The sequence below is a fragment of the Callorhinus ursinus genome, unplaced genomic scaffold (assembly GCF_003265705.2).
Source record: "Callorhinus ursinus isolate GAN/ISIS: 27379988/994484 unplaced genomic scaffold, GSC_fseal_2.0 scaffold28, whole genome shotgun sequence".
NCBI lineage: Eukaryota > Metazoa > Chordata > Mammalia > Carnivora > Otariidae > Callorhinus > Callorhinus ursinus.
Genome location: NW_027397090.1, coordinates 10,679,790 through 10,815,312, shown reverse-complemented (window position 1 = coordinate 10,815,312; position 135,523 = coordinate 10,679,790). Strand labels below are relative to the sequence as shown.

The window sequence follows — 135,523 nt, the reverse complement described above, 5'->3', positions numbered from 1 at the left end:
AAAAAAAAAAGAATGTATCTTACTGTTGATATTGTGGTTCCTATTAAACTAATCTCCTATGCAGTTCCCAAATATTAAACACACAAGGAAAATAGCTTTACTTCTCACCGTTAACAAGGGAATAACATAGAGCTTTAACTTCCTCCGGTTCTTGAATACTTCTTGTTTTATACAAAGTTGCATTTGAACGCAATTCAAAATGTTGGCCTCACCCTCTTTTCTCAATGCCAGAGTGTGGCATTATGATCCCTGAGGGTGTTCAAATGCCTCTGAACCAGGGGACTGTGCGCTAAACACACTAAGGTGAAGTTAATACGCGGTAATTAACACGAATGAGATTTTAGGAACAAGAAACCTCAAACCAGTCTCTGAAATGAAGCTATTGCACGTTGGGCGCGCAAAGCCGACACACGACCAGCTCTTCCTGCACCATCCCGTTGGGTCAAGCACAAGGTCTTCCCCACAAGAAGGCAGGGAACACGTCTCCAGCTTTGCTAGCATCTCGTTTCTGCATAATTTTAGAACCTTACGAAGCCCACCTTCCCTGCCCATAGCCTCACTGCCTAGGAGGTGAGCAAGACAAGTCAGAAGACACTCAAGTGAGGTTGATCCACTGCCTAAAACTAACAAGCAAAGATGAGATGAGAACTTGGTTCTCTTAACGCCCAAGAAAGTCCACTGCTGTCTCTGTTCCTACAGAAAGTTGCATCAAGTAAGCGCGATCATCAAGGAAGCAGAAATCTGTGTGTTACAATTTAAAGGTGGCACGAATCTCTGACCTATGCTTGTAATTCCCACCACTCTAAAGCATAAAGGAAGTGTTTCAGTGGGTTGAATGATTAGTCACTTGAGAGAGTAACATAGAAACGAAATCGGCCATGGTATAGGTCACAATTCAGTTTACCCTGCTTCTGCCAACCGCATACAGGAACACTGAGGAAATGAAGCCCAGACCGTCCCACGGGGGCCCAGGGGGTTGAGGAAGATAATGAGTCCCAAAAAGCAATGGAGGGAATGGGGGTCAAGTCCTTTTCCAGGAGAGATGGACAGTAAAGAAGGTAAAATCAGGTTTTCACAGCTAGTCTCAGACAAATACACTTTTGAATCAAACCCTTGTCTCAAGGACAGAATACAGTACTTTGTGCCTTTGGACAGCCTGGGCTCAACTTGGCCCCTTTCTGAGTTTTCCCCAGACAAGGAAGTAACAAGTTAGTTTAAATGCATGTGGGCTATCCGTAAAAATTAACAATAAAGCCTGTCCTCATTTAAGCAAGGAAATCTATACAGGATTTTTTTAAATAAGCAAACCTAATAAATTATCTTCAGTGTCCTCATGCTAACTTACTCAGTAATCATTTTCCAACAAGGGGTAAGCTTGGTTCAAATCTGTCTTCATCACCTATTGATTGTATGATCTTAGGCAAATCAGTCGATCCTGTCAAGCATGGTGGAGTGGGCAGAGGTGTGGAAACACACAGATGGAGGCAGTAAAACAGAAGTCGTAAAGCAGTAGAAGCTGTAAGTGAGAAGAAACCTGAAATGGAAAGATGTCAGCAGGGCTAGTAGATGAGGAAGGGGGAGCAATAGAGAAAAGAAGAAAAGGAGACCCTGAGACCCAAATCTGTCAGGCTATAAGAATTGCCCTTTGCAGATTATAGGAATTCAGCCCTGATTTGGCCCCATAGCTGGGTGCCTTGTACAGTGAGCAACCTGCACAGCCTTACATGGAGGCCCCAGGCGCACGTCTACTCACAGCAGGGGTTGGCGCTAACCTCGGCAAAGCTGAGACCCCAGACCCGCGTGCAGATCCGAGGGCCTGTTGCACTCTAGACAGAGTATCATTGCCATGCTACAGTACATGCCCAGTGCTGCCAGAAATTTGGATTTTCATGTGAAATATGCCATTTGTAAATGTTGGCAAGGGAGAGAGGGAAAAAAAATAGAATTGCCCTTGGATCTACAGACCCAATGTGCTAACTAAGTAGGCTCCTGTTCTCCTTACCTTGTGGGGCATCCTTAAAATAATCCACTATTAACAGAGGCAACCTGACAGTGTCTATAATCCTTATGACCTGGAAAAGCCCACTGCTATAACTACTATTACTACAATTAAGCACGTAAGCTCACACTTAATACGTGCTTACTGTCTGACAGGGACTATGTTAATTGGCCCATTTAATCCTCACAACAACCCCATGAGGTAGGTATTATTACCTCTGCTTTACAAACTAAGAAAGGTTACGTAACTTGCATAAGAGAGTTGCTATAGGAGTTAAACTTCTGGCATTTTCCCTTTCCAGCAGCTTAGCGGTGGCAAGCTTAATGTGCAAAAGCTTTCCGAAGAAGGATATTAAACTTTACCCTGACTACTGAAAGAAACAGGTCTGGGCTTGTTTTTGAGACTTTGAACTCAGCTCCAATACCATGAATCCTTCCAGGGGTAAGTAGTCTTGGACTGTATTCCAAATGTCATTCAAATACCCACATGAGCAACGGGCAAAAGATTTTAGAGCAATTACTGAAGGGTGAATTTTCATCAAATATCATTTCCTTTCTGTATGTACAACTTTGTCTCTTTATGTTTCACCAAGGAACAAACCTCAAGCACAATAAAAGTGAAGCCCTTCGAAGTCCAAAATCTGTTCATGCACCAAATATTTGTCCGGGCTGTGGCATGGGGGAGGCAAAAAAGGCACCCAGAACAGGGATTCCATCCAAGTTTTTATTCCAGCTCTTTCCACCTGAAACACATCATATCCTGTCTTGGCCAACACCCTCCATTCCCTGACTCCTGCCTTCTTCCTAGAAACCTGCTCAATTCAGTCCCATCGGAAAGGAAAACCTTCATCGTCAAGCTCCTCTCTCCCCTTCCCCTGACCACCAAATCTCCACTTCCTCTCTGCTCCCCTGCACTGCCTAATCCAGTGTCCTCGGGCGTCCACCCTCACCCCTCTGCAGAAGCTGTGCTTGATGCAGCCACGGATGACCTTCCGTTGGGTAGCCAGCAACTTCTCTCCTGTCCCGTTCCAACTGGCCCTTTCCTTGCATCAGACACTGCTGACCTTCTCCATCTTCATGAAACCCCTCCCTGGAATTATACCCGTCCTGACAACTCTCCTAGCCAACTGCCCTCAGTTTTTTACTCTTAATTGGTGGTGTTCTCCTTTGGGCCCTTTAAATGTTGTGTATTCCCAAACGGTGGTACTGGGATAACTTTGGGAATGAGGGGGAAAGGATCAGGAGCTGCTCTAGGCGAGCACATCGGATGCCTAAAACATGGGGAAGCATTAAAGGAAAAAAAAAAAGGTGGGGGGAATCCCAGCAAGGAAAAACCCAATAATATTCTGGTATTAGGGTCTTGGGATGAGTCTACTGTGAATCTTTTCTGCAGAGTACATAGATTATTATAAATGGCCTTTTCTCAGAGGAAATCAGTTGCTTTAATTGTTTCATTCCTTCAAGGGACAATGTCAAAGTTGTTGAGCCCCAAACTGCTCAGTTTGATCACTTAGCTTACATGGAAAATTTTTTCCTAAAGAATGCAGAAAGGAATTTCTATAAAGCAATTAATTTATCCTCTTTTGCCCAGCCAAAAGCAGCTGGGCCGTTTCCTGTCAGTTTAATAATAAACGGCTCAGCCCTCTCTTGCCCTCACATCTTGAGCCCCACATGCTCCTCAAGATGTGGTAAATGCCTGTCCGGGACATATGACAACTTAAAAGATCCTTAGTGTGTGGAATCCTGTTGAGAAGTTCCGATGGTCCCAAGACGTGGTTCCTGCTTATAAAGCCCAGGATCTAAAATAAAGGAGAGGCACTTTGGGCCAACGGCAACTTCACAGAGTTTTCAGGGTGCTACAAACTGTCTTGATGCTATAATTAAAAGTAACAGCATGTTCTCTGAAAGGCCAAAATTAGCATGGCAGACGCGATACAATCTAACCAACCAGGAACAGAAAAGAAAGGTTTAGTGTTATACATTACACAGTTTTATTCTTTTTTTAAGATTTATTTATTTATTTGACAGACAGAGACACAGCGAGAGAGGGAACACGAGCAGGGGGAGTGGGAGAGGGAGAAGCAGGCTTCCCGCTGAGCAGGGAGCCCGATGCGGGGCTCAATCCCAGGACCCTGGGACCACGATCTGAGCCGAAGGCAGACGCTTAACGACGGAGCCACCCAGGTGTCCCTATACATTACACATTTTTAAGGAAAATTTACTGCGGCTGTCAGACTGGAGCTGACAACATGTAAAACATCACCGACTTTTCTCTTTCATTTACCTTTGGAAGGAACAGGCTGTGGTCAGAGGCAGGCTAAGTGTTGGGTCTAGGCTTATCTTTGCGCTGCTTTAGAGAGTCTCCAGTTGGAGAGGAGAATTCACCAAGGCAAACTTGGGATGATGTGAATACTCTGGTGAAGGAAATTCTGTCCCCAAAAGTCGTGCCATAGGGCTATCTCTGGCCTTGAAAGCTTGCTGTTCTTGGCACTGGCCCAAGATCCTGGGCATCTTCCCAGCAGTCCTTTGCCTGGGCCTTCACCCCATCCTGTGAGCTCTCAGGTAGGAGTGATTACAGCACAAACCACAGTTACAAAGACAACCAGGCACCAAGAGACAAAGGAGAAGATGGGGCCTTGAGTTCCTTCCTCCCTGCTCTCTGTAATCCTTCTCCCGTAAGTCTGCATTCGGTGTTGCCCGCACCTAACTCCGGCACCTAGAATGAGGTAGCAAGATCAGGCCACACATGCCCATCTGTTAAGGTGATGATGTTTGTGGAAAGTCCGTACTTTCCCGTGTTAGTTCTGCTTCCTCGGACAGCAACCCTGCAATTTAGTAACAGTATCTCAGTAAAAATGCAGCGAACTCTATGAGTGATAACACACTGAGTCCTTACCAGCCCAAACCAATTCATGTTGACGGATGGATCTGCCGGCGGCCAATTTTGAAGGTGGTTGGGGGAGAAGAAAGGTACAGTTAGAACCTTGGAGACCATGTCTGGATGAGAATCCCAGAACATTCTGGAAATGGGTGGAGCCAAGGAGGAAAGGGAATAGGAAGGGGGAGGGGGTCTAAAGGCAACATCACTTCTGCCCCAGGTTTCCTCAGGCCCCGATAACTGAATCAGACAAAAGAAAAAAAGAGAGAGAGAAAGAGAGAGCTCTTTACATAGGTGAATGGTGTTTCTTTGAAAGGAAGAAATGTGAAATTGGCCAAATAAATCTGGTAATGAGCCAGGCCATATGATGAAAGTTCAATGCTGGAGACCAAAGAACAGGGCGATGTTAATGTTCTCTTTAAAAGGTGCATACCGGAGCACCTGGGGGGCTCAGTCAGTTAAGCATCTGACTCTTGATTTCGGCTCAGGTGGTGATCTCAGGTTCGTGAGAATCGAGCCCAGCGTTGGGCTCTGTACTCAGCGTGAAGTCTGCTTGTCCCTTCTCTCTCTCGCTCATAAATAAATAAAATCTTAAAAAAAATTAAAATTAAAAAAAAAAAAGATGTACCAAGGAGAGTATAAGAAAAAATAACCAAACAACTGATGAGTCCCTCCGGGACTCCAGGGGCACAAGCCCAAGGTAGAGCCTGAGTGTGGATGTACAGAACACCCCAGTGTTGGCGTTCCCCAGAAGAGACACCTCAAATGAGGCACCCCATCCCCATTACTAGAAACTGCACTATTCCGAACACAAGCTTCCTTTTCTGAAGACATTGAAGTTTTAATACAAAGTCTGTACAGCTTGTTTGCTCAACTTCATTTATTTTTTTTTTATTTAGAGAAGATCAGAAAGGAACGTTTTAATACAATTTATATAGAGACAACGGAAGGGAATCAGAAATATTTTGGTTTACTTGTAAATGATAATACTGTCAAGAGGACTTACACTGGAAATATTTATTTCCCCAAAGATTGCCACATTTTTGAAACAAAGATTTCTCTGCCATGAAACTAGGTTGAATATTTTAAAAATGACAAATGGACACCATAAAAGGTTTTTGCTGTTTTTGTTTTGTCGTTGTTGTTGTTTTTTTGGGTGTTGTTTTTTTTTTTTTTTTTGGTCGAAAGTGCCCTTTTGGTTAAAGGATTAGCAAATTCAAGTAAATTCTACAGGCTCATTAACTTGCCATATTTGACTAATTTACCAAATGTGGGAGCAGTGAAAAGATATAAAATAGCAGCTCATGATCTCTTTCTCCAGCTGACTTTAAAGAGACATTAAAAAACAAACAGCAAATTCAAATTACTAGTATCATAAACAAGGAAACACACTTCTTTCTATACTTCACGTGTGAATAACAATTTATGCAGAATTATATTCTATTTTGGCTGTGTGGAAATATTTTTACTAAGTGTCAAAAGGAAAACCTTCAAGTCACTTAAAACTTTTTAAATATCCAATAGTCACATGTGATCTTCAATATCAACTAAGAAATCCTAAATTCAGGGGCGCCTGGTGGCTCAGTTGGTTGAGCTTTTGATTTCGGCTCACGTCACGATCTCAGGGTCGTGGGACTGAGCCCTATGTCAGACTACGTTCTGGGCATGGAGCCTGCTTGGGATTCTCTCTCTCTCCCTGCCCCTGTTTGCCTCCCCCCCTTCCAAAAACAGAAAGAAAAAGAAATCCTTAATGCAATACTCAAAGAGGAAAAAAAAAATCTCAAAAATTTCATTTTTTCTGTGACACCACCCTTTATCCAACTTCCTTGGACTTGCTGAAAGTCTTACTTAAAAACTGGTAAATTACCTGTGAATTACATACCCTCAATCTCTGGATTCAACAGCAAGGCCACTTAGACAATGGGATCGTTTTATAGGTATATTTTAAAGGTTTCATATATGTATTTGTCCTTCCTTCTACCACAAAGAAATCAGCCCCATGTTGAACACCTAAAGACTATTTCTTGTGCCTCTCCCGCCTCTGTCAGATAAAAAAACAGATCAATAGGGATCATTTGGGGGCTGCCCTTTTCAGTTGTTTGTTTCCCTAAATTGTCTGAACAATTATCTCAAAGTCCCATATTACTTGGTCTAAAGAGTTTAAAGTTTTAGCATCTCCGTCTTGATGTCATCCAACTGACCCAACAGATCTTGGATGGCATCCCTATTCTGCTGATGACCTAGAATTGTGGGAGGAAAGGAGATATTTGGGAAAGTACCTGATTGTAATGTAAAGTGTATTTCTTTTCATGGATTGTGGTGAAAAAACTTTGAAAGCCAACATTAAAGACCAAGTTGACAAGACTTTGGAGTAGTGGGCACCACACATTGTCTTGGAGGATGGATGGCGGCATTGTATGAAAGGGGGATTGTGAGTCGAAGCATCCCTTTCATTGAGGGTGGGGTGGGGAACACAGTGGGTGTCAGAGTCAGTGGATTTGGGCAATGAGATACATAGAGTAACTCCGCCCCCACGAATGCACGCACACTCCATTTCATCTAGAGGCACCTGAGGCCTCAAGGGGATGGTAGGGAAGAAGGAAGAACATAGCAGTGCAGTTGGATACAGCAGTTGTCCAAAGTGGGGCTCCCTGGGAATCTTGACATTAAACAAGTCAGTCGGTAAATACTGAACTATCTTGGGGCCAGTCAGATCTTTCTTCTTTGTATCTAAAATCCAAATTTCACTGGTTGCAGAGACTAGAACCCAAGACTGATCCCCAGGGCAGCATCTCTGTCTCCACACTCTGATGTCTTCCCAGAGAATGAACGCAGCCGTAACCCCACCGGTGGGAATGTGCATTGGCTTGAGGGGGGCCCGATGTGAATGGAAATGTACTTGTTACACCAAAACACAGAGAGGTCACCTCCCAACATCCACAACCATTCTCCTCCTTTCCATCTGAAAATCAAGTTTCACGCATTGTTATCACTGAATTGATTAAGTCTCTGGAGGCTGGGCAGTGTTTCTCGCAGATTGTTTTCAGTTTTAGTGCTGGGGTGGGTGGCAAGTTAGGATTTTTAGTTTGAAAATGCATCTCTGTCCATAGTTAATTCCAGAGAAAAATCGAGTCAGTGTTGGCCCACTCTACTAGAAAGATTAAAGAACCGACTCCATAAAAGGGTATTTGCCCTGGGATGAAGGGATTCCACCACAGGGTTTTCAGGCACTGGAAGGCCACGTCTAGTTATGTTTAGAGTGGAGATGGTCCATCTCTCTTGGAAGTTAATTTGCTCGCCCATCTGAGGCGAAACTAAAAGTATTACGGCATATGGAAAAAACAATCTCAACAGATTCCACAGCAAGGCCGTGGTGAGAACTGATGTGGGCAGGCGAGCTGGCTTGCTGGAAGCTGGGGCTGGCAATGACCAACAGCAAGGGGTTAGCAGCATGGCTCTCGCCTTAGCTGGGTTTCCTACACCTGGGTTCCCACCACTGCTTTACCACTCACAACTGCATAACCTGACCCAGCCTCAGTTTCCAAATCCACACCTTGGGATAAGAAGAACACCCTTCACCTGTTAGGCTGTTATAAGAACTATAGAACTATAACAATCCAATGATATAAGACATAATTATATGCATGTGAATTATATGCATATGAATATATAATAATATATATAATTACATGCATGTGAAGGACATAGCAGGTGTCAATAAGTACAAGAATTAATTAATATGTTGGGGTTTTTTTAAAGATTTTTTTTAAAGATTTTATTTATTTATTTGAGAGAGAGAGAGAGAGAGAAACAGCATGAGAGGGGAGAAGGTCAGAGGGAGAAGCAGGCTCCCCGCTGAGCCGGGAGTCCGATGTGGGACTCGATCCCAGGACTCCGGGATCATGACCTGAGACGAAGGCAGTTGCTTAACCAACTGAGCCACCCAGGCACCCTAAAGATTTTTTTTTAAAGAAAGGGTGGAATTTAATCTTCATTTACAGGACACATCAAGGTAGGAGATTCCACATAGAAATAAGAAACCCACTGAGAGGAGGAGCTTCATACAGGTTGTACAGTTTGGAACGGGTCAAGCAGAGTTTCATTGTGAAAAGTGCTACCGTAACAAAACACATTGAAAAAGAGTTCTTAGTAGAGAAACAGTAAGACAAACTTCTACCAAACAGAGTCCTCAGCAAACAACTTTCTGCCTCAGCTGTATAATCTAAAAGTTAAAGGTCCTAGGAGTGCCATCCTGAACTTGGAACCTATAGTTTCTGGCACAACCTTCTCATCTTCCTCTACAGAGAAATCCTTCCCAATCAAATTTAATGAAGCTTTGTACACAGACTCATTTTCGTGGTTTTGTAGAGCTTCCACTGTGTCCAAACCTCCACATTCTTCCATCGTTATACTAAGTTTCTCGGTTCCACCTAGTTTCTCAGCAGCCCATACAGCTTCCTTTTGTGTCTTAAAATCTGCCTTGGAGAGAACACCAACGAGGAATGGGACTAATCCATGATTCACAACTTGCTGTATCTGGTCCTGGAGACTGGCTGTGATGTTTCACGTTGTCCATGTAGTTTCCTTCTGAATATTAGTTTTGGGGTTTGTTAGCAGGCTGGGAAAGACAGCAAGTGCTCCTGCATCTCTTACAACCTGAGTCTGTTCATCTGTCCCAGTGACAATATTTCCTATGGCTCTTAGTGCAGGAGTCACAATGGGCAATTCAGTAGCTCCTAGAAGCTTCACAAGCTGGGGCACAACTCCTGTTTTCACAACCATTTCAATCTGTTCATTTGGGAAGGTAGCAAATGGCCCAGCAGGTATCTGCTAATATTTCTGGATCACCATGATGCAGGAGATGAACTAAGGTAGGAAGAATCTGTTCAACAGCATCTAATGCGGGTGCAGGATTCTTGTTGTGACAAAGGTGTGAAAGTGTCCAAGTAAGGTTACATAAGTAACCACATGCTAAAGATGACATATCAGGAACTGCAAGGAGAGCCCATAGCGGGTCAACTGCACCATACTTGATAACCAAATCTCAAAAAACTGAACCATCACCTGCAACGTTTCCTAGAGCCCCTACAGCTTGTTCACTGATACGGGCATGGGAAGATGCCAAAGGAGAAATGAATGCTGGGATAGCACCTCCATCTACCACAGCCTTGGTCTGTTCTGATGTCCCAGAAGCAATGCTAGTGAGAGCCCAGGCAGATTCAAACGGAATGAGACTACAATCAGTTCTGCCCAAGAAGACACCTATTTTGGAATCAAATCAGTCCCGATTATGTTGTCTATGGTGGGCTGTTCTTCCCTAGAAAGCAATTTCCTAGCAGCTTGAGTAGCCTGGAGCTGGCTTTCCAAATTGTTGCTATGCATGCCTTTGACAATGTCATCAACAGACCAATGTGCAGTGCCCTGGTTGTTGTGGTTTTCCTGCAGTGGAGAGGCAGCAGCATCAGGAAATCAGCTTACGTTTCTCCTTTTCAGCATCCGGTCAACCTTCTTAGCGTTCCTCAGCTCCACATTAACTTCTATTCAGCACCGCCTCATTTCTGTACTGTCTTTCCCCTTGTTCTTCAATCTGTTAAGGTGGGCAGCTGGTGAATTAGCATTCTTGTTGGTGGACATGGTTATGAGACAAAGGGAGAAAGCTACACAGCCGGCTCAGGCTTCCACAGGAGGCGGTCTGGGACATGCAGGCTGCGGGTCAGCTGCCCACAAAACATCCACCACGGATCACCCCAAAGAGGGTGTGGCTAAAGATTTTATGTATTTATTTATTTGAGAGAGAGAGAGAGAGAGAGAGAGCATGAGCTGGGTGGCGGGGGAGCAGCAGAGGGAGAGGGAGAAGCAGACTCTCAGCTGAGCAGGGAGCCCGACGTGGGGCTCGATCCCAGAACCCCAGAATCATGACCTGAGCCGAAGGCAGACGCTTAACTGACTGAGCCACCCAGGCGCCCCAAGAATTAATGTTTTAAAATAATTATTAGTGATCACACTGTGTCTCTCCTTCTGGCAGGGCAAGAAACATACCACTGGTTTCTCAGTTTCTCCAGTTTATATTAGTCTTCCCCTGTCAATGAAGACACATTATACAATTGATCTTTCTACTACTCAGCAAAACAGAATTTTGACAAAAGTCATAGTCACATTACTATCATTTTTGATAAGCATGGGACCCAAATTTCTTCTCAAGTAGAGTCTGGCACCTGGCACTCATCCTTTTAAGTGGATGGAGTAGGGGAAGAATTTATAAAAGGACAAAGTGCTGTTAGCCCTGAAAGGGATTTTAGAGATCATCTCATGATGTGAAGGCTCATGCTGACCTTCTCTCCCGAAAAGCACTGGTATTTGATTTTGCTCAGAGAAAACAAAACACCTTTTAAAAAATTTTTACCTAGCCCTTCCCTAAATATGGAATAAAGAATATGCTAGTTTCTTCGTCTCATGTGAGAATTCGATTATTTATACCAAATCATTTTCCCTCTCCCAAAAGACAGGAAGAAAGAGGAATGATACTTCTCAAACACTTACATGATAAGTAATTTCCACATAATCTCATTTAATCCCCATAACAACCCTAGGAAATAGAAGATTATCTTTTAATTAACATATAAGGAAACTGAGGCCCAGAGAAGCTAAGTGACTTGCTCAAAGCTGGTCAGGAGGTGGTAAAATGGGCACTGGAACCCTGTCGTGACTCAAATATTCATGTTCACTCCAAAAATGACTTGGTGTCTCCACAGCCCTCACCCTGTGTGATTTTCTTCACAGCACTTAACACCACTCAACACTGTATTATATATTGATCTATGTATTTGTTATCTATTTCCATCATTAGAACCTAAGTTCTATAAGGGCAGGGTCTTTCTATATCCCTCAAGTGTAAAACAGTGCCTGGCACATAGTACATGCTCAAGTAAATGTTTGTCACATGAATGAATGGATGAATGAACGCATGAGTTAGTGAGTTAATTAATGAATTAATAAGGGTATATAACAGAGAATTAAATGTCAGATTTTTCTTTAAAGATTTTATTTATTTGAGAAAGAGAGAGAGAGAAAATGAGTGATTGGGAAGGAGAGAGAGAGAGAGGGAGAAGCAGATTCCCTGCTGAGCAGGAAGCCCAACATGGGGCTCAATCCCATGACCCCAGGATCATGACCTGAGCCAAAGGCAAATGTTTAACCAACTGAGCCACCCAGGTGCCCCTAAATGTCAGATTTAAATGTAAATAGCATATAACTCTGACAATAAAAAAGAAATTGTACATAATAAATTATTTTTTCTAGGTGATCTCATACTTCTATATAATTTTATTCTCTTCAAGAAAATATACATTTAACTGGCTTAAGAGGGCTAGTTTATAGATTCTTGATACAGCTGGAAATGTTGGTAATTAACATCAGGATACCCTCAAACAGGACTGAGATTATCCAGAAAAGCATTCATTTAAAAACTGTGGCCACAAGGAAACTTCATGAATTAACAGTATTTGTCCAAACCAAATTTATCTTTGGGTTCACTGACTCAATCACAATAATGGCTGCAGTTCAATCTTTTGAGGTTGATTTTTTTCTTGAAGATGTCTATAAAAGATTGACCTTACCTATTTGTACCTATTTGAACATAAACCATCTTTCGGTACTTCCCTTTAAGAATTAAGGCAAAGTTCAGGGATGCCATGTTTTTCAAGTATTTTAAAATTTCATTCTAAAGACAGATGTCACACAAAACCTTCCAGAAAAACAACTGGGCAGCTATATAAATCACTGGATAACCTTTGAGTCTGTGGTTCAATTTCCAGCATTTATACTGAAGAATCATTCAAGATGAAAAAAACATTACAGTCCTCACAATGAAATGTTATGCATTCATTTAGAAATGTCATGCAAGAATATTTAGTGACATGAAAAGTTGTTCATACTATATTTTTAAATTAAAAAGCAGGTTACAAAACAGTCTATAAGTCTGCTTCCAATTCTGTAGAAAACATGCATGTATGTGTGTGAGTCTGAAAAAAAAACTATATATCAAGCTGTTAAAAGTGATAAACTTTTGGTCAAAGAACTAGAAATTACTTATTTATTTGTTTTAGAGAGAGAGCACGCAAGCAGGGAGAGGGAAGGGGCAGAGTGAGAGAGAATCTTAAGCAGGCTCCGCTCTTAGCATGGAGGCCAACGTGGGGGCTGAATCTCATGACCCTGAGATCAAGACCTGAGCCAAAATCAAGAGTCAGACACTTAACCAGCTAAGCCACCCAGGTGCCCCTAGAAATAATTTTTATTTTAAAAATATCTGCTTCACGTGTATTCCCGCTTTTTCTATAATTCACACATATAGCCCTTGTAATAAGAAGCCATTTTTCACTTAAGGAACGTCTAGGAAACAGGTCTGTGGTCTCCAACCCATAACTCTAGCTGCTAGTCTTCAGGATGAACCCCTTCTTCTCCTGAATGGCTCTGCGTTCCCACATTTCTTCCCCATCTCTCATATAAGCATCCCTGGTGATCACATGACGTGCATTATCTAAGTGGCTCTACCAAGTTCCCTCTGCAGACTTTCAGAACTGCCACAATTTTCCACAGAAGTTTCTTTTTGGAAAAGGCAACAGTGTATGTCTACCATCTCTTTCAGTTTTCAGAAAATGTGAGGTCATGGAAGGTGACCTTCAGAAAATTGAAAGTCCAAATTTCCCCTTGGCCTTTACATCTCTTTCCTTTTTGAACTATGATGTATGTGGTGTGTATGTATATGCATGTGTGGTGTGTATATGTGTTCTGGGGGACAGGCTTTGTAAATGAGTTGAAACCTTACTTTATGTTGTTGCGGTCGCTGCTTTTAACATTTCTCTACCCCTCATGTTCAATGTCTTTTTACTTTGTCCGTATTTATTCTTAGTTTTCTTTTCCGAGCACCTTCCTAGCAGGAGACCTGGTGCCAGGTCTATTACATAGGACACATTGACTAATCACAGAAACGTGGCACTCATTCGCATTTCACAAATGTTTCATTACTATGTGTGTCGTGCTCTTTGACTTATGTAGCATTTTCATAGAGATTATATCATTTGACCCAGTGACATGGGCATTATTCTGTCTTACAGATGGAAAAACTTAAGACTCAGGGAAACTAAAGAACTTGCACAAGACGCTCCCACTGAGAATAGGTGGAGGGCAACCAGAATCGGACTTGTTGGCCTCCTCAAGTTTCTGACTGGAAGGTCTCTGCTCTCTTCTCCCCGTAGTGAGGGCTTTCTGAGTTGTTTAATCACTACAAATGATAATGTGAATGAGAAGACTAATTTCACAGACTATTAAAATGATTAAAAGGCAAATAAAACAAGAGGATTCCTCAGACCGAAAGTAAACCAGTCACGAAAAGCAAAGTGACTCAGCTTCTCATCAAAATTCTGTCACAGAGAGGAGGTGGGACCATTACAAGGTTACCCCTCAAGTGGGAGTAAATGTTTTAGAATGCTTCTTTCTCTTAGATAACATCTTATTTCCTGTCAAATAAAAAATTCTAATTTAATCACTCAAAAGCTGTTTAAAAATATCTTAATCTTCTGGTTTTTCCTCAAATGCTTTTTAAATGCTTGTTCTCTGAAAAAAAAAAAATGGCTGAGCAACTTGGCTCCTTACCAATCTGTGGGGTCTCTAGAATAAAGATTAACTTTCACATGGCACTTCTAGGGTCCTCAATTTCACTGAGATTTTTTTTTTTAAGATTTCATTTATTTATTTGACAGAGAGAGACACAGCGAGAGAGGGAACACAAGCAGGGGGAGTGGGAGAGGGAGAAGCAGGCTCCCCGCGGAGCAGGGAGCCCGATGCGGGGCTCGATCCCAGGACTCTGGGATCATGACCTGAGCCGAAGGCAGACATTTAACGACTCAGCCACCCAGGTGCCCCTCAATGAGATTTTAAGTTGGTTTTTTTTTTTTTTTCTATCAGCCACCCTGCCTTAAAGGATAGGTATGCCTTGTATTCTCAGCATCTCCATCTAGAACCTCAGGTGTTTCAGCTATACACATTCAGATACTGCTTCCTTGGTAGTCTCCACACCCACATGCCCTATGACTTAGACCACAGTTTTCATCTATCTGCCAACAGCACAGCAAACCAGGCCTATCTGTATGTTGACTGACATTTGGTTAACGGCCCCTCCTTTGTGACTGGGACCCTGTGGCAGAGATGGCTAGCCGACCCCCCAAAGATTCATGCTCCCCATTCCCAGGGAGGATTTGTTGCTGGAAAGTGACTGCCAGACAAGAACCATATTTATCAGCCCTCCTTGCCTATCGGTGGAACCTGTAAGTAGTTCTCACCACGTAATGTGAGCAGAAGTGATGTGTACCACTTTTGAGTTGAGGTACTTAACGATTGGCTACAAAGTCTTTCACTGTCTCTTCTTCTTGGCCATTGGCTGAATGATGCCAAAGTAACCTATTACAAGACGACAGAGCCCTAACGTCGAAGCTGCCTGGGTTCCAAAGTCACTGCTTAGAGGAGAGCCACCTGACCTGTATCAGTCTGTGGCATGAACATAAAATAAATGTTTGTTGGGTTATTCCACTGAGATTTTGGGATTATTTGTTATGACAGCTCTTTTACCCTGATCCATACTGGACCTATAAGCTCAGATATCCCTCCTCATGAGGCCTAGATCATTAGGCCTGGATCTTCCCTCCTCATTAGGATTCTGGAGTTTGATGAGCCTGAATCTGAAATGAGTATTAATGGGTCGGAGGTGGCATGCTGCTACAATGGAAGTTCTGTCACTGATTCATGCCCACCGCAATTTTGGGGGGCTATGGCAGAGACCTCTGGTTGCCTATCAATAGGCATTATCCCCTTCCTTCTAGCTCAACCCAGGTTTTGCTGGAGGTGGCAATGTGCTGGCCCAATAAAAACTGTATTTACCAACCTCCCTTTTAGGTAGAGGGATCTGACCAAATGTGATATATAGCAAATGTCCAGTTTCCAGTTTTTGGAAAAGTTCCTTAAAAGGGAGCAATGTTAGCCGACATGCCTCTTTGGCCTTCTGTCTTCTTCCTGTCCTCAAGGTTTTTCCAATGCATAGTTTCAGGAGCCACCTTATGACCATGAGCATGAGAGCCACGCACCAAGGATGATGGGACAAAAAGCCCCGAGGTCTCCCTTGGCATTTCGGGCTCTCCTACAAAGCGTGGGTTGCCAACTACTGGAATTCGTGTTACGTAAGAAAAATAAACTCCCCATCTGTTGAAGCCACTGTTTTGCGGGGTTGTCTCTTCCCTGCAGCTGCTAAAAGCAACCCTAGCTGACTGAAGGGTGACCCTTCTGACACAGCCCATGTCACATATCTTCGTGACAGGCTGGTCTTTCTGCCTTCCTTTGCTGTATTCTCTTCTTCTACTCACTTTAATTCTTCCCAGCCCAGGACTTACACTGGACCACACAGCACTACTGAATCTCTAAGCCCATAGGGTAACTCTTGAGAATAAAGTGCTCGCTGACCCTCTATCCAGTCATTTAATTTAGCCTCAAATCCTGCTCCTTGGAGTGACACATAGGAATTTCCAAGCACCTTGTCTCCATAATACCCTCACACCGCTGCTTTGTCTCTGGACCAGACAGCTCTGCCATCTCGACTCCATCAGTGTAATTATGGGATTTAAGAGAAACCCAAGAAGTTATTTAAGTTCATTCACCTGCCTCCAGGCGGGACTGCAATTAGCTCTTCCAGACATATAGCTGACTTCTATGGGCCAAAAAAGTGTCTCACAAAGCATGACTCACTGGTAACAATGAAGGAGTCCACTTAATCCGTTCTCAGTTTCCCTGCCAGTAAAATGGGTATTGTGATCCGAGCAGGGAACGACAAGACCTTCTGCTTAAATCCATGAAGTTGAAACTGGAATACGATGGCTTGCTTTCTTCGGTGCTATACTGAGATTAAAATGGCCAAATATTCTGCAACTCCTCCCAAGAGATTGGGTCTATTTCCCCGCCCATTAAAGCTCAGTTGCCTTGTAATTTGTTTGAACCAATGAATGTAGGGGAAGGAATGTTGTATAAGCTCTAAAGCAAGCCTCAAGGAGCCTTGTGGCTTCCATGCTCCTCCTGGTAGAAAGTTCCCTCGACCACAGAAGGAATACCGAGCTAGAGTCCTGGAGGATATGGGACCATGTGAAGCGGGAGAACAGCACCAAGGCCCTGAACTTGTGATTGAGGCCAGCGTAGACATCCCATTTCAACTGAGCCATCGGATAATTGCAGCCACATGGATGACCACAGCAAGACCAGCAGGGCTGCCCCACTGAGCCCAACCCGACTTGCCAACCCACAGAATCATGAGAAATAATAAACTGCTGTTGCTTTAAGTCAATAAGCTTTGGGGTAATGTATTAGTTTCCCAGGCTGCCATAGCACATTACTACAGACCCAGTGGTATTTATTCCCTCACTGTACTGGAGGCCGGAAGTCCAAATTCAAGGTGTTGGCAGGACCACGATCCAGCCCTGACGCTCTAGGGAAGACTCCTTCCATGATTCCCTACTTTCTGGTGGTTGCTGGCCGACTTTGCATTCCCTGGATCGTGGTAGCATAACTCTGGTCTCTGCCTGTCTTCACGTGGCCTCTTTTCTATGTGTGTCCATGGCTCTGTGGCTCTTCTTCTAAGGAGCCACTGATTAGATTTAGCACCCACTTTAATGCAGTGTGACCTCATCTTAGCTTAATCTGCAAAGACCCTCTTTCCAAAACAAGATGACATTCGCAGGTTATCAGGGCTTAGGAATCTTTGGGGAGAGACACGATTCGACCCACAACAGGTGGTTCGTTAAGCAGGAAAATATAACCGATACTGGTGCTCCTTCCTATAATTTTTGTACTTCAAACACATAAAGATAATAAAATAGAAAGGATTATCAGTTCTGAAAGATAATAATACATGACAGTGTTTAGAGTTTCAGAATCTCCCCGGAAGAAAACAGATAAGAAGAATATTTTATTTATTGTCAAGGGTCCCAATGGTGGCACAAAGCAAAATTTGTTATGTATCAGACAGTATCAGGTCATATCTTTATCCACGTATAAGACTTATTTTATGGGAATGAAACATACATGCACTTTCCCTCTCAGATCAGAGCACGCTCTGTCCCGCATGGCATGTTAAATCTGTGTAAAGGTCAAAGCTTTGTTAGAACTTTTTGGTTACCAATGTCCCACTTTGTCTTCTGCCTCATCCAAACTTTCTAAAGGAGTGGTCTCTACCAGCTTCCTCCGTTTCCTCTGCACTGACTCCCCCCATAACCCTATGAACTCTGACTTCCTTCCCCACAGCTCCACTAAAACTGCTGTTTCAGACGTTTACACTGACCACCAGCAAGGCAAATCCAATGGCTCTTTCTTTGTCCCCTGACCTTTCGAATTGCCCTGTTACCTCGCTTTTCTAGCACTACCCTATCTGCCACATCTGAGCCAAATTCTTCTTCCTCTCTTTTTGCAGCTTTTCCCTCTTACACCAACTGACAGTGGCTCATGCCCTGGTCCCATGATTTTCCTCTTCCCACTACACTTTCCCACCTTCGTTGATGACTTCCTAATTAATATGTTCCTTCCTGACCTCTCATTCAAGTTCCAAACCTATATCTCAAGCTACCCCATAGAAATGTTGTATATTTTATGTTTCTCTGTATCATTCAGAGTGGGCTTGGTTATGCAGTGATAACAAATGATCCAAAAATCTTAGTGGCTTATAAAAACAAAGACCACCAGAGAGCAAGTGTGGCTCTCCCCTAACTGTCTTTACTCCAGGGCGCACGCTACAGACCCATCAGGAACATTGCTGATTGTATAGAATAGGGAAAAGTGGACATGGCTCTTAAAGCTTCACCTCGAAGGAACACATCACCTTCAATAAGGTGAAAGGTAAAATCCGCTCACAGGGAAGGAGTGCTAACTATCCATCACTGTGCAGCCTACTCCGTTCCCTTAAACAAAAACTCTGCAAGAGAAGTATAAATCACCCTCCCAAAAGTTACTCAGATTTCAAGTTTTCATAATTACTCACTGGCACCATCTTTACCCAGTTTCCTCAGAATGGAAATCTTGGTACTATCTCTTTTATAAATCTCACCTTTCCTAATTACAAAATTTTGAAGAAAAAGTGGGAAATATGCACACATACATACATACATACACATGCTTCACATGCCAGGAAATACAAATCATCAGTAATACAACTACCCAGGTAGAACACTGACAACATGCTGACAGATGTCTTTCTGGTCCCCTCCTTACCACATGTATTGATCCATTAACTCTACAGGGAGATATATACATATTTGTTTTTCAGTAAGAATGATTTCATATCACACATACAGCTTTGTGGCTGTCAAAATCTTATCAAGATAATTTCAATCTTTTCTTTTCTTCTGTTTTGAAAAATAGCATGGCAATGACCTGCAAATTTAAATATCCAGCTCTGACCTCTCTCCCAAGTCTCACATTCCTAACTAAAACTACATAGTAAGGGGCGCCTGGGTGGCTCAGTTGGTTAAGCGACTGCCTTCGGCTCAGGTCATGATCCCGGAGTCCTGGGATCGAGTCCCACATCGGGCTCCCCCTTCTCTGTGGGGAACCTGCTTCTCCCTCTGCCTCTGCCTGCCACTCCCCCTGCTTGTGCTCACTTTGTCTCTCTCTATGTCAAATAAATAAAATCTTTAAAAGTAAATAAATAAATAAATAAAACTACATAGTAGAAAATTCCATTTGCACTTCTAATATGCATCTTAGACTTAATATGCCCCCAACTAAACTCTTGATTCACCCTAAAAACCTGCTCCTCATCCAGTCTTTCCAATCTCTGTGAAAAGCATCCATCTCCACCCAGAACTCCAACCCCAGAGACATGGTGATTTCTCTTTTTCTCCCACTGGCCCCAGCCCACATCTAATCCATCCGCTCGATCTCCAAGGTGTACCTCAGACCTGACTGCCCCTCTCCCCTGCAGTCCCAGCTGCCACCACCACCCGTCTGGAACCTGACTACCTCCCAGCTATTTTCCTTGCTTCCACTCTTTGTTTCTCTGTGGGGAAGCCAGAGTGCACTTTTAAACCCCAGAATGGAAATCTTGGTGTCATCTCTTCTGGGATGTCAATCGAGTCGTGCCTCTGTTCCAGACACCTTCCCACTGCACTTAGAGTAACATTTCAACTTTTCGCATGGCTTATAAAGATTTGATTGCTGACAACTTTTCTAATCTCTACCACTCTCCCTTCATCCACTCTACTCCAGACACGCTGGCTCTTTCTTTTCTTCCAACACACCAGACTTACTCCAGCCACAGCACTTGCTAATTCCGCCACCCAGTCCCGGCCCCAGTCACCGACCCACACTCAGGGATGCCTTCCTCGTCCATTCTTTTGAAGTATCCACACTCTCCACATAGCCCTTGTACATTCTCTGCATAGCTCTTATTTTATCTGATATTTCCTTGTTTCTTTCCTGGTTTACTTTATGGAAAATGACTTATATTTTTTGTTAAAGGTTTTACTTATTTTACTGAGACAGAGAGAGAGAGAGAGAGAGAGCACGCACAGGAGTAGGGGGGGGAGGAAAAGAGAATCTCAAGCAGACTCTGGGCTGAGCGCAGAGCTGATGCAAGACTCGATCTCATGACCCTGAGATCACAACCCAAGTCGAAATCAAGAGTCAGTCGCTTAACCAACTGAGCCACCCAGGCAACCCTGGAAGATGACTTCTTTTAGAAGAAGAACCTTGACTATCTTGCTCACAGCTCTATCCTTGGCCCTTAGAACTCTGCAGGTACACAGCAGGCTACAGCCAATGTTCATGAGAAGAGCAAATGAACAATTATTGAGGGGCTTCTCAAATCCGGTTGATTCCCTTTGAAGTATCTGTGGCCACAGTCCCCTTTCTTCTTGTGACTCCAGCCTAATCCCAGACCTCATCACCGCACAATGGGGATGACTGCAGCCCCCTCCTGATCCATCTCGCAGAACTCCCCCTACCCCACCCATTCTGCACACAGCTAGTTACTCTTCCCATTATAACAGTTGCATCTGTTGCTCCCCTCCCTGTGCCTTCTGTCAACAATCCTGCCCTAACCCTCACCCAGCCACACAAACTCCATCTCCTCTGTTCTCTTAGTCAACCTGCTCCCTCCCGCTGAATTCTGGGGGGCAGATACTGGTTGTTGTTTTTTCCCCGTCTCATACTGCCTAGAGAAAGTTACAGGCAATCAAAAAAAATTCTTGTGAGTTGAATAAAGTGATTGGTATACGACAGGTATAGTGGATATATACAACAGGTAAAGTGGATACCCTTTCTAAAGGGATATTGTGAAAGCAGACAGTGATTTGGAATGAAAGAGGACAATACTAGCAGATGAAGCAAACCAGTGAGAACGACAACGGGAGGCGACAATATTGTTCCCGCAGAGACCAGATGGCCACCACTGCCTTGAAGCAGGAGATGGTACATTTTTAGTGGACTTTGAGCCTGACTTTTTCTGCAAGCATAAGGGAAAATGGACCATCATGCTGGTATAAATCAGTGCCTGCTGACTGGCACCCCGTAGGCAGCTCTGGTTGGATTCCCCAATGACCCGGGACCCCGGGGGGTTATCTTCTTGGTGAGAGCTCAACTTCTCTTGAGTTCTCAAGTATAGTGCCAAGAACTGAATGCAGACAACTCAAACCACAGAAGGGGTCTGCTGTGTGTGGACTCTTGCCCTGTGTTGCAGCAAGGCAGAGCAGGGATTTGGAGGACAGCCCTGCTATCTGTGGCCATTCTTCCCACTTTTTCTCATGGGGGGTCTGGTGCAACGGGGGACTACATCTCCCCTGTTCAAACAGGGGAGAATCCAGCCCGACGGTTCAGTTACACCCATGCCAGGAGAGCCACATCCTTCTTAGCAAACACCATACCCTCTTGTGCTAATCTACAGACTTTCTCTAATCAAATGTCCAGGCAATGAGGCAGAATCTTTATTCTATGCTTTAAAAATCATATTATTGGGGCTCCTGGGTGGCTCAGTTGGTTAAGCGTCTGCCTTCAGCTCAGGTCATGATCTTGGGAGTCCTGGGACTGAGCCCCACGTAGGGCTCCCTGCTAAGCAGGGAGTCTGCTTCTCCCTCTCCCTCTGCCCCTATCTCCGCTCATGCTCTCTCTGTCTCTCAAAGAAATTTAAAAAGTAATATCTTTAAAAAATAACATTATTTAAAAATAAACATGTTATCAACTCAACTCCTTATCTCAGGTCAAATGCAAATCGTGGGTACATTCATCTGATGGAGACAAAAAAATTTTTTTTTTTAGTTTCCGGGCTTTTCCAGGAAATAGGGAATATGACTATAATGTAAGCAGTGATTGAAAAAAGCATGACCCGATTGTACACATCTAAATACCTGTTGCTGGTGTTTTGTTTTGTTTTGTTTTATAATTTCACACAAGAAGGGCCATGCAGTCTATGCTGATAGAGCTGGCTTCCTGAAATCATCTTTGGGGGCTCTTCTTGGCAACTGCTTTCAGAGCTACTTGAAGAGGCCGCTAAAAACCAGCTCCATGATTTTAAAGTCATATCTTTTCATTAACTCAAACTGATACTACCTAATTTAACAGACTTGATTAAATGTGAATGACTTTGGCTCATTCCAGAAACCATACAGCATATCATTTATGGATATGTGCGCACACATACGCACACACACTGAAAGTACAACTTGGTGGTAGTGCTGACCTCTGAAGGAGTAGAATATGGGGACTTGAAATTTATCTGTAATGTCCTCTTTTTTCATTTAGAAATATCTAAGACACAAGGGTCCAAATGTTGGGGCACCTGGGTGGCTCAGTTGGTTAAGCGTCTGACTCTTGGTCTTGGCTCAGGTCATGATCGGGGTCATGAGATGGAGCCCCGCGTGGAGCCTATTTAAAAAAAAAAAAAAGGGACCAAATGTTCACATTTGTTCACTCTGCTCAGCAGGCTCTCAGGTACCTGCCATGTTACCGTGTATCTGCATTTATTATATTTTTAAAACTTTCCAAGTAAGAAAAAAAGCAGATTCTCCCCCAGGAGAAAAAGATTTCATGCCACTGAGCTTATTTTTTAAAATAAATGTCCCCCAAACTCTGAGAGCAATTCTAAAAGATCTCCAAGAATGTTCTGGATACTGCTAGGATCTTTAGAATAAGCAGCATGAAGCCAAAAGGACCACTTTAAAGGTGCAATGCCCAAAAGGCAGGGTTAGGAGGCAAATGAAGTCTCCCTCCTTTCCCAGTCCATAATCTTGGGTTAATGTCCTTGCTCCTTGCAGACAAGGCCATGACTTTTTGTCTTTGCATTTCCAGGACCTGGTGCAGTGCTCAGAACAGAGTAACCCTCGTTAGCTGGAGTGTATTCTCACTCTCAAACTTATAAGCCTAGGATTTGCAAGCCTCCTAACTCATCCACACACCAGAAAGTCAACAGACAGGAGAAAAAAGTTGATTACTTTACAGTTCTGCATTTCTTACTCTAGTTCCAGTTTAGCCTGAATACCATTAGGTAACCAGTTCCTATTTTTACCTTTGACCTCTTGCATAGGAAGAACAATAAATTTTATCCTTTGAATGATAAAGAGTGCTTGTGAAGCCTCTCAAGGTTTCTGAGCAGAGTGATACTAACATGTTGTACAAACATAAAGCCAATCCCAGAGCCAGAGGGACCCAAAAAAGTGTGAAAGAAGTCCAGGCTATGTATACGCAGATCCAAGGGAAAACACAGTGAATTACATCATCTGGATCTTGTTTGTGAGAGGGATTCTGATTCGGACATGCCATTTCATTTCAAAGAGCAAGAGTTTTTGCAAAGGACAGGTAGATTAGATTAGATTGTGAAAGCAAAAAGTGAGTGCAAGTGTGACAACTGGAGTCTAAAAGAGAATCAAGAAGGAATTAAGTTGCTAGAACAATCCACCTTCATCGGTAACCCACCTATTCAATGAATAAAGGCAGAAAGCAAGGAAGATGGAGGTTACCACCATCTTTAGTTGTCTATCAGGCAAAGGAAAAAGGAGAAATGTATAACCATTTTAATCTCTGAAGTATGTCTTCAGAGGTCAGGCAGGGATCTGGCAGAGAAGCTAAACAGGAAGAGGTAAGAGACATTTAAGAGCAGGGGTCAAGCTTGCAAATAAAGATTTAAAAGAATGATAAACCCAGCGGTGGTGTGAATGTGAGGAAATGATCACTCTTAGGGCTAGGGCGGCTGGTGGAAGCATAAATAAGTGTAACTTTTCTGGAAGACAATGTGGCCATGTGTATCAAAAGCTTTAAAAATGTTTCTTTCCTTTGACCAGGCAATGCCACTGCCACTCCTAGAAATTTTTAAGGTAGCATTTGCACTAACACATCAAGTTGTATGTATAAGGCATTCCATCAACCTCCGCACGTTACTGTGAAAAACCGGAAACTCGAGGCACAATAACAGAAAATGAATTCAACAAATCATTGTATATGCAATCAATGCAATTTTACAGAGCCTTACCTCAATTACAATGTAGATCTACATCGATTGACATGGACAGTTGTTCATAATATTTTAAAATTAAAAAAACAAACCCCAAAGCAGCATATCCAATACGATCTTATTTTTGTGAAAATGGAAGGCTATACATGCAAATGTTAAGAGCTGTAATTTATGGGTGGTCGAAATTTTTGCTTACTTGTTTCCTATTTCTCACATTGAACACGGATGAAAAGAACAGAGGGCAGGGGAAACTCTTTCTGCCACCACTAATCCTGCTTTTTTTTTTTAAAGATTTATTTTATTATTTATTTGAGAGAGCGAGAATGAGAGAGAGAGTACATGAGAGGGGGACGGTCATAAGGAGAAGCAGGCTCCTTGCTGAGCAGGGAGCCTGATGCGGGACTCGATCCTGGGACTCCGGGATCATGACCTGAGCCAAAGGCAGTCGCTCAACCAACTGAGCCACCCAGGCGCCCCTAATCCTGCTTTTTTAGTCCTGCATTTGATCTGAATGCAGTGGGACACAGTATCCTATGGCAACTTTACCAATTTGTTTGATCTCACGGAACCCCGGCATACAGATGCCTTCATACACACTTTCAGAGAGATCAGCCTGTTTTTATTCTGTGTGTCCCCAAGTTGTCCAAACAGCCAACTGCACCACTACAGCGTGAGCTCCAGAAGCAGAGGGACCACACTTACCACAACCATATAAACGCATGCATTTCCCTGGACCCTAGAGAACCCTTGTGGCTGTGGGTTGCTAATAAATTAGTCTAGACCCTTGTGGGAACTGGGAGAGTACATTTTGTTTTAACGCTTTCCTATTGACCAAAACATGAATAAGCACCTGATTGTTTGCCACTGAAAAAAATGAAGGCCTCCTGTTTCTTTTTTTTTTTTTTAACATTTTATTTATCAGAGAGAGAGAGAGAGAGAGAGAGAGAGGTCACAAGCAGGGGGGAGGGGTAGAGGGAGAAGCAGGCTCCCCACTGAGCAGGGAGCCTAAGGCGGGGCTCAATCCCAGGACTCTGAGATCACGACCTGAGCCAAAGGCAGATGCTTAACCAACTGAGCCACCCAGGCGCCCCAGGCCTCCTGTTTCTTACCCTTTCTCAGCAAGAAGTCTGAGCATCACATCCCTGCCTCCTCAAGGTCCCTGTTAAACAAGAGGATGGAAAGATGGGGAGCTCGTAACATCACCCCATTCCATCACTAGCTCTGTCTGGGGAGCTGAGATGGGAGACCTCGTCCCTTGAGTTCTCTCTCTCTCCCCAGGTAACCACATGAGGCAATTATACATCTATCTTCCATGTAGAGGTGAACATTAGCTCCACACATGCATGTGAACTGTCAGAGCTCAGAGAACTCCAAATGAAGAAAATTTCACCCTGGCAGAAGGTTCTTTCATTTGCACTTGATGCCCAAAGTCAAGTAGAGCTGTCCCAAGAATCTGGAAGAAAATGATTCGGAATGTGAAAGACCAAAATTCCTGAGTTTGATTGCCTAAAGCCTCGTCTATTGGTCGTTGGTCTAGAACATGTTCGACAAATGAAGCAATTCCAGAAAGCACCAACATCCCGCTCTGTCATCACTACTAAAGATTTAGTTTAGTTTCACTGCTGACACACATTTATACATAAATTTCTATGCCTGCATCATCTTCATAGACAAAATAGCAAATACTTCTCAGGAAGATCTCTACACCTTCATCTCGTTCTGGTCCTAATGCCCAAAATTACTGGGATTCTTGAATGCAATCTGTTTTCTCAGCTCCTTGTTTTTATCTTCCATAAAATCACTCTGTAATGATGACTATTTTGCTTAACATTTGTCCCTTTTCTACAACAATGCAATGTAGATGTATAAAGGTCTTAGCACAATGTTTGGCACGTGGTGAGCAGTCAATAAACGTTACTTATTTTACCGTTAGCTTAATATAAAACTGAGATGACAGCATAGTATAGAGATTAAAGGAGAGGATTTTGAAGCCAGGCTGCCTCCATCTGAACCCCAGCTCTGCCCTTTTCTAGCTATTTTGTGACTTTAGACAATTTTTAGGACTTCTCCGTGCTCAGTTTCTCCATGTGTAAAATGGAGGTAATAATTGTTCATACTTCATAGGGGTAAATGAGTTATAACGTGCAAAGATTTAGACTGCCATACAGTAGCCATGTTATAAGCATAAGCTATTATTATTTATTCCTTTCAATCCTGAGTGTCCAGAAGATCATTTATGTTTTTTCCCCCTTCTGACTTTTGCTCTCTTTACCCAGAGTCCTTATTTTACTTTAATATGTGCTAAATTCTATATCTATTTTGTGTGTGAAAGAAACCAAGATTTCCCTTAATGAATTTTTGGAATATTAGTAATAATTTTTATAATCTATGAAAGCACTAAATGCCAGTAAGAAAGAAAGGTAGTTGATCAGACTTGGTGCTCGTACAAGGACTGTGTTATGACATTTAAAGCAGCGGTGTCTGAAATCCCGAATGCAAACATTACCATGAATTTCTTGACTCAATCTAGTCCTTTTGTGCACAGGAAGTCAGCAACAATTACACTGAAACAAAGATGAGTACATGAAACTTACATGAAATTAAATTTTACTTCCCCAGCTCAGAAAACTTCAGTGGAGGACCTTTTCCCCTCTATCTCCCTGAGAGGTGGGTTTGTTTAACTGTAACAAGTCACACAATTACTTCACACAATTACACTTTGTACCCAAAACAAAACAAAAAGTCCTAGAGGATGGGACTCTTCCAACATGTGGATTTCCAACATATAGGAATTTAGGCTTCTTCAGAGCATGGGAGAGCCAGGGCAATCGTGGGGGATGGGCACTGGTGGGCATTCCCAGGTTCCTGTTTTGCTTTGGCCCTGCCCCTAAACTGAGCAATGTTGCTTGCAGAAAGCCACAGAATTTGGGAACAGTGGGGGACACTCTTTTCCCGCTGTGAGTTAGTCAGCTCGCTCTTTCCTGAGGTTGGTGCGGGCAGAACTGAGCTCTTTACAAAGAAAAATTTTAATATATCTGATTTGAATATTTCTGTAATAGGAAGCATGCTGATGTTATCCCCACAAACATTTTCAAGGGATAGTTCGTCTCATTCTGAGTAGAAAGGTGAAAAAATGGAAAAAATGGGAACCCATGCTAAATGTTCTTGAGGGCCGTTGTTTCAACACTGGGTAGGCATGCAAGGGAAAACATTTTCTTTTCCAACTGCAAAACTGCAAAATGTCACAATGGTGGTTTAAACACCGATCAGAACACAGAAAAGTTTGCCAGCGCTGCTACTGAGAATTTTTTTTTTTTTTAAAGTCATTCCCTGCTTGCTTTCAAAGGAAATTATCAAGGCTCGTGCATCAAAATAGCACATGCCCAATTAAGAGCACAGTCTTTGGAGTAGTTTGTAATCTCTGCTACTGTTGCTTGGGTGGCCTTTAACAAATTGCATGGCCTTTTGCAAACTACATCTCCAAGTTTCATTGTCCTTCTATATGAGATTTCATGTGAGTCTCCCAGGATTTTTGTAAGGATTTAGTGATATAATCCATGAAGCATATCACAGTGTCTGGGACAGAGTAAGTGATCAATAAATGGTGTGTTTTAATATGATACTAATAACCAGGCATGTCCTTACAAAAACCACTCCTTTGAACAATACTTTCTGCTAAGCTCCTTAGTATAACTCTTTCACCTAAGACACAAATGCTTCAAAAGGGAAAGCAGAACCCCCCCAAATAGGAATATCCAATCCCTTTTCTTGCCTGAGGATTAGGGAACCTCTCTACTTAACTTGAATGGGGCTCTTCTTGTTCAGATTGCATCACACACGCTGTTCCACTGGGTGTGTCTGGTGATCTCAGCAGAGGAATGGAAGTCACATGAGGGAGAACATCCGCCCCAGCAGCTCCAACCTGCGGCTGGCAGACACAGCCCAAAGTGCTCTCTAACTGCAGCTTCCTCTCCTACCCTTCTTCCTTAGGCTCTCAAAAACAATGATGATAGGGACAGTGATGAAGCTGATGGCAAGGTCGATGAGGACTGCTAACATTTAACATTTATTCCGAGCCACACGCTATACGCACCTATTTCCTTCAATCGTCCCAAGGGTCGTAAGAAGTAGGTCCTATGATTTATCCCATTTGACATATAAAGAAACCAAAGTTTACAAAGGTTAAATAACAGGCCCAGGGTCCCACAGTGTGTAGCAGGGGGCCAATCTGGAGGCAGGTCCTAATTCTAGCCAGGGCCTTTATTCTTAACCCTCAGGCCACACCAGCCCCACTGCTACTTTCAAGAGTGCTTACAGGATTAGCGCGGGTCCTGCTGCTCTCCCCAGATCAACTCCACCAAACCCCACAGTCTTGAACATCTTTCTGTCCCAGCCATGCTTCCTGAGCTAAAATTCACAGGGACGGAAGAGCGGTAGCTCTGGCAAGTGGTACACCCATTGCTAACTTCAGTTTGATTCCCATACTCCCCAAACGAATTAATTACCCCTTCTGGCCTGCAACAGCCATGAACCCTAATGCAAAAAAAAATAAATAAATAAAAATAAAATATAAAATAAAATAAAATCCCCATAGGGAGATTCCTGATGGACATCATGCCTTTTAACTAGTACCCTTGGTACTCCAACATTAATATACAATGCCCATTAATAATTAAATTTATTTTAAAGATGAAGAAATAGTAAGGTATGAGGAATGGTTTGCCCACAGCTATCCAACAGATGGACATCAAACAGCAATGAAGCCCAGTGGGCCCTGGGTGGGGGGAGGCTTACCACCTGATTATTCGGGGCTTCTAATGCCTTGTGGCTCCAACCTCTCCACACGCTCTCCGCACACAAAATGTACCGTGCAACTACCCTCTCACGGGCTCAGCTAAAAGAATAACACGTCCTAGAGCAGGGAGGGCACAGGAGAATAGTAAGTTGACCCTTCGGGACCAGTTTCGTATTATCTTTGAACCGGACAGTCTCGATTTCTCAGGGCAAGACAAAAATGTCCCCCAATACTTGTCAGCAGTTTTCAGCGGAGGGAAAACTGCAGCTGCAGCACCTCTGGCGAGAACTCTGAGCAGTAAATGTGCTTACACGGAGTGTGTGCAATTTGGATTAGGAACCGGACGGTGAGGTGGATTCTTTGCCCTTAGTTCTCCGCCGGAGCCCTAGAAATGTAAAAATGCCAGCCACAGGCCATTCCTTTTTGTTTATTTAAACGGAGAATTTTTTAAAAATCACTTTTTCCACTTCACGGCTCCTTGGGACCAGGGAATAAAAATAGCGATGTCAACAGGAGCCAAACTTCTTCGGGGGGAAAAATACAACGAGAGGGGAAAGAGCCCTACTCAGAACAGCCCAAGTGCTCAGCAGCTGCCTGGAAACCGCATTGCAACCGCTTCTTGACTTGCCCCATCTCACGGCAGGTCTCAAAGGCCGGCGCAGTTTATCAGGAAGTCCGCGGCGAGCCCAGCACAGCTCGCCCTGCGCCCTTCACCCTCCCCGGCGCGACCACCTGTCAGACCCCGAGGGCGGCGCGGGCGAGGCGGAGGGCTCGCTCAGGGAAGGGACGCCGGTGGCCCGGGACACCCGGGAGGGCTGGGACCATCGCGGAGGCGCGGGCGGAGGCCGGCGCGCGCGGATACTGTCGCGCGCTCAGCGGCCCCAGCGCGGCCGCCTCCGGGGTGGGGGGGAGGGTGGTCGCAGGTGCACCCCGCCGCGCCGTGCCCGGGACTCGGCCCCCGCGCGGCGCTCGGCCCGCCCGGGGCGGTGCGGCGGCGGCGGCTGCGCGGCGCCGCGGGGCGCGTCTTACCTGTTGATCTTGAGCGCGAACGCGCGCCGCTCCGCGCCCGGCAGCGTGGCCATGGCCCGCGCGCGGCTCGTCCGCCTCTAAGGGCGCGGGGCGCGGACGGCGGGGGCCCGGCGCGCCGCGGAGCCGCTGCAGCGCACGCCGAGCAGGGCGCGAGCCTCATCTGTCAGTGCGGCTGGAAACTTCCGCATTTCCACCTTCGGCGCCGCAGCCACGCCGGGGGAGGGCCCAGCCTCGGGGCTGCTGCGGCGGCGAGTCCAGCCAGCCACCCGGCGCCCGGCCCGGCACGCAGGGAGCGGGGGGCGAGAGGGTGTGGACACACCGCGGAACTGCCCTCCGGATGCTCCGGCCGACGGCGCGCTCCGGCCGCGGGGGCCCTGACCTCAGGCAGAAGCGAGCGCGGGCGGAGGGCTCCGCAACCGCGGAGCCAGGCCGGAAACTCCATCTGCCCGGAGCGGCGAGGCTGCCAGCAGCGCCTGAGGGCAGGAGGGGGAACGCGCTGTCCGCCCGCCCCGCGCGCTCGGCGAGGTCGGGACACCAGCCCCGCACGTCTCCGCTCTAGGCCTTCGGAAGGGTCCGCACCAAGCCTGGGGGTGGGGGGGTGCGGGGGGGAGGCTGATTTGAAAACACAACCAACCAGCCAACCCACCAACCAACCAGGGTACAAATCTACTTTTGCAAAAGATGTGTCCCTCATCCTTCCTGGGGCACTTGCTGTAAATACAATGAATCCAGCCAAGGAATAAACATTGTTAAGTTATCCCCCAATGCCCCCTTCAATTTTTTCTTTTTCTTTCTTTTCTTTCTTTCTTTCTTTCTTTTCTTTTTTTTTTCCAACAGGAGGATAAATGCTTTTCTCTGGGAAACACTGCACGCCTCTTTCCTGTGATTCAAGAACATGCTGCAGTCCTGTTGATTTCAGTTTCAGACTGAGAAGTCGGCTAAGAGGCCCAGACCCAACTCAAGAAAAATCAGAAAAGTCCCAGTGCTCACCAGAGTGGGAAAGTACATGTTTATTTCAAGTTACTGGTTGCTCAGAGTTTTGCTCTAATAGAGCACTCTAAATTCTACCTCTGTTTGGCAACTTGCCCTTTAAAAAATACTAAAGCAGGATATTTTTGGTTCAGAGCTACACTGCTGTCCAGTGTGACTATTGACCATTGGAACAGATGGTTAGTCTGCATTGAGATGCACTGAGTGTGTAAAATGCACATCGGATTTTGAAGACAGTGTAGAGAAAATAATGCAAAAATATCCTGTTAGTGATCTTTTTAATGTTAGTTACATGTTAAAATGATAGTTTTGATATTAGGAAAATAAAATATTAAAATTAGTTTCACCTGTTTGTTTTTCCCTCTTTACAATGTGGCTTTCATGAAAGAAAATTTAAATTACACACGTAGTTCACATATGAGGGTCACATATGTTTCTATCAGGCACTGCTGATTTGTAGTTTGCAACCTAATATATAAGTAAAACTCCTAAGGACTGAATTGAGTCTCTTCTTGATGGCCTTCCTTTCTCTGGTTTTGCCTGGCTCTGTTAGTTTAGTAATTCCTCAGAGCTGGTTAGGTGACTTTTCCCTGCAAATATCAACGCCTTTAAGCATATAAGACAAAGTTCTTCAGTCCAACGTTATTATATAGGCTATGAAAAAAGATCCAAAGAAAAGAAAGCTTTTTGTAATGTGGAGTTTCTGACTTCCAAATTCTAAGTCTATTTACTGCACTGGGATCTATAAGCCAACATTTAGATCAAGAGATGCTGAGAGAACAACACTGTGACAACTTCTCAAACTGAGAGCAAATGGGTGAGTTGTAGACAATTTCTTACACCGGAATCTTGAGTCTGCTGTGTACCAAGTCAGCCTTTCATAGGGCTTCTTTGAGTTTCTAAATGTTTGTGACACACATGTTCCTACAGAGCAAAAATATTCTAGTTTCCACACAAACACAAATAAAATGTAATGAGAGTATCTCAAATTTTCAGAATTTTCAATCAAGGAGAACTTTTTTGTGGGGGGAGGGGGTAAGAGGGAATGGAATCATAAAATCTCCCATCTTAACACCAGGTCATGCTGCATTCAACTTAGTATTTGATACCTAATTATAAAGATTAGGCCAGCATTATGCTCCATGCTGTCCATTCTTGGATGGTTAGGAATGACTCCAGATTTCCTCAACAGCGTTTTAACAATTCACCGTGAATATGTAATCCACTAATTTAGTCAGATGCCTATTTTTAAAATGTATCGGCTCTGGGATACATTCACAGATCACAGATCACTAGATAAATCCCTGGCTTCTCACTACTTCTTTAGTTCCCTGTAGTTGGGTATCTCTCCTGGCCGCCCCCCCATCCAAAATGCACTCTAGGGACGCCTGGGTAGCTCAGTCAGTTAAGTGCCCGCCTTCGGCTCAGGTCATGATCCCAGGGTCCTGGGATGGAGTCCCACATAGGGCTCCTTGCTCAGTGGGGAGTCTGTTTCTCCCTCTGCCTGCTCTGCCTGCCACTCCCCCTGCTTGAGCTCTCTCTTTCTCTCTCGCTGACAAATAAATAAATAAAATCTTAAAAAAAAAAAAAAAAGCACTCTAGAAAGAAAGCCTCCTTTCCACACCTATGACCTCTCTTGGCCTTCCTCTTTCTCTGCATCTCTCTTTCGTTGATTTTGTTTTCATCCTCATAAAATTCGTCCCTTGGCTTTTTTTTTTTTTTTTTTTTTAAGAGAAAGCCAGCTCAGGGTGGGGAAGTGGGGGGAGGGGCAGAGGGAGAAGGAGAGAGAGAATCTTAAGCAGACTCCACGCCCAGCGCAGAGCCAGTTCAGGGCTCCATCTTATGACCCTGCGATCATGACCGGAGCTGAAATCAAGAGTTGGATGCTTAACCAACTGAGCCACCCAGGCTCTGGACTTCTATACCAGATGTAATGTCCATCATGACAAATTCTCCTCCAGCTTTCCCTAGGTCTTCTTACCTCTCCGGAAAACCAGCCTCTTTCTTTACACTGCATCGTTCATATTTTATTTAACAAATAGCACTTACCTTGTCCCAGGACCTGTTCAGAGCCTTTACAAATGTTAATTCATTAGTTAATTACAAACATTAAGTAATAACACTATGCCTACTTTGCAACCAGGAAAACTGAGGCTCAGAGAGGTTAAGTGATTTGCCCAAGATCACAAACTGTAAGGGACAGAGTCATTTCCAATCCTAAATCGATGCCTATCTCCCAAATATGTCCACTTGAATATCCTCAGACTCCATGAATATAAAACTAGCGCTCTCCATCTCTTGTACCCATTTGTAACCTGGCTCTCCCTCTGTGATCACTCATTTCTATTGGTGGCCTTCTTTACCCATTTGCCAATTTTAGAACTTTGGAGTCATCTAGGGTGGGAAAAGCAGGAAACCTGTGTTCTGGATCCAGCTTTTCACAAACTGTGTGACCCGGAGTCAGTCACCCCACGCTTGGCTGACAGAGCCCTCCGTCTCAGGCTGATGCCATCTGCTCGCCTCCCTCTGAACTCTGTGAATGTGTCAGCTCTAACTTCTTCCTCTTCTTTACCCTTTGGATCTAATCGTCCACCAAGCTCTGTTATTTATGCTTCATAAACCTCACTCCTGTTTAGTGTCATTGTCCTCGCTGCTTCCCTTTTGGCCCAGTTCTCAGCAATCAATGTCTGGATAACAGCACCAAAAAAAAAAAAAGTTTTTAATGGCCTCCCTGCTTGTCACTTCTTTTTGATTCTGATTGACTTGGACTCTAACGTTGTACGAGTTTTACTAAGATGCTTGTTTCATCATCTTTCCCTGCTCAGTTAACTTTGGTGCCTTCCCATAACCCTACAACCAAGGGTGACCTCTCCAACTGGTTCATAGCCCCACTTCATGTAACTAATTCTAACCCTTACGTCTCTGTCGAAGCAAAGGAAGATCTCCCGGCCTGGGGCCTTCTCTGCTGCTGTCATTCTTCCTGCCGTCCTCACCTGAAATCCCAACCAGTCTCTCCTGATCCTTCAAAGTTTGAATGGAGTTTACAGCTTCCACCTCTACCTGAAGGAGTATGTCTTTCAGTGTGACAGCACCTCGAACTAGCTAGAAAGGGTAGGTCATTACCAGTGAACACAACCTAGTGGAATTTGAAGTCCATAGGACTACAGAGAAAAGTGTGATCATTTGCACATCTCCTTCTTCATTCCCCAAACCATTTAAGATTTTGTTCATCTGTCCCCTTCTGAGAGCATCTATTTAACACTGGAATGCCCCCTTCCCTACTCTGACACTTCTTTTTTTTTTTTTTTAAGATTTTATTTATTTATTTGAGAGAGAGAATGAGATAGAGAGAGAGAGCATGAGACGGGGGACGGTCAGAGGGAGAAGCAGACTCCCCGCTGAGCAGGGAGCCCGATGCGGGACTCGATCCCAGGACTCCAGGATCATGACCTGAGCCGAACGCAGTCGCTTAACCGACTGAGCCACCCAGGCGCCCTACTCTGACACTTTCCAACTTTGTTTTTCTCTAAAGGACTTTATCACTATCTGACATACTCTATAATTTATTTATTTATGTTTGTTATCCCTCATGCTTCTAGAATATGATTCCATAAGTGCAGAGATTTTTGTTTTATTCACTGCTCTATCTCTGTTGCCTAGAACAATTCCTGATGCATAGTAAGTGTTTGACAAGTACTTGAATAAATGAATGCAGAGCAGACACTCAGTATTTGCTTTTTTTTTTTAAGATTTTATTTATTTGAGAGAGAGAATGAGAGAGAGAGAGCATGAGAAGGGGGAGGGTCAGAGGGAGAAGCAGACTCCCTGCTGAGCAGGGAGCCCGATGCGGGACTCGATCCTGGGACTCCGTCCTGGGACTCCAGGATCATGACCTGAGCCGAAGGCAGCTACTCAACCAACTGAGCCACTCAGGCGCCCTCGGTAAGTATTTGTTAAAGTGAACTTAGTAACAAACTATAGAAATGATCCCTGAAAGTATAGTCTTAGATGGGAGTAATTGAGTTCCATGTGTCCTTCAGAAGAAAGTAAGAATCTTTTTTATTTTCTTGAGTATTTCAGCTCCGCCTTTGTATGCACGTCTTCCAGCTCTGTTTTGTCTTTATCTTTTGGGTGGAGAAATGAAACCAGCACATAGATTATTACAAGCAAGTGGATATTTGTATTGTTGTCTTATAATTGAAGACAGATACAGAAAGATCTGTGTGCTGGCATTTAAAGCCAGCCATATCTCAGACATTAGAATTGGAGTTCCTATTTTTCTCCACTTTATTCCTTATACTGTCACAAGAAATCTGTAAATATGAAAACAATAAAGAATAAGAAATTTTCCCTTAACGATCATGGTGACAAACATATATATATAAGCGTAGTGTATATATTTTCATATGTGCACTTCATATACGTGTATTTTAATCTAGGATTTAGCCCATATTCCAACGTGCAATGGTATTTCATTTTCAGTAGGAATATTCAAACCATAGCATTTTATAACTAGAAAGACCTTGGATTAATTCATTAATTCATTAATTCATTCTTCATTATCATCTGTATGCTTTTTATTCATTCCCCAAACATTGACCCAGTGGTGACCATACGTCAAGCTCTGTACTAAGTGAAACTACGGGCAAAACAATGAATAATACTTGCTCCTGGACTTCGCAGAACTCATGGTCTAGGAACGAGATGCGTTACAAAGTAAAGAAGAAACTTGAGTTCCCGGTGACAATGCAGGAACCTTTTGTTTCCCAAAACTCAGCGAGGGCGGAAACACAGAGAGGAAGTGATTTATTCTTGTGGCGAGGGTGTTGGCAGAGAGACTGACGCTGAGGAAGAATAACTTAACTGACACAGTGACTTGGGGACTGGGTCTTAAACAACAAGGAAGCATTCGCCAGGCAGAGAAGTGCATTCAGGACATCACGGGCACAGGGAGCACTGTGTGCCAAAGCAGGGAGCCCAGAAACGCCATTGTCCATCCTGGGAATTAAAAGTACAAGGGGACCTGTGGGGTGCAGAGTGAAGTGGTGACAAACGAAGCTTTGGAGGTGGGCAGGGTCTGAACATGGCCGTCCTGTCAAAGAGTTCAGACTTTGTCCTACCAGACGGTGGTTTCCGTTTCTTTATCTAGGTCATCAGTCTCTTGGGGGATGATCTCTCTGGCTACCTGGAGGTGCATGATGAGGACTGTCCAGGAGAGGATGGGCGCAGCATGGTGGGGATTAGGCCTCCTAGATCTGGCACTGCCATCCCCATCTTCCTCAGCCAGAGCACACACACCGGACACAAATGAAGAGCTACACAGTTCTTTACAGAAGGATTTAGGCAGATTTCCCAAAGTCACATCACATAGAGAGAGGGAAGATCTATGGCGGACAGAAAGTCAGGCCTGGTGCTCTGGTCTGGTTCCTTCGGCCTCTCACTGGAGTGCCTCACAGGGGTCTGGTCACTGCCCCATTCCTGACCTAAGCTCTCTCACTGACTTCCCTGAGGTCACCCCCATCAACACACTTCCCCATCAGTCTATTTTCTTCTCCCCAAAGAAAAAAACCATACCTGGAGACAGGAGTGGGTGATCGTAGTTGGCTTAGAACTGCTCTGACTCATTCTCCCAAGCTTCCCAAAGAGGGACAAAGGGGAGGGTAGTTGTTGGGTAGGCAGTGAAGAGACTTGGCTGTACTCACGTTACTGAGAAGTTGGGTAAGATAATGCCCCTGAAGGACAGAGCATACTGCTGGGTAGCCACTATCGCCTCGGGGCATGTGGGCTGCAATTTTTACTATTATCCAACATGTGTGCTCCTTGAAAGCCATATAAGCTGTCTTTTACATATTTACTATTATTTTCTCCTAACAGATTCCCAGAACTGGAATGTATGAGGTCAAAAGTTGTAGACTCCTGCCAAAAAATGCATAAATCTAATCATGAGGAGAGAGTAGACAGACTTAAATTAAGGGACATTCTACTAACCAGGCAGTCTCTAAAAAATGTCAGTGTCATGAAAGACAAAGAAAGGCTGAGGAATGGGTTCAGATTAAAAGAGAGTACACAGGGGCGCCTGGGTGGCTTAGTCAGTTAAGCGTCGGACTCTTGATTTCGGCTCAGGTCATGATCTCAGGGTGGTGAGATTGAGCCCCACGTCGAGCCACATGTTGGGCCCCACGCTCAGTGGGCAGTCTGCTTGAGATTCTCTCTCTCCCTATCCCTCTGCCTCCTCACCCCAGAAATAAATAAATAAATCTTAAAAAAAAAGAGAGAGAGTCTATAGAGACAGAGCAAGTAAAGGCAATGAGGGATGCTAGACTGGACCTCAGATCAAGAAAAATAAATACTATATGGGCACCTGGGTGGCTCAGTTGGTTAAGCGACTGCCTTCAGCTCAGGTCATGATCCTGGAGTCCCGGGATCGAGTCCCACATCGGACTCCCTGCTCAGCGGGGAGTCTGCTTCTCCCTCTGACCCTACCGCCTCTCATGCTCTCTCTCTCTCAAGTAAATAAATAAAATCTTAAAAAATAAAAAAAAAGAAAAAGAAAAAGAAATACTATAAAGATTATCACTGGGGCAATTGGCAAAATCTGCATCTTGACTATGTATTTGATAACAGTATTGTATCAAAGTTACATTTTCTAATTTTGATACTTACACTGTGGTTGCATAAGAGAATATCCTTATTCTTAGTGGATACATACTCAAATTTTTAGGGTAAAGCAGCAGAATGGTATGATGTCTGCGACTTACTTTCAGAAGCTCATCCATGATGTTGATGACAATGATGATGTTAATAACATTAAAATAAGATTATAAAGAACAAAAATAAAGCAGTTGGCCAATCTAGATGAAGATTACATAAAGTTCCCTGCTCTGTAAATTCGAAAACTTTTCAAAAGAAAAGGTTAAAGATAAAAAATAAAAATAACAAGCATAATTTTGGCTTTTGTTAGCTCATGCCAATTTATAAGTAATGCTTAAAAGACTTTCATTTTACCGTCATTTACGCTAACATTTATTTGTAGTTTCTGCAAGTTTACTAGCTTAAAAATACATTTTAAAATGTTTTAGTTATGTGATTATTATTTAGGTGAGCTGAGTATTTTTCCCTGTTATCTTAGGACATGGTTGTATTTTGTGGGGGTACGTCTGTTTACATCTTGTCCCACCTGTCTATTAAAATCTTAGCATTTTTCTTATTGATTGTATTCACCCTTTAACTAGTATGTTAACAATGTAGAGTATTTCTCTTTAAGTAACTATGATCTCCCTAGATATCTTGAGCCATCTGGGGAAGGACTGAAACCAGACAAGTTCAAAGAATCTTTAGAAATTTTGTTGGCCCCTGCTGAGTGTCAGTGTCCGACCAAAGTTTATATGAATTTTGGAAATGCTTTTTTCCCATTTCAGTATTCTCCAATATCCTCCCAGTTCATTTCACTCCATCCTGTGCCCTCCTCCCAAAGCCCATATCACCATAACAATTTAGGTACCATGACAAGCACTGGGACATTTTCAGAAGAGGGAAAAGCAAGCTGAGTGGTGGTTCTTTGGACAGACTTGCCTGGCTCAGTGTCTCCTGATCCCTTACACGCTATACACAGGAGATTGTATCATGGCACATTTTGTGTGATCTCTGCGATTCTTAGAACAGCATCACTACATGGCACTAAGACAGAGAATATGGCTGTCAGATCCAGGTGACATGACGCTATGTCCCCAAACCTATACCCAATTCAGGAGCAATCTGTGTCTTTTAAGACAGAAGTTCTCGTACTTTGGGAGTGTGGGAATTACCTAGAGAGCTAACGATAAAAAAGTCCCAGACTCACTGAAGTAGGGTGGATGAAGTATGGACCTCTATACATCTGCCAAGTTCTCCAGGTGATTCTGTTACATACCATAGTTTGAGAACCATTGTTTGAGGGCCATCAAATAAAATGAAAATATTCCTAAAAGTATAAGATTAAGAACTTTTATCTGGGGGGAGGTTTAGCCTAGATGAAGAGTTAAGGGGGACAGCTGGAAGCAATGGCAGATAAAATAGATAATCTACATGGGCAGGCACACTCGGAATTTAGGTCTCTGTCTAGGACTAAATCATGGTTCAGCAACCAGCTTCTTAAAAAACTGAATATACTAATGGAAAGTCCATGTAACCCGTACAGTGAATGTATGATTGATGGATGGAATCAAAACACATCTTTTTTTATGGTTTCCCATGGCATTCAGTGGGGATAATCCTTGACAATCCCATATGGAAATGGGGGCAGGTCCCACGACTTTTCTCTTACTCTACGGTACAAGTTAGCTGCAAACATAATTTGAGGTCTGAGACCAGAAAAAACTCCACCTTATCTTTAATGACAGATTTTCCCCCAGCTGGCCTGTGCTTCAAGCCAGCAGGCTCTAGCAGCAAAGAAAGGGAAGGATGCGTGGTTGGCTCTTCCCTTCACTTTGTGCCACTTCTCTTTTCTTCTTCCACTCCAGCTGGCTAGCCAGTTTCTGACCTCTTGGGGTTGAATGAATGGTAAGATATAAGAAAGCTCTAATAATTCCACTACTGGTTATTTACCCAAAGAAAACAAAAACACTAATTTGAAAAGATATGCATACCCCTTTGTTTATTGAACTATTATTTACCAATATTATTTACAAAAATATGGAAGCAACCCAAGTGTCCATCTGTAGATGAATGGATCACGAAGATGTGATTTATGTACACGTACAATGGAATATTACTCAACCATAAAAAGAACGAGAGCTTGCCACTTGTGACAACATGGATGGACCTAGAGGGAATAATGCCAAGTGAAGTAAGTCAGACAGAGAAAGACAAATATGATTTCACTTCTTTGTGGAATGTAAAAAAATAAAACAAATGAACAAAGAAACACACAGAATCTTAAACACAGCAAACAATGGCAGCCAGGGAGAAGGTGGGTGGTGGATGGCAGAAACAGATAAAGGGGATTAAGAAATAGAAACTTCCAGTTAAAAAATGACTAAGTCACCGAGATGGAAAGTACAGCATAGGGAATAGTCAATAATAGTGTAATAATAACGTTGTATGGTGATGGATGGTGATTACACTGATGGCAGGGAGCATTGAGTAATGTGTGGAATTGCCAAATCTATATGCTTGTACACCTGAAACTAATATAACATTGTATGTCAACTATGCCTAAAAATTTTGGGGGGAAAAAAAGCTCTTATAGAACTGTAGAACTGAGGGTGCCTGGGTGGCTCAGTTGGTTAAGCGACTGCCTTCGGCTCAGGTCGTGATCCTGGAGTCCCGGGATCGAGTCCCGCATCGGGCTCCCTGCTCAGCAGGGAGTCTGCTTCTCCCTCTGACCCTCTTCCCTCTCGTGTCCTCTCTCTCTCTCAGATAAATAAATAAAATCTTAAAAAAAAAAAGAACTGTAGAACTGATATCGTTATGAGCTAGCTTCGAATTTTCTGTGCCTGACAGATATTCAAAGCTGAGTCCTTACTTAGGGTTTCTCGGATCTTTTGGAAGACTGTTTTCCTGGAGATCTCTCTCCGGTAGGTCATTTCACTTATCTCCTGCACCTGTATTCATAGTATTCACTTGTGACTCATTTACAGCTACTTCTGGTTTCCTGTGGCTAGGGTCCTCTGCTCTCTAAGGGATCCTACTGGACAGGTCCCCAGATGACCCTTAGCTGGATATCTCCCCTCCCGCCCACATCTGATCCATTGAAAATGCTCATAAACAATCCCAGCTGATCCCAACACAACCTCTACCTTGGTGCCCCAGGCTGCTTGAACATCCTTGGTCCAGAGTCAGGCTACATCTTTCCGTCTCCCAGCTGCAGGAAAATTGTCATTTCAAATTCTCTGAACAGTGTCCTACAAGCCACGGACGGAAGTGGTAGCCCTTCTCATTTACTGCCCCCCACACCCCAACCAGAAATGGAAGCTCTCTTTGGGAAAAATCCTCCCCCCCCCAAAAAAAATCTCTTCAAAAATCCTGTGGGGTTGAAGAGTCATGGAAATAGTTCTCAGTTTCCTTGGTAAATTCTGCGTATGGTAATCTAGTTTTGAAATATCGTATTTGTTGTGTTTGATTATCCCAGCGAAACTTACATTTCAATTTTACATTATTATAGTGTTAGATATCCTGCCATTAAGCCACATTTAGGGAGGACATAGTTCAGGGCATTCTTTTTCCTAGGTTAGGAGTTCTTGGAGACGGGAATAGATTATTGGAAAATGGTATACAGTTAATGCTTTACTTTAGTAGAAATTATTCTTCCATGTATAATATACATGGAGATTACTATATAATCTCATCAGATGAGTGAAAGTACAGCTCGATGAACTTCACAAAGTAAACACACCCATGTAACAAGCACTCAGATCAAGACAGAGAACATTACCAACTTCCAGAGGCCCCCATCATACCTTTTCTCTGTTGACTTCCCCCAGGGTAATTGATATCCTGACTATTAACACTATAGCTCCATTTCCACCCCTGCTTTTGAAGTTGATAATAAGTAGACTCCTTTCTGTCTAGTCAACATGTTGTTTGTGAGATTCATCCATATTGCTACCCTTAGAATGAGATCATTCATCTCATTTCTGTGTGGCCATGGCATGAATATACCTGGACAGTTAATATTTGATCAGTAAATCTCTTCAGGGTAGCTGAAGAGTAGCTTACACTTGACTGTGGCCTCCCCAGACCTTCTCTGATTCCAGCTTGAATCCACAGAACTCTCATCACTCTAAAGACTTAATGACTTGCCTTGGGTGTCAGGATAAAGCAGGTAAACTCCTGCGATTTTTAAAAAACTATGTGCAGGGTGCTTGGGTGGCTCAGTTAGTTAAGCGACTGCCTTCGGCTCAGGTCATGATCCTGGAGTCCCGGGATCGAGTCCCACATCGGGCTCCCTGCTTGGAAGGGCGTCTGCTTCTGCCTCTCACCCTCCCCCCTCTCGTGTTCTCTCTCTTATTCTCTCTCTCTCAGATAAATGAATAAAATCGTTAAAAAACAAAAACAAAAAACTATGTGCAAGGTAAGAATCCTTCAGGAAAAAGTCTATTATTTCTTCCTATTCTTTATATTTTATCCCATCAATTTGCTCTTTTAGTTTGGCTGATTTAGAATCATAGAGTGTTTGAGTCGAAAAAAAAACACATCTCCTGGGAAACATTTTGCATAAATACTGATAATAGTTGTATGAGTTTCTATTTCCTCAGGAATTATGATAAGAAGTTTTATCACATAGTCCCAAGAAAAACTGCAACAGTCCATTCACAATAACAAGTGAAGACCAAAAATACTTCTCTGAATATTTCTTGCGTTGTACTTTATAATTATGTAGTAGAATTTTTTCAATTAAAATGAAAGGCTTCAGGGCATGATAGATTTTTATCAAGAGTAAGATCACTTTTTAGTTTATTTCAATAAAAATTCACATTTTAAAATTTCATAGTGAAATTCAATACGTGTTTTGAAAACTTGTCAGAGTTTACTTCGTGGATTAATAACACCTTAGTTTAAAATGTTGAAGTTAAAATAGGATCTATGCTCTGAATAGTAAATGGAAGGTGCTAAAGACTTGTGTTTTCATGAAACTGTTTAACAAACATTAGAATATCATTAGGATATCATTTTATTTTATTTTATTTTATTTTATTTTATTTTATTAAAGATTTTATTTATTTGGGAGAGAGAGAGCATGAGCACGGAGGGGGAGTAAGGAGAGGGAGAAGCAGGCTCCCCACTGAGCAGGGAGCCCTATGTGGGGGCTCCGTCCCAGGACCCCGGGATCATGAACTGAGCCGAAGGCAGACACTTAACCGACTGAGCCACCTAGGCACCCCTAGAACATCATTTTAAATTAGAAAATCTTTTCATTCAGACTGAGGTATATATATATATAACTTAATTCATTTATTCATTCACTCAACAAAATATTTAAGGAGCACCTAGTGCAGGCATTGCACTAGGCTATGGACATGTCACATGAATACGGTCAATATTGCCACTGTCCTCAGGAAACTTCAGTTAGTTCAGTGTAGTTGAGAGATAAGTAAGTAAACAGATAGTTTCTAGACAAGGTAATCACTGCTTCTATACGTGCTATAGGATTCTGTATATGTTATAGGAGCACATGAAAGTCACCGAATCCATCCTTGGTTGGTCATGGAAATTTTCCCCCAGCAGGTGATACCTAAGGTGGGTAGCCAGATACAGATTAGAGAGGAGGGTGATGTAGACGTTCACAAAGGCTGAAGCAGCTGGATGCCATTACCTGACATAGGGCATATAGTATAGAAATTGGATTGGAAAAGGAGAGGGGAACATAATTAAATGAGTTGAAAATAAAGACTCAAAAAGCCCAGAAAGAAATAATCTTTAAGACAGCTTAGTAGAGGGGGTGCCTGGGTGGCTCAGTGGGTTAAGCAGCTGCCTTCGGCTCAGGTCATGATCCTGGAGTCCCAGGATCTAGTCCTGCATCGGGCTCCCTGCTCAGCAGGGAGTCTGCTTCTCCCTCTGACCCTCCCCCCTCTCATGTGCTCTCTCTCCCTCATTCTCTCTCTCAAATAAATAAAATCTTAAAAAAAAAAAAGACAGCTTAGTAGAGTAAAAATGGGTCAGGAGTCAGGCCAACTTCGATTCAAACCCTAGCTTCACCACCTGACAGATGTGTGAGATTGAATAGATCCTTTAACTGTCAGAGCCTCAGTTTCCCCACTGTGTAAAAGAGGGACAACAATGTGGACATTATAGGGTTGTAGGGAGGATTCAGTGGGATAATGCATGTAAAAGCCCTAGCCCAGTTCCTAGTACATACTGAGTGCTCAAAAATTAGAGGCTTTGTTATTTTGGAAGAAAATCAGGAGTTGGGGAGAGGATCAGTATTCAAAGACCAAAGCCCAGAAGATAAAAACAGTTTTACCAGATCCCTTTGGCTAGAGTTAAAGCGACTAGCAATTAGTTTCCTTATCAATTGACAAGTGAACCCTAATAGTGAATGAACTTGTGGTTGCTTGGATAAAATCACCAGAGTTGTAATTTATGTTCCAGGACCCAGTTGTTTACCAGACATGCTGAGTGTAGGGATGGCCAGCAGCAAAATTATAAAGCAGATCTCTTTGTTTTCAAACACTCCTAAGCTAGCTTGTAGTTCCCTTGTGAAAATGCAAAATGGACTTCTGAGTAGGGTGATCATTTGGATATTTGCATTTACTTTGGTTTTCTTCTGAAGCCTAGTAAAATGACAGTAAAGGAATTGTTATTTTAAGGCAGAAACCCACAGTGCAAATGAGATTAGGAGGGAAGATAAAGCAAACTAGGAATTTAGATGCCATACAGACAAGAGATATCTTATTTATTAGATCTGAGAAAGGTGATCCTGAAACTTTCCTCAGAGAAAGCGAGGGAAGGCCTGATTGCATTGCAGACTTCCCAAAAGGTGTGAGAATATCAATACCTCTGGAAATGGGGATCAAGTAGGGCTAAAAACAGGAGGATTGGTTTATAAATCTGTTTAAGGAGCAGTTAGAGCTCTTTAGATGCCCTGCTAATATACAGAGCCAGATTACTACCCTCTCTCAGCCTGGCAGAGGCTAGATAAGGTAAATAAATAGAATCACATTCTAGGGAACGCTTGGCACCTTTGGGGATGGGATTCAATACAGTGAACAGAGGGAGGTGGTTTCCGTGAACAATTGTGGAAACATTTGTAACCAAATAAAAGCAGAGACCTTTTACCTCTATTCTGATTCCAGAGCGCTGGAGATTGGAATGTCTGGGATACCTGACCAAGTGGAGAGGGAAGACATAAAGATACTGACATCAAGAGTACCCCAATTATTTCTTCTAGGGGAAGGGAGGGAAAAATAAAATAAGATGAAATCAGAGAGGGAGACAAACCATAAGGGACTCTTAACCATAGGAAACAAACTGAGGGTTGCTGGGGAGGGGTGGGAGGCGGGGGGATGGGGTAACTGGGTGATGGGCATTAAGGAGGGCACGTGATGTAATGAGCACTGGGTGTTGTATGCAACTGATGGTTCACTAAATTCTACCTCTGAAACTAATAATGCACTATTTGTTAATTAATTGAATTTAAATAAAATACAAAAATTTTTTAAATGCGCCAGTTAAATGGTCCAGCGAGAGTAGCAGAAACTGAAGCTATCAGTCAATGAGGCTTCCCTTCACCCCCCCAAAGCCCCCCACTTTTCTAGTACCTCAGTCCTAAACTCGAGTAGATAACCAAAAATTATCAGACATTTAAGGAAAAGAACCAACACAAAAGTGTTGACACAAAATGAACACATCTTTTAGAATCTCTAAAAAGAAAGTTTTATTCGAGGTCAAGTTAGGACAGCTGTGCAGGAAACATGCTCTTCACGGGGAAGAAAGAGGTCTGGAGAATGAACGGTTTGCAGGGATAGATACGTTTCTACACTCAACAGATCATAGATTAACAGAAAGGCAGGAATCACAAATGTTAACGTCAAGGAATACAGGGAGTATTGATCAATATCTTAAGGACAAGATGATTTTCCTTTAGGCTGCTCCTTTGTAAGGCACACCAGCAATGTATGCTTGGCGGGCTGTAAACCAGGCTTTTGGTTTAAACAACGTTTATGTATAGTCCTACTGACTCAGAAAGAAGTCTAAAATGTTTTCCCTTATAGAACAGACCTTTAGAGAGGTGTTTTTTTTTTCCCTCTCATCAAAAGGTAGAGTCCAGACCAAATGAACATAAAAAGCAACTTGGAAGAGAGCAAAACTATAATGGGATCAGAAAACTATTATTAATATACACATAAAGGTAAGAGGTGATATTGTACCCATGAAATACGGGTATTTTGTAAATTTAAAAGGACTATTCAAGGAATTAAAGGGGGCTTTGGGAAATTAAAAAAGATATATGATAGAATAAAAAATTCAGAGACAGTGTATATAATTGAGTTGAGCAAATCGCCCAGAAAGTAAATCAAAAAGAAAGATGGAAAATATGAGTTGAAGAAAAGAAAAGAAAATTAAAGGACCAGAATAAGAAGTTTAATAGCTGCATAAGAGGAGTTCCACAAAGAGAGACAGACAAAACCAAAGGAAGGAAATCATTAACAAAATAATTCCAGAAAATTCAAGGAGAGGACATGAGTTTGCAGATTGGAAGAGCTACTAAGTGTCCAGATACTAGATGAAATTAGACCCACTCCAAGACGCGGTACTGTGCCATTTCCGAACACTCTGCATTTGTTTGCTGGGGCTGCTATACAAAACAACACAGTGCATGGTTAAAATAACAGAAATCTGTCATCTTGGTTTTAAAGGCTGGAAGTTCACGATCGAGGTGTTCTAGACCCCAGAATAGAATTTTTTCTTGAGAACATGAAACTAAAGGATCACCTGATCCCTTTGAACATATGAAAAGGACATTTTAGACAAGTGTATAAGGGTTTGAGATGAATTAGTGATAAGTACACGATAGTAAGCAAGCAAAACTACAAATACACACAAAAAAAGAAAAATATTAATTTCAGGGTAAATGAAAAGTTGAGTAGGAAAAAAATACAGGACACCCTGAGGCTCAACTGTCAATATCATTTCCACAGTCCCAATAATGTTAAAATAAATATTAATCTAACCAAGACAGACACACACGTTGGAAGTATAGGGAGACAGAAATAGTGGTGGGTACTGGGTTATACGTGTAGGTGAGAAATGAGAGAGTTACATTTTTCTATGCACAAATCCGTGGTTATGCAAAAAAAAATCATTGATCTGCACACTTAAGATTGGTAATCTTTATCTGTTGGTTATGGTGCAATTAAAAAAAAAAATACACACCAACAACTGTTGCTCAGGTTTCAACCTAAGATCGCAAACACGAGTGCCCAAGTGGGGCTGGACAAGGAACTTAACTAGGTGAAACAGTCCTGCAGTCTTGGTAAGATGCGATAGGGTATTGTTGTGGGCACAAGAAACCAAAAAAGACATGCTCTGCTCATGAGTGGGCTACCCTAAGCTCCAGTTATAAAAACATGTATCACAAAATTCAAGGACTTTTTGAGAGAAGCCATATATGTAAGTTTTTACGAATGAAAATGTCCTGATTTTTAAAACACTGCTTTATGAAAAAACATAGCTGGGAGATATAGTTGGCCTATCCGCTGCTGGTTATAGTGATGAAGCTTTTTCATCCTCTCTGCAGGGTGTGGGAGAGACCCAGTATCTCTGAAATTATATTGCATTGGGTTAGTAAAGTTGGCTCTGGATGAAAGTAATTTTATTTTTTATTTTTACTTATTTTTATTTTTTTTAAGATTTTATTTATTTATTTGACAGAGAGACACAGCAAGAGAGGGAACACAAGCAGGGGGCGTGGGAAAGGGAGAAGCAGGCTTCCCATGGAGCAGGGAGCCCGCTGTGGGGCTCGACCCCAGGACCCCGGGATCATGACCTGAGCCGAAGGCAGACGCTTAACCGACTGAGCCACCCAGGCGTACATACAGTGTCTACATCTGTTAATGTGCACATGAACAAGGGTAAAGGGTCAAGCAAATAAATGAGAAAAATTACAGTATTGTATAAATAAAGACAGAAAGTAGATCAATGGTTGCCTGGGGCCCAAGATAGAGAGAAGATTGATTGTCCACAGACCGTTTTGGGGGATGATGGAAGTGTTCTAAAACTAGATTTTAATCATTGTTGCACAACTGTATAAATGAATTAAAACTCTTTAATTATACACTTAAAATGGGTGAATTTTATGCTAGGTCAATTACACTTTAATAAAGCTGTAATTTTATTTTATTTTATTTTATTAGATTTTATTTATTTATTTCAGAGAGAGCACAAGCTGGGGGAGGAGCAGAGGGAGAGAGAGAAGCAGACTCCCCACTGAGCAGAGAGCCCAAGGTGGGACTCTATCCCAGGACCCCGGAGTCATGACCTGAGCCGAAGGCAGACGCTTAACTGACTGAGGCACTCAGGTGCCCCAGCCGTAACTTTAAAAGAATAATGGATGATAAAATTAGTGGGTTAAAATATGATGAGAAATAAGATATTTACATGGTCTCAAAGTATCTCCTCCCTAGATACTTATTAACTATAATGGGAAAAATAGTTACTTTATGGTGGAGAAACCTGGCTGACACCATTTTAACCAAGTGATCAAAGATAATATCACCAGGGGCCCCTGGGTGGCTCAGTCGTTGAGCATCTGCCTTCAGCTCAGGTTGATCCCAGGGTCCTGGGATCAAGCCCCGCATCGGGCTCCCTGCTCGGTGGGAAGTCTGCTTCTCCCTCTCCCGCTCCCCCTGCTTGTGTTCTCTCTCTCGCTGTGTCTCTCTCTGTCAAATAAATAAACAAAATCTTAAAAAAAAAAAGATAATATCACCAGTAAAGGGATGTATGGATATCATATACTTTCTGAAGTGATGCACAGAGGATATAATATCAGTTTGTGATATTCCAGCCCAAAATGCATAACCTGAATTTAATCCTGAGTAAGCATAAAACAAACCTGAGTTGAGGGACATTCTACAAAATAACCTGAATTTAATCCTGAGTAAGCATAAAACAAACCTGAGTTGAGGGACATTCTACAAAATAACTGACCAAGTACTATTTCAAAGTGTGGAAGTCATGAAAGACACTGAGCAATGCCCCAGAATAAGTAGATTAAAGAGATGTGATAACTAAGTGTAATGTAAGATCCTATATTGGATCCTGGTCCAGAAAATGAATGTTAGTGGGACAACCAGCAAAATTTGCATAATGTCTGCAGATTGGTTAATAGTATTGTGTTCTCCTGCTTTTGATAATTGCACTATGATTGTGTGAGATATTAGAATTAGGGGAAGCAGAATGAAGAGTTTGTGAGAATCTCTGCATTTTTTTTAAGATTTTATTTGAGTTTTTTTTTTAAAGATTTTATTTATTTATTTATTTGAGAGATAGATAGTGAGAGCGAGAGCGAGCATGAGTGGAGGGGGGAGGGGCAGAGGAAGAGGGAGGAGCCCACTTGCACTGAGCAGGGAGCTCGATGTAGGGCTCAATCCCAGGACCCCAGGTCATGACCTGAGCTGAAGGCAGGTGCTTAACCAACTGAGCCACTGAGGTACTCCTGTTTCTGTAACTTCTGTAAGTTATTTAGAAATATTTTTAAATGAAATGTTAAAAAGTTAAAATGAAGTTTTACCTTTCAGCTTGGAAAATGGCAGTGGATAGTTAAGAAATGAATGGTGAAGTGATGAGCCAAATTCTACCAAATTCAACTGCTAAGAAAGCAATAAGTCAATGTAGAGATGTTTTTAAATGAAGTACTAAAAATAAATATTATTATATTAACTATTTTCTCCTTCTTGTTCCTCCCCTCCTTATAGAGCAGTACTATACATAGTATTCTGTTTTTCTTTTTCTATTTAACAACACATCCTTTTAGTGACTCTTGTATTAGTCAAAGATAGTATTTTTTTTTATTTTAAAATCTTTAAAACCCGAAATCATGACCTGAGCCTAAAGTCAGATACTTAACTGACTGAGCCACCCAGGCGCCCCTGAAAGTTAAACTTTTTTAAAATAAATAAGATTTATATCAACAACCTTTTTATGAAAGACAAATTATAAAATATCTATCAAAATATTAATTGCATATGCCTTTTGACCTAGAAATTCTACTGAAAGGAATTGTTCTAAAGGTAAGATGTTGGAAACACCCTAACTATCCACCTGTAGGGGTATAGCTCAATAAATTTGGCTCATTCATATGTTGGAATACTATGGTCGGATAAGATTTTGCATTTTATTTACATATGAAACTGCTAGAAACACCTTTATTTTGAATAGCCTCCAAGAAAAAGTTGGACAAAAAAGAGTGACTGGAGCATTCTGATTAATAAGAGAATCTACACTAAAAGATGGTGGATTTTTTATTAATCACAAGCGTGGTAAATTCATATACAGCTTAACTGAAAACATTTAATTCCCTGTAATCTCTATATCCCATAGATAATTAAACAATTAAGATTTCCTTCAACAAACATGTTGATAAGGTCATGACATGCTTTAAAGTTAAAGGTTACATTCCGGAAGGTTAAATAACTTTGAAGTTAACAATTGACTCACCTGGAGAGCTACTTGCTCTTTTTTAGTAAACATTGACAAGAAAAATTAATACAACAACAACAGAGCACATGTATGATAAATCTATCCTAACAGCGACAGAGCATATTCAGATCTTTGCCCTACCTGGCCAGTGCTCTTTGTGCGTTGTGCTTCTGTGGTCACCAGAATGTAAACATTCACTTTATTATTTACTGAGCAACATAATAAACAGAGCAGTGCTTTGACTTCTAAAAACTCTGGGGTCGATAAGATTCTGTCTTGCCAAGTTTTGCATGAACTATCATTGTGACCCATAACCTGTCTTTTATATTAAGTAAAGCAGAATCAAAATTTTAGATTTAAAATATTTTATTTGAGGGGCGCCTGGGTGGTTCAGTCGGTTAAGTGTCTGCCTTCAGCTCAGGTCATGGGGATCGAGCCCCACATCAGGCTCCCTGCTCGGCTGGGAGCCTGCTTCTCCCTCTCCCTTCTGCCGGCCACTCCCCCTGCTTGTGCTCTGTGTGTGTGTCAGATAAATAAAATCTTTTTTTTTTTAAATTGGGATTCTGCTGTTATTAAAGCAGGGGGTGGAAAGTGTGTTGGGTAATACACATACTAATTCAGGGAAGTTCAGATTATTATACATGTAAGTTTGGAGGGGTCACTAAAATCAAGGTAGTCTGTAGGAGTAAGTGTGCCGAAGGATGTTGATATGAAGGAAGTTCCCTAAAAAGATTATGTGGTCGAGGGGCGCCTAGGTGGCTCAGTCGTTAAGCATCTGCCTTCGGCTCAGGCCATGATCCCAGGGTCCTGGGATCGAGCCCCTCATCGGGCTCCCTGCTCGGCGGGAAGCCTGCTTCTCCCTCTCGCACTCCCCCTGCTTGTGTTCCCTCTCTCGCTGTGCCTCTCTCTGTCAAATAAGTAAATAAAATCTTAAAAAAAAAAAAAGATTATGTGGTCGAGATGTAGGTATGGAAGTGGCTTTGTGGCTTGAGAAGAGGTATTGCTGTGTACTCAGAGTAGTTGACACTGGGACTCCAGGCCAGAACAGAAACAGCAAAGTCATAAGAGGAAAATAAATCGATCTGAAAAGGATTCATGAATCTTTCCTTCGTAATGAAACCACGGTGCTCACGGAGAGACAGAGCTACAGGACTCAGAAGACACTCGCTTGATATTGGGAAAACCTGGCTTTTGCTGATCGCACAATATTTTTGTGTTAAGTGCAACTAAACACTCTTTGTAAGAATATGAATGAATAGGAAGAAGAAGGAAGGGTGAAGGTATTTTATTTTTGTTTCTGTGTCTTTTACTTACCTTGCAGAAATCACACATAAGTGCCTGTAGATTTTGCCACTTTTCTACAACTATAAAAGTTAGAAAGTAAAACTTAAAGCCACAAATGTCACTTTTAAATGTCCATTGTCAAGACAAGAGGATGTTATTTCGACAGTCTCCTAAACTATTACAACAAAATCATTGCACAACATTTTTTTTTTTTTAGTTTTGCTCAACGTCCACTCCTTGCCTGATAGTATATTTTGGAGAAAACAATGCACCTCTCAAAAGGCCAGCTTGTAGGCTTTGAATAATGTTTTCTTTTGTGTGGGGGGAGGTGAAACTGATGTACAAGTGACTGGGCTGTAAGTTAAGCCTTACTAACAGTATGCTTTAATAGTCCCAGACAAGGAATCAGAAAAATATTACTGACAGCCTTTGAAATGAAAGTCACACTCTCCAAAAACACTGAAATGTATCTATTTCACCTGCCAGCCACCATCAGCATTCTGGAGGAAAGAATATTATTTCATGGGTGCCTGGGTGGCTCAGTCTTTAAGCATCTGCCTTCGGCTCAGGTCATGATCCCAGGGTCCTGGGATCGAGCCCCACATAGGGCTCCCTGCTCTTCGGGAAGCCTGCTTTTCCCTCTCCCACTCCCCCTGCTTGTGTTCCCTCTCTCGCTGTGTCTCTCTCTGTCAAATAAATAAATAAATAAAAATCTTAAAAAAAAAAGAAAAGAATATTATTTCATGTCCTTACAGTGGTTTTACATCTTAACAGAGGGTATACAATATTTGAATATTGATATTCTGTCCTAATGGAGGTGGCCTTTGGCTTCTGGCCTTTCAGAGATGTTCCCATTAAGTTCATCTGCATCTAGTGAAAAACAGCAAATAAATCGATAAATATTAGGTGTTTAAGAGATGCTTTATTTGTTTATTGTTTGTTTACCAACCACAGCTATGTAAGAGGAACCGGGTTAATTCTGAAACCCTGTTTCCTTTCCTCTAAACCAATAGCTATTGCAGGACACTGATGTGTTCTTTCCTTTGTAGGAAGTAGCAAAATGAGAGAAGAAAAACAAAACAAAACAAAAAAAGCAAAACCAAGCCAGCATTATTTTTAGCTTTCCTCTGATTTGGATATAGTGACAGTCCTTAGTTTTTCTCCTGGCAACTCTCCTAACTTTTTTAAAAGAGTAAAATGAGGCAAAGGGGAGGAGCAGGAAATTGTGCCAAAGATCTTAAGACTAGGTTATCCTCATGAAGCTGGGCGGCAGGAATCCAGACGGCCGGAGGGCTTATCTGCTCTGCTCCAACGCGGGAGGCTCCTCTCATTAGGAAGACTCAGGTGCCGCCTAAATCCGGTCCCTCCGAGACCAGGTATCAGTTTCCTTGGAGAAATAGTTTAAGCTTCTCAGCTTCAGACCTCCCTCTGAATATTCATATGGTGGTAACTGTGGTGCCCAACACTTTGAGGGCAAGGATTTACAAACTAAGCTGAAAATAGCAAGGATGCTATTAAATAATAGTAGAAAATAAAAAAAATAGCAAAGACGATCTATTTTTGCAAAGTATCATTTAATACAGCTTAACAAGGCAGCGCCTGTTAGCTTGGATCTGCAGTTGGTGGACTACGGCTTATCGCCTCTTTTTCTACTGCCTGCAAGTAGAATGAAAAAAATAGTATTCCATGACATATGAAAATTATATCAAATTCAAATTTCAAAAATTTGCAGAAATTTGTTCTCTCTTATGATATAAGTACCTACATAATATTCTTGAATTTGGCTGTTGACCTGTAAAACGTAAAATATTTACTACCTGGCCCTTTACAGAATAAGTTTGAAGATCCCTGGTTTGGAAGAACGTGGGATCGAGTGTCAGGTAAATCTGGAATGAGCCCCAGGACTGCCATTTACTAATTGTATGACCTTGAGCAAGATATTTAACTTTTCAAGGCTTAGTTTCCCTGTCTATAAAATGGGCATACGAATAACATTTATCTTGCCAAGTTAAAGGAGATAATGCATTTGATGTGCATAACACAATGCCTATCACATGGTAAGGGATCCACACATTACTATTATTGTTGTAGTTATTGCTTTGCAACAAAGCTACTGAAACTAAACAAAATGGCAAAACTGAGGAAACTTTGAAGTTACCTTAGAAAATGCAGTAGACTCTACAATATTATGATTAGGATTTTTTTTTTTTACTTATTTTAAATGGCATTTGGGATTAAACAACAACAAAACCTCCCTCAAATAAAATGGATAAAAGTGGTAAGTCCTATGTTAAGATAGAAGTGAAAACAGTCACACATGTAGGGAAAGCTGAGATTGCAAGCCATATATCTGAATATATCAAAACCCTCCCCTCTTCAGACACATGGATGCTAAATTTTGAAAAAAGTTAATAAAAGTCAGAAAAGAAAATGGCGGAACTCCACAGAATTCCTGGATAGATATATTGCTGAAGAGTCTTGCAGAAAAAGACAAAAGAAATTTAGTAAGCTGCAATCTTTGTAGTCATGCCTATGTGTGGCTCAGCTGAGAAATCACCACGAATAGGTTCAGACTTAACTGCTCAGAAGGCCAGGGCTTGAAATGGCTGCAGGAAGACCTTGAAGGCAGTGCTTCTCTGCAAATTCACACTGGCACCCCCACATTCTAATGCACAGTGAAAACTTTAACACTTTTAAAAAATAGCAGCTCTTGGGGCGCCTGGGTGGCTCAATTGGTTAAGTGTCTGCCTTCAGCTCAGGTCATGATCTGAGGGTCCTGGGATTGAGCCCCATGTCCGGCTCTCTGCTCAGCAGGGAGTCTGCTTCTCCTTCTCCCTCTCTGTCTCTCTCAAATACATAAATAAATAAATCTTAAAAAAAAAATAGCAGCTCTGTTGTAATAAAATTCATGTACCATATTATACACCTATTTAAAGTATACGGGGGCACCTGGTTGAGTGTCTGATTCTTGGTTTCAGCTCAGGTTGTGATCTCATGGGTGGTGGGATGGAGCCCTGGGTGGGGCTCTGCACTCAGCAAGGAGTCTGCTTGAAGATTCTCTCCCTCTGCCCCTCCTCACCATGCTCTTTCTCTCTCTCAAATAAATAAATAAATCTTTAAAAAAATAAAGCATCCAATTCAGTGTTTTTTTGTATTTTCACATAGTTGTGCTACCATTACCACAATCAATTTTAGAACATTGATTTAGAACATTGATGACACCCCCAAAATGTACACATGAGCAGTCACTCCTCTCAGCCCCGAGTCCCTGGTAACAACTAATCTGCTTTCCATTTCCATAGATTTGCCTACTCTAGGACATTTCATGTAAATGGAATCATACCATATGTGGTGTTTTGTGAATGCCCTCTTCACTTAGCATAATGCTTTTGAGGTTCAGCCATCTTATAGCAGGTACTTCATTCCTGTTTGTTGTGAGATAATTTTTCATTGTATGGATGTACCACATTTTGTTTATTCATCCATCAGGTGAAGAACATTTGGAGTGCCTTTATCTTTTGACTACTGTGGTGTGTAAAACTCTTATTTGCTCTGACCAAGGCTATACACTGTTACAGCAATATTTGTCAGTCATCTTGACTGAGCTGGCCTTATTGGGGACAGGTTGCTCTTGGTGAGATAAGAGATGTTAGTATAACATTCTGTCAGAGCCACGTAAGGGAATCTGCAAGAATGTGTCTGAGCAATGTGTAAGAGAAAGTGGTCAGGGGTGTAACAACTTCTGTTCAGGTACTAATACAGTGCTGAGAGGTCACTGAATGCTGTCCATAGAGCAAAACCTGGAGATGATTGACAGAAAATGAATGGAGAAATTGCTGTATAGTCATATAACAGAATATAATAAAACACTACCTGTGCCTCTGAAACAAATAATACATTTTATGTTAAAAAAAAAAAAAAGAAGATAGTAGGAAGGGAAAAACGAAGGGGGGAAATCAGAGGGGGAGGTGAACCATGAGAGACTATGGACTCTGAGAAACTGAGGGTTCTAGAGGGGAGGGGGGAGGGGGATGGGTTAGCCCAGTGATGGGTATTAAAGAGGGCACGTTCTGCATGGAGCACTGGGTGTTTTACGCAAACAATGAATCATGGAACGCTACATCAAAAACTAATGTTGTAATGTATGGTGATTAACTAACATAATAAAATAAATTAAAGGGGCGCCTGGGTGGCTCAGTTGGTTAAGTGACTGCCTTCGGCTCAGGTCATGATCCTGGAGTCCCGGGATTGAGTCCCACATCGGGATCCCTGCTCAGCAGGGAGTCTGCTTCTCCCTCTGACCCTCTTCCCTCTCGTGCTCTCTATCTCTCATTCTCTCTCTCTCAAATAAATAAAATCTTTAAAAATAAAATAAAATAAATTTAAAAAAGAATATAATAAAACAGAGGAGTTGAAAATATAGATAACCCCAGGAGATTACATACTGTATGATACTCTTTTTATGAAGGTCAACGACAAAATTAAACAACATATTGTCTCTGCACATATATATTTGATAACACCAAAAAGAAAGGAGGGAATGATCAGTCACCCGAAATCAATTCAGGATAATGGTTACTATCTTAAGGGAGAGGCAGAGGCAGAAGGTTGGAACAGGGTACTGACTCCACATAGATAGGTATACTTATTGGTAATGTTCTTGGGCTAGGGATGAGGTCAAAGGAGTTCATTATAAACATAAATAGAAAGGAGGGCTACCCATGGATTAATGATGAGAGTGCCATGAACCAAAGAATATGATAAATGAACACAGGTTACCTGAGTCCAAATAAGAAATGAGAAAGAAAAATAAGTAAGAGTAATGCATGTACATTGTAAAACTTTGGATATACATGTGAAATATGTAGTTATAAAAAAGAGAAAAATTTTCACTCGTTATTCCTTCAGGGAGAAAAAGTACAATTAATATAGTAGTGTTATAGCTTCCCATTCTATCCCCTATGAATTAAAAAAAGGTTTTAATGACACTAAAAAACTGTCAGATTGATGAAGTCTGTTCTCTACGGAGACTGTTTAGGTCAGGCTACCCACTCCAGGCTCCCACCACCCAGATCTCAATAGGCAAACACAGTGACAGCGTCGCGGCTGGAGCCCTAACAGCTCCGCCCAGCTCCGCTCAGGTTCTGAGAGCACGCCCCGGGGGTGGGCCCAGCTCCTTTGGGGGCGTGGCTAAGAGGGGAGGCCGTTCTCAGCCTCGGCCCAGGTAATCTGGGCGGGACCTGGAGGCGCCACACGGCGCAGCGTGATGACGTCAAGAACGCGCCCGGCGTGGCGCTTTCGGCGTGCGCAGCTGCGTTTCGGCGTTTTGGTTCCGTCTTCTGAGCCGAGGGTGAGGCGTGCTGTGCGCTTGGCCGGGATGTTACCGGCTATGGGTGCTGTGGATGAGGAAGAGGAGCAGGCGGAGGAGGACTGTCCTGAATTGGTCCCCATTGAGACGAAGCTAAGAGAGGAGGAGGAAAAGTCTGGGCCCGGCGCCAAGATCCCAGTCACAATTATCACCGGGTATTTAGGTAACTAACCATCCCGGTCAGAAAATGCCGTGAACGCTGGTATCCTGGGATTTTGGGGGCTGCCGGTGCCTCATCACCTTAGGCATCTGGGCCTTCTGGGCGACAGCACATGTCTCTGAGGTAGGGGCTGGGTCACTCGCTTCCCGTTTGGGTTGCTTTTCATCTCGGGGCTCAAGGATGCCCAGACCCCTTTGAGTTAGATTCACATATATCAAGGGAGACTGAAAGTTAACCTCGCATTTTGAAACTAGTTTTGGCTTTGCGCCCAGGGGCTTGGACCCGCCCCCTAATTATCCCTGTGGCCTCTAACAAGTTATCTTACCTTTCTGAAGCTCGTGAGCCTTACTGGAAAGTGGAAGTAGTATCGGTCACCTGTTTGAGTTTGTTTTCTTACCTGCTAAATGGGGCAGGAAACACCTGACTTTATGTTTGTTACCTTTAAAGGGTGCCCTGTATGTGCCCGACCCACAGGGGGCATTCTTTAGTAGCTTCCCCTTCCCCAAGAGCCAGCCTCTTCCAGCTATTCGGGGAGAGGACTCCTATCTCAAACATTTTTTTTTTTAAAGATTTATTTATTTGAGAGAGTGAGAATGAGAGAGAGCGTACATGAGAGGGGGGAGGGTTAGAGGGAGAAGCGGGCCCCTCGCTGAGCAGGGAGCCCGATGCGGGACTCGATCCCAGGACTCCAGGATCATGACCTGAGCCGAAGGCAGTCGCTTAACCAACTGAGCCACCCAGGCGCCCCTCAAACATTTTTTTGAGGTTTGTTTGCAAAGCACTCTAGGAGAAAGTAAGAATAAAATCTCTACCCTCCCAGACTATTTCTCAAGCCAAGGACGTTGAGGAGTGCACATGGACACTTAAATTCATAGGTGTGTAAGCGTGCAATTTCCTGAAGGACAGTTTTCGGGCTTACACTAGGGGTACTTTCTTGGAAAAGTCTGAGGAGTATTATTTTAAGGCCTTACATTTTACTAGAAGGGCTAGAATAGATACAGGACCGTATTAAAAGTGTGGGGAAAATTAAATGTAAACAAAGTGAAACGATTTGGGGTTAATACCATTCCTAGATGATGCCAGAGACAAGTACAAACTTGGTGCACCTGAGGGCCTTTTACATAAAAATAAGAATTAAATCTCTGGTGTTTTCTTTTTGAGCTTTGTAGTCTGAGTTTATTCTCGTTTTTCCTCCGGACTAATTTTATAAGGGAGTTTATTTTTGGTGTGTCCCCGCTATTATTCAGAGGCTGCTCTACTAAGAAGTTGAGCAAATTCCGTCTGAGACAGTGTAGTTAGTTCAGTCTTGCCCCTTTGGTATTTCCCATTTTTCTCATTCCTGGGTCAGTAGAGCATTGGAAGTAATGGTCTGAAGCTTAGGAATGAGGACTTTTGCCAACAACCTTGTTGCTGCATATAGGCGATCTAGTTTCACTGCTTATTCTTGACCATTTTCTCTTTTTTGAAACATTGTTCTATCAGCTTCCATCACATTTTTCTTCTGAAATTTCCACCTACTTCTCTGGCTTTTCTTTTTTAAATTTTCTCCAACCTCTGTCCATCCTTTTAAGTTGACACTCAGATAGTTTCTATTTTGATGTCCCGCAGACATCTCGAACTTGGCAGGTCCAAAACTTCATATGTTACCTGACCCTCCAACCCTCCTGCACCGGTGATTCCAACCACCTGGAATACTCTAAAAGTTTTCTAACTAGTCTTGTGTCATGCTTCCCTTTAATATATTCTCTATATTTTAGCCCTAATGATCTTTGTAAATGTCAACTGTGTCACACCCCTCAGTGTTTCCATTTGGGTTGCAGTTCAAATTCCTAAACATGAATCAAAAGGTCCTATATGATCTGGCTCTTGACTGTCTTTCTAGCCTTCAAAACTGTGGTCCAGCCACCCTGAACTACTTTTACTTTTAAAAGGTGCCAACTAGGGGCCCTGGGTGGCTCAGTCGTTAAGCAGCTGCCTTCGGCTCAGGTCATGATCCCAGGGATCCTGGGATGGAGCCCCACATCGGTCTCTCTCCTCAGCAGGAAGCCTGCTTCTCCCTCTCCCACTCCCCCTGCTTGTGTTCCTCTCTCTCTGTGTCTCTCTCTGTCAAATAAATAAATAAAATCTTTAAAAAAATTTTTTTAAAGGTGCCAAGTATTTTAGTCCCTAGAATACTTTTCCTTTTTTTTTTTTTAAAGATTTTATTTTATTTATTTGAGAGAGAGAGAAAGAGAGAGAGCACATGAGAGGGGGCAGGGTCAGAGGGAGAAGCTGACTCCCTGCGGAGCAGGGAGCCCGATGCGGGACTCGATCCCGGGACTCTGTCCTGGGACTCCAGGATCATGACCTGAGCCAAAGGCAGCTGTTCAACCAACTGAGCCACCCAGGTGCCCGAATACTTCTACTTTTTGTTACTCCTCTGCCTAGACCTCCCTTTTTGGTGCTCCCTAACATCTTGTACATCTTCTCTCCACTCTGTAATCCTGTGACTTCATTGCCTCTGTGGTCTGAATTACCTTCCATCTCTCACTCTCTTAGTCTTTGTAAGCATTGTGAAAGTAGAGACAGTTTGTCTCTGTTTTGTGCACTTTTCGCCAAGGCCCGGCATGAAATCTGGCCCATAGTAGACTTTTGAATGAATAAACTGTGCTTTAAAGTCTTCTGCTTCATAATATGGTTAATTACTAAGTCCTAGTAATTTTATTAGAGGGTCTCTTACATCCACCTCTGCCTTTTCCATTTTCACTGCCACTGCCTAGTGCTACCCTCATGTTCGGGGTCTCTGTCTCACACTTGGACTGGTTCTAAGAATTTCCTCATTGCCCTGCCTCCTTAAGCTGTCCCTTTCACTCTATGCTTCACACTTTTGTGATGTTGAGCTTTTTAAAGCACTCTAAACACAAGCCTTTTATCCCTTCAACAGCCTTGAAAGGAATATGACCTAAAGGGATGCCTGGGTGGCTGAGTTGGTTAAGCGTCTGCCTTCAGCTCAGGTCATGAACCCGGGGTCCTGGGATCGAGTCCCACGTCAGACTCCCTGCTCAATGGGGAGCCTGCTTTTCTCTCTGCCTGCAGCTCCCCCTGCTAGTGTCTCTCTCGCGTGCTCTCTCTCTGGCAAATAAATCAGTAAAATCTTAAAAAAAAAAAAAAAAAGGAATATGACCTAAAAATGTGGAAGATATTAATACCGTAATGATCATTAAATCCCTCCTAGTTAAAGGCTAGAGATCTCACAAATGTACTTCAGAAGTTGTGTGCGAGCTTACATGTGAAAGGTCTTAGCAGCACTGTTCGGGAAAATAAAGCACTGGAGATAACCCCAATGCCTACCGACAGAAAAGCAAATAAATGATACAGTTGAGCTACACTAATGTGCAGTTTTTTTTCCTCTTTGAACTTTGGTATGTATAGTTGTTCACAAGATAAATGCTTTTCTTCTACTTGAGCAGAACATACTAGGTTTAACCTGCCACCTACTGGATAAAGTTAGTGTAGCTTTATGAATTTATCTTTCTAAGTACTGAATGTTGTGTATATTGTTAACATTTTTTACATCCATTCTCCTATTTTGTTTGTGTTTTATAGATTGGTAGGCAGATACAGTTGACACTTGAACACTGTGGAGGTTAGGGGTGCCAACTTCCTGCACAGTAACTTTGGACTCCCCCAAAACTCAACTACTAATAGCTTACTGTTGAGCAGAAGCTGTACTGGTGGGACGTTGCCCCAGGCACAACCGGGAAAGGGTTAAGCGCCGCTGCTCCCGTTGGCCGGGCGGGACAGGGTGCACCCCAGCTCCTTTGAACTCGGATGCCGAAACCAGTCCCTGGTTAAACTGGTTGGCAGAAGCTTTACTGGTAATATAGTCCATTAACACATATTTTGTATGTTACATGTATTACATACTGTATTCTTACAAAAAAGTAAGCTAGAGAAAAAATGTTATGAAGAAAATCATAAGGGGGAGAAAATACAGTACTGTACTATATTTACAGAAAAAAGTCCACATATAAGTGGACCTGCGACCCACACAGTTAGTTGTTCAAGGGTCAACTGTATATATACTTATTTTCTTAAGGTTGCTTTAAGTACTGAAAATAGCCCGGTAGTCAGTTTGAACTTGTGTCTGGTTAATGATGGATGTTGAAATAAAAGATAGGGCTTTATATGTAAATTTTAGGGACGTAAACTATGTATTCTTGGCTAAGAAACATTGTCATCATGTGAAAGTGTCTAAACATTTTAAATAAAGTACATGAGTAATTTAAATAAAGTAAATAAAGTACATGAGTACTTTATTCTCTGGAAATCATTTCAATAATTCCTTAATAGAAAATTTAGATGTCTTTGTATTATAAATTGTATAGAAGGCATATTTTTGCTATATGAGGTTGAAGCAAGCTATGATCCATGTTGTAGGTGTATTTGCAAATATTTATAAGATTTTATGTCAACATAAAGCTTTTTAGATAGTTGCAAAGGGTACTTTAATCTTTCCCTCTAGAATCTTCTATACCATAGTTAAATAATATTTTAAAAATAGCACACAAATTTTTAAAAACATTGGGACTCCTTTTGTGTGTGCCTTTAAAATTAGCCTTTGAATATTGTTATTTAAAACATGTTTTATAGGTGCTGGGAAGACAACACTTCTGAACTATATTTTGACAGAGCAACATAGTAAAAGAGTAGCAGTTATTTTAAACGAATTTGGGGAAGGTAAGTAAAGTTCAGTGAATGCCATGCTGTAAGAATTTATAGGATAGCTTATTCCCCTGGTGAATTGATATTCCATATTTAAAAATGAAAATACAAGGTATTATAATGTGAACATACTGATGCGGATTGTTCTGGGAAAATTAATTTCTGTCAAGCTTTATTTTGTACAGATTTGAGCTACTGAAATTAGATAGTTTTCATAAAATTTTATATAAATTTGAAATTCATAGCAACAGAATTAAATTAGGTTTTTACATGAAATAACTCCAGAAGTAAAAATCTAAACATATGAAAGAAAGTTCTTTCAGACACTTTCTGTGTACTTTTGTACTGACTATACTGTTCACTTGTAACTTTTGAAAAATTCTTTAAAATGATTCAGTTCTTGTAAGTTTACCTTATTGGATGTTTATTGTTTGCAAAGCATTTAAAACTGAAGATTTAAAAAATAAGTTAGGGCGCCTGAGCCTAGGGTGGCTCAGTTGGTTAATCGACTGCCTTCGGCTCAGGTCATGATCCTGGAGTCCCAGGATCGAGTCCCGCATCAGGCTCCCTCTGACCCTCCCCCCTCTCGAATGTGCTCTCTCTCTCTCTCTCTCTCACTGTCTCTCAGATAAATAAATAAAATCTTTATTTATTTTTTAAAGATTTTATTTACTTACTTGAGAGAGAGAGAATGAGAGATAGAGAGCACGAGAGGGAAGAGGGTCAGAGGGAGAAGCAGACTCCCCACCGAGCAGGGAACCCGATGCAGGACTCGATCCCGGGACTCCAGGATCATGACCTGAGCCGAAGGCAGTCGCTTAACCAACTGAGCCACCCAGGCGCCCAATAAATAAAATCTTAAAAAAAAAAATAATAAGTTAAATATATGGTTTCCATCTCAAGCATCTGCAGTTGTCTGTGGAAATGCATGCATTTAAAATTCCATTTTTTTTGTTTTTAATATTGAACTATGCTTAAAAAAAATCTGACAGCAGTGTTACACACAATTCTTTGATTACTTTTAGAAGTTTTTCTTCTTAAATGTGAATTTTAACTATAGCTCACTTTTAGCCAAAAAATATGTCTTATGTTGAGCTATTTCTTAAAGTATACTGTTTTCTCAGTTGTAAATGAATAAAGGAGCTGGGTTTTATGAACAAGAAGGAAGACCTGTTAAACTTGATTTCTCATTTTAATCAACTAAAGTGAAAAGTCCTGTTAGAAAAAATAAAAATGCTAAGATGTTTTAAATCCTAATCTTGTACTTTAGCTTCTTACTAACTGATCTGTTGGACACTGATCGCATTTATTATTGGTTGCTATTTTTCTTCATTCCTTCTGGATTGTTTATATAATTTATATAAACCATTTATTTGCAATACTTTCCTTTGCATTTTATTTATAACCTCTATACCCTGAATTCTGTAGCAGTCCCTTTTAGAGCTCTTTATCCTTGCCTAAGTGAAATATAAACAAAAAATATATACATGAAAAATTATTCCATTTTCTTTTGTGGCCATTTGCTTTACTGGATATTTAGAACTCTCCCTTGGCTTTGGTATATTTCTTTATTAGAGGAAAAGTTAAGTATGATAACAAGCATCTCAGAATTTTACATATATATTATTCTTTCTTAAGTAAGCATTGCTAGGAAACTTTAGTTTAAAAATTTAATTTTTAAATGAGCACATTGATACCCTGGCCAAGCAAACTTCCTCAAAATGGACTTGGGTTTTTACTCATACTGGGAATATTGAGTAGTCTATCTAGTAGAAACAAAAACAATTTAGAAGAAGAATGAAAAGAAAAAAGTAGATAAGGCAGTCTTTTAAGAGGGTTAAGGGCGTATAAAAACCAATATATTAAACATACTAGTTGGCCATGGACAAGGAGTTCTTTTAAAATAGCTACTTTTATTAGTGGGCAAGTGAGAGGACCAAAGAAGTAGGTATGAGTCATTAATTTTGGATTTGCCTTTTTAGGGACTTAAATCCTCTTTAAAAAATAAAAGCTTAAATAATCTAGTATAGTTTAGAACATTGAGGCTGCACAAACAGAATGAAAGAATAAAAGTTATAAAAGGTATTTGTATAAAATGTTTTGAAATCCATGTTATTGATATCCTCATCTTTGTTTTTGGTTGGCTAGTGAACATAATCTTAAGAGTGCTTCTTGTTAATTATTTCAGGAAGTGCAGTGGAGAAATCCTTAGCTGTCAGCCAAGGTGGAGAGCTCTATGAAGAATGGCTGGAACTTAGAAACGGTTGCCTCTGCTGTTCAGTAAAGTGAGGAATGTGTTTATTGTGTGCTTGTTGGTTTATTATAAATGTTTATTGATTATATTTCTGGCTTTGATTTTCTTGTGTAATGTAACTGAATTTACACAGTTTGCTTCATTGTATTTTCACAAAGAAAATAACTTATTAGAATGTATTTTCTTAAAGTGTTTCTTGCTGCCCTATTTATTTTTCTGTCTGCTCTAAATGCTTTGGTTCTTCTATTGAGTTTGTTTTTATTGTCTTTGATGTCAGGGTTTAATTAGTAATTTCTCTGGTACATGAAAGTCACATTTCATGTGTAAAAGTTACTATTTTACATTGAGTGAGTCATTGGTCTTATTTCCAAGGATTCACCTTCTAAAAACAAAAGGAAATGACCATCAAAAAGGTGAATAGGCTCACGTTGTGTTCCACCAGTGATAGTTGCTTCCAAGGACGGTGTCTGTTTTTTTCACTAGTATACCATCGATCTTATAAAAGGACCTGACATACCTATTCACTCAGATATTTGTTGAGTAAATTAGGAAAATTAATATCTGTACTGTTGACTTTGTATATTCTAGTGAATTAAATTTTTTCTACATCATTTACAACCTAGGTATTTGACTTTGAGTCAAATATATTAACAAAGCTAAAATCATGACATTTTCTTGAACAACCAAAATGAAATCCAGTAAGTATTTTCTTGTACTATCTAGTACCCTTATTGAGAACAGATTGAAAAGTAATGATCGTGTCCCTTTAGATGTTATTTTAAATCACTGTAATTCATAAATTTTATCATTGTTTTGGATATTGAGTTTTTTCTTTCATAATGCTATAAAAATAGCAGCTTTTGACTTCAGTCGGGGTATTAAAGTTTCCTCTACTTTTAATTTTATTAAAGTATTAACTCCTCATGTATCTGATTTATTTTGCTATCAGTATATATGCCTCTGTTTTTCCCCACCATTGGTAAATATTGATGGATATTGTGTTAGAAGTTTGGGAATGAGTTAAATTTTCACATGCCTAAAGATATTTTTGTCTCAGGTTGCTACATATATTTTAAAACATTTATAATGATCACTTTAAAAAAATATTTAGGTAATAAACTGTATTTTATATTTTGGTATTCTCCAGGGACAATGGCCTTAGAGCTATTGAGAATTTGATGCAGAAGAAGGGGAAATTTGATTACATACTATTAGAGACCACTGGGTTAGCAGATCCGGGTAAGAGATGACGTTATTAATAACCAGAATATAGTTCTTAAACATTTTTAAATGTATTAGAGAAATATGTAAAGTAAGCATTAAACCTCTACTCCAGACTAAATATTTTTTGTTGTTGTTTAAAACAGGAAAAATACTGGATTGTCATGTTTCTTTTGCGGATAAATCATAATCAGAGTACTTGGTAATTTTAACTTGATAATAGGATTGAAATTCAATTGATCGATTTAAGATTATTGGTAGGAACACAAGTTGTTAAAAGTATGGAAATTTAGGAAAAATAAAGACATTCTACTTCTAAGTTCTACTTCTATATTTGATTGATTATACTCTACAGAGATCTTATTTCTGATTACTTTCTAATCCAGCTTTCTTGGAGGGTCATTTAAAGATACTTAAGGGCTTTTGGACTCTAATTTCAGTATTACTCTCTTTCAATTAATTGTTAGCATTTTGTTTTTCTACTAAAGTTGAAATAATTTTATTGGTAAATACTGTCATTAGGTACAGAGTTTAATTAAGCCTACTGGGCCTTTTCCTGGTGTGGAATTAATGATTATCCATGAAATTTTTATCTCTGAGTAGAATTACATGTAAACTTCTCTATTGAAAGCTACACAAAGTTGAAGTGTTTTAGCAATCGATTTCTGTTTCCTTCTTATCCAAATGTCTTTTAGGTTACACCTTTATTCTTAGTTTGCAGAACATTTAGTGTTCCTTCTGTAAGTCTGACCATACCTTTTTTTTTTTTATTTGAGTTAATGGCATTGGGCCATAAAACTTATAAAAGACTATATAAAAGTACTGTTTAGGAATAATTTATTAGGGGTCATCACTGTTTAAAACAGATATTGAAGTATACTGAAGGTCAAAATGTAATCATTGGTTATTGTACTTACAAATACTGCATAATAACATTGTCCTTCTGTTTCCAAATTAGTGTTGAGTTGGGCTGTTTTGGTCCTGTAGTAGAAAATGTACATATCATGTACATTTTCATACATTTCCAATAGATTTGACTAATGATAGGACTTGGACTATTACATTGATATTAAGTATTAAATCTGGTAGGATGGGAAAATACATGCCTCCTTTTTGAAATAGCAAATATCAATTTCTTTCATGGTAGCCACTTTATAGAGAAAAACTCTTGTAACTGAGAGTAGGTGAGTTTAGTAAAACATGGTTCAGCTTTTCAGAGGGAGAAGGAAAAGTTAAAGATCTCAGAAAGCTTTTGTACAAATTGTAGGTATGAACAGGTTAATGTTTCTTCTAACTTTCTTTAGAATAATGATTTTATTGTTTGGGTAAAAATGGGACATTCGTTAAAAAAAAATTTACCCGATATCTAAGAAAATACGAAGAAGAAGGTTAAACTAAATCACACTGTATCTCACTACCATGAAATACAAGTAGGTAAATTTTATTTCAGGGGTTTTTCTGTGCTGGTGCTACTTGCTGAATGACAGCATCAGTCTCTGAAGCTTGTGAAAAAATGCAGATTCTTGGGCCCCTCCTGGATCTACTGAATCAGAATCTGTAAGGGTGTGAGCCCAGCAGTCTGTTTTAATAAGCCCTCCAGGGGATTCTTACACATTCATAAATTTGGGAAGCCCTACTCTATGTGCATATGAAAGCTGTAGAAACAGACAAATAATTTTACAAAAATGTGATTGCATTCTTTGTGCTATTCTTAGTAAGTATTAATTTAGTTTTACTTGAATCTAAAAGAAGAGAACTTGGAGGCAGTTCAAGATGGCAGCTTAGGAACACCCTGAACTGTCTTTCCATAGACACACCAGATCTGTAGCTACTTATGGGTTAATTCCTGCTCAGAAAGAGCTAAAAACAGGCTGAACAGCTCCATCTACAACAAGGAATATAAGGGCTACGCTGAAATGGATAGAGGAGGTGGAGATGTGGTTTTGCCAAAAACTTCACCCCTGGTGCAGCAACTCATAGTAGGGAGGGGTTTCACAGGTCTGGAGTCTTTAACTGAGGAGGGATGGGTTTATACCCCACTTTGGGTATGGCCAACCCTTGGAACCTGCACTGGAGAGACGAGGCCCTCCCAAATGGTTTTGGAAACCAAAGGGGCTTGTGCACAGTGAACCTGGAGGGCTGTGGGGAATCTGAGGTACTCCTTTTGAGGGGCTCACACACAAGCACACTCATTTTGGGACCCAGTGCAAAGGCAGCAGTTTGAAAAGTGACTAAATTATATGTGAAGGAGATTCATTTGCTAATTTTAAAGTGTTTGCTGGAGTAGCTGGGACCAGTTGGGACTTTCTTTGGGTCCAGAGGTGCTTGTGAGCACCATTTGTGCACTCTCCTTCCACTTTGCTAGTGCAGTCAGGCACTGTGGACACAGACAGCCTCCCTAAAGCCATGAGTGTGCCCCCATCCCCAGACATTTCCCTGCCTCACTAAAGCCTTGGGTGTCTCCTGCCCACATTGTTCTCCTCCTGCATCCCTAAAGCCATGGACGTGCTCCACCCTCAGTACTCTTGCAGCCTTGCTAAAACCTGCCTTTGAGTGCAGTCCACAGAAGGAATGTCTGTTGATCACCTGTCCCTGGTGGCCAGAGGAGCTTGAATTTCTGCACCCTATGGGACTGTAATAGGAAGGTAGTTTGGGGAGGGCTGTCATACCCAAGGCACTGCATAGACAGCAGGCTGAAACACACTACTAGTCTAGTGTGCCTATGAAAAAGGCCCATCCACTTGTCCTGGAGCTTCAGCCAAAGGGACAGGCTTCAAAGGTGCTCTCCAAAATGTAGGCAGGGAGACACCATCTTTGATCTCTCCCTCAGCCTCAACAGAGCTTGCTGGTATCTCCAAAAAGTTTATATGCTTGTCTGAAGCCCTGATTTTTGCAGCTTGAGTTCAGGAGACACCTCCAGATCTCTTGGGCTGGAGATCAGCAGGTTTTATAGTTGTGGTGCCACAGGGCTATATATTCGTATACTCCAAAAGCTCCTTCCTGTGGATCTGTCTTCCAGTCAGTCTGAAACTAGGTGTTGAGATCACTCCCTTTGGAACACTGGCGGGTCTTTTTTTTTTAAAGATTTTATTTATTTATTCATGAGAGACAGAGAGAGAGAGAGGCAGAGGGAGAAGCAGGCTCCCAAGAAGCAGGGAGCCCGATGAGGGACTCGATCCCAGGACCGTGGGATCATGACCTGAACCGAAGGCAGATGCTTAACCATCCGAGCCACCTAGCCGCCCAACACTGGCAGGTCTTGATACACTCTCAACAACTGTGGGATCTATCAGGAATAATTCAGGCTAATTAGGTAATCACAGTTTCAGAGAGACAACCAAGAGCTAGGGCAAGGTTGAATAATAAGACTTATCTCCTATACAAGGCCACTCCTTCAAGACTGGGAGAAATAACTGTTTTGCTTAATAAATAGAAACCGAGAGTCAAGTAAAATGAAGAGACAGGAATATTTTCCAAACAAAAAGAGGAGACAAAACCTCAGAAATAAGATCTTAATCAAGTGGAGATAACTAATCTACCTGATAAAGAGTTCAAGATAATGGTTATAAACATGTTTATCAGAGTCAGAAGAATATTTGAACACAGACTTCAACAGAGATAGAAAATATAAGAAAGTCCCAAATGCAAGTAACAGAGCTGAAGAATATAGTAACTGAACCTAAAAATACATGAGAAGCATTCAGCATCAGAATAAATGAAGAAGAATGGATCAGTGACTTGGAAGACAGGGCAGTGGAACTCAGCCAAACAAAGCAACAACAACAAGAAAATTAATGAAGATGGCTTAAGGAACCTATGGGACAACATCAAGTGGAATAACATTCACATTATAGGGATCCCAGAAGGAAAAAAAGTGAAAGAGGCAGAAAACTTCCCTAACCCAGGGAGGGAAACAGACATCCAAGTCCCAGAAGCATAGAGAGTTCCAAAGAAGATGAGCTCAAAGACATCCAGATCGAGACATTATAATTACAATGTCAAAAATTAAAGAGCGAATCTTAAAAGCAGCAAAAGAAAAACAGCTTGTTAAGTACAAGGGAATCCCCACATCACTGGCAGCTGATATTTCAGATGAAGCTTTGCAGGCCAGAAGGGAATGGCATGATAGATTCAAAGTCCTGAAAGGAAAAAACTTCCAACCAAGAATATTCTGCCTGCCACGGTTATCATTCAGAATTGGAGGAGAGTTTTCTAGACAAGCAAAAGTTAAAGGAGTTCACCATTACACTGGCCTTAAAAGAAATGTTAAAGGGACTTCTTTAAGCTGCAAAGGAAAGGTACTAAGAACAAGAAAACATGGGAAAGTAAAGATCTTACTTGTAAGGGCAAATATATAGTAAAGGTAGTGAATTAACCACTTATAAACCTACCATGAAGATTAAAAGACAAAAGTAGCGAACTTAAGTATAGCTACAATAATAAGAGATACACAAAGTAAGAAGATGTAAAAACATAAAATGTGAAGGAGAGAGCAGAAATGTAGAGTTTTTATAATGCATTCAAATTTAAGTTGCTATCAATTTGAAATATGCTTTTATTTATACATAAATATATATATGTAAATATAAACATAAGTATAAATGTAAACATAAGCATACGAATGTACAGACGTAAGTATACAAACATAAGTACGTAAATATATATGTGTATATAAGCTGTATGTGTATATATATGTGTGTGTGTGTGTATGCATGTGTGTACATATAGGCTGCAAGGGAAGTGAGCAAGCGAAAAAAAGAACAGAGAGGAACTACAAAAACAGCCATAAAATAATTAACAAAATGGCAAAAAGTACATACCTATCCATAATTACTTTAAATGTAAATGGACGCAGTCAAAAGATGTATACAGTAGTTGAATAGATTTTCAAAAAAAGACCCATCTGTATATTGCCTATAAGAGATTCACTTCAGATCTAATGACATGCAGACTGAAAGTGAAGGGGTGGAAAAAGATATTCCATGCAAATGTAAATGAAAGAAAACTGATGTGGCTATACTTATATCAAATGAAATAGTCTTTAAAACAGGTCTAATAAAAGATAAAGGGCACTGCACAATGACGAAGGGTCAATCCAACAAGAGGATATAACATTTGAAAATTTTTATTTACTCAACATAGGAATTCCTAAATATATAAAGCAAGTATTAACAGACTTAAAGGGAGAAATGGACAGCAATACAATAATAGTAGAGGACTTTAGTACTCCATTTACATCAATGGATAGGTTACCCAGACAGAAAACCAGTAAGAAAATGGTCAGCCTTAACATGAGCCCAGATGGACTTAATAGGTACACAGTTAACCCTTGAACAGCATGGGTTTGACTCTGTGGGTCCACTTACATGCATATTTTTTTACAGTATAATACTATAAATGTATTTTCTGTTCCTTACAATTTTCTGAATAACATTTTCTTTTTCCTAGTTTATTGTAAAAATATGATGTATAATACAACCTACAAAATATGTTAATCGACTGTTTATATTATCAGTATGGCTCCTGGTCAGCAATAAGCTATTAGTTAAGTTTTTAGGGAATCAGAAGTTATATGTGGGGGTCCCTGGGTGGCTTAGTCTGTTAAGCATCTGCCTTCGGCTCAGGTCATGATCCCAGGGTCCTGGCATCAAGCCCCACATCAGGCTCTCTGCTCAGCAGGGAGCCTGCTTCTCCCTCTCCTGCTCCCCCTGCTTGTGTGAGCATGCTCTCTCTCTCTCAAATAAATAAATAATCTTTTAAAAGAAAGTTACATGTGGATTTTTGAGTGTATGGGAGGTCAGTGCCCCAACTCCTGCATTGTTCAAGGGTTAATTGTATACAAAGCATCCAAAGGCAGCAGAATACACATTCTTCTCTACATATGGAATGTTCTCAGAATAGGTCACATATTAGACTACAAAACAAGTCTCAGTACATTTAAGAAGATTGAAATCATGTCAGATATCTTCTTTAATGATAGTGGTATAAAACAAAGTCAATTACAAAAAGAAAACTGGACAATCATAAATATGTGGAAATTAAATAACATGCAACTGTTATAATCAATGGGTCAATGAAGAAATTAGAGGAGAAATAAAAAATACCTTGACACAAATGAAAATGGAAATAGAACAATCCAAAATCTATAGGATGCAGCAAAAGCAGTTCTAAGAGCAAGGTTCATAAAAAGAGCTCTACCTAAAGGAACTAGAAAAAGAACAGATAAATCCCATAGTTAGTAGAAGGAAAGAAATAATAAAGATTCAGAGTGGAAATAAATAACAAAGTAAAAAAAAATAGAAAAGATCAATGAAAGTAAGAGCTGGTTATTTGAAAAAGAAAATCAGAAATGAAAGAGAAGTTAACATACCACAGAAATCAAGGATCAAAAGAGACTACTATAAATGAAATGGGTTAATTCCTAGTAACATACAATCTCTCAAGACTTCCAGTCTTCCATGAAGAAATAGAAAACTTGACTAGATGCATTACTAGTAAGGAGATTGAATCTGTAATCAAAACCCACCCAGCAAACAAGTCCAGGACTAGGTGCCTTCATGGGGAATTCTATCAAACATAAAAAAGATGTAATATCTATTCTTCTCAAATTCTTCCAAAATATTAAAGAGGTGGAAAAGCTTCCAAACTCATTTTATAAGACCAACATTACCCTGATACCAAAATCAGAGAAGGACACCACAAAAAAGAAAAGAAAAGAAAAAAACAGGCTTATATCCCTGATGAACACAGATGTAAAATTCCTCAACAAATATTAGCAAACTGAATTCGACAATACGTTGAAAGGATCATACACCATGATCAATGGAATTTATTCCAGGAATGCAAGGATGGTTTAACATCTGCAAATCAGTGTGATACACCACATAACAAAATGAAGGGTAACAGTCATGTGATCACCTCAATAAAAGGAGATAAAGCCTTTGATAAATTCCAGTGTCCATTTATGATAACTCTTAAAATGGGTATAGAGGGAATACTTAAATATAATCAAGGCCATACATGACAAACTCATATTCATTGGTGTAAAGCTGAAAGCTTTTCCTCTAAGATCAGGAACAAAATAAGGATGCCCACTCTTGCCTGTTTTATCCAAGGAAGTCCTACCCACAGCAATAACACAAGAAAAAGAGATAAAAGCATCCAAATTGGAAAGGAAGAAATAAAACTATCACTATTTCCACTTGACATGATAACATATTTAGAAAATCTTAAAGACTCCACCAAAAAACAGTAAATGAACGCAGTCATGTTGCTGTTTACAAAATCGGTGTACACTTAACCTGTTGTGTTTCTATACACAAATAATGAACTGTCAGAGAAATTAAGGAAACAATCCTTGCAAAAAGCCTAACAAAACAATTTGCATCAAAAAGAATAAAATACCTAGGAATAAATCTGTAGATTGAAAACTAGGACATTGATGAAAGAAATTAAGTCAGAACTAAATGGAAAGTTATTCCATGCTCATGTTTGGAAGAACTAATACTGTTAAAATGTCCATACTACCCAAAGCAAAATACATATTCATTGCAAACTCAGAATTTTATTTTTTAAAAATTTTTAAAAGATTTATTTATTTGACAGAGAGAGTGAGCGCATGCACAAGTGGGGGGAGCAGCAGAGGGAGAGGGAGAAGCAGACTCTCCGCTGAGCAGGGAGCCTGACAAGGGGCTCAAATCCCAGGACCCTGGGATCATGACCCAAATGGAAGGCAGATGCTCAACTGACTGAGCCACCCAGGTGCCCCTCTGTCAGAATTTTAATGCCATTTTTCACAAAACTAGAACAAATAATTTTTTTAAAAGATTTTTTTAAAAAGTAATCTCTACACCCAACATGGGGCTTGAATGCACAACTCTGAGATCAAGAGTTACATGCTCGACTGACTGAGGCAACCAGGCGCCCCAGAACAAATAATTAATTCTAAGGTTTATGTGGAATCACAGAAGACCCTGAATAGCCAAAGCAGTCTTTTTTTTTTTTTATTTTAAGGTTTTATTTATTTATTTGACAAGAACACAAGCAAGGGGGGCGGCAGGCAGAGGGAGGGGGAGAAGCAGGCTCCCCACTGAGCAGAGAGCCCAATGTGGGGCTCAATCCCTGGACTCTGGGATCATGACCTGAGCCGAAGGCAGATGCTTAACTGCCTGAGCCACCCAGGCCCCCATAGCCAAAGCAGTCTTGAGAAAGAAGAGCAAATGGGAGATGTCACTGTCCCGGACTTCAAACTGTACTACTAAGCTGTAGTATGAAAACAATATGGTATTGGCATAAAAAAGACACAGATCAATGAAACAGAATAGAGAACCCAGATATAAACCCATGCTTTTCTAGCCAATTAATCTGTGACAAAGGAGGCAAGAATATACAATGAAGAAAAGATGGTCCCTTCAAATAAATGGTGATGGGAAAACTGGACCAGCTACATGAAAAGAATGAAATTAGGCTACTGTCTTACACAATATACAAAAGTTAGCTCATAATGGATGAAAGACTCGAATGTAAAACCTGAAACCATAAAATTGCTAGAAGAAAACAGGTAGTGTTCTCCTTGACAACGCTCTTGGTGTTGAAGTTTTGGATCTGACTCCAAAAGCAAACGCAAGAAAAGCTAAAATCAACAAGTGGGACTATATCAAACTAAAAGGCATCTGCACAACAAAGGAAGCGATCAATAAAATGAAAAGGCAATCTACTGACTGGGAAAAAATATTTGCAAATCATGTATCTAATAAGGGGTTAATACCCAAAATGTGTAAAGAACTCAGTTGCAAAAAAACAATCTGAAAAGAGAGCAGAGGATCTAAATAGACATGTTTCCAAAGGACATACACAGGTGGCCAACAGGCACATGAAAAGATGCTCAACTTCACTAATTATCAGGGAAATGCAAATCAAAACCACAACATGATGTCACCTCACACCTATTAGAGTCAAATTGACAAGAAATAAGTGTTGGCAAGGATGTGGAGAAAAGGGAACCCTCATACACTGTTCGTGGGAATGCAAATTGGTGCAGCCACTGGGGAAAACAGTATGGTGGCTCCTCAAAACATTAAAAATGGAGCTTTCATGTGATCAGCTATTTCACTTTTGGGTATTTTTCTGAAGAAAATGAAAACACTAATTTGAAAAGATGTGCGCCCCTATGTTCATTGCAGCATTATTTACAGTAGCCAAGATATGGAAACAACTTAAGCATCTGTCGATGGATAAATGGTTAAAGATGATATGCAATATATATATATACAATAGACGACGTTTGCAACAGTGGGGATGGGCCTTGAGGGTATTATGCTCTGGGAAATAAGTTAGATTTCATCGATCTGTGAAACCTAAGAAACAAAACAAAACTCAGATATGGGGAACAGATTGATGGTTATCAGAGGGGGAAAGGGGTTAGAGGGCTGAACTGAATGAAGGGGGTCATTTGTATGGTGTTGGATGGTAACTAGATTTACTGTGGTGATCACTTTGTAATGTATACAAATACTGAATCATGCCATATACCTGAAACTAATATAAGGTCACATATCATTTTACCTCAATTAAAATTTGTATATTCTATATGTAAACCACACATATATATGTAAGCCAACACATATTAGATACTCCACAAATCAACTATTGATATCATTAAAATTAATAAATTCCTCAAAAGGTGGGCAGAAGCAAAAAAAAAAAAATACTATGTAATTGAAAGAGAACTTGAAAGAGATGAAGGAATCCTGAATATCAGACAAATGCCTTTTCACTGGAAGGGATATAAGTTAAGGGGGGAAAAAAGGTTATAAAGAACATAAACAAATGGGACAAGTTAGTTTTTGAACTATATGTGTCAGTTCAGAGTATTTCTTGACTCCCGGACATAAAGGAGTAGATGAACACTTCCACTTAGTGCCATCTGCTGGTTTTGATTGATTTATCCTGTGCTGTGTTAAAATTCCTAACATCTACATTCTCTCACACTTTGGTTCTATCTTAAACAATTTTAGTTCTCATTACCTCAGTACTGTGGCTTCTCCATTCCTGAGTTGATGAATCTCTTTATTGACTGAATTTCATGGTCAGGTAATCCTTTCAAGCTATGGATGCTGTGTTCCTTCGCATTTTTTTTTTTTTTTAAGATTGATTTATTTGAGTGAGAGAGTTGGGAGCAGGGGCTAAGGGAGAGGGAAAGAAAAGTCCCAAGAGTACTCCATGCTTCATGGAACAGTACATCAAAAACAAATGATGTAATGTATGGTGATTAACATAACAATAAAAAATTAAAAAAAAAAAAGAGTACTCCGTGCTGAATGCAGAGCCCCACGCGGGGCTCAATCTCATGACCCAGAGATCACGATCTGAGCTGAAACCAAGAGTCAGACGCTCAACTGCCTGAACCACCCAGACGCGCCTCCTTCCTTGAGTTCTTGCATACTTGCTTGAGAGTGCTTGTCTTTTGTTTTTATACCTGAAGGATTATTTGGGTATAAAATTTCCAGATCATGATTTCCTTCCCTCAGAACTTAACAAATATTGCTTCTTGATCTCTTAGTATTTTTTGATTGCCTGGATTTCCTTTTTTTTCCGTCAGGATTTGTGAGCGATATATTTTTTGAGTTTTAATGCTGTTGTTTCCTGTAATGTTTTGAGTCTGTCTACCTGGTGTTTTCATTGTTGAAAAACAACTTGGCAGGAGGTAATATCCTTAGGGAACACTTTGATTAGAGCTTTGTGGTCATTATTTTATTATATTGGGGCAATGAATGTTAGTGTAGAAAAGTCTAATTTTTTTCTGCCTCCTTGAAAGTGACTTGCTTTCTCATCCAAAATGCCTGACAATTTTTTCCTTTATTTTTGAAGGTCAGTAATGTAACCAGGGTACATCTACGTGTCATTCATAATCATTTTTCCTTGGATTACAGTATAATCTGTAATCTCTAGGTTTATTTCTTCATTTAGGAGCATTTACCTTATTACCATGAAGATATTTTTGTCCCGTTATTGGGTCCTCCACTTGATGACACCAATTTTCCTTACATTGAATTTTCTTATGTTCTCCATATGTTTTATCTTCTAATTGTTTTGTCTTTTGCTTCTGCATTTACTTCAGTCATCTTACATGTTCCTTTCTGTCAGTAATTCTGTTTCCACCAGTATCTGTTCTGTTCCATGATGTTTTAAAAGAATTCGTTAAGTAATGATAGGTTTATTGGTTGTATGTTTATTTCTTTAGCACAAACTACCGTATCGTGTTACTCTGCTTTATCTTGCCTTTTAGAGTTTGTTTTTAATTGATTTTGTTGTTTCTAAGTTCCTTATCATGAATAGGCCTTTGAGAATTTTCTTTGGCTTCTTGGGTTATGTTTCCTAACAAAATGGGTTCTTTGTCATTTATATACCTTGTTCATTTCTTCAGTTTTTTTCCTTTTATCTTCTTTTTTGTTTCTTCTAAGCTGTAATATATGTGCATTGTTTTTTTCCTGTTTATTTATTCATTTAATGTATAATGTATTATTTGTTTCAGGGGTACAGGTGTGTGATTCATCAGTCTTACACAATTCACAGTGCTACCATAGCACATACCCTCCCCAGTGTCCATCACCCAGCCACCCCATCCCTCCCACCCCCAACCACTCCAGCAACCCTCAGTTTGTTTCCTGAGATTGAGTCTCTTATGGTTTGTCTCCCTCTCTGGTTTCATCTTGTTTCATTTTTCCCTCCCTTCCCCTATGATCCTCAGTCTTATTTCTCAAATTCCTCATATCTGTCAGATTATATGATAATTGTCTTTCTCTGATTGACTTATTTCACTTACTTATTTCATTTACCCTCTAGTTCTAACCATGTCATTGCAAATGGCAAGACTTCATTTTTTGATGGCTGCATAATATTCCATTGTGTATATATACCACATCTTCTTTATCCATTCATCTGTTGACGGACATCTGGGCTCTGCCATAGTTTGGCCATTGTGGATATTGCTGCTATAAACATTGGGGTGCACGTGCCCCTTCGGATCCCTACATTTGTATCTTTGGGGTAAATACCCAGTAGTGCAATTGCTGGGTTGTAGGGTAGCTCTATTTTCAACTTTTGAGGAACCTCCATACTGTTTTCCAGAGTGGCTGCACCAGCTTGCCTTCCCACCAACAGCATAGGAGGGTTCCCCTTTCTCCACATCCCCGCCAACATCTGTCGTTTCCTGACTTGTTAATTTTAGCCATTCTGACTGGTGTGAGGTAATATCTCATTGAGGTTTTGATTTGGATTTCCCTGATGCCGAGCGATGTTGAGCACTTTTTCATGTGTCTGTTGGCCTTTTGGATGTCGTCTTTGCAGAAATGTGTGTTCATGTCTTCTGTCCATTTCTTGATTGAATTAGTTGTTCTTTGGGTGTTGAGTTTGGTAAAATTTTGGATACTAGTCCTTTATCTGATAAGATATTTGCAAATATCTTCTCCCATTCTGTTGGTTATCTTTTGGTTTTTGTCTTTCCTTTGCTGTGCAAAAGCTTTTTATCTTGATGAAGTCCCCAATAGTTCATTTTTGCCCTTGCTTGCCTTGCCTTTGGTGATGTTTCTAGGAAGAAGTTGCTGCAGCTGAGGTCGAAGAGGTTGCTGCTTGTGTTCTCCTCAAGGATTTTGATGGATTCCTGTCTCACTTTTAGGTCTTTGATCCATTTTGGGTCTCTTGTTGTGTGCAGTGTAAGGAAATGGTCCAGTTTCATTCTTCTATATGTGACTGTCCAATTTTCCCAACACCATTTGTTGAAGAGACTGTCTTTTTTCCACTGGACATTCTTTCCTGCTTTGTCGAAGATGAGTTGACCATAGAGTTGAGGGTCCATTTCTGGGCTCTCTATTCTGTTCCATTGATCTATGTGTCTGTTTTTGTGCCAGTACCATACTGTCTTGATGATGACAGCTTTGTAATAGAGCTTGAAGTCTGGAATTGTGATGCCGCCAGCTTTGCTTTTCTTTTTCAACATTCCTCTGGCTATTCAAGGTCTTTTCTGGTTCCATACAAATTTTAGGATTATTTGTTCCATTTCTTTGAAAAAACATATGTGCATTGTTTTTTCAGCATGCTGGAGGTTGATGTAGAGAACATAAGTCTATTTACATATGGTGTTGGTGTGTTATTTTTAATATTTTACGCATCCTGCCTAAACTTGTTTTTCTCCTGGACCTCAATTTGAATGCTGGGTCTTGCTGAGAGCAGGGAAGGGGAAGCAAAGGAAAAGGGGTGACTGAGAGAGCCAGATGGGCAATATGACTCCTAGGTTCTGTTCTCTTAAAGTACCCAGTGTTCCCCTCCTGAATTTCCTCCAGCCACTCATGAAAATATATTAATACCTTGTGCAGGTACAACCTTGAGCTTCAGACCTTTTAGTTCATTTTGCTCTGAGCCCTATAAAGTGACCCCCTCCTCCAAAAATGTAGAAATGGTTAGAAACTTTTACCCTTGGTTGACTTTTCCCTATATTACTTATTCTTTGCTCAGTTCCCCTTCTTGCCATTTTGAAAGCTGTTTCTGATAAGTATTTGGATTTTGTAAACTTTTTCCCCACAACCACTTATTAGTCAGGGTAGCAATAAGAATTTTCAGAAGTCACATAGGACTTTCTGTTTCTTATTTAGAGTATCACTCTTCAAAATTTGTGGCAGGAGGTTGTATATTGGGTTGCTGCTAATAAAACTTGGCTTGTAAAATTTTATTTATTTTAAATGTTTGTTGTAATCGGTTTTGAATAAAGGAGATTCTATAATCTAGGTCGGGGTTTCTTAACCTTGGCACAACTGATATTTTGGGTTGGATAGCTCTTTTTTGTAGGGGATTGTCTTGTGGATTGTGGGATGTTTTTGTTTTTTTTTGTTTTGTTTTGTTTTATTGTTTTTTGCCTTGTGGGATATTTAACAGCATCCCTGGCTTCTACCTACTAAATGCCAGTAGCATTCCCCTAGTTGAGACAATTAAAAATATCTTCAGGCATTGCCAAATATTCCCTGGGGAGAAAAAACACCCTGTGTTTGGAACTACTGATTAACTTATTCTCTCATCTTACTCCTCTTGCTAAACACCTTCATCTAAATTTTAAATAGTTTTCTTAAGTAGCCTGGTAAGTATTATCAAAGATACACATCAGACTTAGAAAAAAAAGCTCTAATACACTCTTGCAATTCAACTTAATACTACACGAATGTTAACTGTATAGGACTTATAAGCTATCTGAATAGTAATCCATAAATTAAAAAAAAAGGTTTATGAACAATGTGGAATTTTACTGAGTGAAAAAAATTAAGACTTTTTTTTATGACTTATTGTTTGGGGTAATGATACTCACAGTAGATTTACTTTTTTCTCCCTCATTAATTAAAATCATGATGTTAGCCAAGTAAGTGAAGAAAATTCTTATTGGCAATTCAGTTGTTTCCCGTTTAGGAGACTGACACTCTCCAGTTCTAAGCTAAATAATTGTCATGGTAAAGTAATTTCCTTGAAAAGAACAGGCATTGATTCGCCCCTGTTACTCACAAATCCTATTTCAGTCAAATTGGAAAACTATTAAGTTTTGGGGAAAAAATCAATAGGTATCAGGAAACCATTAGATCTTGTGGCCCTTGCTATTATCTTGCATGAGTAATCACTGTAGACAGCTGACAGGTATTTCGCTCTTGACACAGTGATGCTTGGGGGACCACATCTCCTCAGGGTAGGTGGACAGCTTCAGACACGGGTATGAGTTCAGTTATCCTTGTTTTTCCCCAGTACTCATTCTTTTGGACAGCCCTGTCACTAACTGGACCTGTGATGCTTTGAAAAATCAAATACTTTTTTTACTGCCAGTTTTCTTTTTCTTGTGTAATGGCAAACTGATCAGGGCGTGTGCTTTGCTACTGAACCAGTGTCAAAAACAAGTTTTAATTTCTTACTTAGAAGTTCTTTTTCCTCAGATCCAAATTTTATATCAATATTAAACAAATAGTATAAGGTTTTACTAGTAATGCTCTTATAGAGTGTATAATTTTGCCTTCTGTTCTTTTCCTTCTATAAAACTTACAAGTTTTTCTCTTTTTCGGTCAAGTGGCTTCTGAATTATCTATGTTGTGTTTTGCTTCCCTTTAGAGAGAGAATTCATTATTTGTGAACTGTATGATTATTAAATTTGGAAGAGAAAACATAAAAAGTCCCGTGTGCACATATCCGTAGTGCCCAAATTATTTGGTAGTATCTATTGGCAGATTACTATGACATTGATAGAAGCTTGGTGTTGGGTTTGTATGTGATAAGAGCTGATCTGTTTTTCTTTCTTTCTTTTTTTTGTTCGGGGGGGACAGAAAAGGGAGAGGGGAAGAAATGAGTATAAATAGTAAAAGATTCTGTTGTTGTAGTTCCCATAAAGAAGTTTGGAAAGCCATACATAATTTGTATATGTGTTCGCCTGCTAATTCTTTTAGGACACATTAAAACAGCCTGGGTAGAATAGTGTTTCTCAGTTTGAATAAATATTTTTATTTGATGAATATTTTACATATTTTTCAGGTGCTGTAGCTTCTATGTTTTGGGTTGATGCTGAATTAGGGGTTGATATTTATCTTGATGGTAAGTTAAAAAGCAAATATTCTTTTGTTTTCAAGTAAAATGTTATGGTTAAGTTTTTTTTCTGCTCACATTATAATTTTAATCTTTTTAAACTTGTTTAGTTTGATGATGAAGTAAGATTCCAAAGCCCCAGAGAGTGGTAGAACTAGATGTCAGATCTTAATGTCAGCTCTCAATTTAGTGCTTCCACTAAGGTTTTCCTTTTAAAGTGCTATGTCAGTTTCTTATATCCTCTGTTTATGTACTTACTATGTTAGAGAGTTTTTTATTTTATTTAAAATATACAGTATGAGGATCATATTTCTGCTTTCATTTTCCTCTGAAGATAAGAATTAAGCAAAACCCCCACCCCTTACTTTTTTTGCCTTAACACTTTTGGGCAATTGTATTCATAGACTTCGTGTAGGACATATAGAAACTTTCTGAATGAAGTAACTATGCCCCGCCCACCCTTTACCTTTCTTTAAACCAGGTCTTCCACAGACTCAGGAGTGAAATTTAAGACTGTGCCCAGTCATTTGGCTCTAGTATATGCAGCATGGAGCTGGTTGAATTCCCTAGGCATCATCAGACTCATTCTGCTGTTACCATTTGAAAAAATTATTTGGCATAAAATTCAGAGATTGCCAAACTAATTGACCATTTGGAAACTTAGGTACATGTTATGGAAAATACTTGTATGAGTTAGATTTGGTGCAAATTATTAGGAATAAGATATCTTAAGGCATCTTAGATTTGTTAAGCAGTAATTTAAATGTTAAGAGAAGTCTTGATTTTGATAATGTGAATATATAAACTGGAAATAACCTGTCTTGTGTAATTTATCACATTCCAGTTTATATTATGGAATTTGTCTCATCATGTTTTGGATTTAAAGCTTTTTAAAGGCCAGAAATATCTTATTTTCTTATTTACTTCTTTGTTTATTTGATTTAAAAAATTATTTTATAACCTCCCTAATGCCTTAAAATGGTACTAGGCACTCAGTACACATTTGAAATGTGCCTACTTGTTCATGGAATTGAATTAAATTGCAGCTTTGGCAAGAGAAAAACCAATATTTTATTGAGTAACATTTATGAACTGATATAGGTTAGCTGTGATTTTCATTCTCAAGCATAGAGGTGATTAAAAGATATATTCCTTTGTAGGTATCATAACTGTTGTGGATTCAAAATATGGACTAAAAGTAAGTTGAAAGATTGCTGTGAGTTGCTAATTATTTGTTAAAAGCTGGGTTTATGGGGATTGATTATATTATTTTTTTCCTACAGTTTTGTTTGAATATTTTAACAAAAAGTTTTTTTTTTAACTATTGTGAACAATAGATGAAATTTGTGTGTCTTTTAATTATTGTGTTTTAAAATTAAGTATTTTCTGTTACTCTGGCTTGATATGATAGAAGTTGGAAGTGTAATACTTTGTAATGATGATATTACAGGATAAAGTTTGTGTATGTGTAACTCCTTACTGGGACTCAACCCCATTGTTGATGAGTTTTTCTATTTGATAGAAGAAATTGAGCTTGAGAAAGCATATGAGAACTTTTTTCTCTTGTTAAACTGCTACCAGACACAAACTGGAAATAATTGCATTAAAAAATAATTGCTTTACCTTACTTTGAAGAAATCAGGGTTTATACATAGGTGCAGTGAGGAGAAACTCTCCTTTAAAAGGTATCCTCCTGTGAATGTTTTCATAACTACCAAGTTCTTCAAATACATTTAAATGGACTTCAATTCATAAAATGCACTTAGTAAGATTTTTAAAAACATGTTGTTGCATAAAATAAAACAATATTTTTCAACTTTCCAAGTGAAATACTACTAAAGGGAAAAGAGAATGAAATTATCCTCCATCTCCTGGTCCCACTCTGGGATGTGGATAGCCCCCTAAGTAATCATTTCTTAGAAGTTTAAATAAAAATGCACGTCCATTTTGTATTCTACTCGACATATATCTGATTTGTTAATTTGAAAGTGTTCCTTCCGGGACACCTGGCTAGTTCAGTTGGTGGAGCATGCTTGTTAAGTGGTTACCACTATCCCTTCACTGGCCCTTTGTCTCCCTCAGGAATAGAGCTGCCTAATTTGAGATATTTGGAAAATAATTTCTCTGTAGATTTTGAGTCCAAATTTATTAGTCATCTTAAGAATCAAAGAAAGATTACGGATATTACAATTTTACTCAGAAAAATTCCGACTCTTCTGAAATCATGATATTTCTAACAAAATATTTATGGAGGAAGCAAAATAAATAAAATTCTTCATTCTGGATGTTTATTATAGGCATGTCTGAATTCATCTCTTACATGCATTTAATACCAAATTTGGGATACCTACAGAAGAGATAGCAGTTAAGATATTTTATTTGTCTTCTTGATAGACTTAAGGTATCATACCCAGAGTTAAACTCTTCATGTATTTATGATTACAGGAATAATTTTATATGTATATTTAGATTTGCAGAGGAGTTAAATAGAATCTATTATCAGTGTAATTGAGGCCAAATAAACAAAGCAACATTCTGAATAATGCAAACACAGTAAACGTTTAACCTCCTGCCACCTTGATAAAACCTCTTAAATTATTAAATCAATATACCTACACAAAACTGACATACTGTCAGGATAATGGAAACTTTAGATTTTTTAAGTCAGATGCCAGATAAATAACTTTTCCTTTGTATAAAGAATTTGCTCACTTGTCCAATTTCTCTGGTTGCAAAGCTTGACCCCAGTAGCTGCTTGTGATTCAGAGAATTCTGAGGCAGTACAAGTAATGACACTTGGATAATGGGCAGCAATTTAAGGGTGTCATGCTTCAAAGAGCCAGCCCATCACAAGTAAAGCTGAGAAATGGTACCCTGTGGCCAGGGAGCCAAATTGAAACTGAAGTGGTAATTGATATCATGGGCTATCACTCTAATGGGATTGTCACCCATTGATCTGAAATATTCATTTTTTAATCACGGGCAAAGAATTGGACAACTTCAAATGACAGCTCTCTATTCTCAGGACTTGACACCCAGGCTACCAACATTGTTCTTTTCAGTTCTACAAATGTGACAGCATTTAATGCAATAGAATCAATGGATGAAGTTACACAGGAAAGGTCAAGTGAGAGGTTTCTTTTTGGCTCTTCTGTTATATTGCGCTAGCTGTTGAAACAATTCAGTCAGAAAACAGTTTGGCTTGGAAAAGACTGGAAAAATAAATAGACTGACATTATGCAATAATCGTTTTCTAAGAGCTGAAATAGCATCAGATCTATAACCAGTCCGTTGAGAGGAGAGAGCTGCTGCTTTTTTTAAATGTTGTCTGACATCTTTGACACTAGATTTCTTCCATTTTGGTCAACACCAGTGTTTTCCCCTATCTTGCTCTCTTCTTTTTGGTCCGGCTTGTTTCTGTTTCTGCAGAAGAGGACACCCGCTAGCCCTTATTGAAGTCGGGTCTACAGTGGTGTTATTTCAAAGGGTTTCTTTCTTTCTTACTGTGTGCTGAGTTGGAGGTTGAACCTTGACTTTTGGGAAGTGTCGGGTTAATTAGTACCAAAACCATTTTTGTCTTTTTTAATATATAAGCAAAAGCCATAGTCTCTCAGCAGAGGTGAGGAATCCTTTGGGCATATGTATACATTCACACACACACACACACACACACACACACACACACACACACTCTAAAATTTTTGAAAAAAAATTTGCAGATGTTTTCCTTCCTTGCCTGTGCAGGTAGCATAGAATATCAAAATTTCCATTTTTTTTAACTTTATAAATGGAATTTATCCGACAGAGTAACCAATATTGGAGAATGTCCCTTTGAATAAAAGACACTGGTTTTAGACTTTTTGCAAAGTTTGACTTGGGGAGGAAGGAAGTTGCATAAGGAAAATAAATATTGGGCTGATACCCAGAGAAAATAAATGTTAGTGTGCATTTATTATTTCTTTATGTTTATATGGCCTTCAAAAATGCATAGAACAGGGCTTTTATCTTTTTCTGTAATTTTATGTGATTATTACATGCCTTATCCATAATAGAATTGTACATATTGGCCTGTTTTTATTTTGGGGATTTTAACATGTTTTTATATTTGGTACTTCTTGATTGCCTGAAGGTAGTAAAATGTTGGTTTTTCCCACTTAGCTTTGAGTGTAGATTTCTAATCTTCTGGAGAAGTAAATGTGTTAAAAACATGGGTTACTTTGTAAAACTACTGTTCCATTTATGGAAAGGTATGGAAATTCAAAAATAAAATATCTAATTTTCCTGCCATATCTTTTTTTATACCCCACCAACTCACAGCCACATAGCCCCAAATTCATGTGTAAATAAAGCTTCCAAAAGGTCAACAATACAATATTTTGAAAAATATTTCAAATTTTCAAATCCTGGAATATTCCAGGATCTTTCAGAAACAGGTACCTTGCTAAAAATACATCTTTATTAGATAGGTATACTGCTGAATAGAAGGGGATTTGTTGCTGCACATTCTATAGAATATTTCAAATAACAACATCTACTTATCTTTGTCAACAAATAGGGGTGTTAACTAGAATTCATTCAATAAATATTTTTTGAGCCTGGTGCCAGGTACTATTTCCAGGATGGTAACAGCCTTATTCTCTACAGGACGTAATAATAGGGTTTGCAGTAGCCTCAGGCCAAGAATAATTAGGAAAAATAGTAAACTTTGTCTTTTGGCAAGGAACAGTTTTTGATACACTAATAATAATAATATAGTAATTTTGAATGTAACTTTTAGGTACTCTCTATGAGTATAGTCTTACGTGATTGTTAATATTTATGTAACATCTGTATCGAAGATTGATTTTATGTGACATAAAAAGCTTTCATTCATAAGTTTTTAAAATTATCATTTTACTTCTATAGCACATGTTTTCAATTTTTGAAAAATAACCCTATAAAAGAGTATCCTGTGACAGTGACAGTATTAAATTTAGTTTCTTCCTTTATAAAATGAGAATAGCCATTTCTTCTAATTCTTAGAAAGGCTAAATGAGATAATGTATGTAAAATGATTTAAGAATTTGTGAAGTTTGATTTCAAATACAAAAAATATCAATATAATCAAATTGCCTCTAACCTCAGTAGGCAGCTTTTTCTTGTGACGGAGCGTCTATTAAAGGTTAAAGTAATGAAGGTGGAATGTTTTGCAGAGACGAACCTTTTGGCATTGATGCCTTTAGGGATTTAAATAGAATTATGGAAAAATAATAACCACTTCCAGAGAGATGACAGCTACCTTGTGGGCCCCTATGTCAGTGTCACAATATTTTTTTGGAGCTAGCTTGACTCTGGAGAGGTCAGCAAAGTAAACAGTTGCACTGAGGGGCCAGGTCACTCAGGTGTCTGTTTCTCTAAATGGTCAGCTGCTTTTAGGCTAGAATTGGGGCTGTGGCCTTCCCACAGCTTGTTTCAGGAATAGAAAGGGCTCAGCACTGAGTCCATATTGTGTGTGATGCTGGGGTGGGAAGTGGGGTCTGGGACCGGAATGGATGGAAGTGTATTAGATTTAAGAAAGTCTATTTTGGTCGTTATCTCTTTTATATATAAGTAATAATGAATATTTAGAACAAAAACAGTTTTGTGAAAAAGGAAAAGGCCTATAATTTGAACTGTAATGCTCTTTGTTTTTATTGACATTATTTAAATCTGGAGGGTTTTCCTTTTAAGGAAAAGGAGGTGTCAGGGGGACAGTATTTAAGTCCTGCCCCCTCCCCCAAACACCCCCAATAGAGTCACTGTAGGAAAACAATTACAAATGGGGAATAAAATGCTTTCAGTTAGAAAAATTAGTTCTGCATTTGTGTGTTCAGTAATAGAACTTGTTGAAATGTATATTAGAAGCAAGAAAGGAGTCTCCAAAGTAAAATTCTTTGTGTTGACATTAGTGTTTGTGTTTTCCCACAGTAACTTTTTTCAAACTTTGTTTTTGTTTAGCATTTGGAAGAAGAAAAACCGGATGGCCTTATCAATGAAGCTTCTAGGTATTCATATTTAAAGTATATATTGATTACTGGCTAATTGAAAAGAGACAATTATTACGAAAACCAAAACCAAAGTGAGAAATATAAAAACATAGTCAAGGAAAATTTGTTGTCTTTATCCCCTGTAATTGAATTACTGCTACTTATAATGGTCTGATAACTAAAATTTTATTTAAAACTTTTATATGTAGCATAAAATGAGTGTTGGGCACAGCAGTTCTTTGAAAGGTGCTTGGGAGCAGTGAACATTTAAAACTGGGTTTTTGTTCTTTTATGATGTCATTGGGATTCAAGAGGGTTATAAAGAAAAGAGTTGGTTCACTTACTGCCTTCTTCAACAGTAATTCATTTGATTCACGTATTCACTGTTACTCAGAACAAAATAAATACAGAAATAGTTTTAATTGGCATTTAGAACATTTTTTTGCTTAAATACCTTTATGTTCCTAATTGGGCTGTCTTTAGACTTACAAATATTTAAATCAGTTTGCCTACCCTAAGCATATTCTTGCTGATGGGGGAAAAAGGCTTTGGGATATACCATGGTTGCTAGGTCTGCTGCTGGGGTTAAGGGGGAGTCTCCCTGTGATTTGCTAAGTGTGATCCAGACATAAATAATAGACTACAAACAAGCAGTTGGCTCCCTCTCATTTTGGACTATAGTGCTCTGTGGTGCTGTAATCCTGCCTGAACACTGCATTGGGTATATAGGTATGATTCAGATTAGACTGAACTTAAACATTTTTATAATTGTTTTCCTTATTAAAAATATATTTATTATAGAAAATATAAAGAAGCCAAATTAGAAAATAAGTGAAGTGTCATAAAAGCCACAATAAAGATGGGGCACCTGGGTGGCTCGTTTGGTTAAGTGACTTGATTTCGGCTCAGGTCATGTTCTCTGGCTGTGAGATCCAGCCCCGTGTCAGGCTCCTCGCTCAGGAGGGAGTCTGCTTCTCTCTCTCACCCTGTCCCTCTGCCCTTTCCCCCACTCACTCTCTCTCTCTCTCAGATAAATAAATCTTAAATAAATAAAGTTAAATGTAAAAGGCCTCCAATTTAAAGATAGTGACTTTATATTTTGAGGTGTCCACATTAAATCTTTTTTTTTTTTTAAGATTTTATTTATTTATTTATTTGACAGAGAGAGACACAGCGAGAGAGGGAACACAAGCAGGGGGAGTGGGAGAGGGAGAAGCAGGCTTCCCGCCGAGCAGGGAGCCCGATGCGGGGCTTGGGGGCTCATGACCCGAGCTGAAGGCAGTCGCTTAATCAACTGAGCCACCCAGGTGCCCCATCCACATTTAATCTTTATTCATAGAACACTTACTTAAACAGAAATGGGATTATGATGTACATACTGTTGAAACTTGCTTTTTCAATAAATTAAAGTTAATTTATTTTTGAGAATTTGGCCATGTCATTTGACCTAATTGGCTATATCTTCAGGTAGCATAAAACTGGAATTAGGAATAAATAGCCTAGTGATTAAAATTTCCTGAAGAATTGAGGAAAATTTAAAGAATCCTCAGCTCTACTACTCCTATTAATAGAAAATAGAACTTCGGGTACCTGGGTGGCTCAATTGGTTAAGCGACTGCCTTTGGCTCAGGTCATGATCCTGGAGTTCTGGGATCGAGTCCCACATCGGGCTCCCTGCTCAGCGGGGAGTCTGCTTCTCCCTCTGACCCTCTTCCCTCTCGTGCTCTCTATCTCTCATTCTCTCTCTCTCAAATAAATAAATAAAATCCTTAAAAAAAAAAGAAAATAGAACTTCTATTTATAGTAAGCTATTTTGTTATCTAGCATTCTGTCAATGGGACAGAATAACATTCTTTAACTTGAATGTCTGTGTATCTCTTTTACAGAGAAAAACATTTATAGTGATGAAGAAGATATTTGTTCAGGATCCTGATGTATCTTCTGAAGTGTGGTTTTAAAAAAAAAACTGTTTAGTGTTAATGTTAATTTGTTTTATTTCTTTGAAAATTCCATGTGATAACATGGAATATTTTAGTCAGTAGACTGTCCATATTTTTACCATATTTAATATCTGAATTTTATGCATTTCTTTACAAAGAAAATTTTGAGTTGAAAATGATCCTTGATTGTAAACTTTTGGGGGTTTATCTTTGTAGTTTGAGAGTAGCAAGTGAGAGCACTTAGTAAATATTTTTTGAATGAATACATATGAAATCTGAATTTATATAGTAATGGATGCAGTTTATTCTTACTGTTTGAAGAATGATAAATAGGAGTAAAATCAATTACCATACAGAGTACTATATAGTTCTTAATGCTATTTGATCTGAAGGAGATGTTTCTATTTTTAATTTCTTAACATTTCTCTTTTGACATCTGTTCTTTCTTTGCTAATTTAGGCAAGTTGCTTTGGCAGATATCATCATCATTAATAAAACAGACTTGGTTTCAGAAGAGGATTTAAGCAAATTAAGAACAGCCATTAGGTATGAAGTTTTAAGTGTTAACTACCTACAAATCCAAAGTGTACTATGTAAAAGATTTTTCCTGTATTACCCTGTAGAAACTTAAGGTTCAAGGTTGACCTACTTCAAGTACCATTCTGGAGTCATTTATTGTTGATGCCTAATTGACTGTTATGTAAAAATAAATATATAAAGTCATTCCCCATTTTTTAGAGAATGCAGTTAGAATTCATAGACTGATACTCAGGGTCTTCTGGCTCCAGCCTCCTTTTCCTGTCTCTCTTTGACTCTTGGCCTGCAGGAAGTTCTCTCACTTTACTCAGGACGATTTACTTTCCCATGGATGTGTCTTGCCGTATCCTTTCTTTACTCTGCATGTTCTCACTCACTCTGCCAGTCCTTGAATTCCTTCATTGTCTCTGTTTTTCTTTGCTTCCTTTTTTTTTTTAAGCGATTTCATCCATTCTGTAGAGTTGTCCCGTCACTTCCTTTTCTCCCTCGCTCTCTGTGAAATCTCCCCTGTCTCAGGTGGTCTCCTTGCCCTGAACCCTCACTGACTTTGTCTTCCTTGACTGTCAACTAAACGTGCCTGTCTCCCAGCTTGCTTTAATGTCTTCAGTGTCCATGGCCAGGGTTGGTCAGCATAGGACAGTATGAATGGTACTCAAATATATGCTAAATGATCCACAGTCATTTGGACTTTTCAAATGAGATTAGAGTTCAGGGACTTTGAATTATTTTTTAAGGCAGTTAATAAATGCCATCTACAAAGAGACATCCAATAGTTTTTATTATTAGTCATCTTTAATGGGTATAATCTGCTGGCATCAGATTTTGATTCTGTCAGTACCAGTTCATATAGTATGTTATAAATTGAATCAATAAAGGCAAGGCTCATGAGAAGATTGGTTGCAGTGATGAATAATTGAAGAGGAAAGAAATCCATATTTTTCTGCACATTTTCTGCACATTATTTTAATGTTAATATCCTTTGAGTCTTTACTATAAAAAACTGTAATAATATCTCCATGTGTAGTGCAGGTAGTGCTGCATAGTGTTTAAGAGGATGGACTTTAGAATCTGGTTGGTTGGGTTCTACTCCTTGGTCTGTTTCTTGCTGTGTTCTTTTTAATTCTCATCTCTAAAACAGGAAAGAATACCTACTTCATTAAGTTTGGTTTAAGTGTTCATGAGACATTGTTGGTAAACTATGCACAGTGCCTGACACATAGTAAGTGCTCTGTTAGCTACTATTATCATTAATAGAGTGTAACTTTTTTTCCTGGTTTACATAGTAATTTCAAGCCACAATGAGTAAAAATGAAGGAAATAGAAAAATGGTTGATATTTTTGGAAAAATCTAGAAAGATGAAAGCAGTGAATGGAGATTCCTTCTCTTGCCCCTTTTGACTCTGGTCTCCTAAATTTTGTTTGCCAGCCTGCTCTGTACAGCAATACCAGGAAAGAATTTGGACACAGTGCTTTGATAAATTACAGACCCTTTGGATTTTGACCCTCCATTGTACATCAGCCTTGCAACTGGGCATTAGATTTGGGGAGTTGGAAGAAGGTGAACATATCTGAGAGGAAGTGGCCATCAGGTTATACAGTATATTCAAGTAGAAAAGATTAAGAACTTTGTGAAATGGTAGAGAGACTTGCCTTAGAATCATTGTAGATGGGAAACCTTACCCATGAGAATAAGCTTGAACAAAAGGCACATACATTCAGCAAGTAACACTGAAGGCAATGGAATTGATGGTATAAAGATAAATAGATGAGGTGTTTGGTATGTTGAAAAGAATTTAACAAGTATTTTTGGTGAGGGAGTCCTGTTTCATTATCTCAGTAATATCAGAAAGGGAAGGACTGGCAGAACGGGTAGAGATTCTAGTTAGGGAACGAAGAGGTTATTTTGTGGAAGAACCTGGATACCTGACTTCCTGTTACTGTGAAAACGAGGACGGGCTGGGTCAAAGCCACTCACAACTTTTTAGGTTTTTATTTCTAGCCTGTGTATAGGCATTTCCACGATGTGTGCTTGTGGAAAATTGAGTATCAGTAAAAATCTTGATTTATCTACTCACTTTGAGAACATTAGAATTACTGGCTATGAATCATTTTTTCTAACGTGAAGGGTCTCTTTATAATTCACAAAGTATCCCCCAGTTAGTCAGTTGTGCAGTAGATTTTTGCCTGTCATGTTTTAATACCTAAGTGGAATATACCTGATTTATGATTAGAAAAAAAATAATAAGCTATAAAAAAATGTAAGTTTTGTTTTTCTGGTTTTTTTCTCCAGATATATTTGTATATGCTTATTTCCTGTTTTAGAAATAATATGCTTTATGATCTTTAAAAAGTTTAACATTTACCTTTTTACCCTTTCTTCTTTATTTTTATGTTTATTTCAGATCCATAAATGGACTGGGAAAAATTTTAGAAACACAAAGATCAAGGTACTTTTAAAAGCCGTTACTAATATTGACAGTAAATAATTTTAGTTAATAATAATTATTAAGTAATTGATAAATATGCCTGATTCTTTTATAACAAAGATACATGTGCCTTTTTAAAAAATGGGGCCCCAAAATGTTTTGAATGTTCTTTATAAATTAGTTTGGCATATTTGGTTAATAGTTTGCTTCTTGTTGTAGCAAGACTACAGAGCCATGGTAAGGCTGGGTGGCTGTGCTTTTGTTTCATGAGGAAGAAAACATAGGACTTTTCATCCACTCAGAAAAGTAACTAGTATAGAAATCCCTAAAAGTATGTTATTAGGAATCATCTTAGCTTGAGGTACTTAAATGGCATTCTAATATTTTCTAAAAACTTCTAAGTTTTTTGTATAGCTGCAAATAATCTGTCATGTAAAAATAGAGGAAGCTTTATCTTTAAGTTTATCTTTATGTCCATTTCCTGTAGGTTCTTCTGTCTTTTTATTCTGTTCATACAGATGTACAGTACTTTCTAAAATAGACGTATTCTTGAAACATCTGTGAATTGTATTTCTTTGGATTGAATTCTGTTTTCCAATGAATGCTATTATGATTTCAGAAAATTCTTACAGGGATATATCGTTAAGCTCATTTTTTAGCAAGAATGAATGGTTCAGCAGCTGAGAGACCCAGCAACATGCAGCCAGCAGCTGTGGGTCTCAGGGCTGGCAGTCCAGTGCCAACGCAGTTCTTAATTCAGAGATTCTTTCCTTGGAAGTGCAGCAGCGGACTTTGCTCAGAGGCTCATCTGCGCAGCAGAGGTTAGAGGTGCTGACAGACTGCCCTGGGCAGTAGGCATGAGCGGGGACAGCTGCTTGTGTGCGTGCGGACAGCTGGGGAATTAAGTTGGTGTGCATTCTCAAAAGCCACTCATCTGCGGGCGGAGGTGGCAGAAGGATGCCCTTAGCGTAAGTCTTCCGCAAGTAAACGCCGAATGTGCTCCCTGCATTTCAGATTCCAGTGTAGAAAACCTTTGATCGCCTAACTCATACCAGAGCCATTCCTCAGTTATTAGTCTTCTTTCTCTTGCATTTTACCATTTTCTTTCTCCCTAAATTTTCTCTTCATTACAAAGTGATACACAGACGACCACAGAAAGCTGAAATAAGATTTTAGAAACCATATCCATCAATAGCTATGGTTCCGTTGTAATAGCATTTATTTGGTTCATATTTACAAACATCTCAGATCAGTTTTTACAGGCTCCTGGATTTACTTTGCTTAATTTTTCTTTATGTTTTCATTTTAAACCTTTACGTGCCGTGTAAAGGTTTTATCTTGAAGAGATTATTGTGTAACAATTTTGATGGTTCTATGACATTTCTAACAGTTCTGTTATGTTTATAGAACAGTAAACATATAGTGATTAAATTTAGTTGCTTCAAATGGATGAATGAGCAAATGAATAAAATCTCCTTTTTTTAAAATTTTTTTCCTTGTTTCTTCAGTGTCTTGTGTTTGCCATTGTATCTGAGAATCTAGGGACTTTCTGAAATAGTACTTCCTTGCTGTGAGGACTGAAGTTGGATTAGGATCTTTTTCAATGAAGATCAGACCTCCATGGTAGAATTCTTACCATGGTCATGAATCTTACATTAAATATTTCCCCCAATTCCTTGAGGCACAGCAACTTGAGCCTTCCCAGTTTAGAAACAAGAGATCTGGTTTTTAACAAAATGGTGGAAATCACTGATGGAAGTTTTGTTTTATTGTGTTTGTTTTTTTGTTTTTAAATTTTAATGCCTCAAGCATTTTGTGGTTGACAAACGCTGATAGTAGTAAAACTGACAATAATAAGACTGCTGTAAGCATATGTAGAAAAGGCTTACCTTGAGTATTGAAGTTGAGGAATAAGAATCAGGTGTAACATTGTCTTATTGGTAAGACTTAAGTTGACTTTGAAGCAAATGGAAGTTCTAATGGGCCACGTAGACTTCAGAAGTAGGGGTGGAAGATCAGAAGAGCCATTCTTATTTCTTCCTGACTCCTTTTTAATCTTGCAGATTTCAGAGGACCGAACAGAAGAAAACCAAAATCCAGTTGTTCAGTAATAAGTTAATCAGTTCAACAAACTATTGGGCATTCTATTAGTTGCTAGGCATTTCTTGGCTTTTTGAGGATTTAAGCAATGGATAAGGCAAAAACTCTGCCTTTGTAGTAGGTGATGAGTCATTTGGGGGAGACAGAAGTAAACAAACAAAACCCAATATATTAAATATTATCAGTATAACAGGAGTATTAATTATGTAGGGTCCTATAAGAACAGGAACATAGAGGAACAACTACTCAGCTCTTCTTGATGAAAATTCAGGAAATTTTGACTGAGGATGTGATTATCGACCTCTTGAAGAATGAATAGGATTTTTTCAGATGAACAAGAGTAGAATGGCTTTTTAGGCATAGGAAGATTTTGTACTCCAGGGACCTGTGAGTATTTTAGAACAGCTAGAGCACATGGTGTGTGGCAGAGAGAAAAAGAGGTGTGACTGAAGAGATGGAGAACTTTCCACAGAGGATCTTGAATGCAATGACATATACTTTGGATTTTTTTTCTGTGGGCAGCAAGGAGTCGTGAAAGGTTTTAAAAGCAGTATGAGTCCTGGGAGGATTGAATATGGGTGCAGTTCTCCATGGAAGGAAGTACCAGAATGGGGAGCAACTTGCGGGTGAGGTAGTGATAGCAGGGATTTGGTAAAAGGTGATTAGTTGAGTTTTGTACACTAAGTTTGAGGTGCCACTGGGGAAGGCCTTCAGAAATCTGGTTCTAGAGTTCAGGACTTAGCCATTGGATGGGTTTGACAGTTCGTAGATCTGGGATTAGCTGGTGGCTCCTGTTTAGGAGACTGATTGAACTTTGGAAAGATGACTAGTAGACACTAACCCCGGGGTAGCCGCTGAACTCCCCTCCCCACCACGTAAAAATTAATGGTGGTAGTCTTTTTATTTTTATTTTTTTGTATTACTGTTTTGAAAATATCTGATGCTATTATCTCTAAAGGAGGAAATTAAGTATATTTTGTGCCGTGGAAATTAGTTTTCTAATTGGATGAGTAAAGGAATTTATTTTCTGTGGGGTTACTAGATTTGGGGCAGGTCCATGGTAACTCTAATCTGGAACCTTAGACTTTTCCTGTTTTACTGTCCATTGAGAATCTGGTGAGATACAGTGAGAGACTGGTATTATTTTATTCACTGTAGATTTTTTTTTTTTTGCCCCCTCCCCTCCAACACTGCTGTAGTGCGTCCCCACCCCTCAATGGTCCCCGTAGCGGAGAGCCCCAGTCTGGTCCAGGTGGGAGACCAGAGCTCCCCCAATCCTATTCCATTCCCTTCCGCACATGTACAGAAAAGAGAGGCATGCACCTCAGCACCCCCAGGACTACCAGCTCTGCCGCAGGAGCAAGGGCAGAGGCTGGATTGAGGCAGCCTCAGTGGGGACTCTATTCTCTGTAGATTTTAACCTGTACAGATCTAGTGTTGATCCTGTGTGTTTTGGAAATATCAAAAGATTCTGCGTATCAAGCAGAATTATTTCTAAATGTGTGACATGGATTCTTAAGAACAGTGTCAGAATGAAACTGTTTACTTTAGAAACTTATGTTTCCAAACTGACTTTTGGTATTCATACAGTTGGCCTGAGTTTTGATATTCAGACAGTTGGCAGGTGTACTTTTTAAACTAGCTGTTTCCTAAGGTAAAGATGATAAACTTGGGGGAGAAGTTCATTCATTTGTCACATATTAGTACAAATATTTACTCAACTGTCATGGTGAAAATGGACATGTGTTTAATGTTAAGGCTTTGATCTCTTATGTAAGATGATATTTACAAATTTCTTTATGGAATATTTACTTCTTTGATGATTTTCCTGATTCTTTTCATCTAGAATGTCCAGAATTTCCAGTGTTGTTATAGTTTATGTGCATGTAACTTTGGAGTATTACTCTTTTAGTAAGATGGGAATTTGTCTGCCTTGTGCCGGGATAAGTACTCCTGATCAAACAGTATTGTTGCCACAGGCATGAATATTTGGCAGACTGTTGAGAATCAGCAAAGCAGGCAGTGCACGTCACTCCTAAGTTAGAAGAGGTGGTTTGGTTTACATGTTGGCATATTTTAAAAAATCTTGAATTTGACTGTTTTGTTTTCCTTGTAAGAGAACTTACATGTTTGGCAAATTCCCGGATTCTAATTTTGAAATTCATTATGTTGTCGTTTTCCTGAAACATTCCTTCATCATAGCTTTGATTATAGAGAAATCACTGTCCTCTACTGTTTTACAGGCTCACGTAAACATTGGAATTCATTCACTAGTCTTTGTATATGTATTTAAACCAAAATGAATGCTGTCTGTGATATGATATTCTCTGCTGGTTTGAAACACTGCTTTCCTGATAAGCCACAATTGCCTCTAAATAATTCCCATGGAAATAATGTTTATTCAGGTAGAGTGCTAACTGGGGTGTTTCAGTCTATGCAACCCTGGTCTGAAGGAAATAAACCACTCTTTGGATGTAGTTTAGGGTCTTAGAATAGTTGTTTGATTCCTTGTATTCTTAAAATACTACCTGTTATATCGGGGAAGGCGGGGAGTGAAGTAAATGAAATCCAGACGTCCTGAAGGGAACGTACTGTACTGAGGCAGTGCCTTCGCTTCACGTCCCACATTTCATCTTTTGAGTAATAAACTGCTGCTTTGAAAAGTTCCAGTTCTATAACTGAGGGTTTTTTTTTTTGTCTGTAAAATGTATTTGAAATCAAGCTCATAAATTCCCAGGATTGAAAAGACAATTGAAAGTATAAATAAAAATATATATAGTTTATTGAAGCAATAATCAAGTAATTTTCTGCCTTGAACTTAAACTAGTCACTGTTTTTTTAATTTTATGAAGAAATTCTATTAAAAAATTTTACAACAAGCTTTTTCTTCTTTGCTTGTCATTTTTATGTGTTTCCCAAAATAGTATGATATATTGATTAAACTTTATGTCTACGTTTTTGGCAAAAGAGTCTTAGAGATTTTTTTTTCTTTGATTAATTGAATATATTTCACAGAATTTCCCATAGTTTACACTGGATTTCTTCCTTTTAGAGTTCATCTCGCTAATGTATTAGATCTTCATGCCTTTGACAGTCTTTCTGGAGTAAGGTATGTTTTCTGTATTTTGTTGACTTTTATTGTAATATACTTCTTATTCCACAGTTGTAGAAGTTACAGGAATGATTTATACAGTTGCACCCTTGATTTAAGCTTCTTGTCATTCCTTTGGTGTACAAGATCATTCCTAATGATATTGTTCTTGAAAGTTTTATTAATTGGATGTTTGGAAATCACAGTGCATTTTCCTATAGAAATTTTAGTATAAATGGTAGTTAACTTTAGGGATTCATCGTTAATACTTCTGCACCAACCACTGTGTGTAATACTTTCTTTCTATGAGAAAAATGGATGAAATACATAAAAAACTTTAGCTTGGGGTATTCCTACACACTCCTCCTTTCTCCTCAGTGATGGATCACTCTCCTGGTTCTTTCCCTGGAGGGAATCTTTTTTTTTTTTTTTTTTTTAAAGATTGTATTTATTTATTTGACAGAGACAGTGAGAGCAGGAACACAAGCAGGGGGAGTGGGAGAGGGAGAAGCAGGCCTCCCGCGGAGCAGGGAGCCCGATGTGGGACTCGATCCCAGGACCCTGAGACCATGACCTGAGCTGAAGGCAGACGCTTAACGACTGAGCCACCCAGGCGCCCGGGAATCTTTTTGATAAGGGAGAAGAATGTATCTTTCTTCAGTCTCATTTTTTTTTAAATCATCTTAACCGTTTTTAAGTTTACAGTTCAGTAGCATTAAGTATATTCACATTGTTGTGCAATAGATCTATAGAACTTTCTCATCTTGCAGAACTGAAACTCTGTTGAATGATGACTCTCCCTGTTCCCCTCCCCACAGCCCCTGGCAACCACCATTCTATTACCTGTTTTTAAGCATTTGCCTACTTAGGGGACTCCTGGGTGGCTCAGTCGGTTAAGCATCTGCCTTCAGCTTAGGTCATGATCTCAGAGTCCTGGGATTGAGTCCTGCGTCAGGCTCCCTGCTTGGTGGGGAGTCTGCTTCTCCCTCCCACTTTGCCCCTCTCCACCATTCGTGCTCACCCTCTCTCTCTTTCTCTCTCAAATAAATAAATAAAATCTTGAAAAAAAAAGAATTTGACTTCTTTAGATACCTTATACCAATGAAAATGTATGGCATTTGTCTTATTTTAACTGGCTTATTTCACTTAGTCCTCAAGGTTCATCCATGTTGTAGCTTGTGACAGGATTTCTTTCCTTTTAATGCCAAATAATATTCCGTCATATTGTCCATTCATCCACTAATGAACATTTGGATTGCTTCCATCTCTTGGCTGTGTGAACAATGCTGCTACACGATTCCTGCTTTCACTTCTTTTTACTATTTTGAGGCATGCCCTACTGTTCGGCCCAGCAGCTGCACCATTTTCATTTCCCATCAGCAGTGCGCACAGGGTTCTGCTTTCTCCATGGACTCGCCAACACTCAGTATTTCTAGTTGGTTTTGGTAGTAGCCGTCCTCATGGGTATGAGGTGGCAGCTCCTCGTGTTTGTGCTCTGCATTTCTCCAGTGGTTCGAGGTCATGACCAGCTTTTCATGTGCTCAGTGGCTATTTGTAGATCATCTTTGGAGAAATGTCTATTCAAATACTCGGTCCATTTTTTAATCCCATGGTTTGTTGTTGTTTGTGGCTGAGCTGGAGGAATTTTTTTTATATATTCTAGGTATTACCCCCTCATCAGATACGTGATTTAGAAATATTTTCTCCCATTTTCTCCAAAGTAGTTGAGTCATAAAAGCCTCGTGTGAGAGGTACCCTCCCAGTGCCCAGAGGAAAGGAGCATCCTTATCTCTGAAGACTAAGGTACACACGGAGGAATCAAGAAACAGGCCTCTCTGAGTATCCTCCAGTTTACTACACTTGTTTCATACTCCGTCCCATTGTTTCTTTCCACAACCTTCCACTCTTCATCAAACATAGCATAAAAACGCTCAGGTTTAACCATTTCTTTGGTTCTTCATTTCTTTATGAAGGCTCTTATGTTACATAAAACTTATATTAATAGGGGCGTCTGACTGTCTCAGTGGGTCAAGTGTCTGACTTGCGGTTTCTGCTCAGGTCCTGATCTCAGGGTCCCAAGATTGAGCCCTGTGTTAGGTTCCCTCTCCCTCTGCCCGCCCCCCCCCCCCGCTGCACACTCTTTCTTTCTCTCTCTAAAATAAATAAATCTGGTAAAAAAAAAACTTACATTAATAAACTTGTACCCTTTTCTCCTGTTAATCTGTGTTTGTCAATCTAATTTTCACACCCAGCCAGGCACTTAAAGAGGGTTGAGGAAAACTTTTTCCTTCTTATGCAAGTTGTTGGCAGTTATTTTTAACAACATTAAATGTCGAACATAAAGATTGTGTGATTTTTCGAACATTTTCTAAGGTAATTTCATTCCACACTTGTTTAAGAACAGTGATAATGCATTAGCGACACTGAAAGAAGTAGCTATTTAACGTGATGCCCTCTCTGTGGCTCAGGCCTGTGCATAACTTTTCACTGTGCTCAGTTGCAAAAATGGAGAATCCTTTTCTGAGCAACCAGCTGGGAAGGATTTAATTTGACACTTTCTCTACTAAGACCCCATCCTGTGAGGCTCATTTCCCTCCAACAGTTCCTACAATCCTTTTCTCTTTTCTAAACTCCCTGTTACTAATTTACCCCTCACTGTTCTGCAGAGCAAAACATCTGCAAGGTTTTAAGTCTTTTTCCTCCTTCCAGCCTACCCCCATCAGTGTCCAAATGTATGCTACAGTTAAGGTTATAATTGGTTGTGCCATTTTGATATTCTCGCTCTTTTTCATATCAAAACAAAACATTTTTAAGATTTTTTGTTTTCTCTCAGTCACTGGCAACTGACTATATAGAAGGCTTATTTCTTAATACTACTTATTTCTTAATAAATAGATACGTTTAAGGGAATACATTGATAAAGGAATAAATATACCCTTCTGACTTTCTTTAGGTACTAGTCTTATTTTCACATTAGGAAGCATGGGACAAGTTGATGAAATTTGGAGCAGTAGTAAAATGCTTACGTGTATTTTTCTAGGTCAGTTATAGATCTGTTGGAATTAAAGAGAAATCTGCTGACATATTTAACCACACAAAATAGTGTCGCTAAAGATTAGGGTTTTTTTCTGTATTGTGTGTAGATGTGTGCATGTGAATGTACATTTTTTAATTGAAGTATAACATACAATGTTGTATTATTTTGAGGAGTACAACATATTAAGTTGAGAATTCTGTATCTTAGTGCTCACCTCGATAAGTGTGGTCACCAAGTGCCACTATACAACATTACTGCAGTATTATTGACTCTATTCCCTGTGCTGTACTTTTCATCTTTGACTTATTTATTTATTTATTTTTAAAAAATATTTATTGTATTATGTTAGTCACCATACAGTACATCATTAGTTTTTGATGTAGTGTTCCGTGATGACTTACTTATTTTGTAACTGGAAGTTTATACCTCTTAGTCCCCTTCACCTGTTTCACCCATTCCCCCATCCACCTCCCCTCTGGCAACCACCAGTCTGTTTGCTTGTTTGTTGAATGTGTGCACATTGTTAGGAAAAATCTTTAAACAGTCTGCTAGCTTTTCTGTATTAGAATGTGTAAATAGCATGTAAAATTGGAACTGTGTAATAGATTGAGTTGTGGAAACTCCCTTCTTAGCTCCATATCTCTAAGTAACATATAAGGTTAAATTGAAAGTATATTGATGTCTGAATTTATAATCAGTTGTTATTAGTTTGCAGAAAAAGCTTCAGCATGTGCCAACAACACAGCCTCACCTTGATCAGGTAAAAAACATCTTTAAAAAATTTTTTTAAGGGTTTTAAAAAAATAAATTGGTTCTTTTAGGACTGTTTTGAGTCTTGCTAAAAAAAAAGTATTTTTGAACGGTGTTGATAATTTTCAGAATTTGGATGCTTTTGAGGTAATCTCATCTAGCTTCTTAATGCGTAATAGGAATTCATTAAGCCAGACTTTAGAGTCTTAAGAAATCATGCTTTCTAGCTTCTCCATTCAACAGGTCACTCTTCTGGTGGGAATCACTGCTTAAAAGCAGCCTGGGGGTTCTATACGCAGCCGGTTTTTAGCTATGTTGAACTGCTAGATTAAGGGAAAGTCTGGTAAAAGCATCTATGGCTTATTTAAATGAAGATTTGAGTTTCACTTGGCGGATAGCACTGTAAATTTGAATTCCCTAAGGTGTCCTTCATTTAGGTGCTCTAAAACTCTAATTCCTGAGGTAAATATTGACGATACTAGGAACAAACAAAACATGTTTTCACTGTACCCATCTTTCTTTTAAGCAAGTCATAGATGGTGGAGGTTTTGGGTAACTTCTTTGTTCCATTGAAACAGAGTGAGAGCAAGGGGGCATATGAGTGAGCCATGTACTGTCTTCCCTCCTCTGTCTGGAAACCATCACTCACTCTTTGAAGCATTACTCATTGTGATGGGGCCACTTGTTTGTCTTCAGTTTGGCTGGTATTTATGGGGACCTGTACAACTGTGTTCCTGGCACTTTCCTCTCAGAAACTTCATAAAATAGTCATCTTTCATGCTTTTAAAATGAGTGAATGAGAGAAATACAATTCCCTGGCTGTAGAGTTTTTGGGAAAAACCAACTTTTAAAATACTCAGTAGTAGTCCTAAAGATGAAGCGCAAGCATATTCTTACTGACTTTCCAAGTGAGGGACCATCATCCTAGGAGTCATGTAAAAGATGAAGAATGTAGTAGTCTCTTTCAAGAACCTTTATAACGGCCAGTATCTATACCTATGGTATCTTGCACATACCCCTCTCATGGCATTTATCATGCCTTATAGTTTGGGTTGAAATGCTTTTTCCTTGTAGTAGTCTGTATACTCCTTAAGTGTAGATTCCTCAATGCTTTGCACAGGGCATGGTCTGTGGTGGCTGCTCAGTGAATATTTGTTAAAAGAATGAAAGCTGTGATTCCCAAATGGGGAACATCAGAGTCACTTGTGGAACTTTCTAAAAAATATTGGATGCTCAGTAGTCCCCCCCCCCCACCTCATATCTCCAGGAGTGGGGCTTGGGTATGTGCAAATTAATGTGTATATACATTTTTAACATTTTATTATGGAAATTTGCAAAGATACACAAAAGTACAGAGAATAGCAAAAGGAACCCAGTTGCAATGGCTGCCAGCATTTTGCTGATTTTATTTCCTCTGTCTTCCCAATATTTCTTTTGCTGGAGTATTTTTTCAAGAGAAAATTTCAAAAATACATAAAAGTAGAATAGTATAATAAAACTGCAAGTGCCCATTACCCTTGCTGGAGTGTATTAACAGAAATCCCAGACAGTGTGTCATTTCACCAGTAAATAGGGCATGTCTATTTTTTTTTAAGGCTCTACAGGAGATTCGGATGCACTTTCCTGCTTTAGGTATATAAGAAAAGGCAGAATATAATGCAGACAAAGGGCTATGGGATTCAGGGGAATGATGGTCTCCTTCGGTTTAGTGGGTCTGAGGCTTCATGAAAGATGCTTTTTTTTAACGTACGGTAAAGCATACAGGTTTTTAGCATACAAGTCAATGTATCTTTACATATATTTGTGCCTGTGTATCAGTCCATCTGCATACATAGACATATATCTCTATAAATCTCTCTTAGATCCAGGTACAGAAGATTTCCAAAATCGTTAAGAGAGTTCCTTTGCGTCTCTCTCCAGTTAGCAACATTCTTTGCAAAGATGCGACTGCTATTCTGAGTAAGACATCAAAACGTGGCCTTAAACGAGGAGGTTTTTGTTTGACTGGAAGAAGTAAGGGAAAGAGCAACCCAGTTGTTTACAAGTGGGAAAGTGAGAATGCTCTAGAAGAGGAAGACTGTAAGTGTAGAAATCTTGGTGGACGCTTGGTGTTTGAATCCTAAGCTAAGGTGTCGGGCTTTGATGTGCGGTGGCAAGCAGAACACACGCTGTGCTGTCCCCCAGTGGCAGGTGAGCAGGGCTGTAGCTGACGGCAGGAGATCAAGCAGGAGGATACCCTGTGACAAGGGCCTGGACTGTGTGGGTCATGGCGGGAATGGAAATGGGATAAATCGAGGTCTGATTCACAGGTAGACTTGCTGGAGTAGCCTTACTGACCGATGCTGGGGCAGTAAGATGGGGGAACTGATGGGAAACACGCCTGATTGACTGGAGGGACCTCGGCATAGAGAAACCTGGAAGAAACACTGATTTGCGGAGGAATGCCGGACTTTCAGGTTCTTACTCGGTGGCAGGATGTCCAGTAGAAATGACTTGGGAGGAGCTTCACATTTGGGGTTGAGCATGTTAATGGGCTCAGTTTTCCAGATGAAGAAAACACGCAGAAGTTACTGCTATTAGATATTGTTTGCCAAAGACTAGAACACCCAGGGGAATAACCTGGGAGGTGGACAAAAAAACAGACCAGAAAACTAAACTTTTGGAGTTATTCCTAAATTTTATTTTAGGGGCAGTACCTTATTTTACTTTCATTTTCTGAATGATTGCTTTGGTTTTCTGCTTCTTCCTGTGTCTGGGAAAAGGAGAGTTAATTTTAGATTCAAAACAAAAACTGGGAAAAAAAATACTGACATGGGTAATACGTAGGGCATAGTAGGTATGTTATTAAAGTTTTATCCCTGAATCATCTGTAATGCAGCTCTCTTTCATGGATTCCTTGTTACCTCCCTATAAGGAGGACCCGGGGTTGGAAGGTGAGAAGGGGAGAAAACCCAAATGGCAGTCTGCATAGTTCATTAAATTAGGAATTATGAGTTATGACCCTTGTCCTCTGCACTGGGAGTTTGCGGATTTCATCTTTAAGGTATTGTCTACTGCGAAAAGAGTTGATTGGTACAGAAAAACATCTAGTTCTAAAATGTTTATCTCACTCCTTGAGCCCCTTGATGCATTGTCGTAACTTTTAAAACCCTTTTTATCTCATATTGGAGTTAATTGTACCCCTTAAAAATATTGTCATATCCCTAACCTGCCGAAAACAACAGTCATTCCCAGTAAAAATTCTTTAAGCTAGAATAAAACAGTTTTGAGTTCCATGTTGAGGCCTTTCCAATATTAAAAGCCAAGTTATCCAACTTGAATAAAATACATTTTAAGCAGTTTTGAAGGTTGAATTGCTACTGTCTTTTGAAAATGACAAATTATGTTTCGTTTAGCAACCTTTTTGCTATGTATTTTGATATGTTATAGGATTTGCTATACATTTTGATATGGATTCTTAGATATTATTTATAGTGATTGCTTTAAGGGGAAAAGAAAACTTTATTTTTTTAAGAAAACTTTAAATGCAGTAAAATAAATAGTTCAAAGTGTGTTTATTTAGATTTAAAAATAAGTACTTTAAAAAAGTTATGGTAAACACATGTGATCTACCCTCTTGACACATTTTTAAGTGTATAGTCCAATATCACTAGCTGATACTGTCTGAGTACTATTGTACAGCACATCTCTAGACCTTTTTCATCTTGCATGACTGAAACTATATTCATTGAACCGCAGCTCCCCATTTCCCTCACCTCCCAGCCAGGCAGCCGCTATTCTGCTTTCTATTTCTGTAAGTTTGACCACTTAGATACCTCATATAAGTGGAATCATGCAGTATTTGTCCTTCTGTGACCAGCTTATTTCATTTAGCATGATGTCCTCAAGGCTCATCTGCGTTGTGGCATGTGGCAGAATTTCCTTTTTTTTAACAGTGAGTAATGGTCCATCAACATACCACAGTTTTATACTACACTATTATACTACATTTTCTTTGTCCATTCATCTGTTAGTGTTATGTTGTTTCATCTCTTGGCTATTGTGACAGAATAAGTACTTTTAAAAATCTGACATTTTAAAGTCAATTTTAGTTGGCTTTCATGTCTCATATTTAGCAAGAAAGTGCTTTTTGCTTTTCCCATTATCAGCAACAGTGGAGACTAAATATCAGTATATTTTGTCCTTAGATTGGTCTTTAGTACTTATGTTAGCGATCCTCTGTGTTTGGATAAAAAACAATTTGGTCTTTTCATATTTTCTGCTCTAAGCCTGTGTGCTTTTCCATTGGTGAATAAAATTGCTGTTAATAAATGCAGTTGCAGGAAATGATGCAAAGCCATGCTTTACTATGTTTTTTTCTTCCTGTTTTAAAGCTTGGCTTGAGCATCTTATCCTAATTATCCAAGGCGGGATTTGTGTTTTCATCATCTTACTCTTAGCCCTTGTGTATTCTCATCATTAAGTTGAAATTTTGGTGACAGGAGCAAATGGAGCTTTGGATTTTTTATGTGACCAGCTACAGGAAATCTTGAGCTTCTGGTTTCTTAGAGTAGACAGTGAGAGATTTATCAGGAGCAGGAGGAAAAATAAATCTCAGAGTTAACATTCTAAATGATGTCAATCTTCTCAAACCAAGAGGGACATAATACTATCATTCTCATCTCCAGATACTCTTCTCCTTTGGCGCATACATGGTCAGAGATAAACTGAATTTTTCCTTTATATTTTTCCGAGAGAACAGAATTACACTTCTGCATATGAGTTTTACTTCTGGCTCTGAGTAGTTTATTTTTTCTGAGCCTTATTACCCCCTATTTATAAAAGGGAAATAATTCTCTTTATTCCATAGGATTGTTGTCACGAGTAACTGAAAAGATGAAGTGATCCAGGCTAAGAGTACCTGGCTTGGTACATAGTTGGTACACTGTAGATATTACCTTCCCGCTCAGTGCTGAGAGTCCTGGAAAGGATGAATTAAACCATGAGTATCCTTTCATGAAAGTTTCTCTGTTTAAATACTAACCCACTGATCACCTCTGTGGAATACAGAAAATGGAATTGCTGCTACCAGAACTCAGCAAGATAGTGAAAAAGATAGACCCAATATAGTTGTCAGGCAGCATACGTGTTCATGTATTTTTTTTTGTCTTAAAATACACTGACATTACTATAAAATATACCGATGTTCTAAAAATACACCATTACTATAAAGAAAATCATGATTGATTATCTGTCTTGATTTATAGAGCATTATTACGGTGACATTTGAAGTACAAGGAAATGCAAAGGAGGAAAGTCTGAATGTATTTATTCAGGTGAATGCAGTATTTGATAATGATTTACCACCTGTTGTGTTACTTGGTTGTTGCTGGCAGTGATGGTTGGTCTTACTGAATATGTCACTTGATACAGAATCTTCTGTGGGAGCGGAACGTGCGAAACAAGGATGACAACTACATGGAGGTCATACGGCTAAAGGTGCGGAGTAGGGTCTACACTGTAGTACTCTGGGACAAAGGCCCTTTCCTTTCTTGACTGTGACATAAAACCTTATTTGGTTTTAAACACAAGCGCTGGTTTTAGTACAAATAACTTTTGTCTGATTTCATTTTTTTTTTCTCATTTCCGTTGCTGAAAAGAAGCTTTGGAAATCACTGCGTAAAGCGTGATTTATTTGCATAGCTTCATTTGCAACCTCTGTGCTTTGAAACATCACCCCTCGTTCTCTCTTCCCAAGTGTTCTGAGCAGTTAACCTGGCTAATGAGCTTGACTCGCTGGAACTCTCCTTTCGTTGGCACACAGCTTGGTCAGTTAGGGAAAACTGAATGAATGTCTTTTTTTTTTTTTTTTTTTTTTTTAAGGGAATGGTGGGGACGGGTAGAGGGAGACGGAGACAGAGAATCTTAAGTAGGCTCCATGCCCAGCTCGAGCCCCACGTTGGGGCTCCATCTCACAACCCTGAAGTGAAATCAGGCGTCGGACGCTTAACCGACTGGACCACCCAGGCATCTTTTTGTGTTTCATTTTCCAAGGGAGCTTCATTAACAGAGAAATCACATTAGACATCTTGCTGCAGCTAAACCTGTGTTGCTTGGCACATTTAGCAGACACTAAACAGTTATACTATAAACAGTTACGGAGGACTAGAGAAGAATTCTTGCTCTGTATTTGGAAACCCATTCATGTTACGTGGCATTTGGGTATTTATGTCACGGAAGGTGTTTTTTCCAGGGGGCAGCGGTTCTAGTTGTGTGCTTAACCAATCAGCAGTCGTTTGTCTACTCCTGTGTTTCCAGAAGTGTGCATAAAGTTTTTATTATTACTATTTGGTATTATTACTGTTAGTAACTAAATTTTCCAGTTAGCAGCTGACTTCCTGGGGTCACTAGAATGACAAAGGTACACACAATCAAGAAACCATTCAGGTTTAGATTTCTTTACTCCCCATGCGGCTCTACCTGCGATTGGCTTCAGAGCAACATGGGTGAGTCTCAGTCTGTTCCCAAGTCATTCCCACCCAGAGGAACTAAGCGTGATCCTGCTGCGGCTTTCCTGACTGCAGCACCATCTACATTCCGTGATCCTAACTGGCAGGGTGTATTTCTTTCTGTTACTGCTTTTATGCCCTGCTCCTGAATGGGGGGTGGTCCCTACAAAGCAGCCCTTGGGGCATGTATGCTAATGCTGCCACCGAGACCTCCACCCAGAGCTCCGGGGCGCATCCTGCACCAGCCCAGCCTGGATTTTGTCCTTAGGCACGGGACAGGTTTTCCGCGGCTGTCGGTCCTCTTTGGTTCTTCTCTTGGCCTTCCTCTGAGCGCAGCGACACTTCGAGATCTGGGGCAACACAGCCTTCACCTGCATAGACTTCTTTCTTTTCTGGCTACAAAATGTTAGTGTGATAACGATGAACATGTTTAAAATGTTCACTCAGGGAGGCGCCTCGGGGGCTCAGTCAGTTAAGTGTCTGCCTTGGGCTCAGGTCATGATCCCAGGGTCCTGGGATCGAGCCCCCCCACCCCCCGACTCTGCTCAGCGGGGAGTCTGCTTCTCCCTCTCCCACTCCCCCCTGCTTGTGCGTGCTCTCTGTCTCTGTCAAATAAATAAATAAAATCTTTTAAATAAAATAAAATAAAACGTTCACTCAGGTAGCAGCTAACACTTCAAAGTCTTTATACAAGTAACAAAAAATTGCTGTTTAGATAATTCTTTCCAAGGAGTTACTGTGTATTAAAATTCAAATTTGAAAAGCAGAAATCAAATCATAGTGTACACCTTAAACTAATACAATGCTGTATGTCAATTTTATCAGTAAAACTAGGGGGAAAAAAGCAGAAAACAAGTGGGCAAAGGAAAACAGGAAGAACATACACCTAAAATACACAAATATGCCAAAAACACACAAAGCTTATGTAGCAAGAATGACTATGAATGGTTTGTCTCTTACTGTTCTGCATTAATTTTATAACAAGTATAACAGGATTATTTCAGAGAAATTATTTTATCCCGGGAGGGGCAGGTTTATCAGATAACTTGTTTCTCATTTCTGCAAATCAGTGAAAAATGAACTTTATCCAGACAATGTTTCCTTTCCTTTATTCCATCATTCCCTGCACCATTCACTGCAACCCAGTCAGCATTATCGCCCGAGTCCTTTAACCTCTCAAGTTTTCCCACTAAAAAACTGAAACAGGTGTAAAATCCTTAAAGTAGAAACATCAGTAGAATTCGATGCATGTTTTATCATTTGGTTGTTTAAATTTTTAGTTCTCATAACACTGAAAGGACATCCTTAATACATACATTAATTTTATTGTTAGGAAAAGGGATTATTTAAAAAAAAAACATTGTGCACATAAGCCTTTTTTAAAATTGGAGACTTTAGAAACTATTTCTAGAATGCACAAATAACTGGATTTAAGTAATTTTAACATCATCTTCTTTATGGGTGTGTATTTAAAATGGAATAGGAATAATTAATCCATAAACATTGATGGTCAGTTTCTGCTTTAAATTTGAACTGCAGCTGATTGAACCCTCTCATCTGAGCAGGGGCTGGTGTCAATCAAAGACAAACCAAAACAGGTGATTGTCCAGGGTGTCCACGAGCTCTATGATCTGGAGGAGACTCCACTGAGCTGGAACAATGACACCGAGAGAACAAATCGATTGGTTCTTATTGGTAAGTGACAGTTAAATTTCTAAAATATATATATTTGAAAGTGATACAGTATACTCCTTAACCAGTATTAACCAATCTCAACCCCTTTGGTCAACCTAACTAAGCTTGTGGTTAATGTATTTGTCTTCATGATGTGATAACCTTCATAAGAACTTGTTAGGCATTTTACTCCTCTTCAAATGTAGAAAAGTAATTAAAATGCCAATTTGGTTCTGAGGGACTTAATTAGAAATAGGAAGTTAAGGGAAGGGATCACTGATTACTTAGTTTTTGTAAATTTCTGAAGATTATCAAGTTGTTAATGATTTGGAATTGATAGGCAAACTGTCATTTTAATAAGCATCATATAAATCACACCATATTTTATTCTGTTTGCAGGCAGGAATTTAGATAAGGAGATCCTCAGACAACTATTTATAGCTACTGTGATGGAAACAGAAAAGCGGTGGACAACACATTTCAAAGAAGATCAAGTTTGTCCATAACACTAGAAGCATTTCTTATCAGAGGGACTGGGTGATAAATCGGGATTCAGTGTCCTACTGGGTGTATTTCAAGTGTCTATTTTTTGCATTACTTCTGTTGTGAATTCTGGCGTACTTTAAAAAAGTGTTTATTTTATGGAACACATAAAATGTAGTAAATAAGTGCTTAAAACATTTGACATTCATACAATAAAACATAATGTCCTCTAAAGTGTTTTTTGTTTTTTTGAGAGCGAGTGCGTGGGAGGTGTGCATGTGGAGGAGGGGCAGAGGGAGGAGAGAGAGAATCCTAAGCAGGCTCCACGCTTGCCCAACCAGGGGCTCAGTCCCAGGACCCTGAGCTCATGACCTGAGCCGAAATCAAGAGTTGGACACTCAACCGGCTGAGCCACCCAGGTGTCCAGTTTTTTGTTTGTTTTTTTTTTAATAGATGTTTCACAAAAGTATCTGTCAGAACTGGGTTTGAAATGTACATATGCTGAACTTTTTATCCATGGAAGTTATTTATAATCATAATGATAAAACTTACTTTCACGTTCTTTTTTTCCCTTAGAACTACACTGATTGCATAGATATAATTTTATTGTTATTAACAAAAATTATTTAAAAACAGTATCACCTGGCGGGGAGCCTGCTCCTCCGTTTCCAGCTCCCCTGTATTTGTGTTCCCTCTCTCACTATCTCTCTCTGTCGAATAAACAAATAAAAGTAAAAACAGTATCACCATTTTTATTAAATGAAATAAAAGTCTTGATGTGGCTAGAGACTTATGAGTGGAGGAAATCTGAGTAAAAAATTAAAGCCATCTCCTAGTCAATTCTAAGCTTTCCTGTAGAGTAATGGAACTTCCATTTACTTCATAATATATTTAGATGATTCCAGTTTTAGAGCTTTTAATTTTAAGTAGAATTTACTACTGGTATTAAATTCATCATGATTTCTTTGAACTTCTTTAATTTTCAGTATAAGCAAAAAAGCGACAAGGTGCAAAACTTCAGACATAATTGCAGATAACTTAGGATCATTTAACCATCTTTATATCAGTGGTTGGTGTGTAAATGTACAGTGGCTTACTTATCTCCTATTCTTACTAAAGGCCAGGTCAGCATAACTGTATTCAGATTGTAAGAGAAAAGCATTAGATGGGATTTAAAGAAGAGCTTTCCCAAACTAATGATTATTAAATATCAGAAAGCTATTACAATGCCCTTTGGAATTTTTTTTTTCCAGAATTTTAAGTAAAAGAGTATCTCTGTGTATCTTGAATGGCTCCAGTGTTTGGAGGAAGGCCAATTGATTAGATTATCTGTCTCTTGGGGCGCCTGGGTGGCTCAGTCAGTTAAGTGTCTGCCTTGGATTCAGGTCATGATCCCAGAGTCCTGGGATTGAGCCCCAGGTCAGGTCCCTGCTCAGCTGGGAGCCTGCTTCTCCCTTTCCCGCTCCCTCTGCCCTTTCCCCCCGCTCATGCTCTCTCTCTCTCTCTCAATGAATAAATATAATCTTAAAAAAAAAAAAAGATTATCTGTCTCCTCCCCTGCATTCTGTCCCTTTTTAAATAAAAGTTCTCTGTATTTATCCATTTGCCTCCTGAATCCATTCTCTTAAATTCATAGTTGAGAGAATAAGCTTACTTGGTGGTAGCAGATTGCCCAGTAGAAACTCAGCTGATTTTTGAGTCTGATCTGGGCTTTAGTTCCACTTCTGCTTCTTGGCTGTGTAATCTTGGACAAAGTATTTTCTCGAGATTGGTATTTATAAAGTGGATAGTGATAATATCAATCATTCAAGGTTGTTGTGAGGATTGAATAGGTTTCTAATGCACCCAACTCAGCTCCTGGCCCACAGCAGAACCTGGATAAATTTTTTCTTGTTCCTAACAACTTAAACTTGATTTATTTTATAGTTAATGTTGCCATAATCATACTCCGTGATGTTCTTTGGCAAACAATAAGTATCTAGATTCATCTGTTCTAGGCCATGAGAAAGAGCTTACTTTAATTTCCTGTTGGAGAAATGTTTGAAGTAATATTAATATATACTCTTAAAAGTCTGTCTTTATCAAACTCACAAATATTTGTTTTTTCTTTAATGTATTAATCTTTAAATATTTTTTATCACATAAGTATTGACTGAATATATTTGTGTTGTAAAAATGCAAACGTTGTAGATGAAGTCAGTCTCCCCTGACCTTTCTCCTTCTGTCATGTCACTCCTTGGGGGGGGTAAGCAATGTTGTCAGCTTCACTCACACACATGGCTTATGTTGTTGCCCAAAGTGAATTATTTTTCAATGATCAGAACCATAATTTAAGCTGCTTCCTCAGGAGATTTAGAAGCTTGTTATAAATATCCGCAAGGAAAGGTTTTATTTTTATAATGTGTGTGTTTTAAATAAAATATTCCTTATATATTGTAATGCAGTTTGCTTTTTAAAAAATTATTTATTTTACAGAGCGAGAGAGAGAGAGAGAGAGAGAGAGAGAGTGAGAGAGTGTGTGCACCTGGTGGGGGGAGGAGCAGAGAGAGAGTGATAAGCAGACTCCAAGCTCAGCGCAGAGCCCAAAGTGGGGCTCTGTCCCAAGACCCTGGGATCATGACCTGAGCCGAAGGCAGATGCTTAACTGACTGAGCCACCCAGGTGCCCCTTCACTGTTTTAATTTAGATTTTACACTGTATTTTTATGTTGTTTATATGTTCTTTTAAAGATGTGTTGTCCTGTTCTTCATTCTTATTTTTCCCCAAATGAAGTATTTTTCCGTGATCAGAATCATTATTGGTTTAACCCGTACTTCAGAGGACTTGGGAACTTGCCACAGATATCCTGGAAAGAATATTTGTTTTATAAGGCAAATCACTGAATAATGTGGGCTGTTACTCTGCTAACTATAGAAAATTTGAAGGGTGGTGCCTGGGTGGCTCAGTTGGTTAAGCGACAGCCTTCGGCCCAGGTCATGATCCTGGAGTCCCGGGATCGAGTCCCGCATCGGGCTCCCTGCTCAGCGGGGAGTCTGCTTCTCCCTCTGACCTTCCTCCCTCTCATGCTCTCTCTCTACCATTCTCTCTCTCTCTCAATAAATAAAAATCTTAAAAAAAAAAAAAGAAAATTTGAAGGGTATTCATGATGATGATCAAGGTTTAGGCATAGTTCATCTAAAATTCTATAGTTGGGGCGCCTGGGTGGCTCAGTCATTAAGCGCCTGCCTTCAGCTCAGGTCGTGATCCCAGGGTCCTGGGATTGAGCCCCACATTGGGCTCCCTGCTCGGCGGGAAGCCTGCTTCTCCCTCTCCCACTCCCCCCCTGCTTGTGTTCCCTCTCTCGCTGTCTTGCTCTGTCAAATAAATAAAATCTTTAAAAAATAAAAATTCTATAGTTTACTGAGTAATACAGAATAGGATAGATTACTAAATCTCTCTGAGCCTTTGCCTCCTTATTCATAAGATGGAGATAAAATGCAAATCTCTGTTGTTCAGGGATGAAATTTAAAGCACCCTGAATACAGAGTCTCAGTACACGTGAATTCTCTTTTTATAGTAAGATTTGATTAAAAAAAAATTCAAGCTTTCTGCATATCTTCCTAAAGCAAATAGTTCTTTTCTAGGCTTTTCCCAGCTTTTAGTAAGTAAGGGGCAAGAACACTGGTTCTGAGTGCAAGAAAGCTGTAGGAAGGGGTCAGCACAAGGTGTGAGGGAAGACCAGGGGACTAAAAGAGTCTGTGATTATTAGCTCATGACATTTGAAGGAAGTTATCAGCAAAATAACGCTAAGAAGCTTTTAAGCACTTAGGAGCTTGGTTGCTTGGTTGCTTGCTACAAATTGAGTAATAGTCTTTGGATTACTAGTGTAGGTGAGAAAACTATTTTTAGATTGCTTTGAAAAGACTATTCCAGTGTTAGAAATGCCATACATTGTGGAAGTGACATTGAAAGAAATAAATTCTGCCTTCATAGACTAGCAACTTGCCCTTCTTACTTCGATGAGAAAGATATGCTAGATTTTTCTTTCTCAATTAGTCTTAATATTAGAATCAACTTTAACTTTTGATGACCATATTGCCTTTAATTTTCAGAGTGCAATGGAAAGAAACCAGACATCATCATCGTTTTTGTAGATTAGTTTAGAAAGTTTGGTTTTCACACTAGGACAGCATTTTGTGAGCCCAATAGGTTTGTTCAGAAAAAAAACCCTGTCATTGTTAGGAAAGAAGTAATCACCAAGTGTTATGGAGTGCCCACCATGCACTAGGCCGCAGGTTAAATATTGCAGGGGCTACAAAGGAAGGCTTTTGATTCTTATGGCAACACTGAAGAATTGATGGGAGGGGACAGTAAGAGTTCCTTTCTTTTCCTTTTTTTTTTTTTTTGTAGAGTGACTTGGCATAATGGAGTGTTGCTTAGTTTTCATTAATAAGGCTCTTTGTTTTTACATTGACATATTTTGTATAACAGTTTTATTTAGATATAATTCACATATGGTAAACTTTACCTTTTTAAAGTGTACAATTCAGGGCTTTAGTATAATACACAGGTAGTGGCAAGCACCACCACCACTGTCTCATTCCAGAACATTTTCATCACTCCCCAAAGAAACTATCCATCAGCAGTTACTCCTCATTTCCCCCTGCTCCCAGCCCCAACAACCACTCATCAACTTTCTGTTTTTATAATTGGCCTATTCTGACTCCTTTCACATACCGTAATGTTCTCCAGATCCATCCCTTGTAGCATGTATCAACACTTAGTTTCTTTTTATTGCTGAACTATGTACCACATTTTGTTTATCCATTCATCAGCTGATGGACATTTAAGTTTCTTTTTGGCTATTAGGCCTTTTTTCCCATTTTAATTTTTAAACTAATAGAATGTAATTTTCAGAACAGTTTTAGATTTACGGGAAAATTGAGCAGATAGTACAAGATACAGATAGTACAAGAACCCATATCCCCCCCACCTCACTTAATGTCTTACAATAGTATGGCACATTTGTGACAATTAGTGAACCGATATTGATACATTATTATTAACCAGAGTCCATAGTTTATTCAGATATCCTTAGTTTTTACCTAGTGTCCTTTCTCTGTTCTAGGATGCCATCCAAGATGTTAGTTATCATGTCTCTGTAGACTCCTCTTGGCTATGACCGTTTCTTAGACTTTCCTTGTTTTGGTGACCTTGATAGTTTTGAGGATTTTTTTTTTTTAAGATTTTGTTTACTTATTTGAGAGGGAGGGGCAGAGGGAGAGGGAGAAGCACGCTCCCCACAGAGCCACCTGGGCGCCTGAGGATGGTTTTGATTAGGTACATAAGATGCTCCTCTATTGGAATTTGTCTGTTTTCCTCCTGATTTGGTGGGTTTTGGGGAGCGAGATCACAGAGTGCTATTTTTATCACATATCAAGTGTATATACTATTAACATGGTTTATGACTATTGATGTTAACATTGATCACCTGATGACCTGGCTGAAGTGTTTGTCAGGTTTCTTCACTTGTAAGATTATTCACCTGCTCCCCCTGCCCCTACTGTAGTCTTTGGAAGGAAGCCACTCAGTGATGCCTACCACAGTAAAGGAGTAAGTATGCTCCACGTCCTCCAGCGTGGAGTATCTACATTATTTGGAATTCTTCTGCATGGGAGATTGGCTTCTTTCCCCCCATTTATTTTTTGGGGGGTTTTGTTTTGTTTTAAAGCAAGCTCTACGCCCAATGTGGGGCTTAAACTCAGGACCCTGAGATCAAGTCACTGAGCCAGCCAGGTGTCCCTGCCTTCCCCCATTTATTAATTTACTTGATCATTAATTTTCATTAGTATGGATGCTTGAATATTTATACTTTGGGTTGTAATCTAATCTTTCCTCAAATTGTCCGAGCTTTGGCCAAGGTGGTGGGGGGCCTCTTTCATTTGTCTCCTGTGCCCCCTTTGACATAGCTCCGAGAATGGGGGTTGTTTCAGTTGTTTTGTTTTTGCATGCCTTTCCTTTTCTCCTTTCATTTTTAAATAACCCAAATCCCCGTAGACGTTGACTCTCCGAAAACTAACAATACTCCCTTTCCAGGTAATCGGATTCCTCTGCTCCTGGCAGAAAGGTCCCTTACCTGCAGGGGGTTGACAGGCAGGCAGCTGGGAGCCGGAGTTTGAATAAGACACCTGTCACAGCCCTCCTGGAGCTTAGTTTAGTAGATCACACAAGTAGTAATTGGTGAATCTGGGATTCAAACAAATCTGTAAGGCTCAAAAGTTCTGTATTTCAAGCTACATTTGACTGAGAAGACAGGCGGAGAACCTCAGGAGTAGAGGCAAAGCTTTTAAAAGATAGCGGTAGGGAAAGATTTTCAAAATTTTATCCTGAAGGGACTAGCTACTTTGAGCTTTGTTGTTATTGTTATTTTGCCCTTTTAGCTGGCTTCTGATTTTTTCCTGAAAGTTCATTATCATGAATCCAGAGTGGAAGTTTCACTCTGTGACAATCAGTGGCATAATCCAATATTTTCACGCTGCATTTTTTTAGATGCCTTCTCAAATTCTTTTCACTAGTGGCTGGGTATTAAATTATGAATATATACTCTTGCTCAGCATTTCAGCCTAAGACCCAGACCCCCTTATATAACACACAATATATTCCACTGGACTGCTACTCTAGTCTCTGAGCGGATTTAAGTGAAGCCAATCTAAAAATCCTTACTTCCAGGGACATCAAGTAAATTAAACAGAGCTGCTGTGCCATGTCGCTTCTCCAATGTAGGGAATGACGACCTAGTAATTTGGCAAAGGTGCTGAAACTGCACCTCTTCCTTTGCCTTATTTAAGTTTCAACTTTAGTATTATTATAGTAAAAGGGCTTAATGTTGGCTTTAATGGGGAGGAGGGTAGAGCACATGTGTGAGCGACTGACTCTCAGACTGGTGTATCCCTGGGTGTTGTGAGGCTATTTTTTCTGAAAACAGGATTTTTCACACTGGCTCTGTACTAGTTAGGATGTGGCAAAATCAGTGTGGTTGGTCATGGACATTTTTAAAAAGAAAAAAATCAGTGGTCACTTGTTTTATGAAACCCATTTTAGTTACAGAAGTCTCGCTCTCCAAGTTCACGACATAAAATGTATTTCATACTGCGGTTAAATGTTCAAAGAAGTTCGAGAGTCACTGATGCAAGGGGACTTCTCTTTAGCTCTCCTGCTCTCCTTCCACCTGGAACTTACACAACTTAATGCCAAGGACATCTCAGCCTTTTCCCTAAAGCTGAGTCAGGGAGAACATTCTGGGGAGCTAAGGTGGGGAGCAGAAGGGACCATGCAAGCCTCCCTCACACACCCGTGAGCTCATGGATATACTTAGAACATTAAGAATATTTCAGCTCATCATTCTGGACGAGGACGGAATCCACCAATGAAAATGTGGGTATCACCAACTATGAAACACGAAAACACACTTTTACTGTTACACGTTGTTTTACAGTCAAACACTGTAGACATTTAGTGCCCCCCCCCAATTTCTATCCTCCAACGGAGAGTCCTGAGGGTCAAGGTGGCCATAAATTGTTGGGTACCATATTTTCCTGCCTCTTCTTTATTTGCACATTTCGAAGCAGTTTAACAGCGCATCTTCCTTGCTGGCGGGTGGGTGTAAGAAGGAGGAGGCTGAAGGTTCTTGCCCTGTCGGGTAACGTGCAGAGGATCCTCATCATTGGACTGCGTCGGAAGGAAGTGGGAGCTCTCAGAGGTAGGGGAAGAAGGGGCATAAAGGGGGAGGGGGGAGCCAACCACACAGGGACTCCAAGAAGCCTTAATAAAAGGCAAAGTGCATCTTCGCTGGACGGTGTTGGAAACGAGGAGAAACCAACAGAGAAGAACACCAAAGGGCAACCACAAGGGTTTCTGCTTTTTGGAACACTCAACCCAGGCCTCCAGCCCAGCCCCGCCGCGAGCCGGGTGAGCGGCCGCTACCTCCTCTGCGTCTGCAGGACCCGATCCTCCATGAACTTGCCAAAACCCAAGCGCCTCCGCCGCGCACCGCAGCGCAGCCTCCGGCGCTCCGACGGGGAAGACGGTGAGATCGACATCCTGGGAGAGGAGGAAGATGAAGACGAGGAGGGAGAGGAAGACGAAGAGGCGGCGGAGAGCCAGCGGTTCCTAGCGCAGCTGCGGCCGCCGGGGACGCCGGAGGCGCGGCGGGGCGCGGGCGCGCTTCCCCGAGAGCCCCCCGAAGGCGGCGGCGCCCCGAGCGACTCCTCCAAGTTTGGCACCGAGTTCAGGGCATTGAGCGGCCCTGCGGCGGCCTCTGGGGACGGCCCGCAGCCGGCGAAGCCCCCCTACTCGTACATAGCGCTCATCACCATGGCCATCCTGCAGAGCCCGCACAAGCGTCTCACGCTCAGCGGCATCTGCGCCTTCATCAGCGGCCGCTTCCCCTACTACCGCCGCAAGTTCCCCGCCTGGCAGAACAGCATCCGCCACAACCTCTCGCTCAACGACTGCTTCGTCAAGATCCCCCGCGAGCCGGGCCGCCCGGGCAAGGGCAACTACTGGAGCCTGGACCCCGCCTCCCAGGACATGTTTGACAACGGCAGCTTCCTCCGGCGCAGGAAGCGCTTCAAGCGCCACCACCCGCCGCCGGGAGTCCACCTGCACCACCCCCTGCCCCTGCCCGCCGCGCCCGCCGCCCTGCACGGCCCCTGCCCGGGCCTGCTGCTCGGGCCCCCAGCCCCGCCGCCGCCAGTCCCAGGGGCCTACCCCGCCGCCGCCGGCAGCCGCCAGTGCGTGCTGCTGCACCCTCACCCGCTTCGCTACCTGCTGCTGTCGGCCCCGGCCTGCGCCGAGACGCCCAGGAAAGCGCTGGGCGCCGACCTGGCCGCCACCGGCGCGTTCTCGGCGCTGCAGCCCTCTCTGCGCTCCCAGCCTTGGGAGGAGGGCAAGGGGCCGGCGGCGCCGCCGCGAGACCGATGCACCCCCTTCAGCATCGAGAGTATCATGCGAGGGGTCCGGGGAGGGGGCACCAGGGCCAGGCAGGGTCTGCCCCCGACCCCGTGGGGCTATTGCCACCTGCTGCAGCGCCCGGCGGGCCTGTTGCAGCACCGGGCCGCTACCCCCTTGCTGCACGTGTCCGCTGCGGCCGCCGCGTCGGCTGCCGGGACCGTTTCAGAGCAGCCCCAGCAGCAGGGCTGTACCAGCGGCGGCGCTCCAAGCGAGGGCCCTCTGCTGGGCCAACACCTGTCCGCCCCCGCGGCGCTGCTGGGGTGTCAGCCTGGAGCAGAAGGCTCCGGGCTGACCACGGTGGCCAGCCTTTCCGGCAGAGAGGGTGCCTTGCCAGCCTTTTGAGGAGCATCCACACCCTGTCCGGGCGCTGACTCCGCGGGGCGCAACTGCAGCCAAGGTGTAGTGCAGAGCAATGAGGGGTCCCGCTCTCCTCGCCTTCTGCCTTCACGCACAACACCCTACACGGCAGGGACAACGCGGGTGCATCTGAATCCCTCATCGGAACAACCACTAACTGAACCACAGTTCGGGTCACTGCAAAATATTTACAAAGCTCAAGTTGGATACTGTCAGACAACCGGGACATAAACATCGGACAGCGGCAATTCTTGTCCTTTTTCTTTTTCCAGCCTCCGGTTGTGGCTTCCAGGGCTTTTCCGGTTACACATATCCAGAGGAAGTAGGAGCGCAAGCAGGATATTTTGTTCTGGTTAAAAAGAAAGAAAGAAAAAGAAAATACACAATGTCCAATGCAGACTTGTTTCCCCTTGTTTACTCCCTAGGAATTGTAAATATTAGTCCCAAGTCAAGTCCAAAATACTTATGTTCTTTATGTCTTCCTGAAATGGATGTGTAATATGGAATTTTAATTTTGAAACATTTGTTTCAGATCTGTGTGTCTGATGTGCCATCTTACGTGGAAAGATGTTGAAATCAAGCTAGCTATATAGACTAAATAAAATGCGAAATCACTACACTTCATCATTTATTTCATATTACTTCTCAATAATCGATTTCTAAGTGGAACCTCTTTCAAAACTTAGTTCTTGGGTCCCCTGGGTGGCTCAGCCGGTTAAGCCTCTGCCTTCTGCTGGGGTCATGATCTCAGGGCCCTGGGATCTAGCCCAGCGATGAGCTCCCTGCTTAGCAGGCAGCCTGCTTCTCCCTCTGCCCCTCCCCCTGCTTGTGGGCGCGCTCTCTCTCTAGCAAATAAATAAAATCTTAAAAAAATAAAACGTTCTTTCCTCCCAGTTAAACAATTTAGTTTTACAATTCATATTCATTATAGGTAGCAGAAACAAATTTCAAAACGGCTTTCAAAACTTCCAAATATTTGAAGTTGAAAAGGTCCTGGGTTTTAAAATAACGGGATTCAGTATTTATGAAACGGATAGAAGAAAAAAGAATTGGAGGGAACTGTAAATATATTCTCCATTTGTTTTTCATTTTTCTAAAGACGTTGATTTTTTGCCTGGATAAAGCGGAGCGCCATCTGAGATCAACTTAGAATGTAGTAGCCAACATTTACTAGGGAAATTAAAAAAAAAAAAAGGCATTAGAATTTTCAAAAGCAGGGCCAGGGAAAAAAGCAAGGATCAAATGTAGCAACTGTGTTGTGGACATTTACAATTAAAACCATTTTCTCCCCAGATAGATGCCTTCTAAGGGCTTATAGTCCATTTCTTTAGAACAGAGAGAACTTTGTTGTTGTTGTTTCAAAGGGCATTTCTGAAAGAACTTTGCAACCAGAAAGGTTTCACTGTCATTCAGCTCCAGGTGATCGGGTGGGAGGGAAACCAGACGAAGATGCCCATCAGGAAATACTCCCCAGAGAAAGCAAGTCTCTAGAGACCCTGCGGCACTAGCACTCCCGGTCCGGAGAAGGGCTCCTGTTTCAAAAGAATTGCATTCTTTGCCGCTTTGGGAGAAGTCACTTGGTAAATGTGAGAAGGTCCTTTCCCTTCATCTACTCCGCTGTTCTAGCTGTGAATTTCTAGGGAAGACAGACACATTTTTACAGCCGTTTAATTGGTCCACTTTTACCCCAGTTTCTCATCTCCTCCCCAGCACTGAGAACTTCTTCGCAAGTCTTGCCTGCGATCCTCACCCCCTCCGGGCTTGCAGTAGTGCAGTTCTGGGGACGTTCTGGAAAGTTCTCAAGCCCAACCCCCGGTGGCCGCCTAGACTCGAACTTCCATTCTCGCTCCGCCCTGCACGTGCAGTGAAGCCTTAGTCCGCAACACCAGCACCGCGGATTCCCCGCAGCTCCGGCTGCCGGCGACCCAAAAGCCCCTTCTAACCCTCCCCGCCAGCCACTTTCCCTTCTCAGGTTTTGCCACGTCTTGCCAGACCCTCTGCACCCCAGCTTTAAGATCCGTTTAGCATATTCTGTAGATCTGGGGCTACCTGTGTTTGGCAACAAGCCCTAATAAAGGAGCTTATTTCCTACCAAGAACAATCCCGTTCACGTTCCAGCGCCGCCCCCCCACCCCCGACTCCCCTTGCTCTTTAGTGCGAAACCCTCTCCAGGCCTACACGCGTTCATTGATTCGGTCAACAAACTTCGTGGGAGCAATGGGTGGAGCCGCCGCTGAGCCCAGAGCCGACCCTCGGGGCTGAAGCCCGTTTCTTCCTTCGCTTTGCCCCAGGCCAGACGAGCACCGTCACGAACACGAGTGTCTGAGGCTCAGAACCCGGCTCAAGCCGGCCCCTCCCTCTCCTACTAATGAAACCATATCGAACATGAATTTTCAAGAAAATTGTGGATTCGGTGGAAGAGTAAAGTAAACGTTGTTCTCCAGTTGAACTTGGCGACTGCGCGGACAGGTCGGGCCTCGCGGGGGGTCCACGGGGTGCCCCTCCCGACCCGCCCAGCCACGGCCCGGATACTGCGGCCAGCACCAGCCCCGCGGTGAGGACGAGCCCGGGCTGAGCCCACACTGCTGGCGGGGCGGCGCGGGGGACAGGTGGGTCCGCGCACGGGCGTCCGGGCGCCTCCCGGGTTCCCGCGGCTGTCAGGGCCACAGCGCGGGTCTGCTGTAAACCCCCGCACGCAAGGCACAGCGCTTCCCTGTTGCGCAGAGGGATCGAGAGACGGGGTTGCCTCCGACCTTCGGGCTCGTCTTCTTGAGACCGGGCTGACTGGACACTTCCCGAGCGGCTGGGGGAGCGGAGCCTACGGGCTGGGAGGCGCAGGGAGGCTGGGGCGAGGGCAGGAGGGAAAGCAGGTAAAGCGACTCCCCCTCGGGTCCCACCGGCTAATAACTGATGGCAGTAAGGACAGCGGCTCACCGTTCTCCTCTGCTCTCTGTCTGTTTGCCAGGCACTGGGCTCCTCTTTAGCCCTCCCAGCACCCCGTGGAGAAGGCACGCTGGAATCCCCATCACACGGATGAGAAGTTTGCGACTTAAAGAAACTGAGACACTCGCCCCAAGACCCTTAGGCGGTGGAACCGGGCCCTATTGGTTTCTTTATTTTTTTTTTTAATGAGGTGTGATTTTTTTTTAAGATTTTATTTATTTATTTATTTGAGAGAGCGAGAATGAGAGAGAGAGAGCACATGAGAGGGGGGAGGGTCAGAGGGAGAAGCAGACTCTCTGCTGAGCAGCAGGGAGCCCGATGTGGGACTCGATCCCGGGACTCCAGGATCATGACCTGAGCCGAAGGCAGTCGCTTAACCAACTGAGCCACCCAGGCGCCCCCCTATTTGGTTTCTAAACCGCTAACCCTAAGGGCGCCCGTGACCTTCTCCTGCTTGGGCCTCGGGTGGGTCTCGGAGACCAGGCCTAAATGGACCTAATTTCCCGGCTCCCTGCTCCAGGCCCGGCGTGCCCGGAAGCGCACTTGTACCCCCAGGACCCGGCCGCCCCAAGCTCGCGCCGTCGCTTCCCCAGCCCAGCGCCGGGCGCTCCGCTCCGCGTTTGTCTAGGAAGCGCTTGGTTGGAGCAGTGGGAAGGTCACGGCCGGAACTGCACCTGCTGCGCCCGGGTCCGCGCGGAACTCCCCGACTCCACCCAAGGTGGCCAGCCAGGAGGCAGAGGAGGGTGCGTTCTTCCTCCCCGGTGGGATTTTCGTCCTCTTTTCACTGGTGAGCCCCAAGAACCCAGGCACGCCTGGACGTAGTTGGCGGCGGTGCTGCGGTCCCCCAGTCCGCCTGCGGGTCCGCAGCCGCCGCCCCCTCCCTGCCGCCAGCCCTCGGCCGTGGAGTTAGGCGGGTGGCTGCCCCGCGCTGCCCCGCCAGGCCGCACTTCCTCCCGGGAACCTTGACCCTGCGCTCCCGCTCGCGCCTCGCGCCAGGCACTGGTTCTGGACTGCGCGAAAGGGTCGTGATGTGGCCAGGGAGCTGGGCCGCACCTGCCTGGAGGGAGCTAGGGAGGGATGGCGACGCTGGGCTGGGACAGGGCCAGCCCGCAGTTCACCCTCAGGTCAGAAGGAATGGGCCCACTGCATGGGAGTGGAGGCGGAGGCGCCTGCGGGCGAGGAGAGAGGGCGTCTGGGAAGCTGCAGACTGAGCTGGCAGAAGGCAGCGAGCCCCGGTGCCCGTCGGTGGCCCGGTGCCTTGTGGCGCGGCGGTAACGTTCTCCGCGGCCTGCCCCGGCACACTGTGGGTGTCCGCAGTGTTTCAAAAATATTCATGGGAAATGTAGCTAATGTAGCTCTCATCACCAGTCTGCCGAAACCAGACGCCCCATGTCTTTTCATCTGGCTTTCATCTGCCTTAGAAGCAACAAGGACAGAAAATCTAGAGAAACAGCAGAAACTAAGAGAAAAGGAATAAAGTCAAAATGGCAGTAAGAACTAACAGGGCTGAGAGCGAGGTGAAGCCGATTTTCAGCTTTCGGGATTTTGCACGGATCCATCACCACATTACACTGAAAGCCTGAGGGGACTGGGCTCTCATTCCCCCTGGCATTTAGGAAGAATGTTCAGAAATGTCTAGTCTGAACTGTAATCACACTCTGACTGCTAATGTCCCCTACCTGTCATTTCTACAAAAATGGTTTAGGATTAATGGCTGGTTTTTTTGTTTGTTTGTTTTTTGTTTTTTGTATCAGCCCTGAAATTATTTAAGTGTGTTTCAAGTATTCAATGATTCCATATACACCACTTGGTTCAAAGGACTTACATAGATCATAGCTAATAATACCAAAATCTGCCACCCCCACCCCCCCAAAAAAACCACCATGGAAAAATAGGTGTAGGAAAAACAAAAGGGTTTGAGAATGCAGTCTGAAATTCAGTTCCACACCAGTTCCCTATTGCTCAACTACCTTAACATAATCAAGGTTTATATGTCAAAATGGATGCTTATAAAAGAAATACCTGGATATAAACTTCATTTTCTTATTTGTTCTTGGAATGCCCGAGTATGTTTATTGAAGTCAGTAATTAAGAACACTTTGGGATAGTTATGATTTATTCAGCTAGTGAAACAATTTCTATTCCCAAATACGGGCAAAGAGAACAATGAAATTAAATTAAGTGTAAGAGATTTCCTTTTCTCGGATAGTTTTGCTATGAATAGCTATGTCTCTATTTAAGGCCCATATTCATGACCAGTAGGTCTGGAAATTAACATGACTATTATTGTGTTATCTGAAGTATCTCTAGTATAAGAGATATTGTGCCATATTTCAAGCAGTGTTGACTTCTCCCTTAAGTCTTTTTGAAATACATATAATAGAAACTTCCAAACATACACAAAGTTAGAAAGATTAGTGAAATTAACCTCCATGTACCCAGCCTGGTTTCATCTTTACCCTCTGACAGTCCTCTTCCCATTGGATTATTTTGAATCAAATCCCAGATATCCTGTCATTTCACCCATAAATACTTTTGAACACTTCCCTAAAAGATAAGAATTCCATTTCATGGTATGTAACCACCATACCATTAGCCCCCCTGAGTAACTCATTAATAGCATCAACTTCTCCAGGGAATATTTACATATTCTGAATCATCTCAGAACTTTTTGTTTAGTTGGTTGGTTTAAATTAGGAAACAAACAAGGGCTACACTTACATGGTTGATACCATCTCTTCTGTCTCAGTAAAGATTCTTCAATCCCCTTTATTGTACTGCATTTTTGTTGTTGCAGAAACTGGACTGTTCATCTTGAAGAATTGGACATTCTGGATCTTGTGATTACAGGCAACATCTTTCTGGTAAGATATTCTCAAGCATACGTTATTTATTTATTTATTTATTTATTTACTTGTTTATTTAAAGATTTTTCTATTTATTTATTTGAGAGACAGTGAGCAAGAGCACAAGGAGGGGGAGCGGCCGACAGAAGCCAAAGAGGAAGAGGGAGAAACAGGCAACCCGCTGAGCAGGCAGCCCAACGCGGGGCTCAATCCCAGGACCCTGGGATCACAACCCTAGCCAAAGGCAGATGCCCAACCGACTGAGCCACCCAGGCGCCCCAGCATAAGATCATTTATTTAGACTTCCGAATATTAGCAGATAATAGTATTGTTTGTAGAGGGGCAGGAAGTAGTGAAGATAGTTTGAAGAATCAACTGTTGAGAGAATAAATTTTTATTTGGGGAAGCATGGGAAGGCTTATATGAAATTTTCCTAAACGTATAATTTTTAAGAAGAGATTACTAGCTGGCTCAGTCAATAGAGCACAAGTAGGGGGGTCTGCTTGAGATTCTCTCTCCCACTGCTCCTCCCCCTACTCTCTCCCTTAAATAAGTAAATAAATCTTTTAAAAAAAGGAAACTAATCAAGCTTTTTGGGTTCCTATTACTTTAATAAGTATACACACTAAATGAAATTTCCATTTCCATTCTTCCATTGTATATTGGACTTCTATTCTCTTGTTTGTCTCATTCTGCAGTTATTTGCAGATGTTTCTATGTTATGCACTCTCTGGAATCCCTTTGAGTCTTATTGATCTTTATACCCAAATGATTTCCAGCACATTGTCAGAAACACAGGTGAAATTAATTTAAATCAGTTTTATCTATAATATCGATAAGTGTGTAAAAGCGTGTTCATATATTGGACTCTGATTTGAGCTTGGGTGGATCTAAATATTCAAATTACCAACATTATTTGAAAATTATTATTATTCACCTAGAATAGATAGAGATTTTATGTAAGGCTGGATCTGTTTAATACCTTAATGAATAGGTCACATTTCCTGACCATTTAATACCTGTTTGGTAAGCAGTTGATGCTCTGTATAATGCTTTTGGGTACTTTTTGTTTGCTTGAGTTTCCCGATTCACTGCATTCAGCACTTAATATGATATATTATGTCTGTATATTATATATTATCTATGTGTATCTTATATGTCTATTATATGTGTATATTTGGCTTTCAGTAGCTTTGGAAATTTAATCCTGGAATAGATTTCCAATATTTACTAAAACTGTTTAAATACCCACTACAAGGAAACAACTTTTATTTGGATAAAAAAAGAAAAAGGCCCCAAACCCCCTGGCTCCTGTTTTCTCAGGGACTAGCCGAGGATAGATGGCAGCGAGGCCTCGGGTCTCTGGATGAAATGTATGTTGGTGGCATTCCAGTTCTGCCTCTGGCTAGCTCTGTGATCTTGGGCAAACCACCTAACCTCTTAAAGCCTCACTGTCCCCATCTATACAGCGGGGACAATGACAGATTTCATTGGGAGGGTTACCTGAAATAATGCACGTGGAGTGCTTAGCATAGTGCCTGGTGCACAAATGCTCTAGAAAAGCCAGCTCTCATCTCGTGATGATACTAACTACGATGTGTCCCAAAGTACTGGTGGAATTTTGCTTGACATTTTCTTTGTGTTCCAGTCACAAGGAAGCAGGCAAGCATAGGATGGCGTGATGGGTGTTCTGCTGGGCAAATCTACGGTGTCATGAGAACATGTGGGAGGATGAGGGCACGTGGGCAGCTCTGGGGCGGAGGGCGCCGGGTCACCCTCATCAGTGAGGCTGGAGGTGGTGAGAGGTGTGGGTTCTGGTTTGTCTTCATGAGGTCCAGTGGGTTCTGGTGGGTTCCAATCTCTACTTGCTTTGCCCCCATGTCGTGTGCTGCTTTGCCTCCTGACTGAGGGCTCTATCGCCCTGGAGTAACTTCCAGCCATCACCAGACGCAAAGGCATCTGCCTGCTGTGGACTCTGTCCACCGCTACCCTAACTGTAGATGGGCTAGCCCCTCTGATAAATGTGCTCTAGCGGACCACTCACACGGCTTCTGCTTCTCTGAATACTGGCTGATACATTCCTGCACTCCCCCTTAGGTTCTAAACTCCTTGTGGAAGTGGACCATTTGACATCCTTTTTCCTCTGGAGTCCAGACCAGGGGTCAGCAAAATCTTGTTTTAGGCATCATGGGCTGTATGTAATCTGCCGCTTTTCCTTTTTTTTGAGAGAGAGAGAGAGAGCACAAGTGGGGAGAGGCAGATGGAGAGGGAGAGACACAATCTTAAGCAGGCTCCACACCCAGCACAGAGCCTGACATGGGGATCCATCTCAAGACCCCGAGATCCTGAGCCGAAATCAAGAGTCGGATGCTTGAACAACTGAGCCACCCAGGCGCCCCTGGGTGATATTTAGGGTTGATGACCATCCCAGAATATACCAGACAGTCCCACCCAAGGAAGAAAACCACATTTGAATTGAAATCCGGGGTATAGCACCTCCAGCAACGGGCTGCATCTGTGGCTGTCGATTCCATGGTTTAAATGTAAGCATGTGACTAGTGTGCTGTGTTCTGTTAGTCTCAACCTGAACAGGTGGAAAAACCTTAACCTTATTTCTGTATTTTTTCTGTCCCTCCTCGCTCCTGGGACTCCAAATACAAATATGTTAGGTTGCTTGAAGTTGTCCCATAGCTCACTGATGGTCTTAATTTTTTCCAGTGTTTTTTTTTCTCTGTTTCATTTTGGCTAATTTAAAAAACGTACTTACCCTTCATTCTGCAATGTGTAATGTGCTGTTGCTCCCATCCAGGGTGTTCTTCGTCTCACACATTATAATGTTTGTTTCTACAAGTGCATTTGGGTCTTTTTCTCTATCTTCCACGTCTCTAGTGCCAATGCTCAATCTTTAGCTTCTGGAACATATGGGATACAGTAACGTAAGTGTCCAGATGTACTTGTATGCTAACTCTATCATTTATGTCGTTTCTGGGTTGTTTATGATCCATTTTTATCCCCATTCTGTGTCCTAGTTTCTTGCCTCTTCACATCTCTGGTAATTTTTGACTGGGTGACAGACATTGTAAGTTTCACTCTGTTGGGTGCTTGATAGTTTTTTATTTCTCTAACTATTCCTGAACTTTGTTCTAGCACACTGTTAAGCTACTTAGAAAGGGTTTGATCTTTTCAGATTTTACTTAATTAGGCAATAAGAACAGCGCTTGAGGGGCGCCTGGGTGGCTCAGGCGGTTAAGCGCCTGCCTTCGGCTCAGATCATGATCCCAGGGTCCCACATCAGGTTCCCTGCTCGGTGGGGAGTCTGCTTCTCCTTCTCCCTCTGCCCCTGCTCATGCGCGCACTCTCTCTCTCAAATAAATAAACATCTTAAAAAAAAAAAAAAGAACAGCACTTGATCTAAGACTGCTTTGCCCCAAGCACTGAGGCAGAACCCAAAGCCTCATGAGTACCTGAAGCCTTGTGAATCGAGGTTGTCCACTCTGGCTGACAGCCCCAGGCACTAATCCTGCCCCGTGTGAGCACCTGGCGCCGTTCCCTTTAATCCTGGTGGTTGGTTCTCTCTCCTGTCTCAGGCATGCTCTCACATGCATGCTCTCGGATTGGTACTCTGCAGGATACTCGAGGGGGATGAGTATTGGAGGCAGCTCTGCCCAGTACCCCGCTCTGCGAGGTCTAGCCACCGTGGCCTTCCCGGACTTCCAGCTCTGTCTTCTCAAGTCAGGGAGACCTCTGAGCTCTGTCTACACCCGCTCCCTGGGCTGTGGCCAGGAAACCCTCACGAGACAGAAAGCTGGGACAGTGGGGGTGCTCCCCTGATTTGTTTTCCATCTCTGGGTGATCCCTGTCCTTTACTGCTTCATTACAGTGTCTTCATATATGTTGTCTAGTTTTCTGCTCTTTCAGGTGGGAGGGAAATTTTGGTCTCTGTGGCTTCATCTTGGCCAGAAGAAGTCATTTACCCAAGCACTTCTACATCAAAAGACATATAATTGTATTTTAAGTTACTTTTCCTTTAAATCTCTTTTGCCTTCGATCGATTATTTGGGAATTCCATTCTACTCAGGTTCTATGATCCATTTTGTTGATTCAGTGCATGAGGCATTCCAAAACAGTCGTTAAGCCAAGGGAGACTGGGTCTGATGGGGTGAGGAGTGTAGCCCTCCCGCCTACAGCGACCTTACAGTTCACTCTGCATGTGGAGACAGTTTTGAAAATGAAAGGGGGTGTTGTTAATAATTATATCAGGACCGTGGTTCCAACCAGACTATCCCTGGGGCTGGTGACACATTTGCACCCCATGTCTACTCTATGTCCATATGCATTATTACTTAATTCTACAGCCTTTACTGAGCCAGCTCTGTGCCAGGGGCTGGCACTGCCAAGATGAGTAAGGCCACGTCCTGCCTGAAGGAGTGGACACAGAGAGAGAAAGTACTTTGCATGATCCAGTGTGATCTGTTCTGCGATAGAGCACAAGGAACCGAATGAAGGCCCAGTGAAGGGTACGTCTGACTCCAGTGGAGGGGTGGTTAGGGCAGCTTCCCAGAGGAGCTGAGTCTTGAAGTCTGTTCACTGGGTACTTGGGATGAGAGGCTGGGGGAAAATGGTATTCCGCTCTGTGTTGGGGCCAAGAACCAGAGGAACAGAGTGTAATTAGAGGTTCATTCTGACTGGCGGGAGAACAATGTACATACCATATGGAAAGGAGAGCGGAAAGCAGTACTTACAGAGTGAATATTTAGTGCTCACTTACCCCGGGCTGGACGCAGTTCCAAGCACTTCCAGAATTTAATCTTCATAAGGACCCAGTGAGGGAGGTATTATTATTATTGTCCTCATTTTACAGAGGAGGAATCTAATCTGAGGCACAGAGAGGGTAGGTCCCTTGCCCAGGGCCACACAGCAAGTATGTGATAGATCCTGGAATTGAGTCCGGAGTCCCTTCACTCTCAGCTCCTGAGAGCCAGATGCTAAGAAGCCTCACTATTCTGAGCCGAGCTGTGCTGACGACAGTGTCCTACAGGCAACCGGGACCCTCTAAAGCATTTGAAGCCAGAAGTGACTGATCTCAAGATGGTATAAGAAGACTTCTCCCCAAGAGGAGCATTAACATGGGATTTTGTAGGGATTTCTGCTAGGGGCAAGAGGTGGTGAGAGTGTGAGTTAAAGCTGCAGCAGTGGGGATGGACAGGAGGGGGTGCACTTAGCTGCTGGGTAGTGTTCTCTGGCGTGGTGAGCACAGTGAAGGGTATAGTCAGAGTCCAGGGAGAGGCCAGGCATCGGACTTGTGCCCCTGCGCGGACACACGGTTATAGCAGGAGAAGCAGGTGTGTTCGAGAGGGGGATTCCAGATGAAGTTCTGCCTTAGCCATGGAGTATCTGAGGGGCTTGTACAAGCGCCAGGTGGAAGTCCAGGAGGCAGTAGGAGACTGAAAACCGGAACTCAGGAGAGTGGTTTGGGCAGGGGGTGTGGGGACCCGTCAGCATGGGGGAGGCGGGAGAGCTGGTGTTCAGATGAGGCATGGGTAGAGGAGAAGACAGGTGGGGACGAACGCGGGACACCCCTGTTCATGAGGTGCTGTGTGGGTGGGGGAAACTCAGGGGGGCCGAGAAGATGCCGAGGAGAACTAGGGGCCAGTCATGTTACAGATGCGGAAGAGCAACAAGGACTAAATGAGTAGTGGGAGCCCAGAAAGGCCAAATCAAAGGAAGACTGAATTTGGTACTAGCTGGTCACATGCAGAAGGATCTCGGAGCCAGAAGGAAAATCATGGCGACTTATGGGGTGTCTTAGTTTCTTGGGACTGCCACCACAAAGCACCTCAGTCCAGGGGGCTTAAAATAGCAGCAATTTACTCTCTCCTGGTTCTGGAGGCTTGAAGTCTGAAGTCAAGGTGTCAGAAGGGCCGTGCTCTCTCTGAAGGTTCTAAGAAATGTCTGTTCTGTGCTTTTCTCTTAGTTTCTGGTGCTGCCTGCAACCCTTGGGGTTCCTTGGCTTGTAGACGCAATGCCCCAGTCTGTGGCCTTCTCCCTGAGCGCTGGCCGTGTCTCCTCGCCTCTTCTTAGATTTATTAACTTCACTAATTACATCTGCAAAACCCTATTTTCAAATAAGGTCACACTCTGAGCTTCCTGGGAAAAACATACATTTTGTGTCGGGGGGCACTGATCACCCCACTACAGGGGTAAATAAGTATCAAGGAAGAGTGTGGACTTTGCTTTAAGAAGCTGGAGAGAGAGGAATAAAGAGAAGATTCCCCCCCCAAAATGAAAGAGTCTTAAACTGTTGAATAAATGCAGGAGCCCTAGGGATGGAGAGGTTAAGGATTCTGGGCTGAGAGCGATGGTACAAGTCCCTGAGGGGCGGGGGCCTGGAGCCCAGGTGCCGGGTCCACGGTGGGCAGGCAGAACGGGGTGAGGCAGGAGGGGGCGAGGTGAGCCCCGCAGACAGACAGGGACGGGTCTGAGGGCAGAGGGGACACCAAGCGGGGCAGGATGAGGCATAACAACGCAACTCTGTGCCTGTCGGAGGTGCTCCATTCAGCAAATCAGGAGCAGATGTTGGAGTGAGCCGCTGAAACAACAGCTTGAGAAACGGAGTCCCACTTTGTGGGGAGAGGATTAGTTAAGGATTCTGGCCTTGGGAACCCAGTCGGTTCGTGCCTGTTACAGAGGTTTGGGGGAGCAGGTTCGGCGTCGATGGGAAAATGTTCCTGATGGCCAGAGGGAGAAGCCCCGTCATCAAGAAAGCCAGTCCCTGTCTTGGAGACAAGTGTTCACCCAGTGCTGTCGTTACCCTCCCTGTAATAATGGTCCTAGATACGGCCATCTGGAGGAGTCCTTATAGCAAAGGACGGAGCGGGGAGCATGAAGCCCCAGTGTTGAGATAAAAAAATAACTCCGGGTGGGGCTGGAGGAGGAGGGTATACGAAGCTGGGGGTCTCTTTCCAGGTCGGCTTGGCATGCAGTCCGCGGAGAGCAGAGCCATCCCCAGCCCTGGGCGGCAGGTTTGCGGAATACTCCCCAAGAACACTTGTCAAATGACCGCATCACACCCGTGCTGGGGAGCCCCTCCGGTCTCTCTTCTGCTTCAACACCCTCCCCCTTCACCGCTTAAGCTCAAAGAGTCTGTGAGAGCAATTGGGAGGTTTGGGGAAGAGTTACTCGGAATGACATCCCTAGTGTATTCTGTTTATCAGCTGCAGGGAGAAATGCAGAACAGTGTAAGAGTTGTTAACAGAGCTTGGTTCTATCCTATCCGTGTTGGGTCCATCCGTGCAGGAGCCTTTTCTGGATCAAACTGTGTAATTGTTGTGGAGGGCCTGGCCTAAAATCTGAGCAGATGAAAGTCGTTCTAGGAGAGTTGAAATTCTAACCTTTGATGGGCTAAAGCAGCTGAGCCCTGGCCCTGAGTTTTCACACGAGCTGCCCCTACCGCCAGAACAGCGGTTCCCAACCAGGGGCAATTTTGCCCCCCAGGGGGAACATTTGGCAATATCTGGAGACCTTTTTGCCCCTTCTATTTTTTAAAAATTGTGGCAAAATACACAGAACATAAAATTTAGCGTTTTGACCGTTTTTCGGTGAATGGCTCCGAGGCACGTTCACACTCTTGTGCAACCATCACCACCGACCATCTCCAGACCCCTTTTCATCTTATATTTTATTTTTTTAAAGATTTTATTTATTTATTAGAGGGAGAGCACAAGCAGGGGGAGCGGCAGAGAGAGAAGCAGGCTCCCCGCTGAGTAAGGAGCCCAACATGGGGCTCCATCCCAGGACCCCGGGATTATGACCTGAGCCGAAGGCAGATGCTTAACCGACTGAGCCACCCAGGTGTTCCCTTCTTCATCTTATAAAACTGAAACTCTGTACCCGTTCGAAGATAACTCCCATTCCTTCCTCCCCTACAGCCCCGGGCAACCACCATTCCTTTTTCTGTCCCTATGAATTGGACTTCTTAGAGGGACCTCACACAAGTAACCAGACTACACAAGTGTAGTCACATCTGGGGAAGGGGGTGCTGCTGGCCCCCAGGGCGTCCAGGCCAGGGGATGCCTCTCAACATCCTGCAATGCCCAGAACAACTCCCACAGCAGAGCATCGCCCAACCCCAGGCATCACTCGTACTGAGCCTGAGAAACCCTGAGATCAAAGAGGTCCATTCAGAGTCTCAAGCTGTAGCATCTTAATCAGCAGATACCAGTGGTGCTGCAGTAATAAACCATCTCCAGACCTGTGATTGAACACAAACGAGTTTAATTTTTGTTCTGACATGAGGCATCATTAGTCAGCGACCTGGGCATGGTGAAGTGTGTGGCAGCTTTGAAAGCTTCCATGGGAAGTGGCCACATCACTTTAATCCATGTTTTTTTGCCCCGATCAAAATCACACGCCCGTGCATTTCAGAGGAAGTAAGGATGTGCATCTTTGTGACTTTGGCCTAAGGACTTTTCCATGAGACTGTTGGTTTCTTTCTTTCTTTTTTTAAAAAATAGACTTCATTTTTTTTTCAAGCATATTTAGGGTCAGAGCAAACTTGAGTGTAAAGTACAGTTATTTCTCGTATACCTCCTGCTCCCCCTCCCCCCACATGCACAGCCTCCCCCCCTTGTGAACACCCCCAACTGGAGCGGGACTTTGGTGACACTGGTGAACCTCCCCTGACACATTATCACCCAAAGTCCATAGGTTACAGTAGGGTCCACTCTTGGTGTTATAGATTCTTTGGGTTTTGACAACTATATAAGGATATGTATCCACCATTATTCCATCATACAGAGTAGTTTCACTGCCCTTAAAACTCTCCATGTTCTGCTTATTTATCCCTCCCTCCCCCAGCCCCTAGCAACCACTGATCTTTTCATTGCTTCCATAGTTTTGCCTTTTCCAGAATGTCACGTAGTGGGGAATCATACAGTATATAGCCTTTTCAGACGGGCTTTTCTCACTTAGTGTTATGCATCTAAAGTGCTTCCTTGTCCTTTCCTGGCTTGACAACTCATTTCTTTATAGTGCTGAATAATAGTCCATTGTCTGGATGTGCCGAAGTTCATCTACACACCTACTGAAGGATGGCTTTGTTGGTTCCCAGTTCTTGACCACTTTTCAGAAAGTGATTTAGCAGCAAGTACAATGAGACTCAGGTGATTTGGAAGAAATTTCAAATATTTAAAGGAGTAAATTATTTTTTTTTAAGATTTTATTTATGTATTTATTTGAGAGAGAGAGCGAGAGAGACAGAGCATGAGCAGGAAGGAGGGGCAGAGGGAGAGGGAGAAGCAGGCTCCACGCTGAGCAGGGAGCCTGACATGGGACTCGATCCCAGGACCCCAGGATCATGACCTGAGCCGAAGGCAGATGCTTAACCGACTGAGCCACCCAGGTGCCCCTAGAGGAGTAAATTCTTATCTTTCATCGGATAGTTCATTTTTGTTTTAAAAGCTTGGTGGGTTTTCATCCTGGCTGAAACTAGAGTCACTGAAGAGTTCTTAAAAATAATCTGGTGGGAATGCCTAGGTGGCTCAGTCGGTTGGGCATCTGCCTTCAGCTCCGCTCATGATCCCGGGGTCCTGAGATCAAGTCCTGTGTGGGGCTGCCTGCTCAGCGGGAAGTCTGCTTCTCCCTCTACCCTTCCCCCTGCTCATAATCTCACTCTCCTTTTCTCTCTCTCTCAAATAAACAAATAAAATCTTTTTAAAAAAAAATACTCTGGTGCTGGGCTCCAAGTCAAGCAATACTAAATTGTTTGGATTTTTTAGGTGCCACAAATACTGAAAATCATTTTTTACACAGAACTCATCCTGGTTGGTGTCAATCTCCTTAGAAATCAGAGACTCTGTTTTGATAAGGCAGTGGATGAGTAACTCCTGCTTCTATAACGTTTTGCCTTTTCTCCATGCTACAACCTAGAACTGTAGGGACCTCAGTTGAATCAAAATTTATTCAAGTGTATGAGAAGATTTTAAGCTATTTTTTGGTGAAAATCTTGACCCTCCTGGAGGTGCTCTTGAAGCTCACTTCCCAAGTGAGAATAAAAACAGTGGTGGGGTGCCTGGGTGGCTCAGTCATTTAAGCATCCGACTCTTGATTTCGGCTCAGGTCATGATCTCAGGGTCCTGAGATCGAGCCCTGCATCTGGCTCTACGCTGGGTGTGGAGCCTGCTTGAGATTCTGTCTGTCCCTCTCTCCCGGCCCCTCTCCTATTCTCTCTCTCCCTCTCTCTAGACAAACAAAAAGCAGTGACCATCACTTACTGAACAGCTACTGTGTAACACTCATTGAGCTGAACACTTTTACATATAATATTTAATATTCTTTTTTTAAACTCCAGTTCATGTCCATTATCAATGTGATAATTCATGTGGAAGCTTATATAAAGTAAGAGAAAGTATTTTTACCTTGCTAATTTTTTTTAAAGATTTTACTTATTTATTTGAGAAAGAGAGAATGAGAGACAGAGAGCACAAGAGGGAAAAGGGTCAGAGGGAGAAGCAGACTCCCTGCTGAGCAGGGAGCCCGATGCGGGACTCGATCCCGGGACTCCAGGATCATGACCTGAGCCGAAGGCAGTCGCTTAACCGACTGAGCCACCCAGGCGCCCTTACCTTGTTATTAAATGTGGATATTTATTTTCTTAAGACCCATATATATTTTCTACTTTTAACTTACGAAAGATTTTTTATCGAGGTACACTTGATGTAACATTGTATTATTTTCAGGTGTACAGTGTAATGATTCGATATTTGCATATATTGTGAAATGATCACCACAGTATATCCCGTTAACATCCACCACCATATGTAGTTAACATTTTTTTCTTGTGATAATAACTTTTGATTCTTTATTTTTTATTTTCATTTTTTTTAAAGATTTTATTTATTTATTTGACAGAGAGAGACACAGCGAGAGAGGG

General features: G+C 41.3%; 3 protein-coding genes and 1 pseudogene across 8 annotated transcripts in view; 2 read left to right on the top strand and 2 right to left on the bottom strand.

The window, feature by feature from the left end:
• DOCK8 (dedicator of cytokinesis 8) overlaps positions 1-30,359 on the bottom strand; it is a 218,723-nt gene extending 188,364 nt beyond the window's left edge. Inside the window, exon 1 of the mRNA XM_025891603.2 lies at positions 30,226-30,359. Coding sequence (XP_025747388.2) covers positions 30,226-30,278 — 53 coding nt within the window. The 5' untranslated portion in view covers positions 30,279-30,359. The remainder of the gene's footprint in view (positions 1-30,225) is intronic.
• A 4,748-nt stretch (positions 30,360-35,107) lies between these two features.
• On the bottom strand, positions 35,108-35,221 carry LOC112838903 (small nucleolar RNA U3; annotated as a pseudogene).
• Positions 35,222-56,895: 21,674 nt separating this feature from the next.
• Positions 56,896-109,690, top strand: LOC112838619 (zinc-regulated GTPase metalloprotein activator 1C). Of its 6 annotated transcripts, none has more exons than XR_003212009.2 (15): positions 56,896-57,146; positions 61,776-61,862; positions 64,036-64,132; positions 65,249-65,340; positions 80,875-80,934; positions 82,086-82,123; positions 86,902-86,948; positions 89,330-89,416; positions 91,810-91,854; positions 96,986-97,042; positions 100,770-100,821; positions 106,058-106,126; positions 106,224-106,289; positions 108,839-108,994; positions 109,373-109,690. XR_003212009.2 is itself a non-coding variant. In XM_025891392.2 (15 exons), exons 1-15 carry the CDS (start codon positions 56,993-56,995, stop codon positions 109,477-109,479), a joined length of 1,188 nt encoding a protein of 395 aa, XP_025747177.1. In that variant the 5' UTR covers positions 56,898-56,992; the 3' UTR covers positions 109,480-109,690. The 6 variants fall into 6 exon arrangements, 5 of the variants coding, with proteins under 5 accessions (XP_025747178.1, XP_025747177.1, XP_025747179.1 ...); XM_025891392.2 differs by having other exon boundaries at positions 56,898-57,146; positions 108,865-108,994; XM_025891395.2 differs by having other exon boundaries at positions 57,133-57,266; positions 108,865-108,994.
• Positions 109,691-117,229: 7,539 nt separating this feature from the next.
• On the top strand, positions 117,230-119,408 carry LOC112838829 (forkhead box protein D4-like 1). Its single transcript, XM_073878275.1, has one exon. The coding sequence runs from the start codon at positions 117,449-117,451 to the stop codon at positions 118,787-118,789; it is 1,341 nt and encodes a 446-aa protein (XP_073734376.1). The 5' UTR covers positions 117,230-117,448; the 3' UTR covers positions 118,790-119,408.
• Positions 119,409-135,523: the final 16,115 nt, after the last annotated feature.

Bases quoted from the DNA above. Each gene is read 5' to 3' on its own strand.
- LOC112838619 (XM_025891392.2), top strand. From the start codon at position 56,993: ATGTTACCGGCTATGGGTGCTGTGGATGAGGAAGAGGAGCAGGCGGAG. The intron at 61,863-64,035 runs GTAAGTAAAGTT...TAATTATTTCAG, and splicing joins TTTAAACGAATTTGGGGAAG to GAAGTGCAGTGGAGAAATCC. The intron at 64,133-65,248 runs GTGAGGAATGTG...GGTATTCTCCAG, and splicing joins TGCCTCTGCTGTTCAGTAAA to GGACAATGGCCTTAGAGCTA.
- LOC112838829 (XM_073878275.1), top strand. From the start codon at position 117,449: ATGAACTTGCCAAAACCCAAGCGCCTCCGCCGCGCACCGCAGCGCAGC.